The 137,967-nt window shown below is 44.9% G+C and overlaps 4 protein-coding genes across 6 annotated transcripts; all 4 read left to right on the plus strand.

Moving 5' to 3' along the window:
- The first annotated feature begins 10,663 nt into the window (after positions 1-10,663).
- Positions 10,664-21,932, plus strand: LOC144491820 (hepatic and glial cell adhesion molecule-like). Its single transcript, XM_078210114.1, has 5 exons — positions 10,664-10,730; positions 15,117-15,476; positions 17,851-18,132; positions 21,166-21,258; positions 21,889-21,932. Exons 1-5 carry the CDS (start codon positions 10,664-10,666, stop codon positions 21,930-21,932), a joined length of 846 nt encoding a protein of 281 aa, XP_078066240.1.
- A 16,594-nt stretch (positions 21,933-38,526) lies between these two features.
- On the plus strand, positions 38,527-62,465 carry LOC144491821 (hepatic and glial cell adhesion molecule-like). The gene is made up of 6 exons (XM_078210116.1): positions 38,527-38,593; positions 42,791-43,150; positions 44,211-44,492; positions 47,376-47,468; positions 60,548-60,604; positions 62,434-62,465. Exons 1-6 carry the CDS (start codon positions 38,527-38,529, stop codon positions 62,463-62,465), a joined length of 891 nt encoding a protein of 296 aa, XP_078066242.1.
- An 823-nt stretch (positions 62,466-63,288) lies between these two features.
- LOC144491822 (SLAM family member 5-like) lies at positions 63,289-85,915 on the plus strand. Its single transcript, XM_078210117.1, has 3 exons — positions 63,289-63,325; positions 64,170-64,511; positions 85,584-85,915. Exons 1-3 carry the CDS (start codon positions 63,289-63,291, stop codon positions 85,913-85,915), a joined length of 711 nt encoding a protein of 236 aa, XP_078066243.1.
- A 9,614-nt stretch (positions 85,916-95,529) lies between these two features.
- LOC144491357 (SLAM family member 5-like) lies at positions 95,530-116,797 on the plus strand. Of its 3 annotated transcripts, XM_078209056.1 has the most exons (8): positions 95,550-95,623; positions 100,957-101,013; positions 103,451-103,532; positions 106,014-106,118; positions 108,538-108,897; positions 110,322-110,603; positions 111,297-111,393; positions 115,451-116,797. In XM_078209056.1, coding segments are annotated over exons 4-8 (789 nt in total). In that variant the 5' UTR covers positions 95,550-95,623; positions 100,957-101,013; positions 103,451-103,532; positions 106,014-106,069; the 3' UTR covers positions 115,452-116,797. The 3 variants fall into 3 exon arrangements, with proteins under 3 accessions (XP_078065181.1, XP_078065182.1, XP_078065180.1); XM_078209055.1 differs by lacking the exon at positions 103,451-103,532 and having other exon boundaries at positions 95,530-95,623; XM_078209054.1 differs by lacking the exons at positions 95,550-95,623; positions 100,957-101,013; positions 103,451-103,532 and having other exon boundaries at positions 105,882-106,118.
- The last annotated feature ends 21,170 nt before the right edge of the window (positions 116,798-137,967 follow it).

A 137,967-nucleotide genomic window follows, 5' to 3' on the forward strand; every position in this document is an offset into this window, starting at 1 on the left:
TTAAAACTGTTGAAGATTTGTAGAAATTTTCTTTATTTTCCTTGAATGCTGTGCCTATTGGGTTTGACTTCGATGGGAGAAGTGGATGAGTTGTAGAATTGCATTTGAAGATTGGCAGTTGTCAGCGCTGAGTACTGAGGCAGTTGCAGCAATGCCGTTATCATGGGGGGTGCTGGTGTAGAGTGCCGAGACATCCATTGTGACGAGGAGTGCTTCTGGTTCAACTGCTCCAAGTGTGCTGAGTTTCTGTAGGAACTCCATAATGTCATGACAGAAGCTGGGGGTTCTTTGTACAATGGGTTTCAGGATGCCCTCGACGTACAGTAACCTATTGATATGGGTCGTGATTTTTACCTGACCCTTCCTGTTTAATAAAGTTTGAAACACCAAGCACCATTTAAATTGAACTCGAGCTTACCAAGTATGAGGGAGGGACTGGCCAGCCAGAGTTGATCGGTAAAGGAGCCTAGCAGGAAAGGCGGTGGAATAGCAATGGCAGGAGTTTCCTGAGAGTAATTCGGGTGACACAGCAAAATTTCATCCCAAGGAATGATATATTGCATTATTCTCCTCCAATCATGTATACGAAAAGTATAATCACACCCATGTCCAACACATAGCCCATGGAATAATTTTCTTGTGAAGTGTCTTGGGTTGTCTTGCTTCAGAAATGTTGCCTTGGGTACATTTATGAAGCACCTTTTCAAAGGTGCTTCAGAAATGTAAATTGTTGGCATTGTCTGGAATGTTGGACTATAAGAAGTCTCACAACACCAGGTTAAAGTCCAACAGGTTTATTTGGCAGCACTAGCTTTCGGAGTCTCAGGCTCCTTCATCAGGTGAGTGAAGGACTGTGTTCACAAACAGGGCATATACAGACACAAACTCAATTTACAAGATAATGGTTGGAATGCGAGTCTTTACAGGTAATCAAGTCTTAAAGGTACAGACAATGTGAGTAGAGAGAGGAATTCATCAGGCGAATGAGGCTGTGGGAGTTTTTCCACAAACCCCAAGAGGCCAACAGCGAACACAATGAGACAGCCAATAAACTGGAACAGCCGACAGACAGATCCGCGGTGCAGCAACCGAAGAGGAAAGAATCAAATTGGACTCCTCCGGAAGGCCACTGCCCTCGACTCGACATGTATGCCCAAGCCGTCAGGAGGTGCATCAATGCCAGATTCATTAGCCGCACTCACAAGACAGCCCCGAACGTCACCCAAGCACAACGCAACACCAGCCGCGCTCTCAAGACCTGCCGCAACATTATCATCAAACCAGCAGACAAAGGAGGGGTCACTGTCATACTGAACAGAATGGATTACTGCAAAGAAGTGTATCGACAACTGAACAACGAGGAACACTACAGACAGTTACCCACAGATCTGACCAAAGAACACACCCGTCAACTCAACAGACTGATCAAGACCTTTGATCCGGACCTCCGTGCTCTCATCCCACGTACTCCCTGCGTTGGAGATCTCTACTGCCTCCCAAAGATACACAAGGCCAATACACCCGGCCGTCCCATCATATCAGGCAATGGGACCCTGTGTGAGAACCTCTCCGCCTACGTCGAGGGCATCCTGAAACCCATTGTACAAAGAACCCCCAGCTTCTGTCGTGACATTATGGACTTCCTACAGAAACTCAGCACACTTGGAGCAGTTGAACCAGAAGCACTCCACGTCACAATGGATGTCTCGGCACTCTACACCAGCATCCCCCATGACAACGGCATTGCTGCAACTGCCTCAGTACTCAACGCTGACAACTGCCAATCTCCAGATGCAATTCTACAACTCATCCACTTTATCCTGGACCACAATGTCTTCACCTTCAACAAACAGTTCTTCATCCAGCCACACGGAACAGCCAAATTCACACCTCAATGTGCCAACATCTTTGTGCACAGGTTCAAACAAGACTTCATCACTGCACAGGATCTTCAACCGATGCCATACACTAGATACATCAATGACATTTTCTTCCTTTGGACTCATGGCGAACAATCATTGAAACAACTATATGATGACATCAACAAGTTCCATCCCACCATCAGACTCACCATGGACTGCTCTCCGGAATTGGTTGCATTCTTGGACACAAGCATCTTCATCAAGGACAGTCACCTCAGCACTTCACTGTACCGCAAGCCCACGGATAACCTCACGATGCTCCACTTCTCCAGTTTCCACCCTAGACATGTTAAAGAAGCCATCCCCTATGGATAAGCCCTCCCTATACACAGGATCTGTTCAGACGAGGAGGATCGCAACGGAGAGCTACAGATGCTGAAAGACGCCCTCATAAGAACAGGATATGGCGCTCGACTCATCAATCGACAATTCCGGCATGCCACAGCGAAAAACCGCACCGACCTCCTCAGAAGACAAACCTGGGACATGGCGGACAGAGTACCCTTCGTCGTCCAGTACTTCCCTAGAGCGGAGAAGCTACGACATCTTCTCTGGAGCCTTCAACATGTCATCGATGAAGACGAACATCTCACCAAGGCCATCCCCACACCCCCACTTCTTCAAACAGCTGCACAACCTTAAACAGACCATTGTCCGTAGTAAACTACCCAGTCTTCAGGAGAACAGTGACCACGACACCACACAAACTTGCCACAGGAACCTCTGCAAGACGTGCCGGATCATCGACACGGATGCCCTCATCATCATGAGAACACCATCCACCAGGTACACGGGTACCTACTCTTGCGACTCGGCCAACGTTGTCTACCTGATATGTTGCAGGAAAGGATGTCCCGAGGCATGGTACATTGGGGAGGCCATGCAGACGCCACAACAACGGATGAATGGACACCACTCAACAATCACCAGACAGGAGTGTGCTCTTCCTGTCGGGGAACACTTCAGCAATCACGGGCATTCAGCCTCTGATCTCCAAGGCGGCCTTCATGACATGCGACAACACAGAATCGCCGAGCAGAAACTGATAGCCAAGTTCCGCACACATGAGGACGGCCTCAACCGGGATCTTGGGTTCATGTCACACTATCTGTAACCCCCACAATTTGTCTGGGCTTGCAAAATCTTACTAACTGTCCTGGCTGGAGACAATACACATCTCTTTAACCTCTCTCCACTCACATTGTCTGTACCTTTAAGACTTGATTACCTGTAAAGACTCGCATTCTTCCATTATCTTGTAAATTGAGTTTGAGTCTGTATATGCCATGTTTGTGAACACAGCTCTTCACTTGCCTGAGACTCCGAAAGCTAGTGCTGCCAAATAAACCTGTTGGAATTTAACCTGGTGTTGTGAGACCTCTTACTGTGCTTACCCCAGTCCAACGCGGCATCTCCACATCATGTTGGACTATCACAGAAAGAATGCATCACATCAGCTTCCAGGGAATCTGACGCTGGCTGAGCTGGCAAGAGCAGCCAAGATGTGGAGATGCCGGCGTGACTGGGGTAAGCACAGTAAGAAGTCTCACAACACCAGGTTAAAGTCCAACAGATTTATTTGGCAGCACTAGCTTTCGGAGTCTCAAGCTCCTTCATCAGGTGAGTGAGGACTTGTGTTCACAAACAGGATCCCTTGTGCAGCATCAGGTTTATAAATACTTTTGACTGCTTTACAAGAATGCTGAGAGCATCCAATGTGACAACCTCAGCCTGAGGAAGAACTGATTTTCTGAGAGATGTTCCGTGCACAACAGCTAATTTTCTAACTGTGATCATTAAATTTTTGACTTAAATGTGTAGGTTTCTCAAAGTGTCCAGTCATACTTATGTTAAAACTGAAAATGTGAGCCTTGGAGCCAGCTTGCTCTGCCAATTATGAACTCGTTAAATTTAACTCCTTACCCATATACAAAACACTCAATTTTGGAATTAAAGCTCCCTCAGAAATCTCCTGGTATACTTTTACTACCATTATGACCTGGATGTTCGGACATAATTGTTACAGAAGTTTTTCACCCTTTCCTGTGCCTATTCGCGATTCCACTGCTCATCTTTACTGAAACGTATCATTTATGCGACTGTAATTGTGTTTTCTATCAATACTGCAATAACCTTTCCTCTCCTAATTTCCCCATCCTTTCTAGATATCTTACCATCAGGAATATTTCATTCCCAATGACACCCAGTTTGAAGGTGGGTCTCTCTAAAAGCAACAACCTAATTCCCTTTACTTTGTATCTATCTTTACTCTGTCTCTAACTCACTTTGTCACATAAGAGGACATTTTTATTAGGTAACTCTCCCCACCCTGCTCATTGCAGGAATATAAGTTCATTTTTTAAAAATCACTTGGGCGGGATGCATCATGGATCTGTCTGGAGAAGTGAATCCAAATGGGGTGAAAAGGCTCCCTCATCTGCATTAATCGAGATACAAACTAATATGTGCCACTCGTGACTGGCCACTAGAGGGCGTGATTCCTATTTCAACGCTGGGTTAAACGCTTTTGATGTTAATGTTGTGAAGTTGCAGGTTTAGAATCTATAAACATCGCTGCAAGTTTCCGCTTAGAAAACAGGACAATTAATACCACTCTGTGCTTTCTTATATTGGGAATAAACTACAATATCGTGAATATGGAGCAGCCTTCAGACAGTGGCAGAGTGAGTCTGAAATTGAACACTGAGCCACACAGTAATTCCTGTGAACGAAATGTGTCTCCTTCCCAAATCACTGGCTTCAAGGAACAGATGTGGAGATGCTGGCGTTGGACTGGGGTAAATACAGTAAGAAGTATCACAACACCAAGTTAAAGTGTTGTGAGACTTCTTACTGTGTTCAAGGAACAGTCATGATGTGGAGATGCCGGTGTTGGACTGGGGTAAACACAGTAAGAGTTTTAACAACACCAGGTTAAAGTCCAACAGGTTTATTTGGTAGCAAATGCCATTAACTTTCGGAGCGCTGCTCCTTCGTCAGATGGAGTGGACATCTGCTCTCAAACAGGGCATACAGAGACACAAAGTCAAGTTACAGAACACTGATTAGAATGCGAACCTCCACAACCAACCAGGTCCCAAAGACACTGACAACGCGGGCGGTGCACATCTCTTTGGCCTGTGCTTGATGCTCCCTCCGCTCGCGTTGTCTGTGTCTTTGGGACCTGGTTGGCTGTGGAGGTTCGCATTCTAATCGGTGTTCTGTAACTTGATTTTGTGTCTCTGTGCCCTGTTTGAGAGCAGATATCATAGAAATCATAGAAATCATAGAAACCCTACAGTGCAGAAGGAGGCCATTCGGCCCATCGAGTCTGCACCGACCACAATCCCTCCCAGACCCTACCCCCACATATTTACCCACTAATCCCTCTAACCTACGCATCTCAGGACTCTAAGGGGCAATTTTTAACCTGGCCAATCAACCTAACCCGCACATCTTTGGACTGTGGGAGGAAACCGGAGCAGCCGGAGGAAACCCACGCAGACACGAGGAGAATGTGAAAACTCCACACAGACAGTGACCCGAGCCGAGAATCGAACCCGGGACCCTGGAGCTGTGAAGCAGCAGTGCTAACCACTGTGCTACCGTGCCGCACATCTGACAAAGGAGCAGTGCTCCGAAAGCGAATGGCATTTGCTACCAAATAAACCTGTTGGACTTTAACCTGGTGTTGGTAAAACTCTTACTGTGTTCAAGGAACAGGACAGAAAACAGCCAAACTTACAATCAGTTTAGTTGTAATTATGTTTATTTATCAACGATCGGCCACAGCTTGATCAGATAACGTCAAAAACAACCACTTTAAACCTTTCAGGTATTGAATCCTCAACATCACAATTCATTTGAAAATACTTTAAAACATCCCCCAAGAGTGTTGAGTTGGTTTGGACCAAAATCCAGATGAACTGAAAGCGGAGATTTACAACACTCAAGTCACGCCTTAGCTGTAAAATTGAAAAAGTGGCGGTCAAATGACTTTTAGGCGCCAAATTCTACTGTGGAAGCTGCTGCTTGTGAAGTTCCAGCCCAGTTACAATTCAATCGGATGGAAATAGGAAAGTAGGTGAGTGTGTGGAGATTGGGAAGCAGCTCCTGAACAGGAGGGAACCAATCCCCTCAAACACGAGCTGGTGAGTTTAAACAGACAGTAATGAATATGTCTGAATTCAGCCTGACTGAGACATTGCTCAGTCGCTGCTATTCTGTGGCACAGTGGTTTGTGTGTTCTCCCTGTGTCTGCATGGATTTTCTCCAGGTGCTCCAATTTCCTCCCACACTTCAAAGATGTGCAGGTTGGGTTCATTGGTCATGCTAAATTGCCCCTTACACCTTGGCGGGCCTTGTTGCCGCCGGGCGGCGGAGGTCCCCAGTGGAGGTCCCTCTATGGAGGGATCTCCCCCAATTATCTTGGGGACCTGGGATGGAGGGTGCTGCACGCAGCAGTGCCGTATAACCGTAGGTTTTTCCGGTTCACGGGCTCCCAAGACTGCCCTTTCTGTGGCCTCGTGGAGTCCGTGGACCATGTCTACGTTCTGTGTTTTAGGCTGCACACCCTTTTTGGTTTCCTGAAACACCTTTTACTGATGTTTTGTTTGCACTTCAGTCCCACGCTCCTGATCTACGGGCACCTGGTGCGGAGAGGGGCGGGTCGGGATGCCGACCTCCTCGTGAACCTGCTCCTGGGCCTGGCAAGACGCGCCATCAATAGGTCCAGGCAGTGGGCGATCGACGGGGCCGTCCATCCCGACTGTCTGCCCCTCTACCGCGGCTACATTCGCGGCCAGGTGTCTCTGGAGAGGGAGCATGCGGTGTCCACAGGCGCGGTTGACGCCTTCCGTGACCGCTGGGCACCGCAGGGGCTGGGGTGTATTATCGACCCTGATAATCACCTTTTGGTTTGATGTTTCAAGTTTCCTTTCGACTTTGTTTTTGGTTCGGGCTGTTCCCCCTTTCTTTTGGGGAGCTGCCCCTTTTAATTTGTCCCTAAGTTAATTTGAGTTTGTTTACTTGGTTGGTGTTGAAAGACATGCTAAATTGCCCCTTAATGTCAGGGGAACTTGCAGGATAAATACGTGGGATCAAGGGGATAGAGCCTGGGTGGGATTGTTGTCGGCGCAGGCTTGATGGGCCAAATGGCCTCCTTCTGCACTAGGATTCTATGATTCACTGGCTGATGAAACTTTCCACCAAGGAGCAACAATTAGGAGGAGGGAATTTCAGGAAAAGGTTCAGCTGAGTTTCCACATTAAAGTTTATCTTTTTGCGAGGGTACATTGAATTGATTTGATTTATTACTGTCACATGTATTGGGAAACAGCAAAAAGTATTGTTTCTTGCCAGCTGTTTCAGACAAAACATACCATTCATAGAGTACATAGGGGGGAAGGAAAGGATAGGGTGCAGAACATTGTGTTGCAGTTACCGATAAGGTGAAAGAAAGAAATTTCACAGTAACTTCATTGCAGTGTTAATGTAAGCCTTCCTTGTGACTAATAAAATAAACTTTAGCGTTAAGATCAGCTTTGGGGCGGCACGGTAGCACAGTGGTTAGCACTGCTGCTTCACAGCTCCAGGGTCCCGGGTTCGATTCCCGGCTCGGGTCGCTGTCTGTGTGGAGTTTGCACATTCTCCTCGTGTCTGCGTGGGTTTCCTCCGGGTGCTCCGGTTTCCTCCCACAGTCCAAAGATGTGTGAGTTAGGTTGATTGGCCAGGTTAAAAATTGCCCCTTAGAGTTCTGGGATGCGTAGGTTAGAGGGATTAGCGGGCCTGGGTGGGATTGTGGTCGGTGCAGACTCGATGGGCCGAATGGCCTCCTTCTGCACTGTAGGGTTTCTATGATTTCTATGATATGATTTCTTAATTTGTGATAAGACCATTCTAAAGTCTTATGGCAACAAGGAAGAAGCTGTTCTTCAGTCGGCTGGTACATGTTTTCATACTTCTGTGTCTTTTTCCTGACGGAAGAAGGTGAAAACGTATGTCAGGGTGCGTGGGGTCCTTAATTATACTGGCTGCTTTTCCAATGCAGTGGGAAGTGCAAACAGAGTCAATGGATGGGAAGCTGGTTTGCGTGATGAACTGGGCTGTGTTCACAACCCTTTGTAGTTTCTTGTGGTCTTGGTCAGAGCAGGGGCCATACCAAGCTGTGATACAACCAGAAAGGATACTTTCCATAGTGCATCTGTAGAAACTGTTTGCGGACATGCCAAATTTCCTTAGCCACCTGAGGTGTTAACTGACTGCCAAGCAAGAAAATATTGCATTTATATGGTGCTTTTCATGACCACCAGACTTTTCAAAGCACTTTCCAGAGTGCATGTAGTTTAATGTGTGGAGATTGGGAAGTAGCTCCTGGACAGGAGGGAACCAATCCACCCTGTATGTGCCGGATCATCGACACGGATGCCATCATCTCACGTGAGAACACCATCCACCAGGTACACGGTATACACTCTTGCAACGCAGACGACACAAAGATAAGTGGAAAATTGAATCGTGTGGAGGGCGTAAAAGGTCTGCAGAGAGATTTTGGACAGGCTGAGTGAGTGGGCGAGGTTCTGGCAGATGGAGTATAACGTTAACAAATGCGAGGTTATCACTTTGGAAGAAATAATAGCAAATCGGATTATTATCTTAATGGAAAGAAATTACAACATGCTGCTGTGCAGAGGGACCTGGGGGTCCTTGTGCATGAGACGCAAAAACCCAGTCTGCAGGTGCAACAGGTGATCAAGAAGGCAAATGGGATGTTGGCCTATATCGCAAGGGGGATAGAATATAAAAGCAGAGATGTCTTGCTGCATCTATATAGGGCATTGGTGAGGCCGCAGCTGGAATACTGTGTGCAGTATTGGTCCCCTTATTTGCGGAAGGATATATTGGCCTTGGAGGGAGTGCAGAGAAGATTCACCAGGTTGATACCAGAGATGAGGGGTGTTGATTATGAGGAGAGACTGAGCAGATTGGGTTTGTATTCGTTGGAATTTAGAAGGCTGAAGGGGGATCTTATAGAGACCTATAAGATAATGAAGGGACTGGATAGGGCAGAGGTGGAGAGATTCTCTCCACTTAGAAAGGAAACTAGAACTCGAGGGCACAGCCTCAAAATAAAGGGGGGTCAGTTTAGGACAGAGTTGAGGAGGAACTTCTTCTCTCAGAGAGTGGTGAATCTCTGGAATTCTCTGCCCACTGAAGTGGTGGAGGCTACCTCGTTGAATATGTTTAAATCACGGATAGATGGATTCCTGATCGGTAAGGGAATTAGGGGTTATAGGGATCAGGCGGGTAAGTGGAACTGATCCACTTCAGATCAGCCATGATCTCATTGAATGGCGGGGCAGGCTCGAGGGGCTCCTGCTCCTATTTCTTATGTTCTTACCTGATAAGCTGCAGGAAAGGATGTACCAAGGCATGGTACACTGGGGAGACCATGCAGATGCTATGACAACGGATGAATGAACACCGCTCGACAATTACCAGGCAGGAGTGTTCTCTTCCTGTTGGGGATCACTTCAGCAGTCACAGGCATTCGCCTCTGATCTTCGGGTAAGTGTTCTCCAAGACGGCCTTCATGACACACGACAACGCAGAATCGCTGAGCAGAAACTGATAGCCAAGTTCCGCACACATGAGGACGGCCTCAACCGGGATCTTGGGTTCATTTCACACTATCTGTAGCCCCCACAACTTGCCTGGGCTTGCAAAATCTCACTAACGGACCAGGCTGGAGACAATACACATCTCTTTAATCTGTGCTTAACCCTCTCTCCACTCACATTGTCTGTATCTTTAAGACTTGATTACCTGTAAAGACTCGCATTCGAACCATTATCTTGTAAATTGAGTTTGTGTCTTTATATGCCCTGTTTGTGAACACAGCTCCCACTCACCTGATGAAGGAGCAGCGCTCCGAAAGTTTGTGGCTTGTGCTACCAAATAAACCTGTTGGACTTTACCCTGGTGTTGTGAGACTTCTTACTGTGCCTACCACAGTCCAACGCCGGCATCTTCACATCACAGGTAGCAATACCCACTGATGGTTCACTAAGTCATAGCACAGAAGGATCAAATTTGAGGAGTGCTTCCTCTGCCACTATGTTGGTTTTCCCCCCAATACAAAATGTGGTCATATCAAGCTTCAAATCACTAAGTTATGAGGAAGGAGCTAAACAAATGTACTAGATAAACATACTCATGTAAAATAATCTGTTTGCAGGAATGGTGAAAAGCAACAATACTCTTCACTGCAATTGGTACCATGTGGTAAATGGCTTATTGTATCTCCAGGGTTTTGCTAATGAGTTGGCTCACCTCGGTCATATTCTCCTTGGTGACTCTGCTCCTCCTTAATTACTATTTTTTCCATTCACATTCCATTTTCAAATATATTAATGGCCAATATTTATCCCTCAACTAAATGCAGATTAGCTGGTATAATCACATTGCTGCCTATGGGACCTTGCTGTGGGAAAATTGGCTGCTGCATTTCGTATATTAGTTACAAAATTTCAAAAGTATTTAATTGGCTGCAAAGCACCTTGGGACTTCCTGAGGTCATGGAAGGTGATATATCAATGCAAGTCTCTCTCGCTCTTTAGTCACGATCAGGTAGCTGATGGTTCAAGAAGACCATTTGCCGAGCATTGTATCCTGTGTCAGGATAAAAATTTTATCCCTTTTTTAGGACCAGCTAGCATTTTTGAAGAAAAGGAATACGGCGCATGGTGCAGATGCTGATAATGAAATTCTCAGATTCGTTTTATGTTCTCATCTTCAAACTTGCATCAGGTAATTCATGTTCATTGTGACAACCCAATGCTTACTGAATATTTTATGCGTGTCAAGCTAACACTGACCTCAAAAAGCAAACTCCCTGTCTGTTGAAACATATTCACCATTTAAGCCTGAAGAATGTGGGAGCTGTTTGGAAAATAAAAGGTCAGCAGTCACACCACTCTCCCAATGTCCATTGTGCACTGTTGGGGTTGACACTGCTCAGTTCACCAGCACAGGGAGAGTTTCAAACTCAACTTCAGCAAACACTTCTATCTCTCAGTGAGCCAACAACCCCCACAGTGACTTTGGTTAGTTGTCAGATTAACATAGAAGATTTTTTGGTTACCATATCTTGGCATGTAAATAGTAAGTGGGTTGGAAGAGGTAGGGTGTGTCCTATTAGGGACAAGTGATTTGTGAGATATCCTAAGAGGTGCATGGCAAGGAAGGTGTTTGCTAAGGAAGAGAATGTTGACAAAATATAAATAGAAGTTGAGACTGTAGAGGGATGGAGTGAAACTTAATAGGAAGAATGTAGCGGAAAGACTGGTATGCAGAGAGGGATAAGTCATCTGGTTTGGATGGCTTGTATCCCAGGTTATGAAGCAAAGTGGGGCTGAAGATAGTTTAAGGGTTATGCCAGAATCTTTCAAACTTCTCTAGATATGGGGGCGGTGCCAAAAGGATTGGAAAGTGGCAAATGTGACATTCTTGTTTGAGAAAGGATGTAAGGGAATTCCGAGGAACTGTGGGTGGGTGGATCAGCGCTTTTAGAAACATAGTCCCGAGGTATACAGCCCTCGGGTGGTGAGGGTCATGCCTGGGCACTAGCCTGAGCAGTGCCAGGTTGGAAGTGTCAGGGTAGCACTACCAGGGCTGGCCCTCTGGGGATCCTCTTTGGGGAGGAGTTCCCTTTATGTGTGGTGGGGTGCCTAATCCTGTGAGAGGGGTAGATGCATGGGATGGGGGTAGTGCCTCGATACCTGGGAGGGGGCAGGATGCCTGAGAGGAGGGAAATGCCGGGATACTTGTGGTTGGGGGGAAGAATGCTTGACAAAGGGGGCAGTGCCCAATGCTGGGGTGGGATACCCCTATTCTTGTGTGGTTTGAGGGTGGGAAATGCCCTGATGCTCATGTGGTGGTGGGGGATGGGGAAGAGGTGCCTTGATGCTTGCGTGGGGGGCTGGGAATGCGGGAGAGGGGGGGATGCGCCAATACTTACATGGTGGTTGGGGAGAGATGTCCTGATGCTTACATGCAGTGGGGGCGGGGGTGCCCTGATGCTTGTTGGGGGGGGTCCTCCATGTCCACGGGAGGAGTTTATTGCTAACACTGGTTGAAGCACCCTTTAAAGATGGTGCCTAGATCTCTGCGAAGCCGGCATAAACCATGCTCCCAGATACCCTGTGCACTGAGTGACAGAAAATCTGGACAGCAAACATGGCTGTACATCTGGAGAGATACGCAGCAGTTTTCAGCCTGAACCTGACACTGCCAAATGTGGGGAAAATTCCACCCAGTGACATTCTCTAAGACTCAGCTCGTGTTCTGTTGCTTTTTCTTTATTTAAGTGAGTTAGATGTTGAAATAGAGTCAAATTTCGCAAGTTGACAATAATACTAAATTTGGAGGAATGGTAAATAGTGAGGATGAATGCCAATTGGCTGAAAGGGAACATAGACAGACTAGCAGAATGGCAGACAAAAGGCAAATGGAATTTAATGCAGAGAAATGTGAGGGACAATAGAGGCTTAATGGCATGGTTCTCAAAAACATTCAGAAACTGAGGGATCCGGGGGGGTTCCTATGCTTAGATCTTTGAAGGTGTCAGAACCTACTGAGATAGTGGTTAGCAAACATATTGGATCTCTGGTTTCATAAATAGAAGTATTGACCACAAAAATATGGAAGTTATCCTGAACCTTTACAAAGCTCAGGTTTGTCCACAACTGGAGTATTGCACCCAACTCATAGTCACCAACCTTAGGACAGGAAGGTCCTTGAGTATGCAGAGAACATTTACCAGAACGGTTCTAGGGATGAAGGATGTTATCTACAACATTAGGTTGGAGATGGCGAAGTTGTTCCCCTTGATGCAAAGGAAATTATTCCCATCAGTTGATGACACCAGGACCAGGGGACACAGATTTAAGGTTTTGGGCAAAAAATACAGGCAGGATGTTAAGACGACTTGTTATGTGACGATGATAATGACCTGGAACCCGCTGCCTCAGAGGGAGATTGGAGTGGAAGTAATCAGTGATTTCAAAAGAAAATTGGAAAGGCAGTTGTCCAAAATAAATTTACAGGGCTATGGGATAGAATAGGAACCATTTGTAGGTTCCCTTAACAGTTGTATAATTTATTTAACAGTGTGGGCCTTTCTTCACCTTCATGGACCACATAATTTTATAACAAAACACAATTAACCTTTTTTGAAAGGCGTCCTAGCAAGGTGTTACATACAGAAAATGTGTTCTACGGGTACAAATGTACATATCTTTCAGCTATAACTAGGTGTAAACTGACTGAATTGCTCTACAGAGAGCCAGCATGGACAAAATTGGGCCAAAAGGCCTCCCTCTGTGCTGTAATGACGATTTAGAACTACTGAGTCCAACACAGAGCATCAAAGCTATCTAATCTTCCATCTCTTGGTATTTTGACTTGAGCAGTAAAATCTTGGGTGGGATTTTCTGGTCCCCCCCCCCCCCCCCCCCCGCCCCCCCCCCGCCCCCCCCCACCACCACCCCCAGAGTGTTTTCCAGCAGTGGAGGTGGCTTCTGAATGGCCCCCAACAGGACTTTTGGTCCTGCCGATGTCTATGATGTTTTGTGTGGCTTGTCCCAATCCACAGTTGGAGAGCCATGGGGCTGGGGTGGGGGGGTGGGGGGTGCTTGCCTTTGGTGGAACTGGAAGATCCCGTCGGCGGAAAGGACTAAAATTCCACCCACTAGTGGAATTTTCCACCAGTGGGATTTTCTGCTCCTGCTGAAGTCAATGGTAGATAACAGGGATCCTGTGGATGTGATCTATCTGGACTTCCAGAAGGCATTTGGTAAGGTGCCACACAAGAGACTGATCCAGAAGATTAGATCCCAAGGGGTTGGGGTAAATTTGTGACTTGGATTGAGGATTGGCTGACTGATAGAAAGCAGAGGGTTGGGATAAATGGGTCCTTCTCCAGTTGGCAATCTGTAACTAGTGGGGTCCCGCAGGATTCAGGTCTCAGACCACAACTTTTCACAATCTATATCAATGATCTACAAGCAGGACAGAGTGTAACAGAACAAAGTTTACTGATGACATGAAAATAGGTGGGAAAACAGGCTGTGATGAGGAGATAAAATGTTTATAAATGGATATTGACAGGCTAGGGAAATGGGCCAGAATCTGGCAGATGGAGTTTAACGTGGATAAATGCGAGGTTATCCATTTTGGCCAGAAAAATAAAAGAGCAAATCACCATTTAAATGGGAAACAGAATCTAAAGGCATCTGTGCAGAGGGATCTGGGTGTCTTTGTGCTTGAGTCTCAAAGTGGGTATGCAGATGCGGAATGTTATAAGGAAGGCAAATGGAATCTTGGCATTTATTGCAAAGGGTTCTAGAGTATGAAGTAGAGAAGTGTTGTTACAATTGTATAAGGCATTGGTGAGACCACACTTGGAGTATTATGTTCAGTTTTGGTAACCTTCTTTGATGAAGGATTTGGTGGCACTGGAGGTGGTTCAGAAGACATTCACCAGATTGATTCCAAGTTTGAAGGAACTGTCATATCAGGAGTGGTTGAGTAGCTTGGGCTTGTACTCGCTGGAGTACAGAAGAATGAGGGGAGATTTGTTTGAGATATATAAATTAATCAACGGGATTGATAAAGTAAATGTTAACCAAATGGTCCCTGTTCTAGAACAGTCTAGAACAAGAGGTCATAGTTGTAGAGAAAGAGGAGAGAAGTTCAAGACCGAGATAAGGAGCAGCTACTCTCGAGGATTGTGAATCTATGAAACTCACGGCCCCAGAGTGCAGTGGATGCAGAATCAATCAATAGAGTAAAAAAAAAAGAGATAAGTATTTGGTCAAAAGCGGGACAAAGGGTATGGGGAAAAGGCAGAGAAGTGGAGTTAGGATAAGATGGAGATCAGCCATGATCCTATAGAATGGCAGAGCAGGCTCGAGGGGCCGAATTGCCGACTCTCGCTCCTAATTCCTATGTTCCTCATGGACTTTTGAATGGTTTGCTGCATTGTCCAGTACCTCCCAGATAGGGCCTTAAAAATTCAGCCCAATACTTGCGTTTCCCTCAACCCTCACTCGTCATGAGTTCATAGTACTGTTTATTGTTTTCAGACCTTGAAACACTAATTTGATTTGTGCAATGTATGTTTGTCTTTTTCAGTATTCCATCTGTTTGTAGAGAGTGGAGAAGCATTACTCGCCAGACCCGATATCATCACTAATACCCCTGTAGGAGAACAGGTCCAGTTCCCTATACAGTACAATGGTACTGATCAATATGACATAACATTTAGATTGAAATTTCCGGTGCGCTTTAAGATTTTAACATGGAAATCCAATAGTCCACAAAGGCTGCACTTTGTCCACCCACTGTATCAGCACAGAGTTGGAATTTACAGTGATTTGGTGGTGCTGAATAATGTACATGTTAATGACACTGGCGAATATGAAATACAGATTGACTACTATGGGATAGAACTGAAAAACCGTGATGAAAGTACTTTCAGGATGCAAGTATTTGGTGAGTATTTAAAATGGAACTTCTGTTAATGTTGCAGCTTGTAGCATTGCAACATCAGAAAATCAGATTTTTCATTGAAGCTTAAGACATATCATGTTGGAAACTGCATTTGCTCATCTTTAAACTACATGTGACTCCCCAGCCACAGCAATGTGGGTGGCTCTGAAGCCATTCAGTTCAATTGAGGATGGACAATACATGCTGGCCCTGCCAACCTTGCTCACGTCCCCTGAATAAATGAAAACAGCTAAGTAGAATGGAGCAAGGTTTACCTTTATAGCAGAAATGCAGGACACACATTTTGCTTCGACTTACTTTTGCGAATGGTATTAGTTTTATCATTAATCCCCTCCAAGTTCACTGAAGTAGGTTTCAGAGCAGACCAGTCAGTAAGATTTCAGTTCATTTATACAAACCTAATGAATGTTGACATAGCCACCAATCAATTCTGAATAAGAGTGTATAACATGTGAAAACAAATACACCAACTAGTTAAAAGTTAACTTCAAAGTTAAAAGCAGTATTTTCTGTTACTGCTGTTTGCATAAAATGTGAATTAATATTTTAAAATGTCAGGTCCTGCAATTTGAATCATTCCTCACTCATTGGAAAAATGACTGAGAATTTCCTGCAGGTCCACATGATAGGCTGCAAAATTTCACCAGAATTTCAGTGGCACATTATTTTTACACATGTAAATAGAGTTTCTTCCAAATCTCCGACAAAGTTTTGGCTGCAGAATGAGAGAGGATCCAACAGAATTTAGGGGGAATTGACAGTCAAAGAACAAAGAACAATACAGCACAGGAACAGGCCCTTCGGCCCTCCAAGCCCGTGCCACTCCCTGGTCCAAATTAGACCATTCTTTTGTATCCCTCCATTCCCACTCCATTCATATGGCTATCTAAATAAGTCTTAAATGTTCCCAGTGTGTCCGCCTCCACCACCTTGCCTGGCAGCGCATTCCAGGCCCCCACCACCCTCTGTGTAAAATATGTCCTTCTGATATCTGTGTTAAACCTCCCCCCCTTCACCTTGAACCTATGACCCCTCGTGAACGTCACCACCGACCTGGGGAAAAGCTTCCCACTGTTCACCCTATCTATGCCTTTCATAATTTTATACAGCTCTATTAAGTCTCCCCTCATCCTCCGTCTTTCCAGGGAGAACAACCCCAGTTTACCCAATCTCTCCTCATAACTAAGCCCCCCATACCAGGCAACATCCTGGTAAACCTCCTCTGTACTCTCTCCAAAGCCTCCACGTCCTTCTGGTAGTGTGGCGACCAGAACTGGACGCAGTATTCCAAATGCGGCTGAACCAACGTTCTATACATCTGCAACATCAGACCCCAACTTTTATACTCTATGCCCCGTCCTATAAAGGCAAGCATGCCATATGCCTTCTTCACCACCTTCTCCACCTGTGACGTCACCTTCAAGGATCTGTGGACTTGCACACCCAGGTCCCTCTGCGTATCTACACCCTTTATGGTTCTGCCATTTATCGTATAGCTCCTCCCGACATTATTTCTACCAAAATGCATCACTTCGCATTTATCAGGATTGAACTCCATCTGCCATTTCTTTGCCCAAATTTCCAGTCCATCTATATCCTTCTGTAGCTTCTGACAATGCTCCTCACTGTCTGCAAGTCCTGCCAATTTTGTGTTGTCCGCAAACTTACTGATCACCCCAGTTACACCTTCTTCCAGATCGTTTATATAAATCACAAACAGCAGGGGTCCCAATACAGAGCCCTGCGGAACACCACTAGTCACAGGCCTCCAGCCGGAAAAAGACCCTTCCACTACCACCCTCTGTCTTCTGTGACCAAGCCAGTTCTCCACCCATCTAGCCACCTCCCCCTTTATCCCATGAGATCCAATCTTTTTCACCAGCCTACCATGAGGGACTTTGTCAAACGCTTTACTAAAGTCCATATAGACAACATCCACGGCCCTTCCCTCGTCAACCATTCTGGTCACTTCTTCAAAAAACTCCACCAGGTTCGTGAGGCATGACCTCCCTCTCACAAAACCATGCTGACTATCGTTAATGAGTTTATTCCTTTCTAAATGCGCATACATCCTATCTCTGGCAACATGTCACCAAGAAATCCATTGTACTTCACAAAATCCATAAACTGGACACAATTATGAAGCACAAACATGTAAATATTAGGACTTCTATTATATTGGAACTTAAGGCGTTAACATCAGTCTGTTTAAAATACAAAACAAAATGGAGATACTTGCATTTGTATTCTGGTTTATTACATCACTTAGAAATTCTCACAGAGCATCATATTAAATGAATTATTCAAAAGTGCAATGACTATGTTGTGTGGGTTAATTATTATCTGTCTATTTCAGAACCAGTTTCCCAGCCTGTGACAGCGATTCTTGGTGACTGTGTGAATTCACCAAATATCACTTTAAGATGCTCTGTGTCCAAAGGAACAAATTACTTGATTCACTGGGAAAAGGTGTCCATGTCTGGAGTTCTCAATGAGACATATGATGTGACAGTGCTTGTGATAGACTGTGTTACTGAAGTACAGCAACAATCATACAGATGTACAGCAGCAAACCCAGTCAGTAATGCAACCAGTGACCCAGTGACTGTTGACTTAAGTAACAGAGCTAATCCCAATGGTGAGAAATTGGAAAATAATCTGTATAGTACTACTACAACAACAACTCTTTCCTTCACATGAATTCAGCTGAGAACATGGAAAGATGAGTGAATTCATGTATATCTGTCCTGAGTACAACTGCAAAATCTGTCCTTCTCTCAGTGGGGGTTTCAGGGAATGTTCACCTTATTGAAAGATGTATCTAACTGCAGTGGGATAATGAAGGAAAACCCAGCTTGTTATTGCTTCATTCACAAATCCTTCAGATCTTACTGATTAGTCACCATGTTAAAGTTTGTACTAATTATCTTCAAAAATGACCAAGTACAATATGACAATAAAATAGTTCATAGATCCATTCAGAACTGATATTTAAACATGTCCCTTTCCTTTAAATGTCATGCAGTTCATTTTTTGAGCTGTTTGTGTGCCATGTAAATCTTCAAGATGTTAACGGGAATTGATAGGTTCGACAGGGAACAATTCTTTCTGCTGGTTGGGGAATTTAGGAATGAATGACATTCCATAAAAATTAGAGCCATCCTTTCCGGTTAAGAAGTTAAGAAATGCTTTACACACAAAGAATGGTGGTTGTTTTGAACTCTTTTCCCGACAGCATTGGATGATAAGTCAATTGCTAATTTTAAATTGTTGGTTGAAAACATTCTGCAACCAAAATGTATGAAGAGATGTGGGGCAAATGTGGACATATAGAATAAGGTCACAGAATTTTAACATTTCAGAAAAACTTGGACAGGTACATGGATGAGAGGGGTGTGGAGGGATATGGTCCAGGTGCAGGTCAGTGGGACTCGGCAGAAAAATGATTCGGCACAGCCAAGAGGGGCCAAAAGGCCTGTTTCTGTGCTGTAATGTTCTATGGTTCTATGGTTCGATCGGCCAGGATCTCATTTAATGGTAGAAAAGGATCAAGGGCCTATTCCTGTTCCTGTGTCATCATAATTTCAAAACTCAAAGTTCATTTAAGGCAGAAATTTAAACTGTTCAAAGTATATCAAATTGAATTAGTAGCTCAGGGAACAAAGGGAGAATTCACTTACCCTGATTCAGAGCAACGTGCTGTTGACATTGCTCAACAATCTTTCTCCAGACCATTTTGTTCAATACAATTCAGGTGCAAAGGGATGGCCCATGAACTTTTTGATATGTAATTTTATGACCGTGAATTGTTTCCAACTTCAAAAACATTTGCCTGAATTATTTAATCTAATTTTATCCATAATGCCTCACAAGTCAGTTTATCTGGTCTATGAAAGGTAAATTGACAGAAATATATGGGATATATTGTAATAGACAGAAAATTCAAACATCTCTTCCTTTTTCATTGTTGAATTGTGGTTTTACAAAGGTTTCAGTACAAGGTCCTGTCAGTGTTACTGTGCCTTAGCTGTGAATCTTCCCTCCTCTTCTGGCTGGCATAGTTTGTGTGCATTATAGGCAGTTTCTGTTCTCATATCACATTCTAACCAATGTTCAACCTGTCCTCACAATTTTTAGCACCTTCCTTGAGAAAACAGCCAGGGAATAGTTTGCAAGTAGTGACAAGAATACCCTTTCGTCCCTGGATAGAGGGATATGGTCCATGCAGTTGCCTTTCTCTCCCTCTAGTTTGTCCTATCCTTTTCCCTCAGTCTTGGCTGAGGCCCTCACTAAAAGGTTAGAACTCTGCCTCTCTTCAATGCTGCCTGCCTCTTTTACACTGCAGAGCTGGTTTTGCTGAACAAGAGCAGAAAATTCCCCTGCTGGTGAGGATCCCAGCACTGCACTCATTCCCTGCCCCCCACCCGAATCCCACATGAAGATATTTTTATATCTCAGCACTAAGGAATGTTCCAATAATTTCCTCTGCTCACCCACGAATGAAGGTAGTTTTTTGCTTCACCTGTCCTCTGTGTCTCTAACCCTGCTTGGCAGCTCTGGATTAACAGTGAGCAATGCAATGGGTGATCAAGCAGTGACTTTGTAGAAAGTATGCTGTGATTTTTTTCCCGGGAGTTAACGGTGTGTATTGATAAAATGAAATGCAATGAGTGTTGAGTTTATCCATTTTGACAAGGTGCCATGCAGGAAATAAAATGAAGGCAAATTGAATTAAAAGCTGGTAGCTCAGATATCAAGTTGGACGAAGGACACAGAATGAAAAGTCATGTTAATATATTTTTCAAACTGAAGGATCAATCCATTTGACAACAGAGCTTTTTTATGTCAACAGTTGAAGACAAGGAAAAAAATAAGGAAAATGGTTACCTTTTAAAAATGGAAGTCAAGTTGACAAAACTACTTCTTAAAGAAAAAACAAATGGCTCCTAGGTATTATATATGTGATAAATGCAAAGTACTGTGGATGTTGGAATCTGAAACAGAAACAGAAAATGCTGGAAAATCTCAGCAGGTCTGACAGCATCTGTGGAGAGAGAATAGAGCCAATGTTTCGAGTCTGGGTGATTCATCATCAGAGCTGATATGGCAGAGTAAAATCAGAGCTCTTGACGAAGGTTCAACCTGACTTAAAACATTTGACTCTTTTCTCTCTCCACAGATGCTGTCAGAATTGCTGAAATTTTCCAGCATTTCCTGTTTTTGTATTATCAATATGTGTAGAGGACACATAAACAACTGGGATCATTTATATCGCTGTTCGGACCAATGTTAGAATACTGAGTCAGTTTGTGCACCTTGCTTTAGGAAAGGTGACAAGGGGGCTGACTTGGCAAAAAAAAGTCAAAATTATGATGGATTTCGATGTGAAATCAGGAATAAACATTTCCACTCATCAGTAAGCACATTTATTTATTATCAATAGTAAAGTCAGAGATTAGAAGATTTATTTTTATGCAGTGGGTGTGTAATGATGTGCATTTCCTCACCAGAAACAGTGATGAGAACAGAATCCATAAAGCCTTTCAAAAGAGAAGTGATTGGAAAGAAACATGTCGAAGTGTAACGGGAGTGAAGCTCTCGAGAGCTGGCACAATGAGTATGAGCTGGATTGTCACCTTCCATTTCATAAAATTCTGTTCATTTATTTTAGGTGAAAGAAACAATTTGATGCTCCTGATTCCTGTGGCAACAACAATTTTGGTTTTAACCGTTGTGTACCTTTACACAGTTCATTGTAAAAGCGGTAAGTATTACATTTCGAATCAGGATAAAAATCAGAACAGAAATACAGACACTGCTGAACAGTGATCTGTTACTTCATTATCTGACACTATTTGTGGACAAGCTGGATGCTTTTACTTGAAGAATGTTTATCAATTAAAAGAGCGATAGCATTTATCAACCGATTGGAAAAAAAAGCAGGAAGAGATTATTAAGTCAGGAATGTTTTTTCTCAGCAATATTCTAACACATACAGCAGAATTCTACCGCCTCACCTGCCATTGGAGTGGAGTAGGCGAAGCGCGGACAATGGAAATATCCATTGACCTCGGGTGGGAATTTCTGATCGCGCTTGAGTGAGGCTGTAAAGTCCCACCTATAATTTCTAACTATACAGAACATTAAATCACACCATTGAATTTAAGCATTTTAAAATAACTAGTTTTAAACTTAATGGTTCTGGCTGAAATTACCTGATGTCATATACTTTTGCTTAGATGCATCATGTCTCTTACAAACGTGTCGGCGTTTTGATCTCTGACCAGCAGAATTAGGTGCAGCCCTGGTCAAACCACAGTGGGCTGTTCATTGTATTTATGGAGCATTCCTGCCTTGTAAACATATTCATTGATGTTCGTTACATGTTTTTCAGATAAACTGATAGAATCGTCATCCAGCAACAGTGCTCTCGTGTGATTTGTTGATCATCTCCTACAATTCACTCAGTGGAATGAATATATATTATACTTATTGTGGGAAGTGTTTGATGAGCAGATTGCAGTCCTGTTGTGTTATCAGTAGCTTTCTGTATTATTGCAACATAAGTGCTCAAGAATTTCAGGTGGAAATTTGCTAATTAGTTTCATATGATAGTTAGCAACAAGTGTCACCGGCTTCATAGAAGTTTCATAGAATCCGTACAGTGCAGAAAGAGGCCATCCAGTCTGCACTGACTCTTCGAAAGAGCATCCCACCCAGGGCCCATCCTCCACCCTATCCTAGTAACCCCATGCATTTACCATAGTTAATCCACCTAACCTACACACCTTTAGACACTAAGGAACAATGTAGCATGGCCAATCCATCTAACCTGCGCATCTTTGGACTGTTGGAGAAACACAGTAAGAAGTTTAACAACACCAGGTTAAAGTCCAATAGGTTTATTTGGTAGCAAAAGCCACACAAGCTTTCGGAGCTGCAATCCCCTTCTTCAGGTGAGTGGGAATTCTGTTCACAAACAGAGCATATAAAGAAACAAACTCAATTTACATGAATAATGATTGGAATGCGAATACTTACAACTAATCAAGTCTTTAAGAAACAAAACAGCATGAGTGGAGAGAGCATCAAGACAGGCTAAAAAGATGTGTATTGTCTCCAGACAAGACAGCCAGTGAAACTCTGTGGGGGTTACAAATAGTGGGACATGAACCCAATATCCTGGTTGAGGCCGTCCTCGTGTGTGCGGAACTTGGCTATCAGTTCCCCGGAGCGGAGAAGCTACGGCATCTCCTCAGGAGCCTTCAACATGTCATTGATGAAGACGAACATCTCGCCAAGGCCATCCCCACACCCCCACTTCTTGCCTTCAAACAACCGCACAACCTCAAACAGACCATTGTCCGCAGCAAACTACCCAGCCTTCAGGAGAACAGTGACCATGACACCACACAACCCTGCCACAGCAACCTCTGCAAGACGTGCCGGATCATCGACACGGATGCCATCATCTCACGTGAGAACACCATCCACCAGGTACACGGTACATACTCTTGCAACTCGGCCAACGTTGTCTACCTGATACGCTGCAAGAAAGGATGTCCCGAGGCATGGTACATTGGGGAAACTATGCAGACGCTGTGACAACGGATGAATGAACACCGCTCGACAATCACCAGGCAAGACTGTTCTCTTCCTGTTGGGGAGCACTTCAGCGGTCACGGGCATTCGGCCTCTGATATTCGGGTAAACGTTGTCCAAGGCGGCCTTCGCGACACACGACGGCGCAGAGTCGCTGAGCAGAAACTGATAGCCAAGTTCCGCACACACGAGGACGGCCTCAACCGGGATATTGGGTTCATGTCCCACTATTTGTAACCCCCACAGAGTTTCACTGGCTGTCTTGTCTGGAGACAATACACATCTTTTTAGCCTGTCTTGATGCTCTCTCCACTCATGCTGTTTTGTTTCTTAAAGACTTGATTAGTTGTAAGTATTCGCATTCCAACCATTATTCAGGTAAATTGAGTTTGTGTCTTTATATGCTCTGTTTGTGAACAGAATTCCCACTCACCTGAAGAAGGGGCTTAGAGCTCCGTAAGCTTGTGTGGCTTTTGCTACCAAATAAACCTGTTGGACTTTAACCTGGTGTTGTTAAACTTCTTACTGTGTTTACCCCAGTCCAACGCCGGCATCTCCACATCATGACTGTTGGAGAAAACCAGAGAATGTGCAACACCCAAGGCTGGAATTGAACCTGGATCTTTGGCGCTGTGAAGCAGCAGTGCTAACCACTGGTGCAGAATTTCAGACAAATTATAACACACACACTCCATTTGTCCAAACAAACCTTTCCAATGTTTCTGCTGCAAACAGATCTCCTCCCACCCAACTTCATTTCCCCTTCCTGATGTAAGCTTGTATTTCTTTCTCCATCATATACTTACCTAGTTTCCCCTTAAATGTGTCTGTGCTATTGTCAACAGCAGCTTTCACATTCTCACTCCTGAGGAGTTCAAAATATCCAGTTGGCTTCTTATTAAGCTGCTGTTGAGATCAGAAACCCCAAAGTATATTATGAAGTGGGACTAGACCCCAACTATTTGTTATTTTGTCATTAATGTGAGGATAAGGCAGTTCACTCCAGGCATGAATCTATTGATACACTTAGAAGCTTTTCTCAAAACAAACTTTATTTAACAATACAGTTTAACTATAATGAATGAATTAACTTAACATTTCCCAGTTGAACAACACTTAACGTGACAAGATACAGTTCTTAACTTCTAACCTATCTCTATAAACCTATTTGCCTTTTTAGATGTGTATTTTTTTAATACTGTTTTATTACTTTTAATTGAAGGGCAGCTTGGTGGCACAATGGTAAGCATTACTGCCTCACAGTGCCAGGAACCTGTGTTCGATTCCGGCCTCGCGTGACTGCGTGGGGTTTACATGTTCTTCCCATGTCTGTGGGTTTCCTCCAATGCTCTGGTTTCCTCCCACAGTTCAAAGATGTGCAGGTTATGTTGATTGACCATGCTAAATTGTCCCTTACTGTCCCAAGATGTGTAGGTTAGGGGGATTAGTGGCTAAATATGTGGGGTTATAGGAAGGGGTCCGGGTAAGATGCTCTATCAGGGAATCGGTGCAGTCTCGATGGGCCGAATGACCGCCTTCAGCATGGTAGGATTCAATGATAACATGGGCCGGTATTCTCCCAAAAATGTTCTTCGTCCCCAACTTCTGGGAAAATGGGAGTAAATCACGCTAGTTTTTTTAGCGTGATTCCTACAATGAATCTCCAACATTCCGTGCATCACAGAGTGCCCTCGCATGATTCACTCTGGAAATCTGGGGGCGGGGCCTATTCCTGCCTGAGAGGCTGGCAGCATAGCAGTTAGCGGGCCATTGCGCATTAGCCGATCTGTCAGTGCGGAGATCAGCGCATGGGCAGTGGCCCCACATTGCCGGCCTCCTGATCACTGGCCAGCCCAATTGGTGGCCAGCCCTGCAACCCCCAACCTCCCCCCCATTGCTGCCCTACAACCGACCTCCCCAATCCCCTGATCACTGGCTTCCTGGAACTCCCTGAGCCAGCTCTGATGTACCCATCCCCCAGCCAGCCCCGATGTCCCGAGCCCCTGCCCCACCTGGATGGCCAGCCGTGATCACCTCTTCCCTCCCTCTCCCAGTCATCCCAATGCAGATTAGCAGCGGGTCCCCCACCCGCACCGATCATCCCCAATAGGCCCGAGCCCTCTAATAGGCCCTCCTCCTCCCTCTGCCTGATGCTTGGTGAGCCGTGCCAAGGTGCCCATGGTCAGTGCCAGTTTTCCCCTTGGGAAGTGTCAGGGTGCAAGGCTGGCACTGCCCAAGGACCACTCTCCCTTACCCCCAGTCTCCTGGGGGTGCCACAATGGCCTCTCTTCCCTCCAGCGGGGTCGGGCTGCCTGTTCCCCGTTAGTGGGGAGCAGGAGTAAATCACGCTGGAGTGAACCACTCCTGGTGAGTTGGAGCGGGGATGGGGGAGACGTTAGCGAGCCTAGGGACTGATTTCCACGTTGTAATCAGCTCCGTGCCGATTCATTACATTTACACATCCCCAAATCTGTGGAATGGTCACATGGACTCGAAATGCCAACGGTCTCTCACTCCACCGATGCTGTCAGGCCTGCTGAGTTCATCCAGCATTTGCTGTCCTTACTTTAAAAACACCTAATTACCAGCAAAGGGCTTTGGGATGTCCATGGGTTGAGATGTGCTTTGTAAATGCAAGTTCTTTTGATGCATAAATTACAGCTGAAAATCTCAGTCTGGGAGACTCGCAGAGAGCGTGACACCCAGCAGGAAGCCTGCAAAACAGCCTCTGCTGATGTCTCCCGGCCCAATGCGTGGTTTGACCAGCGCAGCGGGCTGGGGGAATCGCCCCCAGAGTTTCTCATGGTGAGGAGGAAGATAAAGTATAATAATGAAACAAATGCTTCTTACTTTAATCTGCTGTTCAGATAAAGATGTACTTTTACATCGTATCTGCTTCCGGAAGCAAAGTTTAATTGTTGAAAATGAGGAATTTTGCAGCTGGATCAGGAGCTCAAGGTTCCAGCTCTGTGTCCTAAACAAGCATTAAATGAAAAACATTCTCCGGAATTTATTGTCCAGGTGAAATTTTCCAGAGCGTATGTACTTTTAGAGATTTTTATAGCCGATATGATACTTATTGAAGTGGAGTCTGTGTTGTAATGTAGGAAATGAGGCAGATACTTGTGATCAGCTAACTTCCACAAAACAGCAATGTGATCATCTGCTTTTGTGATGTTTATTAAGGTAAGCAGGCATGTTGGTAACATTTAAAGTGTATTTTGATGGAAACATGAATGGGAGGTGATCAGAGTATTGAAACCAAGGATCAGTCCAGGCTTGGTGGACCAGAGGGCCAGTTCCTGTCCTGTGTTCTTCTTTTTTTATGTTTGTATATATATTGGTTAGGACACAAGGGGTAACTCCCGCTGCCCCCTTTTGTAATAGTGCCTTGGGGTCTTTTACATCCACTTAAGCAAGTAGATTGGAACAAAGTTTACCATCTCATCTGAAAGGATCTCCGACAGGACAATCTCCCTCTCTACTGCACTGGGGTGTCAGTCTTGAGTTTTGTTCAACCGGCCTGGAGTGGGACCTGTACCCAGAACCTTGTGACTGAGAGACAAGAGACAACTGAATCAGGGCTCAGAAATGCAGCCTTTCAGCTAAGGGGACAAAAGTGAACAATATTTTGCTGCTTTTAATTTGACTGTGGTTCGTACACAAATGAGTTTAAAACAAGTTGCATTTGTTGAGTTTTCTGTGTGGCTGCATGTCAGAGGAAAAATAAATCATTTTCAAACATGAACAGACTGGATTTTGCACTCAGCAGTGAAGCAGCAGCATTCACGCATGACAATAAAAATGCTCACAAATATCACAGCAAGTTAACATATAGGTGCTGTGAGCAAAGAGGAAGGAAAATGATATGTTGTCCTTTTTTGAAAATGAGTTAGGTGTGAAAGAAATGGGCGGGGATTCTCCCCAAAAAATACTAAGTGCCTAACGGGGGGGGGGGGGGAGAATTTCCCTTCCATTGTTTGGGTGGACTGACCTGAATGAATCTCCGACACTGTGCATCACAGAGTGCCTCAGAGAGATTCACACCAGAAAGTGGGTGACGGGGGCCTCGTCCCACCCGAGAGGCCGGCGGCAGCAGAGTGCTGAGTGGACCACTGCGCATGCGTCAATCTGTCAGTAGGGCGATTTGGCGCATGCGCACTGACAGCCCCCCCATCGCCAGATTCCTGATCTCTGGCCTCCTGTTTATTCCCGAACCCCCACCCTGATCACTGGCCTTCCCTTCCCGATCACTGGCCTCTCCATCGCAGGCCTACCAGAACCACCTGGGCAGCTCCATCTCCTCTCCATGGCGAGACCTGACCACCCCCACCCCTCCCACAACCCTGATCTACCCCAGCAATGGCCAGACCCGAACCCCCCTGATGTCCAGCCCCGATCGGCCCTCACTCCCCCCCCCACCAACCCTAGTGCAGAGTGGCAGCGGGTCCCCCTCACCACCGATCACCGACAGTAGACCCTGTCCCCAGTCTGCCCCGGCCTCTCCGCATTTCCTCCTGCCCGGTGGGAAATCGGAGCGGAGCTGATTACTCTGAAGAAAAGGCCCTGGGTCACTCTCAATCTGCCGGACCCCGGCCGCGTATCCCGCTAAAGGCCCCCAGCTGCTGTCTCCCGGCCTGCTGCAGTACTCGCACAGCGAAACGGGCTGGGAGAATCACAACCATAAAGTTTAGCTTCAATTGGATCAGACTTTGATGAGATCATGTCTGGAATACAATGAGCTGTTTTGTTTTCCTCACCTAAGCAGAGACAAACTTGATGGTGCAATGAAATGTTCAATCTATTTGGGTCCTGGGGTGACAGGGCTTCCTATGAATAAAGATTCAGTAAAATGGACCTATGTTTCCTAGGATTTTGAAGAGTAAGAGGTCATCAATTTTGAAACACATCAGCATTTCAAGGATTTGATCGGGTAGAATGAGAGACATGGTCATTACTGGTTGGCCAGCATTTATTGCCCGTTCCTAGTTGCCCGAGGGCAGTTGAGAGCCAACCACATTGCTGTGGCTCTGGAGTTTATGAAGTCACATGTAGGCCAGACCAGGTAAGCACGGCAGATTTCCTTCCCTAAAGGACATTAATGGACCAGATGGGATCTTCGGACAATCGACAAATGGTTTCATGGTCATCAGTAGATTCTTAATTGTAGATTTTTTTTATTGAATTCAAATTCCATCACATCCCAGAACATTAGCTGAGTTTCTGGATTAATAGTCTGGCAATAATACCACTCGGCCATCACTGTCATTAACTTGGAAGTGTGGAGTGTCTGACCACAGTTTGCCTGTTAATTCATATGTATCTCTTACTAATTCTGAATATTAGAGTATATAATAGAGATTATACATTGTTTTACCTTTCTGATGTTGTATGTGTCTGTGAAGAAATGGAGAATAGTGAATGTTTGAATAATTCTCTTGGGTTGGTAATGAGATCTTTTCAATCTTTTTGTCTGGTGTAATATATTTTATTTTTCCTATTTAATAAAAGTTCATCCACAGATTCCTGTGACTTTGTTCAGTAACATTGGTCCCTGGTTTCTAAAAAAAGTCAAGGATCTTTCAACAAAAAAATCAACAGGTCTGGCAGCATCTCTTTAACATTTCAAATCCTTATGATTTTGAAGAAGGGTCATACGGACTGATAACATTAACTCTTTACTGCTCCAGAGATGCTGCAGACCTGCTGAGCTTATTCAACATTTTTGAATTATTTTCAATTTCCAGTGTATTTTGCTTTTATTTTACCATCTATCAAGCCAGGTTTCACTGACTTGTCCAGTATTAGCATCAGCTGGGATCATAACAATGCTCATTGTAGAAATATCAGTTCGTTATTTAAATCACTGGGGAGGGAAGCATCAGGATCTGTCTGGAGAAATGGATGAAAAGGCTCCTTCATCTTCTCTGTGCCACTAATGACTGGTCACTAGAGGGTGAGATTCCTATGCCATATTCATGTTATAAAGTTGCAGGTCTTGAATCTATAAATATCACTCTATGTTTCTGTTTAGAAACAGGACAATTAATACCACTCTGTGCTTTCTTATATTGGGAGTAAACGATAAGATCGTGAATCTGGAGCAGTCTTCAGACAGTGGCAGAGTGAGTCTGAAATTGAACACTGAGCCACACAGTAATTCCTGTGAATGAAATGTGTCTCCTTCCCAAATCACTGGCTTCAGGAACAGGAAACAACCAGACTTAGAATCAGATCCGTCTCTTTGCAGAATCGCCTTTCAGAGCTGCTCGTCTCACATCGCGAATTAAATACGTTTCATGTGTAAAGCTTAGTTGTAATTGTGTTTATTTATCAAGGATCGGCCGCTGCTTGATCAGATAATGTCAAATATAAAACAACTACTATAAACCTTTCAGATACTGAATCCTCAACATCACAATTCATTTGAAAATACTTTAAAACGTTCCCCCAAGCGTGTCGAGTTCAGTTGGTTTAGACCAAAGACCATGTGAACTGTCAGCAATCATTTACAACACTATCTCTAATTCCAAAAATTGGCGGTAATATCCTTCGTTTTCGGCGGGAAGTTCACCTGTAGAAGCTGCTGCTTGTGAAGTTCCAGCCCGGTTTGAGTTCAATCGGATGGAAATGTGAAAGTAGGTGAGTGTGGAGATTGGGAAGCAGCTCCTGGACAGGAGGGAACCAGTCCCCTCAAACACGAGCTGGTGAGTTTGAACAGACAGTAATGAATGTGTCTGAATTCAGCCTGACTGTCACTGAGACATTGCTCAGTCGCTGCTATTCACGGATTGCTCAAAGTTTCCACAAAGGAGCTGACACACAACTATTGGGAGGAGAGAATTTCAGGAAAAGGTTCAGAGGAGTATCTATAGTAAAGAGGATTTATAAGATGACAAAGAGGTGGTGGTGGTGGGAGAGATGGAAGTTGTGGGAGGAATGAGGGGGCGCGGGAGATGGTGAGTGAGGAAAGAGATCTTAAAACATCTGCATTGGTGACACGGGGCTCGGAGACAATGGAGCCCCTGGGTGGTTGGGTGAATGGTTGGGCAGTACCCACCGGTCATCCTGGCAGTGCCAGTGTGCTGTGGGTGCGGCCTGAGTAGGGGCTATGCAAGAGGTGGTGCATGTCAGGCAACTATGTTGGGGGTCACAATCGGGGAAGGGGGGGGCTTCTTACGGGTCACAATGGGGGGCATGTTAGGATTTATGATTAGGGGGCATGTTGGGGAGTATGATGGTGGTGCATGTCGGGGGTCACAATGCCGATGAACCATGTTGGGGAGGGGCTGTGGGAAGATGCTGCCGATGAAAGGGTGTGTCCTGATGCGCCTTTGTAGCCATACTGACTGGCGTGTTTAGGCATTGCCCCCCTCCCCAGTGACAGCACTAGAAATTAGCATATGTATGCCTCCACTGATCTCTGTCATTTTTAAAATACTTTTCCGATTCAATCAAATCAAGTCCAATTCAGAGTCTCAACAAGTTGAGACATTTCCGATCCAAGCTGACAAGACAGGGCATGCAATCCTTGACCCTGTCTTGGGCCTGATCTACATGAGCCAAGCTGATTGGAGTAGGCGGAGATTTCCTCCTCCAAGGCTTGATCTCATTTGCATCTTAGCCAAAAGACAGAGATGCCGCTTTTAAAAATTGCTTCATCTGAAAATGAAGCTCAAATGCAACCAAATGACCTCAACCAAGTGCAGCATCCACATAACTACACTTGATCTTAGCCAAAAGTCATTTAGGTAAGCTGCTTCTTGCTAATATTGCAATTTACACTTGGTTCTGCCTAAATGCCTGCTAACCTTGTTACTGGGAAAGTCACATCTCATTCTGCCTGTTAGAAACATAGAAACATAGAAAAACTAAAGCACAAACAGGCCCTTCGGCCCACAAGTTGTGCCGAACACATCCCTACCTTCTAGACCTACCTATAACCCTCCATCCTATTAAGCTCCATGTACTCATCCAGGAGTCTCTTAAAAGACCCTATTGAGTTCGCCTCCACCACCACTGACGGCAGCCGATTCCACTCGCCCACCACCCTCTGTGTGAAAAACTTACCCCTAACATCTCCCCTGTACCTACCCCACAGCACCTTAAAGCTCTCGTAGCAGACATTTCCACCCTGGGAAAAAGCCTCTGAGAGTCCACCCGATCTATGCCTCTCAACATCTTATACACCTCTATTAGGTCTCCTCTCATCCTTTGTCTCTCCAAGGAGAAAAGACCGAGCTCCCTCAGCCTATCCTCATAAGGCATGCCACTCAATCCAGGCAACATCCTTGTAAATCTCCTCTGCACCCTTTCAATCTTTTCCACATCCTTCCCATAGTGAGGTGACCAGAACTGAGCACAGTACTCCAAGTGGGGTCTGACGAGGGTCTTATATAGCTGCATCATTATCCCCGGACTCCTAAACTCAATCCCTCGATTGATAAATGCCTGCACACCATACGCCTTCTTAACCACCTCCTCCACCTGCGGGGCCGATTTTAGAGTCCAATGGACCCGGACCCCAAGGTCCTTCTGATCCTCTACAGTACTAAGAGTCTTTCCCTTTATATTGTACTCCTTCATCCCATTTGACCTACCAAAATGGACCACAACGCATTTATCTGGGTTGAAGTCCATCTGCCACTTGTCCGCCCAGTCTTGCATCCTATCTATGTCCCTCTGTAACTTCTGACATCCCTCCAGACTATCCACAACCCCATCAACCTTCGTGTCGTCGGCAAACTTACCAACCCATCCCTCCGCTCCCTCATCCAGGTCATTTATGAAAATGACAAACAGCAAGGGTCCCAGAACAGATCCCTAGGGCACACCACTGGTGACTGACCTCCATTTAGAAAAAGACCCATCTATACCCACTCTCTGCCTCCTTTGGGCAAGCCAGTTCTGGATCCACCGGGCAGCAGCCCCTTGGATCCCATGCCCTCTCACTTTTTCTAGAAGCCTTGCATGGGGGACCTTATCGAACGCCTTGCTAAAATCCATATAAACCACATCTACCGCCTTCCCTTCGTCAATGTGTTTAGTCACATTTTCGAAGAACTCCACCAGGCTCGTAAGGCACGATCTACCCTTGACAAAGCCATGCTGAGTATTCTTGAGCATACTAAACCTCTCTAAATGCTCATATATCCTGTCCCTCAGGATCTTCTCCATCAGTTTACCAACCACTGAGGTTAGACTCACCGCTCGGTAATTACCTGGGCTATCCCTATTCCCCTTCTTGAAAATAGGAACCACATCCGCAATCCTCCAATCCTCCGGCACCTCTCCCGTCTCCATCGACGACGCAAAGATCATCGCCAGAGGCTCTGCAATCTCTTCCCTCACCTCCCACAGTAACCTGGGGTACATCCCATCCGGACCCGGCGACTTATGTATCTTGATGCCATTCAAAGATTCCAGCACAACCTCTTTCTAAAAATCCACATACTCAATTCTTTCAGTCCACCGCACGCCCGCAGTACACCCACCCAGGTCCTTCTCCTCTGTGAAAACCAAGGCAAAATACTCATTGAGCACTTCTGCCATTTCTACTGGTTCCGTACAGACTTTCCCGCCTTCACCTTTTATAGGCCCTATTCCGTCACGTCTCATCCTTTTACTCTTCACATATTTATAGAACGCCTTAGGGTTCTCCTTAATCCTACCTGCCAGGGCCTTCTCGTGACCCCTTCTGGCTCTCCTAATTTCCTTCTTTAGTCCCTTCCTACAAGCCGTATACTCTTCTAAATCCCTATCTTCGCCAAGCTCTCTGAGCCTTTTGTATGCTTTCCTTTTCTTCTCGACTAGGTCCCGCACAGCTTTCGTGCACCATGGTTCCTTTAACCGACCAACACCTCCCTGTCTGCTCGGAACGTTGTCCTGTAGAACTCTAGACAGACATTCCTTGAAAAACTGCCACCTCTCTTCAGTACATTTCCCCGAGAATACCTCCTTCCAATTTACTCCTCTAATTTGCTGTCTAATGACTTCATATTTCCCCTTACTCCATATAAACACTTTCCTAGCTTGCCTGATCCTCTCTTTTTCCAATGCAAGCCTAAAGGAGATAGAGTTATGATCGCTATCCCCAAGATGCTCTCCCACTGAGAGATCTGACACCTATCCAGGTTCATTGGTCAGTATCAGATCAAATACAGCCTCTCCTCTTGTAGGCTTGTCCACATGCTGTGACAGGAAACCCTCCTGAACACACCTAACGAACTCTTCCCCACCCAATCCCCTTACCCTAGGGATATTCCAATCTATGTTTGGGAAATTAAAGTCTCCCATCACAACAACTCTGCTATTACTGCATCTCTCCAGGATCTGTTTCCCTATCTGCTCCTCCACCTCCCTGTTACTATTTGATGCTGGCTACTGCTGTTGCTCGGCAGATTTCTACCTGTTTCTGGGCAGACGCATCTCTTCTGCTGTTGTTACTAGGCAGATTCATAACCGTTCTTCAATTGGAAGTAACTTTTCTTGAATTGCATTTGGAGCAGTGGTGTATTTTTGACCTTCAGATATGCTGCACTGTAAACCTAATCGCATCTTCTGTATAACTGATGTGTTTGAATTGCCGTCTGTCATTGAGCAGGTGGCAATAGTAAGAAGTTTCACAACACCAGGTTAAAGTCCAACAGGTTTATTTGGTAGCACAAGCCACAAGCTTTCAGAACGCTGCTCCTTCATCAGATGAGTGGGAGCTGTGTTCACAAACAGGGCATATAAAGACACAAACTCAATTTACAAGATAATGGTTGGAATGCGAGTCTTTACAGGTAATCAAGTCTTAAAGGTACAGACAATGTGAGTGGAGAGAGGGTTAAGCCTCAAGTTAAAGAGATTGTATTGTCTCCAGCCAGGACAGTTAGTGAGATTTTGCAAGCCCAGGCAAGTCGTGGGAGTTACAGATAGTGTGACACGAACCCAAGATCCTGGTTGAGGCTGTCCTCATGTGTGCGGAATTTGGCTATCAGTTTCTGCTCAGCGATTCTGCGTTGTCATGTGTCGTGAAGGCCGTCTTGGAGAACACTTACCCGAAGATCAGAGGTTGAATGCCCGTGACTGCTCAAGTGTTCCCCAACAGGAAGAGAACACTCTTGCCTGGTGATTGTCGAGCGGTGTTCATTCATCCGTTGTCGGAGCGTCTGCATGGTCTCCCCAATGTACCATGTCTCGGGACATCCTTTCCTGCAGTGTATCAGGTAGACAACGTTGGCCGAGTTGCAAGAGTATGTACCATGTAACTGGTGGATGGTGTTCTCATGTGAGATGATGGCATCCGTGTCGATGATCTGGCACGTATTGCAGAGGTTGCTGTGGCAGGGTTGTGTGGTGTCGTGGTCACTGTTCTCCTGAAGGCTGGGTAGTTTGCTGCGGACAATGGTCTGTTTGTGGATGTGCGGTTGTTTGAAGGCAAGAAGTGGGGGTGTGGGGATGGCCTTGGCAAGATGTTCGTCTTCATCAATGACATGTTGAAGGCTCCGGAGAAGATGTCGTAGCTTCTCCAATCCGGGGAAGTACTGGACGACAAAGGGTACTCTGTCCGCCGTGTCCCATGTTTGTCTTCCGAGGAGGCCGGTGCGGTTTTTCGCTGTGGTGCATTGGAATTGTTGATCGATGAGTTGAGTGCCGTATCCTGTTCTTATGAGGATGTCTTTCAGCGTCTGGAGTTGTCTGTTGCGATCCTCCTCATCTGAGCAGATCCTGTGTATACGGAGGGCTTGTCCATAGGGATGGCTTCTTTAACGTGTTTAGGGTGGAAGCTGGAGAAGTGGAGCATCGTGAGGTTATCCGTGGGCTTGCGGTACAGTGAGGTGCTGAGGTGACCATCCTTGATGGAGATGCGTATATCCAAGAATGCAACCGATTCCAGAGAGTAGTCCATGGTGAGTCTGATGGTGGGATGGAACTTGTTGATGTCGTCATATAGTTGTTTCAGTGATTGTTCACCATGAGTCCAAAGGAAGAAAATGTCATCGCTGTATCTAGTGCATAGCATCAGTTGAAGGTCTTGTTCAAACCTGTGCATGAAGATGTTGGCATGTTGAGCTGTGACTGTGGTCCCCATGGCTGTTCCATGTGTCTGGATGAAGAACTGGTTGTTGAAGGTGAAAACGTTGTGGTCCAGGATGAAGTGGATGAGTTGTAGAATTGCATCTGGAGATTGGCAGTTGTCGACGTTGAGTACTGAGGCCGTTGCAGCAATGCCATCATCGTGGGGGATGCTGGTGTAGAGTGCCGAGCCATCCATTGTGACGAGGAGTGCTCCTGGTTCAACTGCTCCATGTGTGCTGAGTTTCTGGAGGAAGTTCGCAGTTTCGTGACAGAAGCTGGGGGTTCTTTGTACAATGGGTTTCAGGGTGCCCTCGACGTAGTCGGAGAGGTTCTCACACAGGGTCCCATTGCCTGATACGATGGGACGGCCAGGTGTGCATCAGGTGAATGAGGCTGCGGGAGTTTTTCCACAAACCCCACGAGGTCAACAGCGAACACAATGAGACAGCCAATGAACTGGAACAGCCGACAGAGATCCGCAGTGCAGCAACCGAAGAGGAAAGAGTCGAATTGGACTCCTCCGGAAGGCCGCTGCCCTCGACTTGACATGTATGCAGAAGCCATCAGCAGGAGCGTCAATGCCAGATTTATCAGCTGCACTCACAAGACAGCTCCGAACGTCTCCCAAGCACAATGCAACACCATCCGCGCTCTCAAAACCAACCGCAACATTGTCATCAAACCAGCAGGCAAAGGAGGGGCCACCGACATACTGAACAGAATGGATTAGTGCAAAGAAGTGTACTGACAACTGAACAACGAGGAACACGACAGACAGTTACCCGCAGATCCAACCAAAGAACACACCCGTCAACTCAACAGACTGATCAAGACCTTTGGTCCGGACCTTCAGAGCACCCTCCGTGCTCTCTTCGTTGTCTGCTGATTTGATGACAATGTTGTGACACTACGGACTTCCTACAGAAACTCAGCACACATGGAGCAGTTGAACCAGGAGCACCCCTCGCCACAATGGATGTCTCGGCACTCGACACCAGCATCCCCCACGACGATGACATTGCTGCAACTGCCTCAGTACTCAACGTCGACAACTGCCAATCTCCAGATGCAATTCCACAACTCATCCGCTTCATCCTGGACCAAAACATCTTCACCTTCAGCAACCAGTTCTTCATTCAGACACACAGAACAGCCATGGGGACTAAATTCACACCTCAATATGCCAACATCTTCATGCTTAGGTTCGAACAAGACCCCTTCACCGCACAGGACCTTCAACCGATGCTATACACTAGATACATCGATGACATTTTCTTCCTTTGGACTCATAATGAACAATCACAAACAACTATATGACGACATTAGCAAGTTCCATCCCACCATTAGAATCACCGTAGACTACTCTCTGGAATCGGTTGCATTCTTGGACACACGCATCTCCAAGGACGGTCGCCTCAGCACCTCACTGTACCACAAGCCCACGGATAATCTCACGATGCTCCACTTCTCCGGCTTCCACCCTAAACATGTTAAAGAAGCCATCCCCTACGGACAAGCCCTTCGTATACACAGGATCTGCTCGGATGAGGAGGATCGCAACAGACACCTCCAGACGCTGAAAGACACCCTCATAAGAACAGGATATGGCGCTCGACTCATTGATCAACAGTTCTGATGCGCCACAGCAAAAAACCGCACTGACCTCCTTAGAAGACAAACACGGGATACGGCGGACAGAGTACCCTTCGTCGTCCAGTACTTCCCCAGAGTGGAGAAGCTACGACATCTTCTCCGGAGCCTTCAACATGTCATTGATGAAGACGAACATGTCACCAAGGCCATCCCCACACCCCCACTTCTTGCCTTCAGACAGACCATTGTCCGCAGCAAACTACCCAGCCTTCAGAAGAACAGTGACCACGATACCACACAACCCTGCCACAACAACTTCTGCAAGATGTGCGGGATCATCAACACGGATGCCATCATCTCACATGAGAACACCATCCACCAGGTACACGGTACATTCTCTTGCAACTCGGCCAACGTTAGCTACCTGATACACTGCAGGAAAGGATGTCCCAAGGCATGGTACATTGGGGAGACCATGCAGATGCTACGACAACGGATGAATGAACACCGCTCGACAATCACCAGGCAAGACTGTTCTCTTCCTGTTGGGGAGCAATTCAGCAGTCATGGGCATTCAGCCTCTGATCTTCGGGTAAGCTTTCTCCAAGACGGCCTTCACGACACACGACAACGCAGAATCGCTGAGCAGAAACTGATAGCCAAGTTCCGCACACATGAGGACGGACTCAACCCGGATCTTGGGTTCACGTCACACTATTTGTAACTCCCTCAGCCTGCCTGGGCTTGCAAAATCTCACTAACTTTCCTGGCTGGAGTCAATACACACCTCTTTAACCTGTGCTTAACCCTCTCTCCACTCACATTGTCTGTACCTTTAAGACTTGATTACCGGTAAGACTCGCATTCCAACCATTATCTTGTAAATTGAGTTTGTGTCTTTATATGCCCTGTTTGTGAACACAGCTCCCACTCACCTGATGAAGGAGCAGCGCTCCGAAAGCTTGTGGCTTGTGCTACCAAATAAACCTGTTGGACTTTACACTGGTGTTGTGAGACTTCTTACTGTGCTTACCACAGTCCAACACCGGCATCTCCACATCACAGGTAGCAATACCCACTGATGGCTCACTAAGTCATAGCACAGAAGGATCAAATTTGAGGAGTGCTTCCTCTGCCACTATGTTGGTTTTCCCCCCAATACAAAATGTGGTCATATCAAGCTTCAAATCACTAAATTATGAGGAAGGAGCTAAACAAATGTACTAGATAGACATAGTCATGTAAAATAATCTGTTTGCAGGAATGGTGAAAAGCAATAATAATCTTCACTGCAATTGGTACCATGTGGTAAATGGCTTATTGTATCTCCAGGGTTTTGCTGATCAGTTGGCTCACCTCGGCCATATTCTCCTTGGTGACTCTGCATCTCCTTAATTACTATTTTTTCCATTCACATTCCATTTTCAAATATATTTGTGGCCAATATTTACCCCTCAACTAAAACAACTAAATGCAGATTAGCTGGTATAATCATATTGCTGCCTATGGGATCTTGCTGTGGGAAAATTGGCTGCTGCATTTCGTATATTAGTTACAAAATTTCAAAAGTATTTAATTGGCTGCAAAGCACCTTGGGACTTCCTGAGGTCATGGAAGGTGATATATCAATGCAAGTCTCTCTCTTTAGTCACGATCAGGTAGCTGATGCGACAAGAAGACCATTTGCCGAGCATTGTATCCTGTGTCAGGATAAAAATTTTATCCCTTTTTTAGGACCAGCTAGCATTCTTGAAGAAAAGGAATACGGCGCATGGTGCAGATGCTGATAATGAAATTCTCAGATTCGTTTTATGTTCACATCTTCAAACTTGCATCAGGTAATTCATGTTCATTGTGACAACCCAATCCTTACTGAATATTTTATGCGTGTCAAGCTAACACTGACCTCAAAGAGTAAACTCCCTGTCTGTTGAAACATATTCACCATTTAAGCCTGAAGAATGTGGGAACTGTTTGGAAAATAAAAGGTCAGCAGTCACACCACTCTCCCAATGTCCATTGTGCACTGTTGGGGTTGACACTGCTCAGTTCACCAGCACAGGGAGAGTTTCAAACTCAACTTCAGCAAACACTTCTATCTCTCAGTGAGCCAACAACCCCCACAGTGACTTTGGTTAGTTGTCAGATTAACATAGAAGATTTTTTGGTTACCATATCTTGGCATGTAAATAGTAAGTGGGTTGGGAGAGGTAGGGTGTGTCCTATTAGGGACAAGTGATTTGTGAGATATCCTGAGAGGTGCATGGCAAGGAAGGTGTTTGCTAAGGAAGAGAATGTTGACAAAATATAAATAGAAGTTGAGACTGTAGCGGGAAGGAGTGAAACTTAACAGGAAGAATGTAGCGGAAAGACTGGTATGCACGGAGGGATAAGTCACCTGGTTTGGATGGCTTGTATCCCAGATTATGAAGCAAAGTGGGGGTGAAGATAGTTTAAGGATTATGCCAGAATCTTTCAAACTTCTTTAGATATGGGGGCGGTGCCAAAAGGATTGGAAAGTGGCAAATGTGACATTCCTGTTTGAGAAAGGATGCAAGGGAATTCCTAGGAACTGTAGGCAGGTGGATCAGTTTAATGTCAGTGCTTTTCGAAACATAGTCCCCAGGTATACAGCCCTCGGGTGGTGAGGGTCATGCCTGGGCACTAGCCTCTAGCAGTGCCAGGTTGGAAGTGTCAGGGTGGCACTACCAGGGATGGCCCTCTGGGGATCCTCTTTGGGGAGGAGTTCCCTTTATGTGTGGTGGGGTGCCTAATCCTGTGAGAGGGGCGGATGCATAGGATGGGGGTAGTGCCTCTATGCCTGGGAGGGGGCAGAGGAGGGAAATGCCAGGATACTTGTGGGTGGGGGGGAGAATGCTTGACTAAGGGGGGAGTGCACAATGCTGGGGTGGGGGTGGGATGCCCCCTATTCTTGTGTGGTTTGAGGGTGGGAAATGCCTTGATGCTCATGTGGTGGTGGGGGATGGGGAAGAGGTGCCTTGATGCTTGGATGGGGGTGCAGGGGAGGGGGGATGCCCCAATGCTTACATGGTGATTGGGGAGAGATGTCCTGATGCTTACATGGGGGGGGGGGGGGGGATGCCCTGATGCTTGTTGGGGGGGATCCTCCATGTCCACGGGAGGAGTTTATTGCTAACACTGGTGTAGGCACCCTTTAAAGATGATGCCTAGATCTCTGTGAAGCCGGCATAAACCATGCTCCCAGATACCCTGTGCACTGAGTGGCAGAAAATCTGGACAGCAAACATGGCTGTACATCTGGAGAGATACACAGCAGTTTTTAGCCTGAACCTGACACTGCCAAATGTGGGGAAAATTCCACCCAGTGACAATAATACTAAATTTGGAGGTATGGTAAATAGTGAGGATGAATGCCAATTGGCTGAAAGGGAACATAGACAGATGAGCATAATGGCAGACAAAAGGCAAATGGAATTTAATGCAGAGAAATATGAGGGACAATAGAGGCTTAATGGCATGGTTCTCAAAAACATGCAGGAACTGAGGGATCCAGGGGGGGTTCCTGTGCTTAGATCTTTGAAGGTGTCAGAACCTACTGAGATAGTGGTTAGCAAACATATTGGATCTCTGGTTTCATAAATAGAAGTATTGACCACAAAAATATGGAGGCTATCCTGAACCTTTACAAAGCTCAGGTTTGTCCACAACTGGAGTATTGCACCCAACTCATAGTCATCAACCTTAGGACAGGAAGGTCCTTGAGTATGCAGAGAACATTTACCAGAACGGTTCTAGGGCTGAAGGATGTTATCTACAACATTAGGTTGGAGATGGCGAAGTTGTTCCCCTTGATGCAAAGGAAATTATTCCCATCAGTTGATGACACCAGGACCAGGGGACACAAATTTAAGGTTTTGGGCAAAAAATACAGGCAGGATGTTAAGACGACTTGTTATGTGACGATGATAATGACCTGGAACCTGCTGCCTCAGAGGGAGATTGGAGTGGAAGTAATCAGTGATTTCAAAAGAAAATTGGAAAGGCAGTTGTCCAAAATAAATTTACAGGGCTATGGGATAGAATAGGAACCATTGTAGGTCCCCTTAACAGTTGTATAATTTATTTATCAGTGTGGGCCTTTCTTCACCTACATGGATCATATAATTTTATAATAAAACACAATTAACCTTTTTTGAAAGGCGTCCTAGCAAAGTGTTACATACAGAAAATGTACGCAGGTACAAATATACATATCTTTCAGCTATAGCTAAATGTAAACTGACTGAATTGCTTTACAGAGCATGGACAAACTTGGGCCAAAAGGCCTCCATCTGTGCTGTAATGACAATTTAGAACTACTGAGTCCAACACAGAGCATCAAAGCTATCTAATCTCCCATCTCTCAGTATTTTGACTTGAGCAGCAAAATCTTGGTCGGGGTTTCTGGTCCGTCCCCCCCGCCCCCCCCCCCCACCACCCCCAGAGTGTTTTTCAGCAGTGGGGGTGGCTTCTGATTGGCCCCCAACAGGACGTTTGGTCCTGCCGATGTCTATGATGTTTTGTGTGGCTTATCCCAACCCACAGTTGGGGAGCCATGGGGCGGGGGGCGGGGTGGGGGTGCTTGAATTCGGTGGAACTGGAAGATCCTGTCGGCGGGAAGGATTGAAATTCCACCCACTAGGTGGAATTTTCCACCAGTGGGATTTTCCGCTCCTGCTGAAGTCAATCCAGAGACTAATCCAGAAGATTAGATCCCAAGGGGTGGGGGTAAATTTGTGGCTTGGATTGAGAATTGGCTGACTGATAGAAAGCAGAGGGTTGGGATAAATGGGTCGTTCTCCAGTTGGCAATCTGTAACTAGTGGGGTCCCGCAGGGTTCAGGTCTCGGACCACATCTTTTCACAATCTATATCAATGATCTACAAGCAGGGACAGAGTGTAACAGAATGAAATTTACTGATGACACGAAAATAGGTGGGAAAACAGGCTGTGATGAGGAGATAAAAAGTTTACAAATGGATCTTGACAGGCTCGGGGAATGGGCCAGAATCTGGCAGATGGAGTTTAATGTGGATAAATGCGAGGTTGTCCATTTTGGCCAGAAAAATAAATGAGCAAATTACCATTTAAATGGGAAACAGAATCTAAAGGCATCTGTGCAGAGGGATCTGGGTGTCTTTGTGCATGAGTCTCAAAGTGGGTATGCAGATGCGGAATGTTATAAGGAAGGCAAATGGAATCTTGGCATTTATTGCAAAGGGTTCTAGAGTATGAAGTAGAGAAGTGTTGTTACAATTGTATAAGGCATTGGTGAGACCACTTGGAGTATTATGTTCAGTTTTGGTAACCTTCTTTGATGAAGGATTTGGTGGCACTGGAGGCGGTTCGGAAGACGTTCACTCGATTGATTCCAGGTTTGAAGGAACTGTCATATCAGGAGTGGCTGAGTAGCTTGGGCTTGTACCCGCTGGAGTACAGAAGAATGAAGGGAGATTTGTTTGAGATATATAAATTAATCAGCGGGGTTGATCAAGTAAATGTTAACCAAATGTTCCTCCTTCTAGAACAGTCTAGAACAAGAGGTCATAGTTGTAGAGAAAGAGGAGAGAAGTTCAAGACCGAGATAAGGAGCAGCTACTTCTCAGAGGGTTGTGAGTCTATGGAACTCACTGCCATAGAGTGCAGTGGATGCAGAATCAATCAATAGAGTAAAAAAAAAGATAAATATTTGGTCAAAAGCGGGGCAAAGGGCTATGGGGAAAAGGCAGAGAAGTGGAGTTAGGATAAGATGGAGATCAGCCATGATCATATAGAATGGCAGAGCAGGCTCGAGGGGCTGAATTGCCTACTCTCGCTCCGAATTCCTATGTTCCTCATGGACTTTTGAATGGTTTGCTGCATTGTCCAGTACCTCCCAGATAGGGCCTTAAAAATTCAGCCCAATATTTACGTTTCCCTCAACCTTCACTCGTCACAACATCATAATACGTTTTATTGTTCTCAAACCTTGAAACAAAAATTTGATTTGTGCAATGTATGTTTGTCTTTTTCAGTATTCCATTTGTTTGTAGAGAGTGGAGAAGCATTACTCGCCAGACCCGATGTCATCACTAACACCCCTGTAGGAGAACTAGTCCAGTTCCCTATACAGTACAATGGCACTGATCAATATGACGTAACATTTAGACTGAATTTTCCGGTGCCCTTTAAGATTTTAACATGGAAATCCAAATATCCAGAGAGGCTGCACATTGTCCACCCACTGTATCAGCACAGAGTTGGAATTTACAGTGATTTGGTGGGGCTGAATGATGTACATGTTAATGACACTGGTGAATATGAAATACAGATTGACTACTATGGGATAGAACTGAAAAACCGTGATGAAAGTACTTTCAGGATGCAAGTATTTGGTGAGTATTTAAAATGGAACTTCTGTTAATGTTGCAGCTTGTAGCATTGCAACATCAGAAAATCAGATTTTTCATTGAAGCTTAAGACATATCATGTTGGAAACTGCATTTGCTCATCTTTAAACTACATGTGACTCCCCAACCACAGCAATGTGGGTGGCTCTGAAGCCATTCAGTTCAATTGAGGATGGACAATACATGCTGGCCCTGCCAACCTTGCTCACGTCCCCTGAATAAATGAAAACAGCTAAGTAGAATGGAGCAAGGTTTGCCTTTCTAGCAGAAATGCAGGACACACATTTTGCTTTGATTTACTTTTGCGAATGGTATTAGTTTTACCATTAATCCCCTCCAAGTTCACTGAAGTAGGTTTCAGAGCAGACCAGTCAGTAAGATTTCAGTTCATTTATACAAACCTAATGAATGTTGACATAGCCACCAATCAATTCTGAATAAGAGTGTATAACATGTGAAAACAAATACACCAACTAGTTAAAAGTTAACTTCAAAGTTAAAAGCAGTATTTTCTGTTACTGCTGTTTGCATAAAATGTGAATTAATATTTTAAAATGTCAGGTCCTGCAATTTGAATCATTCCTCACTCATTGGAAAAATGACTGAGAATTTCCTGCAGGTCCACATGATAGGCTGTAAAATTTCACCAGAATTTCAGTGGCACATTATTTTTACACATGTAAATAGAGTTTCTTCCAAATCTCCGACAAAGTTTTGGCTGCAGAATGGGTGACGATCCAACAGAATTCCAGGTGCATTTGACAGTCCTGGCAACATGTCACCAAGAAATCCATTGTATTTCACAAAATCCATAAACTGGCCACAATTATGAAGCACAAACATGTAAATATCAGGACTTCTATTATATTGGAACTTAAGGCGTTAACATCAGTCTGTTTAAAATACAAAACAAAATGGAGATACTTGCATTTGTATTCTGGTTTATTACATCACTTAGAAATTCTCACAGAGCATCATATTAAATGAATTATTCAAAAGTGCAATGACTATGTTGTGTGGGTTAATTATTATCTGTATATTTCAGAACTGGTTTCCCAGCCTGTGATAGTGATTCTTGGTGACTGTGTGAATTCACCAAATATCACTTTAAGATGCTCTGTCTCCAAAGGAACAAATTACTTGATTCACTGGGAAAAGGTGTCCATTTCTGGAGTTCTCAATGAGACGTATGATGTGACAGTGCTTGTGATGGACTGTGTTACTGAAGTACAGCAACAATCATACAGATGTACAGCAGCAAACCCAGTCAGTAACGCAACCAGTGACCCAGTGACTGTCGACTTAAGTAACAGAGCTAATCCCAATGGTGAGAAATTGGAAAATAATCTGTATAGTACTACTACAACAACAACTCTTTCCTTCACATGAATTCAGCTGAGAACATGGAAAGATGAGTGAATTCATGTATATCTGTCCTGAGTACAACTGCAAATTCTGTCCTTCTCTCAGTGGGGGTTTCAGGGAATGTTCACCTTATTGAAAGATGTATCTAACTGCAGTGGGATAATGAAGGAAAACACAGCTTGTTATTGCTTCATTCACAAATCCTTCAGACCTCACTGATTAGTCACCATGTTAAAGTTTGTACTAATTATCTTCAAAAATGACCAAGTACAATATGACAATAAAATAGTTCATAGATCCATTCAGAACTGATATTTAAACATGTCCCTTTCCATTAAATGTCATGCAGTTCATTTTTTGAACTGTGTGGGTGCCGTGAAAATCTTCAAGATGTTAACGGGAATTGATAGGTTAGACAGGGAACAATTCTTTCTGCTGGTTGGGGAATTTAGGAATGAATGACATTCCATAAAAATTAGAGCCATCCTTTCCGGCTAAGAAGTTAAGAAACACTTTACACACAAAGAATGGTGGTTGTTTTGAACTATTTTTTCCAACAGCATTGGATGATAAGTCAATTGCTAATTTTAAATTGTTGATTGAAAACATTCTGCAACCAAAATGTATGAAGGGATGTGGGGCAAATGTGGGCATATAGAATAAGGTCACAGATAGTCCAGGATCTCATTTAATGGTAGAACAGGATCAAGGGCCTACTCCTGTTCCTGTGTCTTCATAATTTCAAAACTCAAATTTCATTTGAGGCAGAAATTTAAACTGTTCAAAGTATATCAAATTGAATTAGTAACTTAGGGAGCAAAGGGAGAATTCACTTACCCTGATTCAGAGCAACGTGCTGTTGACATTGCTCAACAATCTTTCTACAGACCATTTTGTTCAATACAATTCAGGTGCAAAGGGATGGCCCATGAATTTTTTGATATGTAATTTTATGACCGTGAATTGTGTCCAACTTCAAAAACATTTGCCTGAATTATTTAATCCAATTTTATCCATAATGCCTCACAAGTCAGTTTATCTGGTCTATGAAAGGTAAATTGACAGACATATATGGGATATATTGTAATAGACAGAAAATTCAAACACCTCTCCCTTTTCCATTGTTGAATTGTGGTTTTACAAAGGTTTCAGTACAAGGTCCTGTCGGTGTTACTGCGCCTTAGCTGTGAATCTTCCCTCCTCTTCTGGCTGGCATAGTTTGTGTGCATTATAGGCAGTTTCTGTTCTCATATCACCAGGCCATCTTTGGACTTATTCTAACCAATGTTCAACCTGTCCTCACAATTTTTAGCACCTTCCTTGAGAAAGCAGCCAGGGAATAGTTTGCAAGTAGTGACAAGAATACTCTTTAGTCTCTGGATAGAGGGATATGGTTCATGCAGGTGCCTTTCTCTCCCTCTGGTTTATCCTATCCTTTTCCCTCAGTCTTGGCTGAGGCCCTCACTAAAAGGTTAGAACTCTGCCTTTCTTAAATGCTGCCTGCCTCTTTTACACTGCAGAGCTGGTTTTGCTGAACAAGAGCAGAAAATTCCCCTGCTGTTGGGGATCCCAGCACTGCACTCATTCCCTGCCCCCCACCCGAATCCCACATGAAGATATTTTTACATCTCAGCACTAAGGAATGTTCCAATAATTTCCTCTGCTCACCCACGAATGAAGGTAGTTTTTTGCTTCACCTGTCCTCTGTGTCTCTAACCCTGCTTGGCAGCTCTGGATTTACAGTGAGCAATGCAATGGGTGATCAAGCAGTGATTTTGTCAAAAGTATGTTGTGATTTTTTCCCCGGGAGGTAACGGTGTGTATCGATAAAATGAAATGCAATGAGTGTTGAGTTTATCCATTTTGACAAGGTGCCATGCAGGAAATAAAATGAAGGCAAATTGAATGAAAAGCTGGTAGCTCAGATATCAAGTTGGACGAAGGACACAGAATGAAAAGTCATGTTAATATATTTTTCAAACTGAAGGATCAATCCATTTGACAACAGAGCTTTTTTATGTCAACAGTTGAAGACAAGGAAAAAAATAAGGAAAATGGTTACCTTTTAAAAATGGAAGTCAAGTTGACAAAACTACTTCTTAAAGAAAAAACAAATGGCTCCTTGGTATTATATATGTGATAAATGCAAAGTACTGTGGATGTTGGAATCTGAAACAAAAACAGAAAATGCTGGAAAATCTCAGCAGGTCTGACAGCATCTGTGGAGAGAGAATAGAGCCAATGTTTCAAGTCTGGGTGATTCATCATCAGAGCTGATCTGGCAGAGTAAAGTCAGAGCTCTTGACGAAGGTTCAACCTGACTTAAAACATTGACTCTATTCTCTCTCCCCAGATGCTGTCAGAATTGCTGAGATTTTCCAGCATTTCCTGTTTTTGTATTATCAATATGTGTATAGGACACATAAACAAATGGGATCATTTATATCGCTGTTCGGACCAATATTAGAATACTGAGTCAGTTTGTGCACCTTGCTTTAAGAAAGGTGACAAGGGGGCTGATTTGGCAAAAGAAAGTCAAAATTATGATGGATTTTGATGTGAAATCAGGAATAAATATTTCCACTCATCAGTAAGCACATTTATTTATTATCAATAGTAAAGTCAGAGATTAGAAGATTTATTTTTATGCAGTGGGTGTGTAATGATGTGCATTTCCTCACCAGAAACAGTGATGAGAACAGAATCCATAAAGCCTTTCAAAAGGGAAGTGATTGGAAATAAACATGTCGAAGTGTAACGGGAGTAAAGCTCTCGAGAGCTGGCACAATGAGTATGAGCTGGATTGTCACCTTCCATTTCATAAAATTCTGCTAATTTATTTTAGGTGAAAGAAACAATTTGATGCTCCTGATTCCTGTGGCGACAACAATTTTGGTTTTAACCATTGTGTACCTTTACACAGTTCATTGTAAAAGTGGTAAGTATTACATTTCAAATCAGCATAAAAATCAGAACAGAAATACAGACACTGCTGAACAGTGATCTGTTACTTCATTATCTGACACTATTTGTGGACAAACTGGATGCTTTTACTTGAAGAATGTTTATCAATTAAAAGAGCGATAGCATTTATCAACCGATTGGAAAAAGCAGGAAGAGATTATTAAGTCAGGAATGTTTTTTCTCAGCAATATTCTAACACATACAGCAGAATTCTACCGCCTCACCTGCCATTGGAGTGGAGTAGGCGAAGCGCGGACAATGGAAATATCCATTGACCTCGGGTGGGAATTTCTGATCGCGCTTGAGTGAGGCTGTAAAGTCCCACCTATAATTTCTAACTACACAGAACATTAAATCACACCATTGAATTTAAGCATTTTAAAATAACTAGTTTTAAACTTAATGGTTCTGGCTGAAATTACCTGATGTCATATACTTTTAACATAGAACATAGAACAGTACAGCACAGAACAGGCCCTTCGGCCCACGATGTTGTGCCGAGCTTTATCTGAAACCAAGATCAAGCTATCCCACTCCCTATCATCCTGGTGTGCTCCATGTGCCTATCCAATAACCGCTTAAATGTTTCTAAAGTGTCTGACTCCACTATCACTGCAGGCAGTCCATTCCACACCCCAACCACTCTCTGCGTAAAGAACCTACCTCTGATATCCGTCCTGTATCTCCCACCACGAACCCTATAGTTATGCCCCCTTGTAATAGCTCCATCCACCCGAGGAAATAGTCTTTGAACGTTCACTCTATCTATCCCCTTCATCATTTTATACACCTCTATTAAGTCTCCCCTCAGCCTCCTCCGCTCCAGAGAGAACAGCCCTAGCTCCCTCAACCTTTCCTCATATGACCTACCCTCCAAACCAGGCAGCATCCTGGTAAATCTCCTCTGCACTCTTTCCAGCGCTTCCACATCCTTCTTATAGTGAGGTGACCAGAACTGCACACAATATTCCAAATGTGGTCTCACCAAGGTCCTGTACAGTTGCAGCATAACCCCACGGCTCTTAAACTCCAACCCCCTGTTAATAAAAGCTAACACACTATAGGCCTTCTTCACAGCTCTATCCACTTGACTGGCAACCTTTAGAGATCTGTGGATATGGACCCCAAGATCTCTCTGTTCCTCCACAGTCTTCAGAACCCTACCTTTGACCCTGTAATCCACATTTAAATTTGTCCTACCAAAATGAATCACCTCACATTTAGGCTTAGATGCATCATGTCTCTTACAAACGTGTCGGCGTTTTGATCTCTGACCAGCAGAATTAGGTGCAGCCCTGGTCAAACCACAGTGGGCTGTTCATTGTATTTATGGAGCATTCCTGCCTTGTAAACATATTCATTGATGTTCGTCACATGTTTTTCAGATAAACTGATAGAATCGCCATCCAGCAACAGCGCTCGCGTGTGATTTGTTGTTCATCTCCTACAATTCACTCAGTGGAATGAATATATATTATACTTATTGTGGGAAGTGTTTGATGAGCAGATTGCAGTCCTGTTGTGTTATCAGTAGCTTTCTGTATTATTGCAACATAAGTGCTCAAGAATTTCAGGTGGAAAATTGCTAATTAATTTCATATGATAGTTAGCAACAAGTATCACCGGCTTCATAGAAGTTTCATAGAATCCGTACAGTGCAGAAAGAGGCCATCCAGTCTGCACTGACTCTTCGAAAGAGCATCCCACCCAGGGCCCATCCTCCACCCTATCCTAGTAACCCTACGTATTTACCATAGTTAATCCACCTAACCTACACACCTTTAGACACTAAGGAGCAATTTAGCATGGCCAATCCATCTAACCTGCGCATCTTTGGACTATTGGAGAAAACCAGAGAATGTGCAACACCCAAGGCTGGAATTGAACCTGGATCCTTGGTGCTGTGAGGCAGCAGTGCTAACCACTGGTGCAGAATTTCAGACAAATTATAACACACACACTCCATTTGTCCAAACAAACCTTTCCAATGTTTCCGTTGCAAACAGATCTCCTCCCACCCAACTTCATTTCCCCTTCCTGATGTAAGCTTGGATTTCTTTCTCCATCATATACTTACCTAGTTTCCCCTTAAATGTGTCTGTGCTATTGTCAACAGCAGCTTTCACATTCTCACTCCCGAGGAGTTCAAAATATCCAGTTGGCTTCTTATTAAGCTGCTGTTGAGATCAGAAACCCCAAAGTATATTATGAAGTGGGACTAGACCCCAACTATTTGTTATTTTGTCATTAATGTGAGGATAAGGCAGTTCACTCCAGGCATGAATCTATTGATACACTTGGAAGCTTTTATCAAAACAAACTTTATTTAACAATACAGTTTAACTATAATGAATGAATTAACTTAACATTTACCAGTTGAACAACACTAAACGTGACAAGATAGAGTTCTCAACTTCTAACCTATCTCTGAGTTCTAATTCAAGCTTACAAGAAACATGATAACAATACATTTCTTAAAGGCACAGCATCATCACACTGCCTTGTGGTAGATTTATTTTCATTTCATACTTATTCTAATTTAAAACCAGAAATGTTCTTACGAGTTTGGGTCTGTCATTGATAGACAGTACTTTACATATTTGCATTTTCTTTCAGAAAGACTCAACCTGCAACAGGAAATACGCACTTGAAACTAACATGAATGATTGTCTGTCCCAACCAGAGTGCCATAAATGTAATTCTCATTTCTGAACTCTATTAAATTTTCCATAATCATCATTATTGTATTGATTTATTTTGCCTTTTTAGATGTGTATTTTTTTAATACTGTTTTATTGCTTTTAATTGAAGGGCAGCTTGGTGGCACAATGGTAAGCATTACTGCCTCACAGTGCCAGGAACCCGTGTTCGATTCCGGCCTCGCGTGACTGTATGGGGTTTACATGTTCTTCCCATGTCTGTGGGTTTCCCCCAATGCTCTAGTTTCCTCCCACAGTTCAAAGATGCGCAGGTTATGTTGATTGGCCATGCTAAATTGCCCCTTAGTGTCCCAAGATGTGTAGGTTAGGGGGATTAGTGGCTAAATATGTGGGGTAATAGGAAAGTGTCCGGGTAAGATGCTCTATCAGGGAATCGGTGCAGTCTTGATGGGCCGAATGACTGCCTTCAGCATGGTAGGATTCAATGATAACATGGGCCGGTATTCTCCCAAAAAAGTTCTTCGTCCCCAACTTCTGGGAAAATGGGAGTAAATCACGCTAGTTTTTTTAGCGTGATTCCTACAATGAATCTCCAACATTCCGTGCATCACAGAGTGCCCTCGCATGATTCACTCTGGAAATCTGGGGGCGGGGCCTATTCCTGCCTGAGAGGCTGGCAGCATAGCAGTTAGCGGGCCATTGCGCATTAGCCGATCTGTCGGTGCGGAGATCGGCGCATGCGCAGTGGCCCCACATTGCCGGCCTCCTGATCGCTGGCCAGCCCAATTGGTGGCCAGTCCTTCAACCGCCCGCCCCCCCGCCCCCATTGCTGCCCTGCTACCGACCTCCCCAATCCCCTGATCACTGGCTTCCTGGAACTCCCTGGGCCAGCTCTGATGTACCCACCCCCCCGGCCAGCCCCTATCTCCCGAGCCCCTCCCACCCCCTGCCCCACCTGGATGGCCAGCCGTGATCACCTCTTCCCTCCCTCTCCCAGTCATCCCACTGCAGAGTAGCAGCGGGTCCCCCACCCGCACCGATCATCCCCAATAGGCCCGAGTCCCCTAATAGGCTCTCCCCCTCACTCTGCCTGATGGGCAGTACCAAGGTGCCCGTTGTCAGTGCCAGTTTTACCCTTGGGAAGTGCCAGGGTGCAAGGCTGGCACTGCACAAGGACCATTCCCCCTTACCCCCAGTCTCCTGGGGGGGCCACAATGGCCTCTCTTCCCTCCAGCGGGGTCGGGCTGCCTGTTCCCCGTTAGTGGGGAGCAAGGGTAAATCCCGCTGGAGTGAACCACTCCTGGTGGGTCAGAGCGGGGATGGGGGAGACGCTAGCGAGCCGAGGGACCTCATTCCTGGGACCACTGATGAAATGTAAATACTGATTTCCACGTTGTAATCAGCTCCGTGCCGATTCATTACATTTACACATCCCCAATTCTGTGGAATGGTCACATGGACTCGAAATGCCAACGGTCTCTCACTCCACCGATGCTGTCAGGCCTGCTGAGTTCATCCAGCATTTGCTGTCCTTACTTTAAAAACACCTAATTACCAGCAAAGGGCTTTGGGATGTCCATGGGTTGAGATGTGCTTTGTAAATGCAAGTTCTTTCAATGCATAAATTACAGCTGAAAATCTCAGTCTGGGAGACTCGCAGAGAGCGTGACACCCAGCAGGAAGCCTGCAAAACAGCCTCTGCTGATGTCTCCCGGCCCAATGCGTGGCTTGAGCAGCGCAGCGGGCTGGGGGAATCCCCCGCAGAGTTTCTCATGGTGAGGAGGAAGATAAAGTATAATAATGAAACAAATGCTTATTACTTTAAACTGCTGCTCAGATAAAGATGTACTTTTACATCCTGTCTGCTTAAGGACGCAAAGTTTAATTGTTGAAAATGAGGAATTTTGCAGCTGGATTAGGAGCTCAAAGCTCCAGCTTTGTGTCGTAAACCAGTGTTAAATGAAAAACATTCTCCGGAATTTATTGTCCAGGTAAAATTTTCCAGAGCGTATGTACTTTTAGAGATTTTTAAAGCCGATATGATACTTATTGAAGTGGAGTCTGTGTTGTAATGTAGGAAATGAGGCAACTACACGACTGCAACTAAGTTGGAAGGGCACAAATATCCTGGCTGGGAGCTTTGCTAATGCAGTTCGGGGGGGTTTAAACTAGTATGGCAGGGGGGTGGGGATCAAACTATTAGGTCTATAAGTGTGGTGGCTGGGGACGAGCTTGGGGCTGGGACAAGGCTGGCAAAGAAGAAGAGCACTCTGGGGGAGGACGACCTCACTGAGCCTGGGGGTCTGGAGTGCTTATACTTCAATGCAAGGAGCGCAGCAGGTAAAACAGACGAACTTGGGGCCTTAATGCGCACGAGGAATTTGGATGTGGTTGCGGTGACAGAGACTTGGTTGAAAGAGGGACAGGACTGGCAGCTGAATATTCCAGGGTACAAGTGTTTTAGGCGAGACAGAGGAGGGGCCAAAAGAGGTGGGGGAGTAGCGGTATTGGTTGGAGAGCATATTACAGCGGTGCAGAGGGAGGACAATTCGGAGGAGTCGTGTAGCGAGTCACTCTGGGTGGAGCTTAGAAACAGGAAAGGCGCAGTCACTATGTTGGGGGTGTACTACAGGCCCCCCAACAGCCCAAGGGAAGTGGAAGAATGGATATGTCAGGAGATACTGGATAGGTGCAGGAAATATAGGGTTGTTGTAGTGGGAGACTTCAATTTCCCTGGTATAGACTGGAAATCGCTGAGGGCAGGGACTCTGGATGGGGAGGAATTTGTAAAATGTGTACAGGAGGGTTCGTTGGAACAATATGTGGACAGCCCAACTAGAGAGGGGGCTATACTGGACCTGGTGCTGGGGAATGAGCCCGGTCAGGTCTTCAAAGTTTTGGTTGGGGAACATGTGGCAAATAGTGACCACAATTCTGTTAGCTTTAGGATAGTGATGGAAAAGGATGAATGGTGTCCCAAGGGTAAGGTGTTGGATTGGGGGAAGGCTAACTTTATTGGGATCAGGCAGAAATTGGCAGCTCTTGATTGGGAGAGGCTGTTTGAGGGTAAATCCACATCTGGTATGTGGCAGTCTTTTAAGGAACGGTTGTTAGGGCTACAGGACAAGCATGTGCCTGTAAAAAAGAAGGATAGGAAGGGTAGGATTAGAGAACCGTGGATATCCAGGGAAATTGAGGGACTGGTCAAAAAGAAAAGAGAGGCGTATGTTAGGTCCAAGCAGCTAAAAACGGAGGGAGCTCTGGAGGAGTATAATGAAAGTAGGAAAATACTCAAACGGGGAATTAGAAGAGCAAAAAGGGGTCACGAAATGTTCTTGGCAGACAGGATTAAGGAGAATCCCAAGGCATTTTATTCATACGTTAGGAACAAAAGGGTTGTTAGGGAAAAAATCGGACCTCTCAGGGACAAAAGTGGGGACTTATGCTTGGAGCCCAAAGAGGTAGGGGAGATCCTAAATGAATACTTTGCGTCGGTATTCACTAAGGAGAGGGATGTGTTGACTGGGAGTGTCTCGGAGGGGAGTGTTGAACCGTTGGAGAAAATCTCCATTACAAAGGAGGAAGTGTTAGGTTTGTTAGAGAATATAAAGACTGACAAATCCCCAGGGCCTGATGGAATCTATCCAAGGCTGCTCAGGGAGACGAGAGGTGAAATCGTTGGGCCTCTGACGCAAATCTTTGTCTCGTCACTGGACACAGGTGAGGTCCCAGAGGATTGGAGGATAGCCAATGTGGTCCCGTTATTTAAGAAGGGTAGGAAGGATAACCCGGGTAATTATAGGCCGGTGAGCTTGACGTCCGTGGTGGGGAAGTTGTTGGAGAAGATTCTTAAAGATAGGATGTATGCGCATTTAGAAAGGAATAAACTCATTAACGATAGTCAACATGGTTTTGTGAGAGGGAGGTCATGCCTCACGAACCTGGTGGTGTTTTTTGAAGAAGTGACCAAAATGGTTGACGAAGGAAGGGCCGTGGATGTTGTCTATATGGACTTTAGTAAAGCATTTGACAAAGTCCCTCATGGTAGGCTAGTGAAAAAGGCTGGATCCCATGGGATAAAGGGGGAGGTGGCTAGATGGGTGGAGAACTGGCTTGGTCATAGAAGACAGAGGGTGGTAGTGGAAGGGTCTTTTTCCGGCTGGAGGCCTGTGACTAGTGGTGTACCGCAGGGCTCTGTATTGGGACCTCTGCTGTTTGTGATTTATATAAATGATCTGGAAGAAGGAGTAACTGGGGTGATCAGTAAGTTTGCGGACGACACAAAACTGGCAGGACTTGCAGATAGTGAGGAACATTGTCAGAGGCTACAGAAGGATATAGATAGGCTGGAAATTTGGGCAAGGAAATGGCAGATGGAGTTCAATCCTGATAAATGCGAAGTGATGCATTTTGGTGGGAATAATGTAGGGAGGAGCTACACGATAAATGTCAGAACCATAAAGGGTGTAGAGACGCAGAGGGACCTGGGTGTGCAAGTCCACAGATCTTTGAAGGTGACGTCACAGGTGGAGAAGGTGGTGAAGAAGGCATATGGCATGCTTGCCTTTATAGGACGGGGCATAGAGTATAAAAGTTGGGGTCTGATGTTGCAGATGTATAGAACGTTGGTTCGGCCGCATTTGGAATACTGCGTCCAGTTCTGGTCGCCACACTACCAGAAGGACGTGGAGGCTTTGGAGAGAGTACAGAGGAGGTTTACCAGGATGTTGCCTGGTATGGAGGGGCTTGGTTATGAGGAGAGATTGGGGAAACTGGGGTTGTTCTCCTTGGAAAGACGGAGGATGAGGGGAGACTTAATAGAGGTGTATAAAATTATGAAAGGCATAGATAGGGTGAACGGTGGGAAGCTTTTCCCCGGGTCGGTGGTGACGTTCACGAGGGGTCATAGGTTCAAGGTGAAGGGGGGGAGGTTTAACACAGATATCAGAAGGACATATTTCACACAGAGGGTCGTGGGGGCCTGGAATGTGTTGCCGGGCAAGGTGGTGGAGGCGGACACACTGGGAACGTTTAAGACTTATCTAGACAGCTATATGAACGGAGTGGGAATGGAGGGATACAAAAGAGTGGTCTAGTTTGGACCAGGGAGCGGCGCGGGCTAATTGTTCCTGGTTTCTCGTTTCAAGGCTTCATTCTATGATCATCTTGCTGGTGCCAGTACAGAGTGAGACTGCGGATAGTTGGGAACCTGTCTCGGGGGCAGGGAATTCATATGGTGTTCGTGGAAGTGGAAATGACTAGGGTTGGGAAGCATTTTACGATCGGGGCCATTGTGATCTCCTGGACTCGTTTCGATCGCCTCAGGGGGTCGGAGAGGAATTTCCCAGATTTTTTTTCCCCATATTGGCCCTGGGGTTTTTCACTCTGGGTTTTCGCCTCTCCCTGGAGATCACATGGTCTGGAATGGGGGGGTGGGGGTAAGTTAATAGGTTGTAATGAACAAAGCATCGTAGCTGTGAGGGACAGCTCGGTGGATAGGATATTGGTATGTAGATAGGCTGGAAAATTGGGCGGGGATCCTGGATTCAGGATTCAATCCTGGACCGGGGAGCGGCGCGGGCTTGGAGGGCCGAAGGGCCTGTTCCTGTGCTGTATTGTTCTTTGTTCTTTGTTCTTTGTTGTGATCAGCTAACTTCCACAAAACAGCAATGTGATCATCTGCTTTTGTGATGTTCATTAAGGTATTGCCGGCATCTCCACATTATGGTAAGCAGGCATGTTGGTAACATTTAAAGTGTATTTTGGTGGAAACATGAATGGGAGGTGATCAGAGTATAGAAACCAAGGATCAGTCCAGGCTTGGTGGACCAGAGGGCCAGTTCCTGTCCTGTGTTGTTCTTTGTTTATGTTTGTATATATATTGGTTAGGACACAAGGGATAACCCCCGCTGCCCCCTTTTGTAATAGTGCCTTGGGGTCTTTTACATCTACCTAAGCAAGTAGATTGGAACAAAGTTTACCATCTCATCGGAAAGCATCTCCGACAGGACAATCTCCCTCTCTACTGCACTGGGGTGTCAGTCTTGAGTTTTGTTCAACCGGCCTGGAGTGGGACCTGTACCCAGAACCTTGTGACTGAGAGACAAGAGACAACTGAATCAGGGCTCAGAAATGCAGCCTTTCAGCTGAAGGGACAAAAGTGAACAATATTTTGCTGCTTTTAATTTGACTGTGGTTCGTACACAAATGAGTTTAAAACAAGCTGCATTTGTTGAGTTTTCTGTGTGGCTGCATGTCAGAGGAAAAATAAATCATTTTCAAACATGAACAGACTGGATTTTGCACTCAGCAGTGAAGCAGCAGCATTCACGCATGACAATAAAAATGCTCACAAATATCACAGCAAGTTAACATATAGGTGCTGTGAGCAAAGAGGAAGGAAAATGATATGCTGTCCTCTTTTGAAAATGAGTTAGGTGTGAAAGAAATGGGCGGGGATTCTCCCCAAAAAAATACTAAGTGCCTAACGGGGGGGGGGGGGGGGGGGGGGGGGCAGAATTTCCCTCCCATTGTTTGGGTGGACTGACCTGAATGAATCTCCGACACTGTGCATCACAGAGTGCCTCAGAGAGATTCACACCAGAAAGTGGGGGACGGGGGCCTCGTACCACCCGAGAGGCCGGCGGCAGCATAGGGCTGAGTGGGCCACTGCGCATTCGTCAATCTGTCAGTGGGGAGATTGGCGCTTTTGCACTGACCCCCCCCCCCCCCCCCATCGCCAGATTCCTGATCTCTGGCCTCCTGTTTATTCCCGAACCCACACCCTGATCGCTGGCCTTCCCTTCCCGATCACTGGCCTTCCCAACCCCGCCCCTCCATCGCAGGCCTACCAGAACCACCTGGGCAGCTCCATCTCCTCTCCATGGCGAGACCTGACCACCCCCACCCCCCCCACAACCCTGATCTACCCCAGCAATGGCCAGACCCGAACCCCCCTGATGTCCAGCCCCGATCGGCCCTCACTGCCTCCCCCACCAATCCTATTGCAGAGTGGCAGCGTGTCCCCCTCACCACCGATCACCGACAGTAGACCCTGTCCCCAGTCTGCCCCGGCCTCTCAGCATTTCCTCCTGCCCGGTGGGAAATCGGAGCGGAGCTAATTACTCTGAAGAAAAGGGCCTGGGTCACTCTCAATCTCAGTAAGAAGTTTAACAACACCAGGTTAAAGTCCAACGGGTTTATTTGGTAGCAAAAGCCACACAAGCTTTCGAAGCTCTAAGCCCCTTCTTCAGGTGAGTGGGAATTCTGTTCACAAACAGAGCTTATAAAGACACAGACTCAATTTACATGAATAATGGTTGGAATGCAAATACTTACAACTAATCAAGTCTTTAAGAAACAAAACAATGGGAGTGGAGAGAGCATCAAGACAGGCTAAAAAGATGTGTATTGTCTCCAGACAAGACAGCCAGTGAAACTCTGCAGGTCCACGCAACTGTGGGAGTTACAAATAGTGTGACATGAACCCAACAACCCGGTTGAGGCCATCCTCGTGTGTGCGGAACTTGGCTATCAGTTTCTGCTCAGCGACTCTGCGCTGTCGTGTGTCGCGAAGGCCGCCTTGGAGAACGCTTACCCGAATATCAGAGGCCGAATGCCCGTGACCGCTGAAGTGCTCCCCAACAGGAAGAGAACAGTCTTGCCTGGTGATTGTCGAGCGGTGTTCATTCATCCGTTATCGCAGCGTCTGCATAGTTTCCCCAATGTACCATGCCTCGGGACATCCTTTCTTGCAGCGTATCAGGTAGACAACGTTGGCCGAGTTGCAAGAGTATGTCCCGTGTACCTGGTGGATGGTGTTCTCACGTGAGATGATGGCATCTGTGTCGATGATCCGGCACGTCTTGCAGAGGTTGCTGTGGCAGGGTTGTGTGGTGTCTTGGTCACTGTTCTCCTGAAGGCTGGGTAGTTTGCTGCGGACAATGGTCTGTTTGAGGTTGTGCGGTTGTTTGAAGGCAAGAAGTGGGGGTGTGGGGATGGCCTTGGCGAGATGTTCGTCTTCATCAATGACATGTTGAAGGCTCCGGAGGAGATGCCGTAGCTTCTCCGCTACACATCTTTTTAGCCTGTCTTGATGCTCTCTCCACTCCCATTGTTTTGTTTCTTAAAGACTTGATTAGTTGTAAGTATTCGCATTCCAACCATTATTCATGTAAATTGAGTCTGTGTCTTTATAAGCTCTGTTTGTGAACAGAATTCCCACTCACCTGAAGAAGGGGCTTAGAGCTTCGAAAGCTTGTGTGGCTTTTGCTACCAATTAAACCTGTTGGACTTTAACCTGGTGTTGTTAAACTTCTTACTGTGTTTACCCCAGTCCAACGCCGGCATCTCCACATCATCACTCTCAATCTGCCGGACCCCAGCCGCGTATCCCGCTAAAGGCCCCCAGCTGCTGTCTCCCGGCCTGCTGCAGTACTCGCACAGCGAAACGGGCTGGGAGAATCACAACCATAAAGTTTAGCTTCAATTGGATCGGACTTTGATGAGATCATGTCTGGAATGCAATGAGCTGTTTTGTTTTCCTTACCTAAGCAAAGACAAACTTGGTGGTGCAATGAAATGTTTAATCTATTTGAGTCCTGGGGTGACAGGGCTTCCTATGAATAAAGATTCAGTAAAATGGACCTATGTTTCCTGGGATTTTGAAGAGTAAGCGGTCATCAATTTTGAAACACATCAGCATTTCAAGGATTTGATCGGGTAGAATGAGAGACATGGACATTACTGGTTGGCCAGCATTTATTGCCCGTTCCTAGTTGCCCGAGGGCAGTTGAGAGTCAACAACATTGCTGTGGCTCTGGAGTTTATGGAGTCACATGTAGGCCAGACCAGGTAAGCACGGCAGATTTCCTTCCCTAAAGGACATTAATGGACCAGATGGGATCTTCTGACAATTGACAAATGGTTTCATGGTCATCAGTAGATTCTTAATTGTAGATGTTTTTTATTGAATTCAAATTCCATCATCTGCTGTGATGGGATTTGGACCCGGGTTCCCAGAACATTAGCTGAGTTTCTGGATTAATAGTCCAGCGATAATACCACTCGGCCATCACCACCATTAACTTGGAAGCGTGGAGTGTCTGGCCACAGTTTGCCTGTTAATTCATAGTCTCAAATCGCAAATTAAATACGTTTAATGTGTAAAGTTTAGTTGTAATTGTGTTTATTTATCAATGATTGGCCGCAGCTTGACCAGATAACGTCAAATATAAAACAAGCACTTTAAACCTTTTCGATATTGAATCCTGAACATCACAATTCATTCGAAAATACTTTAAAACGTTCCCCCAAGTGTGTCTAGTTCAGTTGGTTTGAACCAAAGTCCAGGTGAACTGAAAGCAAAGATTTACAACACTTGAGTTCTCTGCCCATTGAAGCAGTGGAGGCTACCTCGTTAAATATGTTTAAGTCACAGGTAGATAGATTTCTGATCAATAAAGGAATTAAGGGTTATGGAGCGTGGGCGGGTAAGTGGAACTAAACCACTATCAGATCAGCCATGATCTTATTGAATGGTGGGGCAGGCTCGAGGGGCTAGATGGCCTACTCCTGCTCCTATTTCATATGTTCTTATGTTCTTATTTATCTCTAATTAAAAAAGTGACGGCAATATTGTTCATTTTGGGCTCAGAGCTCACCTGTAGAAACTGCTGTTTGTGAAGTTCCAGCCCAGTTTGAGTTCAATCGGATGGAAATAGGAAAGTAGGTGAGTGTGTGGAGATTGGGAAGCAGCCCCTGGACAGGAGGGAACCAGTCCCCTCAAACACGAGCTGGTGAGTTTGAACAGACAGCAATTGCCAGAATTCAGCCTGACTGTCACTGAGACATTGCTCAGTCGCTGCTATTCACTGACTGCTCAAAGTTTCCACAAAGGAGCTGACACACAACAACTATTGGGAGGAGAGAATTTCAGGAAAAAGTTCAGGGGAGTTTCTATGTTAAAGCTGATCTCTTGGATGTGGGAGAGGTGGTGATAGTTGGAGGGATGGAAATTGTGTGTGGGAGGAATGCGGGGAGTGGCGGGGGGGCAGTTAGCTATGATGGTGAGTGAGGAAAGGGATCTTAAAGCATCTGCATTGATGGCAGTGCCAGCATGCCAGGGGTGGGGCCTGAGTGGGGCTATGCAAGGGTAGTAGGGCTGGATTCATTTGCACCCCCCCAGCCCCTCCCACCGCCTTTCTCCCAAAAGGTGTGAGAGGATTGCGGCACAGAGCACGCCTGAGAGACCAACGGGGATCGCTCCGGTATTCTTGCCATTATGACACTTTGGTTTTTTGGGGGGGAAAACCGTTCAGCGCTGATAGTCTTAAAAAATGAATCCAATACTTTCAATGTGTAAAGTTTATTTACAGTTGTGTTTATTTATCAGATATCGGTCGCAGCTTGTTCAGTTATTGGGGGGAGAGAATTTCAGGAAAAGGTTCAGGTGAGTTTCTACAGTAAAGCTGATCTCTTGGGTGAGAGAGAGGTGGTGATAGTGGGAGGGATGGAAATTGTGTGGGAGGAATGGGGAGGGGCTGAGGGGACACAGGGGAGATGTGTGAGGAAGGAGATCATAAAATATCTGCATTGACGACACAGAGCTCGGAGGCCATTGAAGTCCCTGGATGGTTGCGGGCATTGCAACACGGTGCCCATCCAACACACTGGCAGTGCTCACCGGTCACCCTGTGCCAATGTGCCAGGGAGTGGGGTCTGAGTGAGGGTGGGACCTGAGTGGGGTCTATGTAGGAAGTTGGGCATGTTGGGGCGACCTGATGGGGTCATGTTGGGAGTCACGATAGGGAGCATGTCAGGGGTCATGATGGGTGGGGCATGTGAGGGGTCACGATGGGTGGAGCTTGTCGGAGGTCAGGATGATGGGGCATGTCAGGGGTCACAATGGTGGGGCATGTCGGGGGTCATGATAGTGGGGCTTGTCGGGAGTCATGATAGTGGGGCTTGTCGGGGGTTGCGATTTGGGGCATGTCAGGGGTCGCAGTGGGGAATCCATTGGAAGGGAACTGATGCCAGCGATCCATGTCAGCGAGGGCATGAGGGAAGGTGCTGTCAATGGTGGGGCGGGGTCCCGATGTCCATGAGGGGAGGGGGTCTGCTAGTGCACTGTCAGATCAGGGCTCTGCAGCCGTATTGACAAGCATGTTTAGGCCCCAACCGCCCCCCCACCCCCCAAAATTACCGGTACTAAAATTCAGCATGTGTATACCTCCACTGAGTTCTGTCATCTAGGTAAGCTGTTTCCTAGTAATTGTGCGATTTACACTTTGTTCTACCTAGATGTCTGTTCATCTCATTTCTGGGAAAGCCACATCTCATCCTGCCTTTTGAATGCTGGCTACTGCTGTCAAGAGCCAGATTTCTACCTGTTGCTGGCAGATCGCATCCTATCGTGCCTTGTTAAATTCATCTTACTGCTGTTACGAGGCAGATCCATGACACTTCTTCAATTGGAAGTACCTTTTCTTGAATTGCATTTGGAGCAGTGGTTTATTTCTGGAACTTCTTGTCTTCAGATATGCTGCACTGTAAGCCTAGCAGTATCTTCTGTATAACTGATGTCTTTGAATTGCAGTCTGTCATTGAGCAGGTACCAGTGATGACCTCAGTTATGTAAGCCAAAGAATAGGAGGGTCAAATTTCAAGAGTCCTTCCTCTGCCACTATGTTGGTTTTCCCCCCAATACAAAATGTGGTCATATCAAGCTTCAAATCACTAAATTATGAGGAAGGAATTAAAAAATGTACTAGGTAGACATTCTCATGTAAAAAATCTGCTTGCAGGAATGGTGAAAAGCAATAATAATCTTTACTGCAATTGGTACCATGTGGTAAATGGCTGACTGTATTTCCAGGGTTTTGCTAATCAGTTGGTTCACCTCGGTCATATTCTCCTTGGTGACTCTGCACCTCCTTAAGTATTGTTTTTTTCCACTCACATTCCATTTCCAAATATATTTGTGGCCAATATTTATTCCTCAACTAAAACAACTAAATGCAGATTAGCTGGTATTATCACATTGCTGCCTTTGGGATCTTGCTGTTGGAAAATTGGCTACTGCATTTCGTATATTAGTTACAAAATTTCAAAAGTATTTAATTGGCTGCAAAGCACCTTGGGACTTCCTAAGGTTATGGAAGGTGATATATCAATGCAAGTCTCTCACTCTTTAGTCACAATCAGGTAGCTGTTGCTTCCAGGAGACCATTTGCTTAGTATTGTATCCTGTGTCAGGATAATAATTTTATCCCTTTTTAGGACCAGCCAGCATTCATGAAGAAAAGGAATAAGGCACATGGTACAGAAGCTGATAATGACATTCTCCGATCCATTATATGTTCACATCTTCAAATTTGCATCAGATAATTCATGTTAATTATGACAACCCAACCCTTACTGAATAATTCATACATGTCAAGCTAACACTGACCTCATATTAAGAGTAAAGTCCCTGTCTGTTGAAACATATTCACCATTTAAGCCTGACGAATGTAGGGGCTGTTTTGAAAATCAAGGGTCAGAAGCCACACCACTCTCCCAATGTCCACTGTATATGGACACTGCTCAGAAGATGCAGTTCACCAGCACACGGAGCGTTTCAAACTCAACTTCAGCAAATACTTCTAGCTCTCAGCGAGCCAACAACTCCCACAGTGACTTTGATTAATTGGCAGATTAACACAGAATTCCCAGATGCAATCATACAGCCCTTAGAAAGAAAAATGAGGCAAAATGTGAATCCTGCCAACAGGGGGAGTGTGAGGAGCCTATTCATGCCCGCAAGCCAACCTCTGAGCTCTACGGGCACCATTGCATAGGTGCTCTGATCTCCCAGCACATTGTGTACAGTGTGTACACAGTACACTGGGACACCAGTCAGTCCCCACCAGTCAGTCCCGGACATCATACCCCATCCTGGCCAATTCCTGATGGATAGCGCACCCCCCTCCCCACCCCGTCATTGCACCGACCTATCATGGGCCTGTCCCCTTCTAGCCCCAACCCCTTGGCACTGCCCATTGGCAGTGCCAGGCTGGCACTGCCTGGCCTGCCCCCAGCTCTTGTCATACCAATGAGGCAATCACGTCAGGTGCCCGTTAATGGGAAGCATACATGATTCTTGCCAGTGAGGACCTCCACCAGCGAGGAGGTAAGGACAAATGAGCCCGGACTATTGCATCCAGAACTCACTAATCATATTTAAATCAGGTGCTGATTCTTTGCCTCCAGCCTGATCTTACCAGCTTGCCACACCAATCGACCGGAGTGGCAAGCCAGTAAGATCACTCCCCTGCCTCTGCCCGCCTGCGCCCCCCCCCCCCCACCCCACCCCCCAACCCCCCACCCCCTGCCCCCTGTAGTTGTTCAGCTATAACTAGATGTAAACAGACCAAACTGCTTTACAGAGAGCCAGCATGGACAAAACTGGGCCAAAGGCCTTCATCTGTACTGTAATGAATCCTTGGAACTACTGAGTTTAACACAGAGCATCGAGGCTATTCAGTCTCCCATCTCTTGGTATACTGACTTGAGCACAAAAGTATTGGGTGGGCTTTTCTGCCCCCTCCGGCAGCAGGTTTTCCAGCAGCGGAGGCGGCTCGCGACTAGACGCGGTGGGATTTTTGGGTCCCACTGATGTCATCACCATTATGTGTGGTTCATCTCATCCCGCTGCAAGGGAACCCGCAGAGGGGGGCTTGTCTTCAGCAGAATTGGAAAATCCAGTCGGCACAAAGGAATGTAAAGTCCTGCCCATTGAGTGGAATTTTCCACCAGTGGGATTTTCCACTCCTGCTGAAGTCAATAGACCTTTGGTTTGCTACGTTTTCCAGCCCCTCCGTGATAGGGCCATAAAACTAGGCTCAATATTTACTTTTCCCTCAACCTTCACTCATCATGAGTTCATAATACGTTTTATTGTTCTCAGACTTTGTAACACAAATTTGATTTGTACAATATATGTTTGTGTTTTTCAGTATTCTATTTGTTTGTAGAAAGTGGAGAAGCATTACTCACCAGACCTGATACCATCACTAATGCCACCACAGGAGAACAGGTCCAGTTCCCTATACAGTACAATGGCACTGGTCAATATGATGTAACATTTAGATTGAAATTTCCCGTGGCGTTTAACATTTTAACATGGAAATCCAATAGTCCAGAGAAGCTGTACATTGTGCACCCACTGTATCAGCACAGAGTTGGAATTTACAGTGATTTGGTGGGGCTGAATGATGTACATGTTAATGACACTGGCGAATATGAAATACAGATTAACTACTATGGGATAGAACTGAAAAACCGTGATGAAAGTACTTTCAGGATGGAAGTATTTAGTGAGTAATTGAAACTGAACTACTGTTAATGTTGAGGCTCCCTCCAGCGCCCCCATAGCCCGATCGCGGCCTTCACAGCAATTCTCAGACCAGCCCTGACCACCCCCCCCCCCCCCCCCCGCTCCAGAGCACCCCGATGTCCAGGCCTCACCCCCCAGCAGTGGCGATCCCCCAACCCCCCTCACCCCGGCAGACCCCCCCCCCCCCCCCCCACCCCAGCCTGCCTCAATCGCTGCCCTCCCTCCATCCCAGACTGATCCTGTCTGCAGAGTGGCAGTGGGAACCCCGCACCCCCACTCATCATCCCTAGGGCCCGTCCAAAATAGGCCCTGCCCCCTTGGCACTGCCCAATGCCCGATGGGCAGTGCCAAGGTGCCCCCTGGGCATGGGCACTTTGCCCCTTGGGCAGTGCCAGGGAGCACAGGCTGGCACTGCCAGGGTGCCCATGCCTGGGGGCAACCCCCCCCACTGCACGACCCCCTGGGGGGCCCCAATTGCCCTCCCCTTCATTCCAGTGGAGTCTCCCACTAGTTCCCTGAACGTGGGAAGCTCGTCTGAACCCCGCTGGAGTGAAGTACTCCTGGCAGGGTGCGAGATTCAATCGGGACCTTTCATAAAATCCCTACAGTGCAGAAGGCGACTGTTCGCCGGCTCTGGGAGATGCTCATGCGTTCCCGGCGCATGCACAAATCCCTGTTCAAGGCCGGAGAAGCACAGCTCCCACCGCAACCCGACAGAAAAGTTGTAGGTCGCAATGGGAGAATCATGGCCCATGTTTTTATTCAAAAGAATTATACCAGGAATGGGAACTTTTAATTATGATGCCTGGTAGAGAACCTGGAGCTGTTATTTTCAGAACAAAGAAGTCTGGAATGGTTTGGCAAAAATAGTCAAAATTCTGATTTTTGATGTGAAATCAGTAATAAATATTTCCACTCATCAGTAAGTGCATAGATTTATCATCAACAAAGTAAAGTCAGAGATTAGAAGATTTATTTTTCTGCTGTGGGTGTGTAATGATGTGGATTCCCTCACCAGAAACAGTGGTGAGAACTGAATAAGGGGAGTATAGTTCTCGAGAGCTGGCACATTCAGTATGAGCTATATTGTCTCCTTCCATTTCATAAAATTCTGTAAATTTATTTCAGGTAACATAGACCATTTGATGGTCCTGATTCCTGTGGTGACAATAGTTTTGGTTTTTACGATCGCGTACCTTAAAACAGTTCATTCTAAAAGCGGTAAGTATTACATTTCAAATCAGCGTAAAAACAAAAAAAAAATACAGACACTGCTGCCCGATGATCTGTTACTTCATTATCTGACACTATTTGTAGAGAAGCTGGAGGCTTTAATTTGAAGAATGTTTATCAATGAAAAGAGTGATAACATTTATCAACCAATTGATATATGGCGGCATGGTGGCACAGTGATTAGCACTGCTGCCTCACAGCGCCAGGGACCCGGGTTCAATTTGGCCTCGGGTCACTGTCTGTGTGGAGTTTGCATGTTCTCCTCATGTCTGCGTGGGTTTCCTCCGGGTGCTCCGGTTTCCTCCCACACTCCAAAGATGTGCAGGTTAGGTTGGTTGGCTATGTTAAAAAATATAACCAACCCTTAGTGTCAGGGGATTAGAATGGTACACACAATGGGTTACAGGGACAGGGCCAGGGTGGGACTGTTGTCAGTGCAGCCTCGATGGGCCGAATGGTCTCCTTCTGCACTGTAGGGATTTTATGAAAGAAAACAGGAAGAGATTATTAAGTCTGGAATGTTTTTTTCCCTGCAATGGTCCGATACACAATTCCCAACTACACAGACAATTAAGTCACACCATTGAATTTCAGCATTTAAAATAACTAGTTTTAACCTTAATGGCTCTGGCTGAAATGACCTGATGGCATATATTTTTGCTTAGATGTATCATGTCCCTTACAAACGTGTCAGCGTTTCACTTTCCAACCAGCAGAGCTAGGTGCAGCACTGGCCTAATCACAGTGGGCTGTTCATTGTATTTATGGAGCATTCCTGCCTTGTAAACATGTTCATTGATGTTCGTTACATGTTTTTCAGATAAACTGATAGAATCGTCATCTAGCAACAGCGCTCTCGTGTGATTTGTTGATCATCTCCTACAATTCACTCAGTGGAATGAATATATATTATACTTATTGTGGGAAGTGTTTGATGAGCAGATTGCAGTCCTGTTGTGTTATCAGTAGCTTTCTGTATTATTGCAACAAAAATGCTCAAGAATTTCAGATGGAAAATTGCTAATTAGTTTCATATGATAGTTAGCAACAAGTGTCACCGGCTTCATAGAAGTTTCATAGAATCCCTACAGTGTGGAAAGATGCCATCCAGCCCATCCAGTCTCCACCGACTTTCCAAAAGAGCATCCTAGTCAGGCCCTCCCCTCCACCCTATCCCAGTAACCCCACACATTCATCATGGCTAATCCACCTAACCCACACATCTTGGGACTGTGGGAGGAAACCGGAGCACCCGGAGGAAACTCACACAGACATGGGGAGGATGTACAAACTCCACAAAAACTGTCACCCAAGGCCAGAATTGAACCCGGGTTCCTGTCTCCATGAGGTAGCAGTGCCATCCAAAGAAGGAGGTCATTCGGCCCATCAGGGGTGATTTTCTGACCTCACTGTGCCTGGCGCAGATCGTGTTGATCCTAATAAATAGCATGGGGGTCTAAAACTCGGTTCCACGCTGGGCGCCAAATAGTTTGCAATTGTCCCAGTCCCTTTCTACTGGCGCAAACCAGATCATGCCCAGAAAGGGCACAATGCTGATTAGCATGAGATTGACTGGGTTTCAATCTCATTAGTGAGTTTGGCAAGTGATCGTCTCCCCTCCCAGAATGTTCCGGTAGGATGTTACAAGGACGCAAATCACTACTGGTCCCTTCAAGTGTGGTTCAGGAGCAACAGGGTGAGCAAGGAGGAGAGTACCACTTAGCACCAATCTCCAGGGTGCAAGCATGTGGGTCAGCTGCTGCCATGTTGCTGGATGGGATGGGGGCCTGCCACTAGGGTAGGGCTTGTTTGGCGAACAGTCTCCCTTACCTTAACCACCTTGCTGGTCGAGGTTCTCCCCAGCGAGTCCCCACCAGCGGAGACCAGATGTGATGGCCTCACTGGGAGGATCGGAGGCCATTGAAGCCTCCTGGTGGTTGGGGGCAGCATTGAGCAGTGCCCATGGGACAATGCCAGACTAGCAGTGCCTGCTTGGCACTATGGCACTGCCCACTGGGCAATCTTGCACTGAACATCAGACACCATTACTATCCCAGGGCAGTGCCAATGGGGTGGGACCTGAATTGGGGTGGAGTCTGGGGGTGGAGCTATGAGAGATCCATGGAGTGGGAGGGGGCAACATTGCCAGGGTGGGAAGGAACAGGGGAACTCTGCCAGCATGGCGATTGGCGGGGGGGGAGGGGGGGGAGAATCTCTGCAGAAGGGGTGGTGAGCGGGGAGCGAGAGAGGGAACACTGAAGATGGGGGGCAATGTCTGTGAGATGGGTGAGGAGTGGGAGATCGGTACAGGAGGCAACTGAAGGAATCCTATGGAGTTTCTCATGGTGAGGAGGAAGATATTGTATAATAATGAAATAAATGCTTATTGCTTGAATCTGCTGCTCAGGTAAAGCTGTGCTTTTACAAGCTATCTGTTCAAGGAAACAAAGTTTAATTGTTGGAAATGAAGAATTTTGCAGCTGGGTTAGGAGCTCAAAGTTCCAGCTCCACATCCAAAACCAGCATTAAATTTATTGTTTAGGTAAAATTTAAAATGCACCTGTGGGGAAGATTTTATTTTAATTTATTTACTCAACTATTTAAGACGTTTAGTTTTAAATTGAATGAGATATTTATTGTCTGACTACTTTTGAACTGAATTATGTGCTTGTTAATCATTCTCTCCCTTGGATGTTTTTTCTCTATAAACCTGGTGATTATTTATTCAACAAACAGGTGATTTTTCCCATTCCGCCCGCCATGGGAATTGTAGCGGGTGAGGAGCAGACCATGGAAAGGTCCATTGACCTCGGGCAGGATATTCTGGTTTCAGAGTGAGCACGGCCGGAAACTCCTGCCCATTTTTGATGCAGTCCCTATTAGATTTGATATTGATGTGATATTTCTGGTTGGCGAATGATACAGCTTGTGACTTTTACATTACGCTTCCCATTTTAATAATAAAAGTTGCAACACAGCATAGTTAGAAATAAATTATGGAGGTACAGAGTAATCCTTTGCAAAAGCATAGCATTCTCGTATTTGTTAAATGGCAAGGATAGACTTTACTATTAATCACTGATGCTTCCCAACAAACAGCAGAGAACGAAGGTGCAAATTAAATTATTGCCATATAGTGACTGTGGGAGGAGATTCCTAACCAGTCTGTAAGATTTATAGGCAGAATTCAGTCTTTTAGAGGACAAGTGATCAGTAAAGAGTTAAATGATTCATAAGACAGCAAACACAAACAGTTTTACAAATATGTGAATGCAGTAAGACAATCAAAACAAGTTATGATTTCAAAACATATATGTTGATATTTTACGATATTTTAACGTATTTCAAATGCATTGTTCACTTTGGTCAAAGCTAGGTTACTGAAAGGCATGGTGGTAAAAGTCAATAGTTTAAAGCCAAAGGTCTGGGAACCAGTTAGTCAGCAGTAGTCTTATCGGGAAGGTTCCTAAAAGGAAACGTATGTTGCAACAATAATGAATGGATGCATTCATTGCCCAAGCATAAGGATCAATATGCCTCTGGACACAGGAACACATATCTATTGAACTTGGCAGTGAGCCGGTGGGAATGTCCACTTTGACCTTACGGTAGCATCTGCCATTACCAGGTAACAAGGAAATAGTCAGAGCCAAGGGGATGGCCACGTCCGGACTCGAAGGATGAATAAAATATCACCTTTCTATTAAGTACCATATGGTTGGCTGAGGTATTTGACAGAGATTAGTACTGATGCAGGACTACTAAATTAAATTGATTTTAAGCAAATGAAAGGTGGAATTATTCATTAGAAAAAAGTATAATTGATCTGTATTTGACCGTATTTCACATCTTTCGGAGAGGTTCTGTCACTCTATTCCCAGAGCTATTTAACCCTTCGTGAGTCTCCGGTCGGCTGTACGTTTGTTTGTTCTGTGCCTTATTTGTTCAATAAACTTTGCTACATCTTTGCACAGAGATATTTGCCTTGTGAGTTTTGAGTTGTCTGAATTAAGACACAATTGGCCACCTTCAAATTTCCCCACAACAGTGACCAATTGGGCCAGTTTTGGTGAATTCACTGACAATCCAAATATTCCCAATTTGGGTATGATACCTTTCTTTGGGTTCTACTTGGCATGTACCAGCACACACTTTCCCAACATTACTTTGTGGTCATTGCTGTGTTAATATAATGGAGGCAAATCTTTTGCCAGATGAGCAAAGGCAAGAAGTGGTTTTCTTCCAGGATTATGTCAGATATGCCTTGAGGAAACATTGGAGGGGATTTTGTCGCCAATGTTCGCCGTGAGCACAAACAGCAACACGGGTGCAAAGTCCAGTGAGAGTTGGGAAATGAGGTCTCACCGGCAGATGGGGTGGGAGGGTAAGGGCAAGCCCAGGCAGTGCACTGGCAATGTCCTGGCATGATTGGCTGCTCACTGTGTACCAGCCTTTATCTGCTCTGGACTTCACATACAGGCTGTGCACTCCCATGAAAATCTCAACATCATCCATTATCAAGCTCTTTAGGAGCTCCTCAACCACCTTAATGGCCTTATTAGGAATTGGAAGGGATCACAATCCTGCCCTGCCTCCAACCTAACAAAGGGTCACCCAGACTCAAAACGTTGGCTCTATTCCCTCTCCACAGATGCTGTCAGACCTGCTGAGATTTTCCAGCATTTTCTGTTATTGTGACTAATATTTTCCATCCTGACTTCCTCTGATATCACCCCTGGCTGTACCTGAAAGTTCAGCCCTACATTAGCAACAGGAAACAGATAGGCTTACAATCAGCTCCAGGTCTCACTTGAAGAAGATCATTAACATTGATATTAAATTATCAATAATCTGTCTGCACGACAGGTTAATTCCAGATCTAATAAAGCAAACACTTAAACAAATCATTTCAGGAAAACAAGAATATTGATTCAATCACCAACATTGAAAAAGACAATTCATTTTAAGTTATTTTAACAAAACGTGCCTTTTTCACTGAGTATGGACGAGTGCCAGTCAGGTGTTGAAATGAAGACCTGCAAAGAATAAACCTCCAAACAATGCCAAGCTCCACCCTGAACCATAGCACGTATAGGACAGGTATTTTTCATTTACTGGAGGCATGTTCAAGAAAAGAAGTTGCTGATTGTTGAGTTCCTTAACAGTATCAATGATATACAATCAAATGGAAATGGGAAAGTAGGTGAGTGTGTGGAGATTGGAAAGCAGCTCCTGGACAGGAGGGAACCAATCCCCTCAAACACGAGCCGGTGAGTTTAAACAGACAGTAATGAATGTGCCTGAATTTAGCCTGACTATCACTGAGACATTGCTCAATCACTGCCATTCAGCATTACGGTGGCACAGTGGTTAGCACTGCTGCCTCACAGTGCCAGGGACCAGGATCAATTCCGGCCTTGGATCACTGTCTATGTGAAGGTTGCACTTTCTTCCTGTGTCTGTATGGGTTTCCCCCAATCTCCCTCTGTACTGCATTGGAGTGCAAGTCTTGATTTTTGTACTCCCGGCCTGGAGTAGGACTTGTAGCCAGAACCTCATGATTCAGAGACAAGGGGTGGGATTTTCTGGCCGCGCTTGCCCCGAAACCGGAAAATCCCGCTCGAGATCAACAGATCTTTCCATGGTCCGCCCCTCGCCCCGTGGCGGGCCTAACGTGAAAATTCGCCCCAAGAGCTCTATCAACTGACTCATGACTCAGAAATGCAGCCTTTCAGCAGCCTTCAATTTGACTGTGGTTTGTACACAAAGGAGTTAAAAATAAGCTGCATTTGTTCAGTTTTCTATGTGGCTGCATGTCAGAGAGAAAAAGCAAATAATTAACCCATGACAAGTAAAACCACATACAAATATCAAGCAGTCACAGCAAGTTAACATATAGGTGCTGCGAGCAAAGAGGAAGGAAAATGATATGTTGTCCTTTTTTGAAAATGACTTAGGTGTGAAAAGAATGAAGTTTTGCTTCAATTGGACTGGAATTTGGTGAGATCATGTCTGGAATACAACAAGCTGTTTTGTGGATAAACTTGTTGGTGCAATGAAATCTTCATTAGATTTGAGCCCTGGATGACAGGGCTTTCTACAAATAAAGATTTAGTGAAATTAACCTATGTTTCCTGGGATTTTGAAGATTAAGGGATCATTACTTTTGAAATACATCAAACTCTTCAGGGATTTGTGAGGGTACAATGAGAGACTTCTCCCCCTTTCTGGAGAATATAGTCTTGGGCCATTGAGGCTGAGATGAGGAGAAATGTCTACAATCAGAGGGTTGTGAATATTTAAAATTCTCTAATGCAGAGGACTATGGATGTTCAGTTGTTGAGTATATTCAAAGCTAAGATTGATAGATTTTTGGACACTAAAGGGAATCAAGGGGGGAAGGACAGGAAAGTGGCATTGTGAGGGAAAATCAGTCTTGATCTTACTGAATAGTGGAGCAGGTTTGAGGGGCTGTATGGCCTACTCCTGCTATTCATTTTGTTCTCAGACATTGAAATTTATAATGGCAGTTGAAGTATTTATGAGGTTGCAATGGGCAAATATATGAATGCGGAAGGAGTTCCACAACGTGTAGTTGGGATCAATAGCATGGATCCATTTAAAGAGAAATTAGATAAATGGGTGAAAGAGAAAGAAATGGAAGGTTAGGCTGAAGAGATGGTGTCAGGGGGAGGGTTTCAGATTCCTGGGGCATTGGGACCGGTTCTGGGGGAGGTGGGACCTGTACAAATTGGACGGGTTACACCTGGGCAGGACTGGGACTGATGTCCTAGGGGGAGTGTTTGCTAGAGCGGTTGGGGAGGGTTTAAACTAATATGCCAGGGCAATGGGAACCTATGTAAGGAGTTCGAGGAGGAGGGAGCAAGGACAAAATTTGGGGAGAAGGTTCCAAGTACATCAAAAATCAGGAAAAAAGTTAAAAGGAAGGAGAACTCAGGAGATGTTATTAATGGAAGTGTAGAATTCAAAAATCAGGTACAAAAACTAGCATAAGGGCACTTTATCTGAATGCTCGTAGCTTTTGAAGCAAGGTAAATGAGTTGACAGCACAAATCATTGCGAACGAGGATGATTTGGTGGCCATTACAGAGACATGGTTACAGGATGGTCACGGCTGGGAATTGAATATCCAGGGGTATCAAACTGTTCGGAGGGACTGACAGGAAGGTAAGGGAGGTGCTGTAGCTCTGATATTTAAGGATGATATCAGGGCAGTCGTGAGAGATAATATAGGTTCTATGGAAAAAAGGTTGAATCCATTTGGGTGGAAATTAGAAATAGTAAGGAGAAAAAAATCACTGATAGGCGTAGTCTATAAGCCACAAAATAATGACATCATGGTGGAGCGAGAAATAAACAAAGAAATAACTGATGCATGTAAAAATGGTACAGCAATTATCATGGGGGATTTTAATCTACATATCAATTGGTCAAACCAGGTCTGTCAAGGCAGACTTGAGGAGGAGTTCATAGAATGTACCCGCGATAGCTTCCTTGAACAGTATGTAATGGAACCCACAAGGGAGCAAGCTATCCTAGATCTGGTCCTGTGTAATGAGACGGGAATAATTAATGATCTTGCAGTTAGGGATCCTCTTGGAAGAAGCGATCACAGTATGGTTGAATTTAAAATACAGATGGAGCGTGAGAAGGTAAAATCCAATACCAGTGTCTTGTGCTTAAACAAAGGAGACTATAAAGGGATGAGGGAGGAGTTGGCTAAGGTAGACTGGGAGCAAAAACTTTATGGTGGGACAATTGAGGAACAGTGGAGGACTTTCAAAGTGATCTTTCACAGTACTCAGCAAAAGTATATACCAGTGATAAGAAATGACTGTAGAAAGAGATAATCAGCCATGGATATCTGAGGAAATAAAGGACGGTATCAAATTGAAAGAAAATGCATACAAAGTGGCAAAGGTTAGTGGGAACCTAGAGGATTGGGAAATCTTTAAAGGTCAGCAGAAAGCCACGAAAAAAGCTATAAAGAAAGGTAAGATGGATTATGAGAGTAAACTAGCTCAGAATATAAAAGCAAATAGAAAATGTTCCTACAAATATATAAAACAAAAAAGAGTGGTGAAAGTAAACATTGGTCCTTTAGAGGACGAGAAAGGGGGATGTAATAATTGGAAATGAGAAAATGGCTGAGGCATTGAACAGGTATTTTGTGTCGATCTTCACAGTGGAAAACACAAATAACATGCCAAAAATTGATGACAGGAAGGTTATGGCAGGTGAGAACCTAGAAACTATCATTATCACGAAAGAGATAGTGTTGGGCAAGTTAATGGGGCTAAAGGTAGACAAGTCTCCTGGCCCTGATGGAATGCATCCCAGGGTACTAAAAGAGATGGCGGGAGAAATAGCAAATGCACTAGTGGTAATTTACCAAAATTCGCTGGACTCTGGGGTGGTTCCTGCAGATTGGAAAACAGCAAATGTGACGCCACTGTTTAAAAAAGGAGGTAGACAAAAGGCAGATAACTATAGGCCGGTTAGCTTAACTTCTGTAGTAGGGAAAATGCTTGAATCTATCATCAAGAAAGAAATAGCGAGACATCTGGATATAAATTGTCCCATTGGTAAGACGCAACATGGGTTCATGAAGGGAAGGTCATGTTTGACTAATTTGGTGGAATTCTTTGAGAACATTACATGTGTAGTGGACAATGGGGAACCTGTGGATGTGGTGTATCTGGATTTCCAGAAGGCATTTGACAAGGTGCCACACCAAAGGCTGCTACATAAGATAAAGGTGCACAGTGTTATGGGTAATGTATTAGCATGAATAGAGGATTGGTTAACTAACAGAAAGGGTAAATGGGTGTTTTTCTGGTTGACGATCAGTGACTAGTGGTGTGCCTCAGGGATCAGTGCTGGGACCGCAATTGTTGACGATTTACATAGATAATTTGGAGTTGGGGACCAAGTGTAGTGTGTCAAAATTCGCAGATGACACTAAGATGGGTGGAAGAGCGAAGTGTGCAGAGGACGCTGAAAGCCTACAAAGGGAGTGGGCGAGGGTCTGGCAGATGGAGTACAATGTTGGTAAATGTGAGGTCATCCATTTTGGTAGGAATAACAGCAAAATGGACTATTATTTAAATGGTAAAAAATTGCAGCATGCTGCTGTGTAGAGGGACCTGGGTGTCCTTGTGCAGGAATCTCAAGGAGTTGGTTTGCAGGTGCAGCAGGTAATTAAGAAGGCAAATGGAATTTTGTCCTTCATTGCTAGAGGGATGGAGTTTAAAAACAGCGAGGTTGTGTTGCAACTGTATAAGGTGCTGGTGAGGCGACACCTAGAGTACTGTTTACAGTTTTGGTCTCCTTACTTGAGAAAGGATATACAGGCAAGGAGGGGGTGCAGAGGAGATTCACTAGGTTGATTCCCGAGTTGAGAGGGTTGGCTTATGAGGAGAGACTGAGTAGACTGGGGCTATACTCATTGGAATTCAGAAGAATGAGGGGAGATCTTATAGAAACATATGAGATTATGAAGGGAGTAGATAAGATAGAAGAAGGGAAGCTATTTCCACTGGCGGGTGAAACTAGAACTTGGGGGCATAGCCTCAAAATAAGGGGAAGCAGATTTAGGACTGAGTTGAGGAAGAACTTCTTCACACAAAGGGTTGTGAATCTGTGGAATTCCCTGCCCAGTGAAGCAGTTGAGGCTATCTCATTGAATGTTTTCAAAGCAAGGATAGATAAATTTTTGAACAGTAAAGGAATTAAGGGCTATGGTGAACGGGTGGGTAAGTGGAGCTGAGTCCACAAAAAGATCAGCCATGATCTTACTGAATGGCGGAGCAGGTTCGAGGGGCCAGATGGCCTACTCCTGCTCCTAGTTCTTATGTTCTTATGTCTATAGGATTAAATAAAGTAAGATGAGTGGAGGGTCATGTGGAGCATATAAGAACAAAGAAAATTACAGCACAGGAACAGGCCCTTTGGCACTCCAAGCCTGCACCGACCATGCTGCCCTACTTAACTAACACCCCCTACCCTTCCGGGGACCATATCCCTCTATTCCCATCTCATTCTTGTACTTGTCAAGACGCCCTTTAAAGGTCACTAGCGTATCCGCTTCCACTACCTCTCCCCGCAACGAGTTCTACGCACCCACCACTCTCTGTGTAAAAAATCTGCCTCTCTGTGTATATGGGTGTTAAACTCGCATGGAGCAGTGAACTGCATGGCCTGTCTGCACTGTAAATATTCATAGAAGAATCATAGAAACTCTACAGTACTGAAAGAGGCCATTCGGCCCATTGAGTCTGCACCGACCACAATCCCACCCAGGCCCTACCCCTACATATTTTACCCACTAATCCCTCTAACCTACACATCTCAGGACACTAAGGGGCAATTTTAGCATAGCCAATCAACCTAACCCGCACATCTTTGGACAAATATTGTGTTCCATAATCAAATAACTGATCTGCTGTGCTGTTGCTCCCAAGTATTCAGGACTGGGAAGAGCTGGAATTTACAGAAGATGAACCTCTGCTTCGAGGCTGGCAAAAGGATTGCAGTGATAGAGTATTCTGGAGCAGAGTGTGATTAAAATGTGCATCTGAAGAGCACCTTGTGTCTGAGTTTCAACCATCACCATCCTATTTGAAGCAGGTATCAGTTTAGATAGAGTTTATTTTAGTTATAGAATCATAGAATCCTACAGTGCAGAAAGAGGCCATTCGGCCCATCGAGTCTGCACCAACCACAATCCCACCCAGGCCCTATCCACATATCCCTACATATTTACCCACTAACCCCTCGAACCTATGCATCCCGGGACACCAAGGGGCAATTTAGAATGGCCAATCAACCTAGCCCACACATCTTTGGACTGTGGGAGGAAACCGGAGCACCCAGAGGAAACCCACACAGACACGGGGAGAATGTGCAAACTCCACACAGACAGCGACCCGAGCTGGGATTCAAACCCAGATCCCTGGAGCTGTGAAGCAGCAGTGCTAACCACTGTGCTACTGTACCGCTGGTCAAGTGTCTAACACAGAAACTCACCAATGTACTGAAAAATCTCTAAACAAAGGTGCTGAGAAACCGACACAGGGACAGTTCCTGATTTTCTGACATGAAGTACACAGGGTCTCCCTTCATCTGTGCACACTCCATTTACCGTCATTCAGAAACTAGTTTGCAACAGCCAAGTCACGGGAACCTTCAATTATATGTAGATCAACAAGTAAGCTTCAATAAACTGAAACCAGCTTCTGAAGACATCTTCAGCCACAACTAACCTTCTGCAGGTTGCTCTTGTGTGGTGCTATATTTCTAGAATTCCTTTCCTCCAGATATGTTGCGCGGTGAAGATATTCATCAGTATTTGCTCCATGGTCGACATTGTGCAGCAACAGTTCGCAACTATTGAGCAGGTGGCAACACAATTGGTGAGCTTGGCCATAGTACAGTGGGACCAAATCTCAGGATTGCTCCCACTACCGCCACATAGATTTTCTTGTCCTAACAGTAAAATGTGGTAAAATTCCATTTTAACCTATGAACTTTTCGGAAGGAATTTTAAAACCCACTGGATAACCACCGTTCCAAACTCACACTGAAGGACCTTGTGATAGAATCATAGAAATCATAGAAACCCTACAATGCAGGAAGAGGCCATTTGGCCCATCGAGTCTGCACCGACCACATTCCCACCCAGGCCCTACCCCTTTATCCCTACATATTTACCCGCTAATCCCTCTAACCTACGCATCTCAGGACACTAAGGGGCAATTTTTTTAGCATGGCCAATCAACCTAACCTGCACATCTTTGGACTGTGGGAGGAAACCGGAGCACCCGGAGGAAACCCGGAAACCACGCAGACACGAGGAGAATGTGCAGACTCCACACAGACAGTGACCCAAGCCGGAAATCGAACCCAGGTCCCTGGAGCTGTGAAGCAGCAGTGCTAAACAGGGAACAGGAAACATAGGAACAGTGAAAATTAACGGTGATCTTCACTGCAATTGGTACCGCATAATGTTTGGCTACTATATTTCCAAGATTTTGTGGATGTTAGTACATCTCCATTTCATTCTCTTTGATGAGACTGCACCACCTCCCCCTCCAACCCCCCACCCCCCCGATGCATGATTTCTTTATTCATATCCCATTTCCAGTCCAAATATATGTCTGGCAAATATTCATCCCTCGATCAATATTACCAAAAGCAGATTATCTGGACATTAGCCCATTTCTGTTTGTGGGATCTTACTCTTCTAATTTGCAGCTGCTTTTTCTTTGTTGCTGTGGTGAACCATTGTTGGTTCCCACCAGGTAGTGCTGAGCCATGGTCTGGCCAGTACTATGAGTCTGTATATATGTTACTGTTGGGGTTAGGGTTGGGCTGTTCTACCTGTTAATATAGTCCTATGGTACACCCCAGTCGGCTCCGCCTCCTGGGAGAGGTATAAAGGTCACTGCTCTGCCTGGCGACCCTTTAGTCTGGGATCGTATACTGTATATAGTAGCTCTGTTATTGTTGGCAATAAAAGCCTTTATTTCCCGAGTACATCCCGCCTGTCGTGTGTTATATCGCGCATCAATTTTATTGCCAACAAGTAAATTCTTTTGAAAAAAAAAACGACAAAAGAAAACATGGAGCAAATGCTTAAACCCGAACGGCTTACGTTGGACCCACGTGCGGCGGGAGCATCGAACACTTTCGACTTCTGGTTGAAGTGTTTCCAAGATTACCTCGACGCCTCCACAGCGGTCACTGACGACGCCGACAGACTCCGGGTCCTCCACGCGAGGGTAAGCGACGCTGTATACTTAGCGATCCGTGGGGCCACCGACTACAAAGGGGCCCTCGAGCATCTCAAGAAGCGATACAACAAACCGCTGAATGAGATCCATGCTCGATACCTTCTAGCCACTCGACGGCGGCAGCCCGGCGAAACGACAGAACAGTACACATGCGAGCTTCAGCAGCTAGCCAGAGCCTGCAACTGCAAGTCAGTGTCGGCAGACCAGTACATGAGCGACCTAGCTCGAGATGCGTTCGTGGCGGGAATCGGCTCGTCGTACATCCGCCTTCGGCTGTTGGAGCAAGGTAACCTCGATCTCACTAAAACCATAGAGTTAGCTGACGCTCTAGAAACGGCCTCCAAAAGTCTGGCGATGTACCCCGACGACCACGTGGAGACAGTGTGGCAGGGGCAGTCGCAGACTCCACTTCATTCAGCGGGACCGAAAAACTGCGCGATTGCGTTCCCAGCCTCGGACCTGACGACGGCAGCAGCTCCAGGTGGCCCGCGGTGTTACTTCTGTGGGGGGGGTGAAACACCCTCGGCAGCGATGTCCAGCTAAAGCGGTGTTGTGCTCCGCCTGCGGCAAGAAGGGGCATTATTCCAAAGTATGCCAGTCCAAACCTCCATCCAAGAACAGCAGTGCGGCGTGTGACTCCATGGAGCCGGCCTCCTTGTCTTCTGCGTCTTCAAGGTCTTCTACCACGTGCAATTCCAGGACGTCGCCATTCCGAACGACGGAGTCGCAAGACACGTGCGACCTGCAGGGGCCGCAGGTTTTGGCGCCATCGTCCACGTGCGACCTATGGGGGCAGCCATTTTGGTCGGCACCGACCGCGAATGACCAGCAGGGGTCGTCATCAACCATCTCAGCTGCCTGCAGTTGCACCCACGAACCAACGGTGGCGTCGATCATCCTGGACCAGGCCAAGCCTCACAGACTCGACAAGTCCATAATGGACCTGCAGGTAAATAGACGCCCGATTTATTGTTTGTTTGACAGCGGGAGCACGGAGAGCTTCATTCACCCTGACACCGTGAAGCGGTGTGTTCTCCGGATTCGGACTGTCAAGCAGACAATTTCGATGGCGTCAAGGTCCCGGTCTGTCACCGTGTTAGGGAGATGCGTGGTCAATCTGACGGTGCAGGGCACGGTTTACGAGAACTTCAGGCTCCTTGTGTTACCGCACCTTTGCCCGCCAATACTCCTAGGACTAGATTTTATGGTCCACTTGAAGAGTGTAACCCTGCAGTACGATGGGCTACTCCCTCCACTTTCAGTGGGAGACCCGCAGCCTCTAAATTGCCCAATGCGCTCCACATGTAGTCTCTCAACGCTTAGGATTACCACACCCTCCCTATTCCAGAATCTCGTGCCAGGCTGCAAGCCCATCGCAACAAAGAGCAGGCGTTACAGTGCTGAGGATCGGATCTTCATTCGATCTGAAGTTCAGCGGCTCCTCAAGGAAGGGATCATCCAACCTAGCGCTAGTCCTTGGAGAGCGCAAGTCGTGGTGGTTAAGAATGGGAACAAACCCCGGATGGTCATAGACTATAGTCAGACCATTAACAGATACACGCAGCTGGATGCGTATCCCCTCCCGCGCATATCTGACATGGTCAACCAGATTGCGCAGTACCGGGTGTTCTCCACCATCGACTTAAAATCTGCTTATCACCAGCTCCCCATTCGCCCAGAGGACCAACAATACACGGCCTTTGAGGCGGATGGTCGCCTGTACCATTTTCTAAGGGTTCCTTTTGGTGTCACGAATGGGGTCTCGGTCTTCCAGCGTGCTATGGACCGAATGGTGGACCAGAACGGACTGCGGGCTACCTTCCCGTACCTGGATAACGTCACCATCTGCAGCCATGACCAGCAGGACCACTATGCCAACCTTCTTAGATTCTTACGCACTGCATCTCGCCTGAATCTGACCTACAACAAGGAAAAGTGTGTATTTCGCACGCGCCGCCTAGCTATCCTCGGATACGTGGTGGAAAACAGGGTCCTTGGCCCTGATCCAGACCGTACGCGTCCGCTCCTCGAACTTCCCCTGCCCACTAGCATCAAAGCACTGAGAAGATGTTTAGGCTTCTTCTCATACTATGCACAGTGGGTTCCCAATTACGCGGACAAAGCCCGTCCGCTCATCAAGTCTACCTCTTTTCCCCTAGCAACAGAGGCTCGCTTAGCCTTTGCAAGAATAAAAGCCGACATCGCGAAAGCCACGATGCACGCTATCGATGAGTCCATCCCCTTCCAGGTGGAGAGTGATGCATCTGATTTCGCCCTGGCCGCCACACTTAACCAGGCGGGCAGGCCCGTCGCCTTTTTCTCTCGCACCCTCCAAGGCCCTGAAATTCAACATTCGGCGGTGGAAAAGGAGGCCCAGGCCATTGTGGAGGCCGTTCATCATTGGCGCCATTACTTGGCCGGAAAACGGTTCACTCTACTCACGGACCAGCAGTCCGTGGCGTTCATGTTCAACAACACGTTATGGGGTAAGATCAAGAATGATAAAATCTTGAGGTGGAGAATCGAACCCTCCACCTACAATTATGATATCATGTACCGTCCAGGGAAGCTCAACGAGCCCTCGGATGGCCTGTCGCGTGGAACATGCGCTAGTATGCAGGAGAATCGATTGCAGGCTCTCCACAATGACCTCTGCCATCCGGGGGTCACTCGGCTCTTCCACTTCATAAAGGTCGGAATCTACCCTACTCGGTGGAGGATGTCAGGTCCATAACCAGAAGCTGCCGGGTATGCGCGGAATGCAAACCGCACTTCTACCGACCTGACAGGGCACACCTCATTAAGGCCACTCGTCCCTTCGAAAGACTGAGTGTGGACTTTAAGGGCCCCCTTCCCTCAACAGATCAGAACGTGTACTTCCTCAATGTGGTTGATGAGTACTCACGATTCCCTTTTGTCATTCCCTGTTCTGATATGACCGCTGCCACGGTTATCAAGGCATTTCGTGATCTTTTCACCCTGTTCGGTTACCCCTGTTATATCCACAGCGATAGGGGCTCGTCGTTCATGAGCGATGACTTGAAGCAATACCTGCTCTCATATGGGATTGCCTCTAGTAGAACCACGAGCTACAACCCAAGGGGTAACGGACAGGTCGAACGAGAGAATGCTACAGTCTGGAAGGCTGTCTTACTGGCGTTGAGGTCTAAAGGTCTTCCAGTCTCCCGTTGGCAAGAGGTACTCCCTGATGCGCTCCACTCCATACGCTCACTCCTGTGTACGGCAACCAACGCTACTCCTCATGAGAGAATGTTTTCATTCCCTAGGAAGTCTTCCTCTGGGACCTCATTACTGTCTTGGTTGACGTACTCAGGACCTGTCCTCCTGCGGCGGCATGTTAGGACCCGCAAGTCCGACCCTTTGGTTGAACAGGTCCATCTCCTCCACGCCAACCCTCAGTATGCCTACGTGGCATATCCTGACGGGCGAGAGGACACGGTCTCGATTCGAGATCTGGCGCCAGCAGGGGGCTTGGAAACCCCTGTCGCTCCCACACCTCCTGTTAGGGACCCCCCAACCATTTTTTCCCCTCCTGACACGGCGCTGGCAGTATCGGGACCACCACTTAACCCTCTTACTCCCGTGTACAGCTTGCCTGAGTCCAGGAGATGGTCGCCACTTCAAGGCGTGCCCGAGTTCAGCGGATTGTCACCACCTCGGGGTCTACCGGCCCGTGAGGCACTGGAGGAGTCGCTGGACACCGCCTTGGAGAGAACGTCACCGCGATTGCCTGAACCGGTGTCATCGCCGGTGTTGAGGAGGTCACAGCGACGGTGCGGTCCCCCAGACCGTTTGAACTTATAGACAGATGAACAATTGTTCTGTGTTTTGTACCCCGCCGGCCTTTGTTTTCAAAGGAGGGGTGAATGGGGTGAACCATTGTTGGTTCCCACCAGGTAGTGCTGAGCCATGGTCTGGTCAGTACAATGAGTCTGTAGATATGTTACTGTTGGGGTTAGGGTTGGGCTGTTCTACCTGTTAATATAGTCCTATGGTACACCCCAGTTGGCTCCGCCTCCTGGGAGAGGTATAAAGGTCACTGCTCTGCCTGGTGACCCTTTAGTCTGGGATCGTATACTGTATATAGTAGCTCTGTTATTGTTGGCAATAAAAGCCTTTATTTCCCGAGTACATCCCGCCTCTCATGTGTTATATCGCGCATCAGTTGCATTGCTCTTCAAACGCTCTTAATTTGCTGTAAGATCTTGGAAGGCGATATGTCAGTGCAAGCTAAAAGCAAAATGCTGCAGCTGCTGGAATCTGAAACGAAAACAGAAAATGCTAGAAAATCTCAGCAGGTCTGACAGCATCTGTGGGGAGAGAATAGAGCCAACATTTCGAGTCCAGATGACCCTTCGTCAGAGTTAAGAGCAAAGAAAATGTTTAGAGGATCATCCTCCGCCAACTCCAACATGATTCCACTATTCAACACATCTTCCCCTCACCCCCACTGTCAGCATTCTGCAGGGACCATTCTCTCCAGGAAACCCTGATCCACTCCTCCATCACACCCAACACCTCACATCCTGCCCACCGCACCTTCCCACGAAACCGTAGAAGGTGCAACACTTGCCTCTTTACCTCCTCCCTGCTCAACATCCAGGTCAAGTTAAAATTTAAGTGAGAAAGAAGGATGATAAAATGGATGAATAAGATGAAATAAAATAATTGGGAATGGGGTGAAGGTGGAGGGGAGAGTTCATGCTCTGAAATTGTTGAACCCAAAGTTCAGTCCGGAAGGCTGCAAAGTGCCCAATTGGAAAGTGAGATGCTGTTCCTCCAGTTTGCGTTGGAGTTCGCTGGAACATTGCAAAAGGCCAAAGATGGGCATGTGGACAGGAGAGCAGGGTGGTGTGTTGAAGTGACAAGCGACAGGAAGGTCTGGATCCTGCTTGCAGATGACCCAAAGGTATTCAGCAAAGCTAATGATTATTTTTTAAACTGTGTATTAAGTAAACTATTGGATCAAAAACTTTGGTTAGCATCAGTAATGCAATACATATATTTGCAGTGAATTAAAATTTGCAATGCACTGAAAAGAATTTGTTTAATTATTAATGCCTCTCTGAATCTTTTCTATTCAGTTCCAGGCAGGTTTAGCAAGATTTCAGCTTATCTGTGGAAAACTGGAAAAAGTTGCCATAACTACAGAACCACCTTGATAAGGGTCAATGGCAGAAAACAAATAGCGATTGTTTTTTTCACCAACAGCTTGCTCAATTTTAAGTTACTCTAGTAGTCTAGTGCAACAAATCGGGTGCAAAAACAAGTACTTAGGAATAATCAACGCTCAGTTAGGTAACCATTGGGTTGATAAAGTGAACATGCTGAGACCAGCTTGTTCAATAGGGAGTGGCACTGAGGGTAGTGTTATGGACTTCGTGGCTGAGATGAAAGAGTGTTCCTCATGGGAAATATTACTGCAGTATTTCCTAATTAAATATAACTACTCTACCATTTTCAGTCATTGTTTATGGACAAATTAGATTATGCATATTGGTTTGTAAATACATGGAAAACTTGACATTCCAAAACATACTGCATTCAATTGTTGAACTTTATACTATCTGCATTGCCTACTAGCCAATTTATCAATATTGCTGACATAGAATATATCATCAGAGAATGGCTAATTAAAGATAGTTTCGAAAATTACTTTGGATTCTCTTCATCAGATAAATTCTTTAGGACAGACCTTAATTATGCATTATTAGTTGCTGTATTGTATCAGCATGTTCTTGTACAAATAAAGATACAGGATTGTGTTGAGGGGCTGGATCAGACACTACTAAAGCAGTCTTTGTAAGAAAAGTCACATTACATAAGAAAACACTTCGCCATAATTTATTGTTACCTGAATATTGTCCATCTCTTTCCCAAAACTGTCAATGCAAAATATCAACTTGGGTAATGATCAATGTCAGGTTATACCATTTGGATTTTCCTCATTAATCGGAATAATACAATTGTAAGGATTAAAAGCAGAAAATCTCAGCAGCTCTGGCAGCATCCGTGGAGAGAGAACAGAGCTTACTTTTCAAGTCTGGATGACTCTTTGTCAAAGCTAAAGAGAACTGGAAATAGGATGAGGTTTATACTGTTGTGGAGGATGGGGTTGGAGCATTAGGGGCTGAATAGAGGGCCAGCAATAAGTGGAGGCTAAGGAGAAATTGACAAAGATGTAACGGACAAAAAGACAAAGATAATGTAAATGGCGGTAAGTATGACTAAGAAGGGTGCTGGTAGTGGGACATTAAGAGATCAAAATATGTCAATGGAAGACAAAGGTCAGCATTGTGATATAGCAGCACTTCCCTTCAATCTGGTCTATTGCATTAACTGCTCACAATGCAGTCTCCTTTACACTGAAGAGACTAAACACAAACTGGGTGATCACTTTGCTGAACACCTTCAGTCCATCCACAAGTAGGGCTCAGACCTTTCTGTCGCTTGCTATTTCAACACACCATCTTACTCTCATGTCCACATGTTTATCCTTGGCCTGCTGCAATGTTCCAGTGAAGCCCAACTCAAACTGGAGGAACAACGCCTCATCTTCTGATTCGGCACTTTACAGCCTTCCAGACTAAACATTAAGTTCAACAACTTCAGGTGCGAACTCTCCCATCAACCCTCATCCCATGTTTTATTTATGTAATTTATTTTCATTTCTTCCATTGATTCACTTTTCCATCCCATTCCACTATTATGCTGTCCATCTTTTTTCCTTTACCAAGAAATCCATTGTCTCCTGCTTAATGCATCAAATGGGTATATTTGTAAAGTACAAAAACAATGCACATCGGGATCTCTCAGTCTTTAACATTAATCCATTTAAAACACAAAACAAAAAGCAAAGACTTACATTTGTGTCTTAGTTTATCATGTGTCTTGGAGATGTTTTGCAGGCCATCAAACTGAATGAATTACTCTAAAGCGCATGGATTTTCTTGTGTAGGTTAATTATTATCTGTATATTTCAGAACCAGTTTCCCAGCCTGAGACAGGGATTCTTGGTAACTGTTCGAGTTTACCAAATATCACTTTGAGCTGCTCTGTCTCCAAAGAAACAAATGTTCTGATTCACTGGGAAAAAGTGTCTTTGTCTGGACCTCCCTCTGAGATATACAATGGGACAGTTCTTGTGATAGACCATGTTACAGAAGAAGAGCAACATGTGTACAGATGCATAGCAGAAAACCCAGTCAGTAACACAACCAGCGACCCTGTGACTGTCGATCTACATAAAGGGTCCAAAGTCTTTGGTGATAACTTAACAAATATCTATAACGCAACATCAACATTTTATTTATAATATGCACAGGAAATGCTGGAAAAGTCTCAGCAGGTTAGGCAGCATGTGCGCAGAAAGAACTTTCCAGCCATTCACACCAGCAGGACCTTCCAGTCTCGCTGATGGTGAACTATTGCCATGGATTTCCTGGTGGTGAGCATTTAATAGGAAACACTGTTAACAACATTGGGACCAGAAGATTCCGCTGCTGGTTAGTGGCGGACCACCTCTACCGCTGCGAAACACGTGGTGGCAAATCCTGCCTATAGAGTTAATACCCAGAATTTACCAGCCCCTCGATGCCACAGGTTTTCCTGTGGCAGAGCCAATGAACCATTGGAATCATCATCAGTGGGACCGGATAATCCAAAAATTCCAACCGATGTTTCAGGTCTGTGATTTTTCAACAGAACTAGAAAAGTTAGCGATATAATCGGTTTCATGCAAGGGATTGGATAGGACTAGGGCAAAAAGATGGTCTGTGGAAAACAAGAGATATTCAATTATGGAAAAGTTCATCCTCTGGGACCAAAGGGAATGGAGATGAGGCAAGCAAAGAAACAAAGGGGTAAATTTTGCACTTCACAATAGCATATAGGAGTCTGACTCAGAATTGTGTGGTTTGCCCACTCCTGCCTTTAAAAACGCCAGATAAAGAACAGGATTTTCCAATCCCGACATTGGTAGTCATCAGCGGAGGCAGGACAGAAAAATTTGGAGAACTACAACGGCCCTTTAAATTTTCACATCCACCCATGATGATGCCCACCAGTTTAGAGACAGAAAATCCCACCCAGTGCGACCAATTAGTGACTGCCCAACAGGAAGCCAGCCAAAAGCAGTAACCAATGGTGACCAGCGTGCCTAATCGGTGATGAAAAGCAGAACATCCAGGGGGCAGGCCATTAACTGGAAGCAGGTCACAGCCACCCATTTAAAGGGATCCTGGCACAGGATTGTGGCAGCTGCAACAGAATTGACGCCTGTAGGCTGAGGGGTGGAGACTGGAAGTTTTAATTTGGAAATCGCCTGACTTATTGGAGTGGCAGCAGCAGGTGAGAACTTGTTTTTAAATGTGGCTGATAGTGAATTACTTGGGATCACTGCCAAGGTAGAAATAACATTGAATAACATTGAATTGGCTTTGATCTTTGTGTCATCATTGTCTACAGGAACAATGCCAGAAGACTGGAGGATAGCAAATGTTGTCCCCTTGTTCAAGAAGGGGAGTAGGGACAACCCTGGTAATTATAGACCGGTGAGCCTTACTTCTGTTGTGGGCAAAGTATTGGAAAGGATTATAAGAGATAGGATTTATAATCACCTGGAAAGGAATAATTTGATTAGGGATAGTCAGCACGGTTTTGTGAAGGGTAGGTCGTGCCTCACAAACCTTATTGAGTTCTTTGAGAAGGTGATCAAAGAGGTGGATGAGGGTAAAGCGGTTGATGTGGTGTATATGGATTTCAGCAAAGCGTTTGATAAAGCGCTCGAAGGGCCAGATGGCTTACTCCTGCTCCTATTTCTTATGTTCTTATATTCTTATAAGGTTCCCCATGGTAAGCTTTTGTAGAAAATACGGACACATGGGATTGAGGGTGCTTTAGTGGTTTGGATCAAGAATTGGCTAGCTGTAAGAAAACAAAGGGTGGTGGTTGATGGGAAATATTCATCCTGGAGTTCAGTTACTAGTGGTGTGCCACAGGGATCTGTTTTGGGGCCAGTGCTGTTTGTCATTTTTATTAATGACCTGGATGAGGGCATGGAAGGATGGATTAGTAAATTTGCGGATGACACTAAAGTCGGTGGAGTTGTAGACAGTGCGGAGGGAAGTGGCAGGTTACAGAGGGACATAGATAGGCTGCAGAGCTGGGCTGAGAGGTGGCAAATGGAGTTTAATGCGGAAAAGTGTGAGGTGATTCATTTTGGAAGGAGTAACAGGAATACAGAGTACTGGGCTAATGGTAAGATACTTGGTACTGTGGATGAACAGAGGGATCTGGGTGTCCATGTGCATAGATCCCTGAAAGTTGGCACCCAGGTTGATAGGGTTGTTAAGAAGGTGTACGGAGTGTTAGCTTTTATTGGCAGAGGGATTGAGTTTCGGAGCCAGGAGGTCATGCTGCAACTGTACAAAACTCTGGTGCGGCCGCATTTGGAGTATTGCGTACAGTTCTGGTCGCCGTATTATAGGAAAGATGTGGAAGTGTTGGAAAGGGTGCAGAGGAGATTTACCAGGATGTTGCCTGGTATGGTGGGAAAATCGTATGAGGAAAGGCTGAGGGGCTTGAGGTTGTTTTCGTTAGAGAGAAGAAGGTTAAGAGGTGACTTAATAGAGGCATACAAGATGATCAGAGGATTAGATAGGGTGGATAGTGAGAGCCTTTTTCCTCAGATGGTGTTGGCTAGCACGAGGGGACATAGCTTTAAATTGAGAGGTGAGAGATATAGGACAGATGTTAGAGGTAGGTTCTTTACTCAGAGAGTGGTAAGGGCGTGGGATGCCCTGCCTGCAGCAGTAGTAGACTCGTCAACATTAAGAGCATTCAAATGGTTATTGGATAAACATATGGATGATATTGGAATAGTGTAGATTAGAGGGGTTTTAGATTGGTTTCACTGGTCGGCGCAACATCGAGGGCCGAAGGGCCTGTACTGCGCTGTAATGTTCTATGTTCTATGTTCTACACCTGTCCCATTCCCTATACCAAGTATTTATGAAAGGACTGATATTTTAATTCTCTTTGTCTCACAGATGGGTGAGGGAATGGAGCCTGCAGCTGCTGAGGAGCCCAGAACAATGACGGCAACATTGGCTTCCTCCAGGCTGTGTGGGAGGCCCTCATGCCTGTGGGCAGGAAAAGGAGCGCTCCTAAGCACATCAAAGAAGCCTGGATGGAGGTCACAGCAGAGGTCAGAACCTTTGGGGTCATCCAGGGAATATGGATAGAACATTGTGAAAGGCTCAGTGATCTCTGGAGAAATGCCAGGATTGAAGGTTGTAAGGGTGTGATGTGAATCAAATGTGGGATTGCCTGGTGCTTTACAGAAAGTGCAGAAAGTGGCATGAAGCAGACATGCCACTCTGAGTGGCAATGGGAATTTTAGGAGGGGTGGGGGAGGCGTGAGGGGGCTTATGAACATATATCAGTTGGCAAGGAGCACTGAGAAATGTTAATCGCTGGCAAAGAACATGTTGGCCACATGTTTGAAAGCATGATTATAGCACAGCATATTCATTACAAGGTCCCTTTTTATTTTCAGGGTAAGAGGGCAAATAATGCCCACAAATCAGAAACCGAAATGTGGTCAACCCAATATGGCCATTTTCAACCTGATACAGGTGATGATGGAGGAACTCTATGCCATTAATGAAGTCAAGCCATGGAGCTTGGAGGAAGGCCCCAGGGTGCTGAGATTCCAAAGAAGCGTAGCTCTCTCCTACAGACAGTGCTGAAGTGGGGGCTGGGGAGAGCATTGGAATCTGGGGAAGATGGCAGGAGGTAGTATTGATATCTCTTGACTTTGAAGGATTGGGAAATTCAGGAAGTAAGTTTTGTCTCAATGTTGAAGGGCCCAAGGTTCAGACCTTGGTTAGCATCCCCCATTAGTGCCAGTGTTTGTCTTTAGGAAGCGTGTCTCTCTGAAATCACCTCAATGATGATGTCCCGCATTCTCTTGATTCCTACCCCTCACAGAACAAACACTGGCAGCTTCAGCCATTAGCCCTGAGGAGTCCATTGATAACCTCTTGTGGAGGAGTAGAGAGATGTTGCAGCACCACACCCTTTCTCTGCACCCAGCACCAACACAGATACAAACAGACACATGCTGGATTTGTACATGTCAGCTATTTGGGGATCTACACACTGGTGCCAGCATGTCACTGTCTTCAAGCCAGATGTCAGACACTGAAAGAGTGCAGGCCTCTGGCAGTTGGAGGAGTATTGGAGGCGAACTAGATGCTGAGCCCTAGTCTAATGCTGAGACTCAGGATTCATGTCAGGCAGTAGATGCTGAATGTACATTGCAAGGTACATGGAGGTGTGGCAGACTTTGAAGTGGGGTTGTGTGTTCTAGCACAGACCACGGGTGTTGTGATCAGCTACTCTTCAGAATGTGTGGTTTCCTCCATTGAGAGATGGAAGACCACACTCAGCAGCTCTCTGATAGGATACTGGGTTTTGCATTCTGTCTTGAACTCAGTCACCCTATCTCTAAGCCCAAAGGTCCAGAGCCAGGGCATGGGGGGACGAGGAATCTGGAGTCACATCTGAGTCCTAGCCCATGCCAGGAAAGCAGGGAGGGCCAAATGGACCTCACATTGGCTTATCAGCTGCTAATGCCACCATTGGGAGTCACCTCTTAGGCTGCTTCTGATAGGCATAGCCTCTCCATCATCTCTCTGCCATGGACACAGATGCCTCCATGTGATGTGATGTCAGGTGGGCATCCTGGCACTATGCAGGAGATGCTCAGCATAAATGGGGCCTTTACAGTCTGATGTGACCTGAGGACAGCTGTCAAAGTCCTTCCAGGCAAAATGGCATGAGGGTCAACAGTCTGTCTCCAGCTGAGAGGGGAGTCCATGTTGCAGTGCATGGAAACTAGTAGGAAAAACTAGAACCAGAGGGCACAACCTCAGACTGAAGGGACGATCCTTTAAAACAGAGATGTGGAGGAATTTCTTCAGCCAGAGGAGTAGTGAATCTGTGGAACTCTTTGACGCAGAAGGCTGTGGAGGCCAGGTCATTGAATGTCTTTAAGACAGAGAAAGATAGGTTCTTGATTAATAAGGGGATCAGGGGTTATGGGGAAAAGGCAGGAGAATGGGGATGAGAAAAATACAGCCAGGATTGAATGGCGGAGCAGACTTGATGGGCCGAGTGGCTTAATTCTGCTCCTATGTCTTATGGTTTTATGGAAGTTAAAAAGACACCATAGATGGGTTCAAATGGGTGACTTTCATATTTGAGAGTTATGAACATTGTTGAATCATCTTATTATTAAATGATCATTCCTTTCACTTGATGCAGAGTGCAGCAGGCCGCAATGATCCTGGAGATTCTCTCTGATGGATACTGCAGTGCTCCACCTGAAAGGTCCAGGCAGCGGCATCTCATCAACAGCAACCTGATAGTCTGTCCTGTTGTTACCCTTGTTGATGCAGGGGGTAGGGGGCATATTGCCTCTACTGGGCTTTGTGGATTTTTCACAGCTGTCATGAACCAGGTCTGTAGATATCCTCTGTCCCTCAGAAGCCAACGCTACAATTGCTGGGGGGAGCAAATAATTGTGAGTGAGGATGTAACTGTGATGAGAGCAGCCTGGGAAGTGAGCGCGCTGCAGGGTTTGTTTGCGGTGATCACAGAGCAGCTACAGCTTCAGAGAGTGAAATTTCTTTCAGCTCAGGACTGCTGTTGGTTGATCCCAGGTTGATCCCACTCTCAGTGCCGCTTGTGTATAATCAATTGCCCTGGGACCTCTGGAAATTCAACAATGGCAGTGAGGCCCACAGATGCCTGGTTCTCAAGGTGGGATTTTCACACACCCCCCCTTCCACCCCACAGAGGTGGCCACCATTAGCTGGTGGTGGGACATTCCAGTCCCGTCACTGTCAAAGGGTTTCCCATTGTTCACACCCTCCACTGCCGGGAACCTGCGCTGGGGGCTTGTTGTCACTGGGAGCAGCCAGAAAATCCCACCCTCAGAGTCTGTGGTGAATCTCATAAATTGATTGCTCTGGTGCACAGGCAATGGCAACCTCCCTGATTTATGAATGGTTGGCCTCACGACACATCCCACACACATCCCGAGTGGAGTCCTGGAACGATCCAATGGTGTAGAAACTCAATGTTGTGGTGACTTTTAAAGCTACCAGAATTGGATTGCCTCCCAACCGATGAGGTCTTGCTGAAGGAGCTGACATAGAAACCCGTAACATCCTCAGCCATCCCCAACATCACCTCTCTGACATTTGCAGGTCGTCACACTGCCTGCAGTCGATTTGATTACATACCATTGCTCAGTATCACACTGTCCCAAGTTGGCAGCATCTTGAGCTGCTTAACTTTCTGCTGATACCCCTTGGTGTTCTGGCCATTGCTGTGCCTCGCCTTGGGCCACCTTCTGCCAACCCTTCTTTGGCTACTGGGTGCATTTGACTCATTTTATCTGACTGAGGTGAACTGCGGACAAAAGGTAGGCAAAGGTTTGATCAGCACATTCTTTAAGACCTTCCAAGACTTCAACATTGACCTTCCCTGTATAATCCTAAATATCACCATGATCATAACTACTTCCTTTCAACCTAGTCTTTCCATGTGCAGTACAGCTTCCGCCCTGTTCCCCACAGGACTTCGTAGGGCTACTACCTTTTTCCCTCTCCCTCCCTCCCTGAGTCAGCCATGCCCCATTCCCCTCTGTCTGCTCTCGCCCATCCTCCATCATCAATGCCTCCTCCCCAGTCCTTTAACAAAGCTCTCCATATAAAAAAGGCAGTTCCTCCTCCAAATCCTCCAAGAAGATTACATTGTCTGCTACATGCCATGTTTAAACTGTCCTGAATCTGAAGACACGTGTTTCTCATTCGCTGATTACTTAATTGTAAAGTTGAACATAAATCTAACCTTTTACTAAGCAAGCATGACATGCAACTGTATTTTTAAAAAGGCTCCTGGCATTTGCCACCAGGAAGCTCGATCTGCCATCAATCTGCCTGCAGTTTCATCCCACTGTCAGGAAGCTGACATTTGGGGAGGTATTTTACCCTTTTTTGTCTAAGTGCTGGACGGACTTGAAACTGGGAGAGTTTCAGATCCGTCTTTTGGGTGTGTTTTTAGGCCCCACCATACTCACTCTGGCTGCAAAATTCTGAGCGAGCCTGTTGCTCGCTGCAGAAGCCTGGGGTTTAACATGCCCAAAAGCCTGCAGAGGGAGGTCGTGTGCATGTACAGGCCTCTGATACTGCACATGGAGCGAGGCCTATGGGGAGGGGTGGAGCCTAAGGGGAGGGGTAGGGCCTGAAGGGGGCAGTGATCGGCTGAGGGGGGATATATTAAACTGTTAATATATTGTGAGTCCTGGACGCAGTTGTCTGGGCTTACTTGCCTTAACATACTCGCTGGTGGAGGTCCTGACAGGCAAGGATCACATATGGTCTCTGATGCGCGATAAATCACACGGGAGGCAGGATGTATATTCTCTGACCTTGTTGCAATGGGAACATGGTGTAAATGGCCGGTAACATCGCGCCCCAAGTCTTGGGAAAGCAAGTCCACAGTTAATTGTATCACAACTGATTAGATGGTTAATTATTCTATTGAATCAAAACACAATCACTTTTAGTTTTATATTAAGGTCTTCAAGGTAACTTTAAGTATTCAATACAATCTTTAAATCAAAAGCAAAGCAGAAATGAAATGGAAGAGTACAAAATTTCAAAAATGAGTGGTGCTGGCCTCAGGTCTACAATACTTCTAGTCTACTAAAATTCCCTAGATTCTGAAAAGGTCCCAGTGGATTGGAAAAAGATTCAATATTGTTTCATAAATGTGAAATCTAATTTATTTGACTAATTTATTAGCATTCTTTGAGAATGTAACAAGCAAGGTGGATAAAAGGGGAACTAGTAGATGTACTGTATTTTGATTTAGCAAAAGTATTCAATAAGGTACCACACTTTTTAAATTAATTTACAGAGTGTGGGCTTCACTGGCTTGCCCATCCTGAGTTGCCCTTTTGAAGGTAGTGGCGTGTTGCCTTTTGAACCACTGCAGTCTCTGAAGTGTAGGTGCATGCACAGTACTGTTAGGGAGGGAATTCCAGGATTTTGACCCAGCAACAGTGAAGGAATGACGATATATTTCCATGTCAGGATGGTGGGTGACTTGGAGGGGAATGGCCAGGCAGTGATGTGCCGAGGTATCTTCTGCTCTTGTCCCTCAAATGATAGTGGTCGTGGGTTTGGGAAGGTGAAAGGTTAGAGCATGAAATAAGAGCTCATGGTGGTGGGGATGATATATTTGCATGGATAGAAGATTTAACTGACAGGAGACAAAAAGTTGGGCAAAAACATTATTTTCAGGTCGGCAAACTGTAATCTGTGGAGTGCTGCAAGGATCAGTGCTGTGATTCACAGTTTACATTAGTGACTTGGGGAAAGGGACCAACCATATTATCATCAGATTTGCTAATGATACAAAGATAGGTAGGAAAGCAACTTGTGAAAATGATAGAAAGCATCTGCAAAGGGATACAGGTAGGTTAAATGAGTGGGCAAACATTTGGCAGATGGTGCATAATGTGAGAAAATGTGAGGCTATCTACTTTGGTGGAAAGAATCAAAAAGCAAAATATTATTTAAATGAAGACAAATTGCAGAATACTGCAGTAGAGAGGGATCTTGATGCCCTTGTACATGAATTACAAAAGGTTAACATGCAGGTACAGCAAGAAATGGGGAAGACAAATGGAATGTTGTCCTTAAGTACAAGGGGAATGGAATATAAATTAGGGAAGCCTTGCTACAGGATGCACACCGAGAGGACTGTGTACAGTTTTGGTTTCCTCAAGGAAAGATGTAATTACACCAGAGTGCTAAGAAAAATTCGGCTGGAGATTACTGAGGCACTGAATCATTAAGAGGTAGTCATTAAGTATTGATGAAATACCAAAAGATAACAAAGGGATTCATCTGGTGTTCATATTCAAAAACAATGACAAAAACAAGCACAGCTCATTACATAACCAATAGTCTCCCTTTCATTCCATGTAAAATTTCATAATTCGTAAATAAAAATCTCAAAGATCATCTGTACAATTCTAATCCAGTGAACTGCAGACAGCATGGATTCTGGGTGGAAAGACCTAACCTCCTTGATTTCCTTCAGCATGACTCTCAAGTGGATCATGGTAATCCCAATTACATGATGCATCTCAAATTTCAAAAGTTTTTTTGACAATGTTCCAAATAAAGGCAAGTAAAAACATTCAAGGAGAAATATAGGGTATTGATATGTGGTATTGTGGTACCAATATTGTGATATTGATGTGAAACTGACTGAAGGTTGGGGAAATAATGAACTCTCATTCGAGAAGCTGTTTCAGAATTATGGGAGAGGCGTGAGTTGGGGAAGCAGGGAATAGACATTGGGCGGTGGGGTGGCAAAGAGACTCAAGTGCAGTACCTGTGGGCTCAGTAATGGGATCACTACTGTTGCTGACTTACATAAATGACCGGGAGATAGAAAAAGAACCAGGTTCGATTCCCAACTTGGGTCACTGTGCGGAGTCTGCACATTCTCCCCATGTCTGTGTGGGTTTCCTCCGGGTGCTCTGGTTTCCTCCACAGTCCGAAAGATGTGCTGGTTAGGTGCATTGGACATGTTAAATTCTCGCTCAGTGTACCAAAACAGGCGCCGGAGTGTGGTGACTAGGGGACTTTCATAGTAACTTCATTGCAGTGCTAATGTGAACCTACTTGTGACACTGATAAATAAAGAAGTAAAATTGAATGTACCAGGTGAGGTGGGAAGATGAAACCTGAGAAAGAAATGTAGAAATTCCAGACCGTAGATTATAATGTATGAGTAGGCAGAAGAACCACTCCCCAAAAATAGTTTTTGTTAATTAGCACTTAAGTGTTCACTTTTCCACCTACAACAGTGACTATACTTTAGAAGTAGTGCTCTGACTGAAGAACTACAAGTTGGTGAACATTATATAAATGTAAGTCCCTTTTCTAAAACCCATTTGTAAGAAATAGTTGAATCTTGCACAGGGAAGCGAAGCATTAGGGTCAGTGATTAAAATGTGATGCTTAGCCTATCTTATTTGTAATTAATGCGGTACATTTGCAATGGTAAATGCTGACTTTTAACTGTGAATTTATCTTAATGTGTGCAAAAACACATAGGTTAGATGCTTTTATTCTTATTGTCATGAAATTAGAGGTTTAGAATCTCTGAACTTTTTTGTGAGTTGCTGTTTAGAATCAGAAACAAATTGGTGCTTTCTTACATTGGGAGTAAACTACAATATGGTGAATACAGAGCAGACCCAGACTCTTGCTGCCATCAGACTTTTGAATGCTCTCCCCTTATATTAAGTTGATCTTTCTCTACACCCTAGCTATAAATGTAACACTGCATTCTGCACCCGTTCCTTTCCTTCTGCCTGCGTGCTCTGTGAACGATATGCTTTGTCTGTGTATCACGCAAGATACAATACTTTTCACTGTATATTAATACATGTGACAACAATAAATCAAATCAGACAATCTGTCACTCAAAAAGTGGAAGAGTGTGTCTGAAACTGAATATTGAGTCACAAAGTAATTCCTGTTTATGGAAAGTGACTCCTTCCAGTTACTCCTTGCTTCAGGTAAATGGAAGGGAGAATCAGGGGTAAGAGGGAGAATGGATAAATACGGAACCTGGGAAGGTGGATGAGCGAAAGGAAGATAGAGATGGATTGATAGAGAAATGAAAGGGGGATGAATGAGTGTTGGAGAGTGAGGGGAGAGGGGTTGGGTGCAGAAAAACCTGCTTTGATGACAATATGGTGTAGGCATTAATTGGCGTCGATCAGCAGAGAAATTTTCAGGTGAAGGGACAAAAATGAACATTTTTTCTACTTTTGACTTGGTGGTGGTTAATACATGAGGAAAATAAAAGCAATAAATGCAGAAAATCCTGGAAATATTCAACAGCCCAAGGACTGGAGTGTGTTATCAACTATTTCAATCACCTTTTGGTTTTATGTTTTAAGCTTCATTTCGGCTTTATTTTTGTTTTGGCTGGTCCCCATTTAAGGGGCTACCCTTCTTGCTTTGTCCCTCAGTTTATTTAATTTAGTTTAATTGGTTAACCTAAAGGAATGGCAGCATCTGTGGAGAGAAACAGGCAGCATTTCTGTGCTCCCACGACTTGTGTCGCAGTGGCAGAGGTGACTCATCATTGGAGAGTGACACGACCTTCTGATCCTGCCGCTGTCAATGGGCTATGTTACCCCCACCAACAGGAAACCTGCGGCGCGGTTTCGCCATCAACAGGATGGGAACATCCTGCCGGTGAGAATGGTTGGAAAATTTCGACGCAAGTTAATGGACTCGATTTTACCATCGCGTTGCGCCCATTTTCAGGTGCGAAAACTTGGTAAAGTCGGGCGTGAGGCGAATAGTGAGATCTGCGCCCACCTCCGCGCCGGTTCCCCCTTTACCAAGGCCCGAAAATGGCCGCAATCGGGACTGTGCCTGAGACAGGCGTGACGGCCATTAAAATGTATTTGTATGCATTTAAATTGACAATGCGCTGCATGCCCAATCTTACCGGCACTTCCCCCTTTACCACTGCGTTCACCCATCCAAAATCGACGTGAAATAGACGTGCTCTACAGAAGTCTGATTCAGGCGCTCCAGTTAGTGAGGAGGTAAGTGTCGAGCGCCTGACGGCTCTCTGCTTGAGATCAGTGGGGGGGGTTGAGGGGGTCCGCTGCCACTCTGCTTGAGATCAGTGGGAGGGGGTGAGGGGGTCTTCTACCACTGCTTGAGATCAGTGAGGGGGAAGGGGGGTCCGCTGCCACTCTGCTTGAGATCAGTGAGGGGGGAGGGGAGTCCATTGCTACTCTGCCTGAGATCAGTGGGGGAAGGTGGGGAGGGGCCCGTGATTTGTCCGGATAGCGGGAGGGACTGGGAGGATAAGGAGGTCAGTAATGATGTGGGGGTGGGGCAATGTCTGTGGGGGCCAGGGGGAGGCATTATCTGGCCCAGGAGGGATGTGGCAGGGGAGCCGCATTCTATCATTTTTTTTGTCTGCACATGCGCAGTTGGAGGCGCCGATCGGAGCTGCAGGATTTCGGGCGCGTTAAGTCCCGCCCACAGGCTTGTGCAGCGTGATTCGGAATTGCTGATATTTTTTCAGGCAGAGTGCGTATGGGAGCACCTGAGAACGGGTCTAAAAGTCGGATCTGAAACACTCCCAATTTGAAGTCTGCCCAGCACTTAGAATCAAAATGGTAAAATAGGGCTCAGTGTTTCAGGTTGAAACGGCTTTTTAATTGGAACTGATTTCAGTTTCCAGCATCTGTAATATTTTGCTTTTGTATGAGCAACATTTCCTCTCCAAAGATCTCCCGAGTAAAATCAATAATTTGACTCTAAATAAGATGGGAGTCCATGTATGGCAAAATTACACTAAAAATATCTCTAGGGAAAGATAGTGTGGTGTGGAGAGACTATTCCGATACTGAATCATGAGGAGGGAGTCACTGGGCATTGATGAAATACCGGAAGACTTGAAACTAATTAATGCTGTGTTTGTATTCAAATATGGTGACAAAAACAGGCACAGTTAGTTATGTGTCCAAGTCTCTCTTTCACTCTACATAAAATGTTTAAATTGATCAAAAAATAAACTTGAAGGCCATCTATATAAGAATGACTGAATTAACAGCAGACAGCACAGTTTCAGAATTGGAAGATCCTGACTATGTAACTTCCTTAAATTCTTTAAGCATAACAATCTAATTGGATTGTGATGAGGCAAAATATATAGGCCAGAATTCTCCAGCTGTTCACACCGCACCGGGGCTGCCAGTGAAAACAGAGAATTTGGCGCTCAGTCAAATCTCCATTCACTGCAGCAGGACTGGAGAATCCCAGCTGCGGGCGAGGTCAGAGAATCAGGCCCATGACATACCTCAACCTCCAAAAGGACTTCTGACAAAGTTTCACATCAACACTATTAATTAACTTCAATAGAATTGAATAGAAAGTAAACCTGTGGAATTGATAAGAAACTGGTGAAGACTGGGAAGTTATAAGTACTCATTACAGGAGCTATGTTAAAGTGGGAAGGAACAGACAGCACTGTGTGAAATACCTCAATTCTGGGACTATTAGTATTGCTGATTTACATAAATGATCTGGGAACAGAAACATGAAGCAATGTGACCAAATTTTCCAGAGGACTGGAGAATTAAATATGTTACACATTTGTTCAAAAGAAGCATGTACGGATAATCACAGGCCAATCAGTTTAACCTTGGTGGTAGGAAAGTTTATAGATATGTTTGGTGGGATTTTCCAGCTGGTTCAGCTGGTTCAGCTGGCTCCCCCTCCGCAGATCCCGGCAGAGGAGGGTGTGAATAACAGGAAACCCTGTGAACAGTGGCAGGGCCGGAAGATCTTGCCACCAGCCAATTGTGCGCCGCCTCTGCTATCACTGCAATACATGACATAGGAGTGGGGGGGTGCAGAAAGTCGCGCCCGTTATTACAGGACAAAGCAGATGGAGAGAAAAGTTCCCACTGGCAAAAGGGTTGAAAGCCTGAGGACAATGATTTAAAGTAATTGGCAAAAGAACCAATAGCCATATGAGCAGAGACTTTTTTTATGTAATGAGTGGTTAGGATCTAGAGTGCACTACCTGAGAGTATGGGTAATGCAGATTCAGTCGTGGCTTTCAGAAGGAAATTGGATCTTTATCAGAAAAGAAAATAATGCCAAGCTACCAGCCACAGAGGGGGAAGTGGGTCAAACTGATTTAGCACTTGCAGAGAGCTGGTAGGTCATGATGGGGAGATGCCAGCGTTGGACTGGGGTAAACTTGAGTTTGTGTCTCTGTATGCCTTATTTGTGAGCAGATATTCACTCCATCTGACGAAGGAGCAGCACTCCGAAAGCTAATGGCATTTGCTACCAAATAAACCTGTTGGACTTTAACCTGATGTTGTTAAAACTCTTACTGTAGTCACGATGGGCCATATGGCCTCCTGGGCTATAACCATAGAATCCTTATAGTGCAGAAGGAAGCCATTTGGCCCATCAAGCCTGTACCGACAACAATCCCACCTAGGCCCTATCCTCTTAACCCCATTTACCCTGTAATTCTTCTAACCTACTCATCCCAGGACACTAAGGGGCAATTTAGCACGGCCAATCCACCTAACCCATACATCTTTGGACTGTGGGAGGAAACCAGAGCACCTGGAGGAAACCCGTGCAAACACTGGAGATGGTGCAGACTCCACATAGACAGTGACCCAAGCTAGGAATCGAACCCAGGTCCTGGAGCTGTGGGACAGCAGTGCTAACCACTGTACCACCCAATTCAATAGTTCTATGATGAATGGAACATTTTTTGAAAACCCTTTTCCTCAGCTATTAAATCTCTACTGCACCTTATGTTTCAACTCACAAACTTGGGTGAGATTCCCTGGCATCCCCTCAGTGTGTTTCTTGGCAGTGGAAAGCAGCACACTGTTCGCTGCGGCGGGATCTTCTGGTCCCACCGTTGTCAATCGGAATTCCCTTTGAAGCGACCCTGCGTTGCTGCCAAACCTAGAGGAGGGGGTACGCCAGAGAATCCTGCCAGCGTGAACGGAAGGAGAATTCTGGCCCTTGATTCAGACTTAATTGAGCAAACTAATTGACTTCAAATAAATAGTGATTTGCTTAGATAGATATATCATTTAGTTATTAAATTTATATTTCGCCGTTACATATAGATTGATTCATTCCCTATTTTAGTCTGAGCAACTTTGGTGTCTAATTGGTTCCATTGATGTCTTTGAAAATTCTAAATGACTCAGTGGTTTGAACATTCCAACCTTATGAATAGGCTGACAAATAAATATTTTAAAGAAATAAGAGCATGGGAAATAAGAATAGACCAGGCCATTCAGTTCCTCGAGGCTACACTGCCATTCAATAAGATATATGCTGCTTTTCTATCTCATCTTCCCTGATTTAACTCCATATCCCAAGCATTTCTCATTGTCAATCTTGAATATACCAATGGCTGAGTATCTACAGTCCTCTAGGGTAAAGAGTTCCAAAGATTCACAAACCCCAATATGAGAAATTTCTCCTGCTAGTCCTAAATGACAATCCCTTATTCTGAGATTGCCGCCCTTTATTTCTGCACTCTCCAGTGAGGGGAAACAGTCACTGAAAGGACGTGACAGGGTAGAAAATAAGAATTTTTCACATTTCAAGTGAGAACACATATAATTCTTTTAAACTCCAAAATAAACATTGTCTGCTCAATCTCTTCTCATAGGACAACTCCATCATCACAGGACCCAATACAGTGAACCTTTGTTGCACTCCTTCTATGGTAAGTATATCTTTACTTAGGTCCAGAGACCAAAACTCTGTACAATTTTGGAGGGAGACCAGAACTATCAACTATCTGCCATAATGCTGCTCACAGGTATCCAGGGTTGGCAAGAACAGAAATTTAGAAGAAATAAATGTCTGCTTAGAGACTGGCACAAAGGTAGCAATAATAGAGTGTACTGGAATATATAGTTAGGTAAAATGCAGCTGAAGAGCTCCCTTTAGAACATAGAACATAGAACATAGAAGCGCAGAACAGGCCCTTCGGCCCACGATGTTGCACCGACCAGTTAAAAAAAAACTGTGACCCTCCAACCTAAACCAATTTCTTTTCGTCCATGAACCTATCTACGGATCTCTTAAACGCCCCCAAACTAGGCGCATTTACTACTGATGCTGGCAGGGCATTCCAATCCCTCACCACCCTCTGGGTAAAGAACCTACCCCTGACATCGGTTCTATAACTACCCCCCCTCAATTTAAAGCCATGCCCCCTCGTGCTGGATTTCTCCATCAGAGGAAAAAGGCTATCACTATCCACCCTATCTAAACCTCTAATCATCTTATATGTTTCAATAAGATCCCCTCTTAGCCGCCGCCTTTCCAGCGAAAACAATCCCAAATCCCTCAGCCTCTCCTCATAGGATCTCCCCTCCATACCAGGCAACATCCTGGTAAACCTCCTCTGCACCCTCTCCAAAGCCTCCACATCCTTCCTGTAATGTGGGGACCAGAACTGCACACAGTACTCCAAGTGCGGCCGCACCAGAGTTGTGTACAGTTGCAACATAACGCTACGACTCCTAAATTCAATCCCCCTACCAATAAACGCCAAGACACCATATGCCTTCTTAACAACCTTATCTACTTGATTCCCAACTTTCAGGGATCTATGCACACATACACCTAGATCCCTCTGCTCCTCCACACTATTCAAAGTCCTCCCGTTAGCCCTATACTCAACACATCTGTTATTCCTACCAAAGTGAATTACCTCACACTTCTCCGCATTAAACTCCATCCGCCACCTCTCGGCCCAACTTTGCAACCTGTCTAAGTCTTCCTGCAAACTACGACACCCTTCCTCACTGTCTACCACACCACCGACTTTGGTGTCATCAGCAAATTTGCTAATCCACCCAACTATACCCTCATCCAGATCATTAATAAATATTACAAACAGCAGTGGCCCCAAAACAGATCCCTGAGGTACACCACTTGTAACCGCACTCCATGATGAATATTTACTATCAACCACCACCCTCTGTTTCCTATCCGCTAGCCAATTCCTGATCCAATTTCCTAGATCACCCCCAATCCCATACATCTGCATTTTCTGCAGAAGCCTACCATGGTGAACCTTATCAAACGCCTTACTAAAATCCATATATACCACGTCCACTGCCTTGCCCCCATCCACCTCCTTGGTCACTTTCTCAAAAAACTCAATAAGGTTAGTAAGACACGACCTACCTGCCACAAAACCATGCTGACTATCACCTATCAATTCATTACTCTCCAAATAACTATAAATCCTATCCCTTATAATTTTTTCCAACATCTTGCCGACAACAGAAGTGAGACTCACCGGTCTATAATTCCCGGGGAAGTCTCTGTTCCCCTTCTTAAACAATGGGACAACATTCGCTAACCTCCAATCTTCTGGTACTATACCAGAGGCCAACGACGACCTGAAGATCAGAGCCAGAGGCTCTGCAATCACTTCTCTTGCCTCCCAGAGAATCCTTGGATAAATCCCATCCGGACCAGGGGATTTATCTATTTTCAGACCCTCCAGAATATCCTGCACATCCTCCTTATCAACTGTAATACTGTCTATTCTACTCCCCTGCAACCCAGTGTCCTCCTCAGCTATATTCATGTCCCCTTGCGTGAACACCGAAGAGAAATATTGGTTCAATGCTTCACCAATCTCCTCCGGTTCCACACATAACTTCCCTCTGCCATCTATAACTGGCCCTAAACTTGCCCTAACCAACCTTCTGTTCTTGACATACCTATAGAACGCCTTAGGATTCTCTTTAACCCTATCCGCCTGACTATTAACCACCATCATTTGAAGCACATTTGTTACAAATGTTAGACTTCACAACATGATCATGTTTTAAAATGTTTCCTTTAACTGAAGGTGAAACAGAATATTCTGGATAGAAGGTTGGTGCTCACACTAAACCTCTGCAAGAAGACAGATCCATGTGATCTGATTGTTTGGGTTTCTTTCCCTATGGCAAAGACATTTAGAGTATCAAACAAAAGCCTTCATTCCTTGACAGAGAAAAAGGGGACAGTTGCTCTTTTGGAGACATGCAGAGAGAGGCAAAAGCAGCTTCTGCTGTGAAAAGCAAAGAAAATGCTGTTTTCATGTTAGCGACCAAGCAGGATGTTGGTAAGAGTTATTTTTGTTTGAAAAGTAGACATAAAAGGTGCCACCAAAGAATGAGGAGTCGCTGAAGAGGTTCTTGCTGTGGAGGTCAGTTCTAGAATACTCAGACTGAGGTAAATAATTTTTGAAGGATATTGGATGATTTGACCTTTCATGGCTGGGAGACTGAGTCTGCTGGAAATGTGGATGTAACTTGGGACTTAATCTATATTTCCACACATCCGCCAGGAGTGCAGTGCAGTGCACAGTAAGATGTATCTCGATTGTGTTAATGAGTTAATGCAGAAGTACCTTTTCTTTAGTTTGGTGTATTAATTGCCTATTAAGTAACGTTTGATGTGTGTTGATTTCAGTTTCTTTGTTACAGTAAAAGTGTTAGTTATGAAATCTTATCCTAAAGTTGTTTATGTCAATTGCTAGGAACTTCATCTATTTTAAAGAGCTATCAAGCTCTTTGGTGATCTTAACAGTATTAATGTAGATTTATTTTTTGGTTAGTCAAATACCTGAAATGCAAACTCACCATATCGAAGAGGCTCCAAAACCAAGCTGCTGAGAAACCCACATAGGTATAGTTTCTGTTTTCATGACATTACGTTCACAGGCTCTAACCTCATAGGTGTGGACTTTGGGCAGGATTTTCCAGTCGCACCCATCCTGAGACCGGAAATTCCTATCCAAGGTCTACAGACCTATAAATGGTCCGTCAATTTTTCCATCCTGCCCACGACAATTCCCACAGTGGGCAGTATAGAAAAATTCACCCCTTCATTTCCCAAAGTTTAGGAACTTAGATGGAAGTTGTGATAGTCAAGGTACAAGTTCCTCAATTATTTTTAGCAGTACAAGAAGACATTAATAAATCGAAACAAGCTTCCTGTTGCTTCTTCAACCAGAACTGAGCTTTCTGGGATTGCTGTTATGCAGTAGCATAATACTGGAATTAATTTTCTTTGGACTTATGTGACACAGTGGCATAGCAGTATTGTTACTGAACCAGCAATCCAGGGTAAAACTCTGTGGACACAGGTTCAAATCCCACCGTGGCAGATTGTAATTTCAACTCAATCAAACCTGGAATTTAAGTCCAATGACTATGACACCATTTTTGATTGTTGCAAAACACCACCTGATTAATTAATGTACTTCAGGGAAGGAAACATCCTTACCTGGTCTGGCAAACCTGTCACTCCAGATCCATAATGTGGTTGACTCAAGAACAATTAGGGATGGGCAACAAATGCTGGCCCACTCAGCAACACCCATGTCTCATCAATGAATAAGAAAAAACCTCCACACTGGTAAAGATATTTGTTGGCATTTTCTCCATAACTAAAAAGAATTATTTGCATTGAACAGTAGGATCAAATTCTAGGAGTGCTTCCATGTCATTATGCAGACTTCAGGATTCTGAATAGAATTAAAGCATCACTTTATTTGAATAATAAAGAACGAATTTCAAAACATACCAAAATGACCATTGTTCTATATTCACAAAGAAGGACATGGTGACTGGAATGATGAAAATCAATGATGAGTTTCATAGCAATTGGCTAGGGTTTTGTGGATCAGTTAACACACCTTGGTCACAATTTCATCTGCGTCTGCAATTCCGAGTGCACTACTTTTCCATTCAAATTCCATTTCCAAATATAATCCCCAATATTTTTCCATCATTACAAAGGGAAAAACATTATTTCATCACGATCACATCGTGAAATCTTGCTGTGTGAAAATTGGCTGCATTTCTACATTACAACAATGACTAAATTTCACAAGTCCTTCAATTATTTTTATTTATTCGAGGGATGGGCTAGGCTAGCATTTATTGCCCATCTTTAATTGCCTTTGGGAAGATGGTGGTGAGCTGCCTTTTTGAACTGCTGCAGTCCAGGTGGTACTGGAGGGGAGGGGGGCGGGGCGGTGGTTGGGGGGTGACCTGTTCTTGTAGCCATAGTATTGAACTGGCTAATCCAGTTCCTGGTCAATGGCAACTACCCCAGGATGTTGATTATGGGGGATTAAATGATGGAAGTGACATTGAATATCAAAGGTCAATGATTAGATTATCTCTTGATGGAAATGGTCATTGCCTGGCACTTGTGTGATGTGAATGTTAACTTGCCACTTGTCAGCCCAAGTCTGAATATTCCCCAGGGCTTTTTGCATTTGGACATGGACTGCATCAGTATCTGAGGAGCCTCAACTGGTGCCATCAACAAACAACTCCTTTTTCTGACCTCATGATGGAAGGAAGGTCATTGATGAAGCAATTGAAGATGGTTGGGCATAGGATATTACCCAGCAGGAATCCTGAGGTATTGTCCTGGAGCTGGGATGACTGATATCCAACAACCAAAACCATCTTCCTTTGTGCTAAGTATGACTCCAGCCAGTTATAAGGTGGGTTGGTTAGGACCATGATTAACAACCCTCAAACACTGAGGATACTACAAGAAGAGAGAATAAATTGGGAGGCATAAATGTGCTACAAAAATGCAAATCTCACTTTATTCATGCTAAGGTAGCTGATCCCTGCTCGAGTAACCTGCTGAGAATGTTGCCTTGTCAGAATACTTTTTCCTCTCTTTTAGGATCAGCCAACCTTCTGGAAGAAAAAAGGAAAGGGACATTTGGTCCAATATATACAATGACATTTTCAGATTCATTACATGTTCACATCTTCAAACTTGCCTCAGGTAATATATGTCACTGATGGCCACCTTTTCTTTGTGTATATAAGTGTTCAGTTCAGGGAGAAGGGGTTGAATGCTCCACACTTTTCCCACTCCCATTTTAACTTTTAATAGGATTTTTCTGAAAAGGATGTGCTTTACAATTCAATGAGCAGTGAATGTGCTGTGATCATGAAAGGCACAATCTGCCAAGTTTTCTTGAGCTTCACAAAGACAGATGTTAGCTTTATTATGGTTAACTCAGTCTCACTAAAATAGTAAAATACGTTCCGAATTTTATGCATACACATGAAGTTTACACAAGCAAACAAACAGATTACAAAATGGGGAAGAATAGATTAATCAAATTAAGAGTCCAGATAAATAAAATGTCTCATGGAGTTTGGTGACTTGGCTGGCTTCAGGATGAATTTTGTGTTCCAGATGGTTCCCATGCACATGTAGTTTAATGGTATGGCCAGCTGATTTGGCTGTCCTTCTGAAGACAGTAGTATGGGGTTAATTTCCTTCAACATGTCTCTCTGCAGCAGGGGCATCTCAGGTGATCATGGTGATCTCAGACAAACAAGGTTCAAAAACCTGCAAGCTGGTTGGAACGAGAGGGACGAAGAAGGAACTGCAAAATGGTCTGCTCGTGTCAGCCATCTCAGCTGCTTGCCCTCCTATTGCAGAGAAAGCAGAAGCTTAAACACACACAGGGAAATCTTGTTTAACTAGTTTATTAGAATTCTTTAAAGAAGTAACAGGTGCTGTGAACAAAGAACCTTTGGGTATAGAACATAGAAAAACTACAGCACAAACAGGCCCTTCGGCCCACAAGTTGTGCCGAACACATCCCTACCTTCTAGACCTACCTATAACCCTCCATCCTATTAAGCTCCATGTACTCATCCAGGAGTCTCTTAAAAGACCCTATTGAGTTCGCCTCCACCACCACTGACGGCAGCCGATTCCACTCACCCACCACCCTGTGTGAAAAACTTACCCCTAACATCTCCTCTGTACCTATCCCCCAGCACCTTAAACCTGTGTCCTCTCGTAGCAGACATTTCCACCCTGGGAAAAAGCCTCTGAGAGTCCACCTGATCTATGCCTCTCAACATCTTATACACCTCTATTAGGTCTCCTCTCATCCTTCGTCTCTCCAAGGAGAAAAGACCAAGCTCCCTCAGTCTATCCTCATAAGGCATGCCACTCAATCCAGGCAACATCCTTGTAAATCTCCTCTGCACCCTTTCAATCTTTTCCACATCCTTCCTATAGTGAGGCGACCAGAACTGAGCACAGTATTCCAAGTGGGGTCTGACGAGGGTCTTATATAGCTGCATCATTATCCCCGGACTCCTAAACTCAATCCCTCGATTGATAAAGGCCAGCACACCATACGCCTTCTTAACCACCTCCTCCACCTGCGGGGCCGATTTTAGAGTCCTATGGACCCGGATCCCAAGGTCCTTCTGATCCTCTACAGTACTAAGAGTCTTTCCCTTTATATTGTACTCCTTCATCCCATTTGACCTACCAAAATGGACCACGACGCATTTATCTGGGTTGAAGTCCATCTGCCACTTGTCCGCCCAGTCTTGCATCCTATCTATGTCCCTCTGTAACTACAGTACGTAGATTTTCAAAGGGCATTTCATAAGGTATCTCATCAAATGTTGCTGCAGAAAATAAATGCTCATGATGTAGGGGTAGCATATTGGCATGGATAGAAGAATAGCTAGCTAACAGGAAACAGAGGTATAAATGGGTCATTTTCTGGTTCACATAATATGATGAGTGGTGTGCAACAGAAATCAGCGGTGGGACCTCAACTCTTTACAATTTACATTAATGATTTGGATGAAGGGACCCATGGTATGGTTGCTAAATTTGCTGATGAGACGTCTCATGGAGACACAAAGATAGGTAGGAAAGCAAGTTGTGAAGAGGACATAAGGCTACAGAAGGATATGGATGGGTTGGATAAATGGGCAAGATCTGACAAATGTAGATGTAACATTGACTTTGCAATGTGTGTAAACTCTCCATCCATAAGAACACATCCACTTAGCTAAGCCTGAAGAATATAGGTGCTGAATAGGAAGACAGAGGGTCAGAAATCTTCCCCACTCACAATTGCCAGAGCTTTATTGTCAGAATTGAAATTGCTGAATTAATATGGCTGACCAGTACAGAATTTCAGATTCCACTAGCCAGTGAACCCCTTGGTTAAATTGACAGATTACTAAATCTGTCACAGGGGATTGAGGTTTTTTCTCATCTCTCGATATTTTGTCTTGAAGAAAGCTCAACTATGAAAAAGATCCCAGATGCTTACCTTTCATTCCACCCTCACTCATTATGAATTGATGCATTTTATTATCCTCAGGCCAGCAACAAAAAGATGACGTTCACAATCTATGTTTGTGTTTTCCAGTATTTCATATATTTGTAGTGTGTGGAGAAGCATTACTTGCCAGATCTGACACCATCACTAATGCCCGCGCAGGAGAACAGGTCTTGTTCCCAATAGAGCATCAAGACACTGATCAATATGATGTAACCTTTAGATTGAAATTTCCGGTGCCCTTTAAGATTTTTACATGGAAATCCAATAATCCGGAGAAACTGCATATTGTCCACCCACTGTATCAACACAGAGTTGGAATCTATGGCGATTTTGTGATGCTGAATGATGTACATGTTAATGACACTGGGAATTATGAAATACACATCGACTACTATGGGACAGAGCTGAAAGATCGGGATGAAAGTTTTTTCCGAATACAGGTTTTTGGTTAGTACAGTACTGGAAATTCTGTTAATTTTGAGATTGTAGTAATATTGAGACATCACACAATGTTGCTTTGAAGCTTGAAAGAACTCATGATGTAAAGTGGTTTGCTTGTTTGCAAATAGTTTCTCTATTAAAAAACTAGATCAATGTCTTCACTTAATAGCAGTAATTCAGTATAGACATTTGCATCAATTTATGATTTGCAATGTACTTAAAAGACTTAGTTCATCAATAATGTCCCTCTGATCCACTGATCTAAATAGGTTCTGCCACAGACAAATCCGGCCAGATTTCAGTTTACTCATGCAAAGCTAGCAAATGCTGATACAACCACCAAGCAAATCTGAATGAGGCCTATAGCATGTGAAAACAGTTTGCTAAAAGTTACAGCCAGTTGATGATAGTAGGGCGGCACAGTGGCTAGCACTGCTGCCTCACAGCTCCAGGGACCTGTGTTCAATTCCCAGCTTGGGCGACTGTCTGTGCAGAGTTTGCACATTCTCCTCGTGTCTGCATGGGTTTCCTCCAGGTGCTCCGGTTTCCTCTCACACTCCAAAGATGTGTGGGATAGGTTGATTGGCTATGCTAAATTGCCCCTTAGTATCCCAGGATGTGTAGGTTAGAGGGATTAGTGGGGTTAAATATGTGGGTTTATGGGGCCTGGGTGGGATTGTTATTGGTGCAGACTTGATGGGCTGAATGGCCTCCTCCTGCACTGTAGGGGTTTTGTGATTCTGTGATGAGCTGCCAAAGGGTCAAAATCTATAATCGTAAAAAAAACAATACACATGACCCTCAGCCTTTACCAGGTAAACATGTTGAAACAATCTTGTCTAAGAGGAAGTAGAATGTAGAAAACATTGGAAATGAAAGTATTTCACTTCATTTTGTTCTATAAATATTTCCCAAAACTGCTGTTTGAACATTACCCAAGTTGATCATTTACAATGTTATGTTTTATCATTTGCGTCCTTTCTCTCTCATTGGAACAATCTACTCACTGGGAATTTCCTCTGATAAACTCCCAATCAATTGCCATTACTATCGGAATTCCGATGGAGTTCTGCATATGTAAATGGAATTTATATCTGCCAAAGTTATGGCTGTGGAGTGGGAGAAGCTCAAGAAAACTCCCTGTGCATTTATCAACCTTGGTGGCATGCTCTCAACAAATCCATTGCCTCTTGCATAATGCATCAGTTGGATGCATTTGTAAATTACAAAAACAATGAGTTAATGTCAAGGTGTCTATTAAAGTGGAATTTCAAGCTATAACATGAGTCCACTTAAAACACAAAATAAAAAGCCTTGCATTTGTGTTTTCGTTAATCATCATCTCAGCAATGTCTCACAGAGCAACATACAACATTAATTAAAGTGTAATGACTATGTTGTGTGCTTTAATTATTATCTGTTTATTGCAGAACCAGTTTCCCAGCCTGTCACAGCGATTCTTGGTAACCGTGTGAGTTCACCAAATATCACTTTGAACTGCTCTGTCTCCAAAGGAACAAATTATTTGATTCACTGGGAAAAGGTGTCTTTGTCTGGAGTTCTCGATGAGACGTATAATGTGACAGTGCTTGTGATAGACTGTGTTACTGAAGAGGAGCAACATGTGTACAGATGCATAGCAGAAAACCCAGTCAGTAATGCAACCAGTGACATAGTGACTGTCAGCCTGTGTAACAAGATCAATTCCAATGGTGAGAAATTGGAAAAATGATCTCCACTATGACAGCAACTTTACTTATGGTTTTCCTTCAAAGGAATTGAGCTGAGAATGTGTGGTTATGATGTTGTGATACATATATGCCTTGATATCCATGGCTAATACAGCTACAAAATCTGCCTGCTTCTGTAGTTGGGAGGCGCAACAACAGTAACTTGCATTATATAGCACCTTAAACATTATAACACCACTGCCTGACTTTAGGACCAATGTTGAGGGTGCAGAGAGGGTTCAATCAAGATTAACAATGATGATACCAGGAATAAGAACTTATAATAATGAAGAGAGACAAGAAAATCTAGGGCTATTTTCTTTAGAATAAAAAATGCGAGAAGAGGATTTGACAATAAAGTTCTCAACTATGATGGGCTTTAGGAAGAAATATTCCCACTCATCAGTAATGGAATAAATTTATCATGAACAGAGTAAAGGCAGGGGTTAGAAGATCTTTTAATGCTATGCATTTTCAACATGTGGAATGCTTCACCAGAAACATGGGTGAATGTAAAATCCAGAAAGGCTTTTAAAAGAGAAGTAGATGAATGCTAGAACAATAAAGAGATGAGGAGAGGGCAGGGATATGGACTAAGTGGGTCGTCCTAACAAAGCCAGCATTTACAATGATTAGCTGGATTGTATACTCCTGTTTTGTTAAATATATTTTTAGGTAAAAGAAACGGTTTGATGGTCCTGGTCCCTGTGGTGATGGCAGTTCTGGTTTTAACTATTGTGTACCTTTGGAAAACTCCCGGTGCTAAGAAGTGGTAAGTGCTACCATTCAAATTAACATGAAACCCTGGAAAATGCAAAGATGCTTCACTGTGTGGTACTACTTGTAAAGAAACTGGAGATTTAATTGATAAACATAATTACAATAAAAAGTGATGAGAACACTTATTGACTGATGAAAATAAAACATGAAGAGGTTATCATGTCAGGAATGTTTTTTCTAGCAGCAAATGATCTGATGCTCAATTCCTAATTATACAGAGCTTTAGGTCCCATATTTGAATTGACAATACTTTTTTGAAAAAAACTACACAGATGTAAATTTTATAGCCTTGTTCGCCCCAAAACTGTAAAGTCTTGCCCGAGGTCAACGGACCCTTCCATGGTCGGCCCCTCACCCACTGCGATTCCCGTGGTGGGCGAGACGGTAAAATTCTAGCCTAATTAAACTTAACAGCTCTGGCAGCAATGATCTGATGTTAGCTGTGTAAAATGTGAATCATAGCTCTTACAAACAAATCTCTGATTTCCTTTCTGACTATGGTGATTAAGTGTAGCCTTAGTCTGATTATTCACTGTATTTCTGGAAGATTCCTGCTCTGACTTTAGTCAGAGACATGACAAAATGGCTTTATTCAGGAAAAATAAGTTACCCTAATTCATTGTTAACACTGAAATTATTAAGAAATCATCACTTCGTAGAATAAGTAAATGTATAAAAATTGTCTGCAAGGAGTTAGTTTCACTTTTCAAAGACAAAGATGAAGACGAAGACAAAGACGAATCCTACAGGGCAGAAGGAGGCCATTCGGCCCATCGAGTCTGCACCACCACAATCCCACCCAGGCCCTATTCCCATAACCCCATGCATTTACCCTAGCTAGTCCCCCTGATACTAAGGGACAATTTAGCATGGGCAATCCACCTAACCCGCACATCTTTGGATTGTGGGAGGAAACCGGAGCACCCGGAGGAAACCCACGCAGACACAGGGAGAATGTGCAAACTCCACATAGACAGTGACCCAAGCCGGGAATTATCAGGGTTGCTCCAGTTAAAATCAAATAAGTTCCACAAATGGTTCTTAAATGTTAATAATAAGCTTTCCTTTAGTGTTAAAACTTCAGTTTCATAAAGGCAATCATTAATCAAATGTGTATGTAATTCTTGCTGTTCAACAAACTCTGGAAACCAAAACACGAATCCAGAAAGCTCAAAAATCCTCTTGTTTTATATTCTTAATTCCATCAATGATACAGCATCAAGAATTGTCATTACAGATGCATTAACACAATTAAGGCAATGGAATGTAAATGTGAAATTGTGTGGAAAATTAGATCTCTTCACATTCAATGTGGACTGATGCTGTGCATAGATTTGGGATACTGACTATTGTAAGAAGTCTCACAACACCAGGTTAAAGTCCAACAGATTTATTTGGTAGCACAAGCCACTAGCTTTCGGAGCGCTGCCCCTTCATCAGGTGAGTGGGATTTCAGTTCACAAACAGGGCATATAAAGACACAAACTCAATTTACAAAATAATGGTTGGAATGCGAGCCTTTACAGGTAATCAAGTCTTAAAGGTACAGACAATGTGAGTGGAGAGAGGGTTAAGCACAGGTTAAAGAGATGTGTATTGTCTCCAGCCAGGACAGTTAGTGAGATTTTGCAAGCCCAGGCAAGTCGTGGGGGTTACAGATAGTGTGACATGAACCCAAGATCCCAGTTGAGGCCGTCCTCATGTGTGCGGAACTTGGCTATCAGTCTCTGCTCAGTGACTGCGTTGTCGTGTGTCGTGAAGGCCGTCTTGGAGAACGCTTACCCGAAGATCAGAGGCCGAATGCCCGTGACTGCTGAAGTATTCCCCAACAGAAAGAGAACTCTTGCCTGGTGATTGTCGAGTGGTGTTCATTCATCCATTGTCATAGCGTCTGCATGGTCTCCCCAATGTACCATGCCTCGGGACATCCTTTCCTGTAGCACATCAGGTAGACAACGTTGGCCGAGTTGCAAGAGTATATACCGTGTACCTGGTGGATGGTGTTCTCACATGAGATGATGGCATCTGGCACATCTTGCAGAGGTTGCTGTGGCAGAGTTGTGTGGTGTCGTGGTCACTGTTCTCCTGGAGGCTGGGTAGTTTGCTGCGGACAATGGTCTGTTTGAAGTTGTGCGGTTGTTTGAAGGCAAGAAATGGGAGTATGGGGATGGCCTTGATGAGATGTTCGTCTTCATCAATGACATGTTGAAGGCTCCGGAGAAGATGTTGTAGCTTCTCCACTCCAGGGAAGTACTGGACGACGAAGGGTACTCTGTCCGCCATGTTCCGTGTTTGTCTTCTGAGGTGGTCGGTGCAGTTTTTCGCTGTGGCATGTCGGAACTGTCGATCGATGAGTGGAGTGCCATATCCTGTTCTTATGAGGGCATCTTTCAGCATCTGGAAGTGTCTGTTGCGATCCTCCTCATCTGAGCAGATCCTGTGTATATGGAGGGCTTGTCCGTAGGGGACAATTGGGTCAGTTGAGTTCATGTCACACTATCTGTAACCCCCACAACTTGCCTGGGCTTGCAAAATCTCACTAACTGTCTTGGCTGGAGACAATACACATCTCTTTAACCTGTGCTTAACTCTCTCTCCACTCGTATTGTCTGTACCTTTAAGACTTGATTACCTGTAAAGACTCGCATTCCAACCATTATTTTGTAAGTTGAGTTTGTGCCTTTATATGCCCTGTTTGTGAACTGAAATCCCACTCACCCGATGAAGGGGCAGCGCTCCAAAAGCTAGTGGCTTGTGCTACCAAATAAACCTGTTGAACTTTAACCTGGTGTTGCGAGACTTCTTACTGTGTTTACCCCAGTCCAACGTCGGCATTTCCACATCATACTGACTATTCACCATAGACCTTCTGCACTGGAGGGGTTCTATCAAGTCTGCACATAATCTGTGAAATAGCATCCTACCCAGGCCACCCCTACCATCTCACTTTATCCCCAAAACCCCATGCATTTACCACAGCTAATCCATCTAATCTACACACCTTTGAAAACTAAGGGGCATATCAGCATGACTAATCCACATCTTTGGAGGAAACGCATGCAGATACGGGGAGAACATGTAAATTCGACACAGTCACCCAAGGCCAGAATCAAACACAGTTCCCCGGTGCTGTGAGGCAGCAGTGCTAACCACTGTGCCACTAGCTGCGATGGACAGCTGTTATCAACACAAAACAACAAAGACGGATTTATATCAGACATCAGTCTATTTTCAGAGATTATATAAACAAGAAACCCAATAGATCAAATTGTCAGTTGTGACAGGATACTAAATTTCATACTACTGAGACCTATTTATTCCCTTCAAATGGATATGAAGTTGATTGAATAGTGGACAGGCAAATGAGCTGCTTTGAAATACAGTCAATAGGTTAAAAGTACAAAACTAATTCATTGTTGACTAATTATAGCTGTGATTTTACATTTCAAATTAAACTACGCAAAAATATCACAATTTGCAATCAAAACTAAGACTGATATTCAGGATAAATATATGGGTATGGCCAGGAGTAGTATCATTATACCCGAGTTACAATTTTGTTTCTTATCTTGTTCAAAGACTAGAGCTATGGGGAATATTAAACTAGCGTGTCACAAGGGTGAAGTGGCTGACTTAGAGGGTAGTTCAAGCAAATGAGGTGGTGTATAAAGGGAGAACATTTTCCTACTGGCTGTTGGAAAATGAATGGTTTGGTGTCATTCTGACTAAATCAGACCAAGTGGTCCCTTATGTCAATCAAGCCTGTGTAGTGTTAGACTTGAAGAATTTAAGTAACGAACTAGTTCTTCATTGTTGCCTAAGAGATAGCAAAGAAGATTTAACTATCGAGGATTTTACCAAACATAAAAGATGGAATGAGTAGTTTGAAAACTTAAATTTCTTAGGAATTGCATTTTATGATAAAGATGTTTTAAGTAATTAAAATACAAAGAAAGCAATCGGTATCCTAATGATAAGTTGGTTATCCCAATGATGTAGCATTTCTAGAATACATTAAAAATGAGTGATTTTCAATTTTTATCTTGCAGAACACCATGTTGTGGGGAAGTTTGAAGGTGGCCAATTATGTCTTAACTTAGACAATTCAAAACTCGCATGGCAAATATCTCTGAGCAAAGATGTAACAAAATTTATTTTACAAATAAAACATAACAAACAGATATACGTACAGCCAACTGGAGACTTCCAAAGGGTTAAATAGCTCTGGGAATAGAGCGACAAAACCTCTTCAAAAGATCTGACATACAGAGTCAAATACAGATCAATTATAGTTTTTTTCTAATCAATAATTCCCCCTTTCATTAGCTTAAAATCGATTTCATTTAGCAGTCATACATCAATACAAATCTCTGTCAAGTACCTCAGCTAACCATATGATATTTAATAACATGGTGATATCCTTTTCGTCCAACAAGTCTGGACGTTGCTTCCCTTCTTGGCTGTAACTATTTCCCTGTTGCCTGGTAATGGCAGATGCTAACGCAAGGTCAAAGTGGACATTCTCACCAATGCACTGCCAAGTTGAATAGACATGTGTTCCTGCATCCAGGGGCATAGCTATCCTTATGTCTGGGCAGTGAATGCACCTATGCATTAATGTTGCAACATACATTCCCTCATAGGAATTCTCCCAATATGACTACTTCCGACTCGCCAGTTCACAGATCTCTGGGTTCAACCTATTGACATTTACCACCATGTCTTTCAGTATCTTTGCTTGGCTAAAGTGAACAATACATTTAAAATATCATAAAATATCAACATATATGTTTTGATTCTCTTACTGTATTCAGATATGTGTAAACTGTGTTAGCTTGTCTTAAGAATCATTTAACTCCTTTCTGATCTCCTGTCCTCTGAAAGACTGTTTTCTGCCTGTAAATATTATCTGGTTAGGAATCTCCTTCATGGCGAGATTTGGAATAGAAATATCCATTTGAAATTAAATGAATGACGGCGTGTCCCAACACGAGCTGCATACATAGAATTATTTATGGAGGATTCCTGCTAAATCTTTAATCTTGTTTCATAAATGTTTTAATCTGCTATTAATATGCAACTGTTGTTTTGACTTGTTCCTTTAAAAGCACATTGCATTGTTGCTCACAAACAATTTTGTGGATCAGCGATTACGCATGAATTCCCATGACCAAAAACAGCAGGAAATCCCTGCCTTTGACAAAAATCTACTTTTGTTACTTTGTCTTACTGTGTAAGACGTGTATTAGGTACATGACTTTTTTTTTTTAAACACATTAGATATTTAATCTCATGTTCATTTCACAATTTAAATATATTTTCATTTAAATGGAATAAAGAACCAGTCTCCTTTTTTACTAAAGTATGGGCTCGTAAATTATTCTTTTTCTGATAACTTTTTCTTATAACGAGTGGATATTTATAAGAGCTGTATATTTATTTTCATTTGAACCTATGACTATTGGAGTTGATTTAATAAGAGATACTGTCAAATACTGATATAGGTTTTAACTTTTCCTTTACTCTTCTTATTTTACTAATCAAACTTACAACACAAGCACCAGCTATTGAATAACACATGGTAAAAAAAAGAGTTTCTATTTGTGTTCAATGCTTCCACGCAGACAATGGAGACCAGGAAAGGAGGGATGACTGAAATTACTGCCAAAGCGACCAATTAGACCAGTTTTGGTGAATTTGGAGACAGTGTCAAGAAATGGATATTTAAAGTTTGGTTTTACTCTGGCTTGCACACAGTCAATGTCAAGCCAGTGTGGTTTAATGCTGAATTCTTGCACACTAACTCATCACATGACTTGGTCTCAGCATCACTCAAACTTGACAAGGGGAAAAGAACATATAGCCTCAAGGCAGTGATGTAAGACATCAAGATTGAACAATTACAGGAACAGATCTACCCAACTCCCTCACAATTAAAATGATCATCTCCATTCTCCAAATCCAAAGCCCTATTGTGCAAAGAAAAACAAGTATTAAAACATTCAGATAAAAGCAAAATACTGCGGATGCTGGAATCTGAAACAAAAATACTGGAAAATCTCATCAGGCTGACAGCATCTGTGGAGGGGGAATAGAGCCAATGCTTTGGGTCTAGATGACCCTTTATTAGAACTGGCAAAGAGACTCAAAACATTGAACACAAGAACATAAGCACTAGGAGCAGGAGGAGGCCATCTAGCCCCTTGAGCCTGCTCCGCCATTCAATAAGATCATGGCTGATCTTTTTGTGGACTCAGCTCCACTTACCCACCCGCTCACCATAACCCTCAATTCCTTTACTGTTCAAAAATGTATCCTTGCCTTAAAAACATTCAATGAGGTAGACTCAACTGCTTCACTGGGCAGGGAATTCCACAGATTCACAACCCCTTGTGTGAAGAAGTTCCTCCTCAACTCAGTCCTAAATCTGTTTCTCCTTATTTTGAGGCTATGCCCCCTAGTTCTAGTTTCACCTGCCAGTGGAAACAACTTCCCTGCTTCAATCTTATCTATTCCCTTCATAATCTTATATGTTTGTACAAGATCTTCCCTCATTCTTCTGAATTCCAATGAGTATAGCCCCAGTCTACTCAGTCTCTCCTCATAAGCCAACCCTCTCAACTCCGGAAGCAATCTAGTGAATCTCCTCTGCACCCCCTCCAGTACATCCTTTCTCACATAAGGAGACCAAAACTGTACACAGTACTCCAGGTGTGGCCTCACCAGCACTTTATACAGCTGCAACATGACCTCGCTGTTTTTAAACTCCATCCCTCTAGCAATAAAGGACAAAATTCCATTTGCCTTCTTAATTGGCTCTGTTCTCTCCCCACAGATGCTGTCAGACCTACTGAGATTTTCCAGCATTTTTTGTTTTTTGTATTAAAACATTCAGCCTTGTGCATTAAATTAGTGCAGTTTAAAGAAAGTCTCTACATTTCACACTATGTGACCATTGTTGATTTTGTAGGTTTAGAATTAAGTTCTGCAATTAGTTTCTGTAATGTTGCAGCGCTTTCAAATTTTAACATTTGATAGTTGAATGCATTGCATTATCCACACCAATCAATTCCAAGCATTGATGTGTATTTTATATAGACTTTATGTAATTGCTGTAACTTTTATGTTCTACAAAACTATTTCAAGTTCAGTTGACCTATACCAGGCACTGAGATACAATAAAAACATCTATAACAAAGCAGTCGTCTCAGCATTGATAAATGCCTGCTTTAATGAAGTCCTATAGATCAATTAGACATCCAAAAGTGTGTTTCTAGACATCTCATTCTCTCTTATCTCAAGCAAAAGCAGACATGAAAACTATTCTACTTATATTCTATACATAACACAATTAGTACTTTGCAAATGTCTTTATTAGTTCTACGGTTATAAGCAACTTTACCTTTCCATTCTTTGTGTTAAAAAACAAAGTAACTCATCCCAAGTAGCCAGAGAGAAAGAACAGCAACCTTCAAAGAACCTGTCCAAAATATCAAGTCACTGATAGGGGTCTGATTTAATACCAATTAAATGAGGTTTTGAGACAATGAGCTCAAGATATCAACTATGAAGGTGTGGTAGCATATTTCCCTCATCCTGGACAAATGGGCAAGGAAGATATCAAACTATTCCTTCATTTTAGTAAGAAGTAACAGAAACAAACTCTAATGAGAGGGATGGTCCCACAAGTAATTGACACCATAGAGGACCAGTCAGGGGAGTATGGGAAATAATATCAATAGATAACCATTATTCTTGAGAAACCAATTAGAAACTGATCATGCCCACCTAAACCAATCACAGATTAATCACATACCCCATAAATCAATTAAGAATTAGCCTCACCTCATTTAGGTCAATTAAAATTCAATAATGTCATTGATCATGCTGTGGGTGTGGCTTGGAATGAGTTAATAAGCAGAAGCTTTCACTGAGTAAGTTGTGTCGCAAGTGACTGTTGTCCAGAGGGAAGTAGAAGTTATGGAGAGAGAACAGAAATCGAACCTATGCCCAAGGCGGAACCTGAAAGCAAGAGCACTAGTCAAGTTCCGCTGTAGGAGCACTTTCAGAGATTATGTATTAAGCTGGCTTTCACGTAGAGATTCATCTTATTAATTAAAGCTCAGCTAACACAAAGACTCAAGGAGCCAAGTACTCTGGTCAAAGATGTTCTTTATTTTCTAAGCTTGGTCAATGTAAGAGGGAGAGAGATTTGAGGCAGTTCCAAATCTACTCTGGAATTACATCACTCTCAGTACTCAATCTCCTCCCACAGTCTAAAGATGTGCAGGTTAGGTTGATTGGCCATGCTAAAATTGCCCCTTAGTGTCCTGAGATGCATAGGTTAGAGGGATTAGCGGGTAAAATATGTGGGGATATAGGGGTAGGGCCTGGGTGGGATTGTGGTTGGTGCAGACTCGATGGGCCGAATGGCCTCTTTCTGCACTGTAGGGTTCTATGATTCTACTACAATTATACAGTTTTCAAAAGTTACTTGGCCACCCCAGTTGGGTAAGAGCCAATCATTGTAAGTATAGATTATATATCTTAGCCAATAATATTTGCTTCTGAACAGCATGGGAGTGCATAATCAGCTTGTGGACCTTAACAGTCTTTACTCATAACTTCCTGATGTTTACCAGACCTCCCATATCCAGTGACCTTGGGTCAATGTGTATCCCATTCATTAGGACTGACTGGAGACCCTGATAAGTGTTGTTTTTCCCCTTTGAGCAGCAGCTGCATTGTTCTAAGGAATGAGGTTCATTTTACTTAACTTTGTCCCATCATGCCTTATGAGCATTATGTTATGAGCAAAGACACATGCTTTTAATGCAAAATATGTTTTCAAAAGTACTTACTTTCCACTTACTTCCACTTAAGTCCCACTTACCTGATGAAGGAGAAGCGCTCTGAAAACTAGTGGCTTGTGCTACCAAATAAACCTGTTGGACTTTAACTTGGTGTTGTGAGACTTCTTACTGTGTTCAAAAGTACAACCAGAATTGTCACAAAAAAATCCAAAGTGTTGAATTTGTGTGAAAACTGGAGTAATTCATGCTGTTTCTTTCAGTGGGAGTTCAGACAAGAATCTCGCACAATCTCTGCACTACAGAGGCCATCAGCATGTATATCATTAAATATTAGGGGGTGGGGCCTATTCCCGCTGGAGAGGATTAAATCAGCGTGCTGAACGGGCTACTGCACATGCGCCAATCTGTCAGCGCCAAGATCAGTGCATGTGCAATGGCCCCACACTGATGGCCTCCCGATTGCTGGCCAGCTCAATCGCTGCCAGCCCCGTGACTTCCGCAATGCTGACTCTCTGTCCCCACCCTCCCACAGCCCGATCGCTGGCCCCCCCGACAATTCCTAGGCCCAACCCTGACACCCCCCCCCCTCCCCCACCTCCCGGCCCACCCTGATATCCAACCCACCCCCACTGATGTCCCCTGACAGTTACCCCCTCAAGTCACGACCCCCCCCTGCAGTGCTGACCTCCCACCAGCGGGCTGACCACCCCACCCCCACAGCACGCCCTGATTGTTGGCCTCCCTCCTTACCCCACCGATCCCTGTACAGAGTGGCAGCGGGAACCCCCACCCCTACCGATCGCGCCATAGGCCCCGACTCCATCAGACCCCCTCCCATTTGTTCCACCCCTTGGCACTGCCCCATGTCCGATGGACAGTGCCAAGGTGCCCCCTGGGCATTGGCGCTTTGCCCCTTGAGCAGTACCAGGGGATACAGGCTGGCACTGCCAGGGTGCCAATACCCAGGGGGCACACCCCACCACCCGACCCTCTGGGGGGACCCAGATTGCCCCCCCTTCACTCCAGTGGGGTCAGGCCTCTAGTTCACCGTTTGTGGGAAGCTACTCTAAACCCCGCTGAAGTGAACTACTCTGGCGGTGGGAGAGATGCTCGTGGGCTCGGAGACTTCACTCCTGGTCCCGCTAATTGTATTTAAATCACATTTGAATGACCATTTAAATGTTCTTTGCGCCTCCCCACCGATTTCCGGCTTGGAGCAGACGCCGCTGGAAATCCAGCATTGGGAGATGCTAACAGGGTGCGAACGGGCACGCAAACCCTGCAAATTGCCTGCCGTGGGATTCTTCTGGCCCGTTGTGCTTAAAAGGTTAGTGCAGTGGGATGGGAGAACCGCCCCCTACGTGTCTAAATTCTCTAATAGTGATTATGTGTGCCTCTATGCAAACAGTATATTTCAGGCACTTTGGAACTCTTCTGTATCCTATTCACTCTGATCTTATCTCCCCTGATCTGCTGGTCCTTAGTCCCAAGCCATTTTGAATTGGCCCTTATATATTCCCCCTTTTGGCCCTTGGCTATCCAAGACCAGGCCACTAAATGGACATTTTCAAGTAAGTATTCTCGAATCCCGGAGAATTATTTGGCATCAGGATGTTCCTTTCTCCACACGGACTGCCATTATCATTGCTGCGCACTGTGTGGACTTGACTGTTTGTGCACAGCAGCATTTGCAAGGAATGCTAAGGTAACAATGTAAAAGAACATGATCCCTTGTGCGATTAATGTTCCCAGAGTACCTAGCCAACCTGAAGTCCAACTCCAGAGAGTCGATGATAATTTCTCAATCTCATTTTTGATGTGATCACCCAAGTTAGTTATGGACTCTGAATTATCAGGTATGTATGTACAGCACTCTGATCCAATCAAGGCACACGTCCCCCCTTTGGCCGCCAGAGTAAAGTCTAGTGCCATACGATGTTGGACTACCACGGTGTGTATTGCAGCCATCTCATCATTGATTTTAGCAAGGACAGAGGGTGGATCACTGGCAACCTTTTCCAAGACTGAGACCATGTTAGTGCTTTCTTGTGCCAACCTCCCGGTCCCACACTAGGGGCACATGATGGCAAAGAAGCGCTCCACTCCCATAATGGCACATCGGCCTCTCGCCAGAGAGGGAAGATGGGGAAAATGATAAATGTATGGGACTACATATCCAAGGTAACATTATCCCTTCCACCTGGCAGGGAGCCAAGGGTATGCCTTATCGCTGCAAATCCAATACATGCCATTAAGGGTCGGGTTTGTGATATTCCCATTGAAGCGATAGGAAACATTACAAAACCGATCGTCAACTGGTCAGATTCACAACGTTGTGACATTCACTTATGCTTAAGTCACTCGCAAGGCCGTCTCTACTCTCAACTCACAATATCCCCTTTAGTTTTGGTACCATTTGCTTCAGGGTGAAGCTGGGAGCTGGGCTTGATGTGTTAAAGATGGGCGTATACCTCTGCCTGCTACACAGTCTGCCAGTGCAGGATGTCTTGCGGTAAAATTTAATCCTTCCATAAGCACTGGTGTAACCTGATGTCGCTTTACTAGGGTCCCTAAAGGACTGGGCAAGTTGGTCCCACAATATTAATTTGGACCATGACAAGGGTACTGGTCGCAAGGATATTCCTCCCTCAGCATTTGTGGGGAGGTGTGGGTGGGGTGTAGTCCCTGCTGAAATTACAGTCGTGTTCGTCCAGAAGCAGGTGGATGAGAAGAAGTTAAGGACTGGATCCTTTAGGTTTGATGTGGAGATGCCGGCGTTGGACTATCACATGTCAACAACTCTATGATGACATCAACAAGTTCCATCCCACCATCAGACTCACCATGGACTACTCTCCGGAATCGGTTGCATTCTTGGACACACGCATCTCCATTAAGGACGGTCACCTCAGCACCTCACTGTACCGCAAGCCCACGGATAACCTCACGATGCTCCACTTCTCCAGCTTCCACCCTAAACACGTTAAAGAAGCCATCCCCTACGGACAAGCCCTCCGTATACACAGGATCTGCTCGGATGAGGAGGATCGCAACAGACATCTCCAGACGCTGAAAGATGCCCTCATAAGAACAGGATATAGCGCTCGACTCATTGATCAACAGTTGCAATGTGCCACAGCGAAAAACCGCACCGACCTCCTCAGAAGACAAACACGGGACACAGTGGACAGAGTACCCTTCGTCGTCCAGTGCTTCCCAGGAGTGGAGAAGCTACGGCATCTCCTCCGGAGCCTTCAACATGTCATTGATGAAGACGAACATCTCGCCAAGGCCATCCCCACACCCCCACTTCTTGCTTTCAAACAGCCGCACAACCTCAAACAGACCATTGTCTGCAGCAAACTACCCAGCCTTCAGGAGAACAGTGACCACGACACCACACAACCCTGCCACAGCAACCTCTGCAAGATGTGCCGGATCATCGACACAGATGCCATCATCTCACGTGAGAACACCATCCACCAGGTACATGGTACATACTCTTGCAACTCAGCCAATGTTGTCTACCTGATACGCTGCAGGAAAGGATGCCCCGAGGCATGGTATATTGGGGAAACTATGCAGACACTGCGACAACGGATGAATGAACACTGCTCGACAATCACCAGGCAAGACTGTTCTCTTCCTGTTGGGGAGCACTTCAGCGGTCACGGGCATTCGGCCTCTGATATTCGGGTAAGCGTTCTCCAAGGCGGCCTTCACGACACACGACAGCGCAGAGTCGCTGAGCAGAAACTGATAGCCAAGTTCCGCACACAATGAGGACGGCCTCAACCGGGATATTGGGTTCATGTCACACTATTTGTAATCCCCACAACCTGCCTGGACCTGCAGAGTTTCACTGGCTGTCTTGTCTGGAGACAATACACATCTTTTTAGCCTGTCTTGATGCTCTCTCCACTCACGTTGTTTGTATCTTAAAGACTTGATTAGTTGTAAGTATTCGCATTCCAACCATTATTCATGTAAATTGAGTCTGTGTCTTTATATGCCTTGTTTGTGAACAGAATTCGCACTCACCTGAAGAAGGGGCTTGGAGCTCCGAAAGCTTGTGTGGCTTTTGCTACCAAATAAACCTGTTGGACTTTAACCTGGTGTTGTTAAACTTTTTACCGTCCTTTAGGTTTATCAGGAGATAAATGATTCAGAGAGCCAGGTTTGTATTTTAGGGTCAGGAGCTGAGCAGTTAGCTACAATATTGCAACAGCAGAGGAGATCTAAAATCCAGAATTCTCTGGCCATTCATGCCCTGCTGTCACTGCCAGCGAGAACTGAGAATTTAGCACTCAGCCTAATCTCTGTTCACTGCAGTGGGACTGGAGAATCCCAGCTGCGGGCGAGAGAATCCGGCCCCTAGTTTGCATGCAAAGGCTGCCTTGGTTGTGGTACAGCAGCTCAGGCAGGAGCTCACAGAAAGTAACAGGACAAATGAGGGACTTGCTCAGGAGCTGTGATGCTTTAAGGGAAACTGTCAAGCAGCGTCACAAAGAACCTTGTCACTCCCATTTGCCCTATTTTACCATTTTGATTCTAAGTGCTGGGCGGACTTGAAACTGGGAGTGTTTCAGATCCGACTTTTAGACCCGTTCTCAGGCGCCCCCATACGCACTCTGCCTGAAAAAATAGCGATGTCTAAATCGTGCTGTACAAGTCTGTGGGCGAGGCTTAACGCACCTAAAACTCTGCTGCTCTGATCGGCACCTCCAACTGCTCATGCGCAGAAAAAACAAGATAGAATGCTGCTCCCCTGCCACAACCCTCCCGGACTGGATAATGCTTCCCCCTGGTCCCCACAGACATTGCCCCACCCCCACAACATTACTGACCGCCTTATCCCGCCATCTCCTCCACCACCCAGACCAATTGTGGGCCTCTCCCCCTTTTGCCCCCCATCGATCTCAAGCAGAGTGGCAGCAGACCCCCCTTTCACCCCCACTGATCACAGGCAGAGTGATCCACCCTCCCCCTTCCCCCCCACTGATCACAGGCAGAGTGATCCACCCTCCCCCTTCCCCCCCACTGATCACAGGCAGAGTGGCAGCGGACCCCCCTTCCCCCACACTGATCACAGGCAGAGTGGCAGCGGACCCCCCTTTCACCTCCCCACCACCGATCTCAAGCAGAGAGCTGTCAGACCCACCTCCCCCCCACGCCCACTGATCTCAAGCAGAGAGCCATCAGACGCTCCTCACTAACCCCTCACTGACGGAGCGCCCAATTTGGACTTATGTGGAGCATGTCAGTTTTGTGCCGATTCCGAATGCGCGAACATTGTGGTAAAGGGTGAAGTGCCAGCAAGGTTGGGTGTCCAGCCCATTAAGTCACTTTAAATGCATGGAAATGCATTTAAGTTGCTGTTGCGCCCATTTCGGGCATGGTCCCGATCGCGGTCATTTTCGGGCCTTGGTAAAGGGGGAACCGGCGCGAAGGCAGTTAGCTACAATATTGCAACAGCAGAGGAGATCTAAAAGCCCAACTTTACCAAGTTTTCACGCCCGGAAACAGATGCAAAGCGATGGTAAAATCGGTGGCAGATTTCCTTCCCTTAAGAATGTTAGTGAACCAAATGGGGTTTTACACCAATCAATGAGAGTTGTCATGGTCACCATGACTGAGGCTAACTTTATATTACTAAATTTAAATTGCACCAGCTACCATGGTGGGATTTGAACCTGTGTCCTCAGAGCCTCGGCCTCTGAATTGCTGGTCCAGAGACACTATCACTATACCACCATCTCCCCCCTTGGGGAAATGTGCAAAGGCTATTTTGCCAACTGAAACAATTCCACCTGTTGATTCTTCCAACCTCATAGATAAGATTAAAAGTTCAAATTTTAAATTCTGTCCACTCACTTTCTTAAAAATTCTACACCAAGAATTTTATTTCACTTCTATTCCGAGTGGCCAATTCCTGGTCCTATGGAAAGATCCTTTAGATTGCTTACTGTCTTAGTTGCTATCTCTGCTCTCATAAATTGATTGAATTTCTCCGACAAAAGTTAGAGAATGAAGTTGAATACTTCTGCATAGGATAGGGCCAGAACTATTAAACAGAAGAATATCCTCAATGTTGTTCTTTCAGCATGACAGTTATTGAAACTCGCCATAGCACAAATCTATTTTCAGTTCTTCATTCTAAATATCCATGGGCAACATCAGTATAAGATATAGACATTTCTATACTAGAATAATGCTCAGTGTGTTTCTTGTACATAGCTGGAATGTCTGGAATTAACCTGTATTTTCCATTCGGATTACTTGTCTCAAGCCATGCATGCAGCATTTCTAGACACTGTGGAAAATTATCCAGGTGTATCCAGTGTACAAAAAGCAAGTGTACAACTACACAAGTTGTTTCAACAATTTGTTGACATCAACAAGTTCCATCCCACCATCAGACTCACCATGGACTACTCTCCAGAATCAGTTGCATTCTTGGACACACGCATCTCCATCAAGGACGGTCACCTTAGCACTTCACTGTACCGCAAGCCCACGGATAACCTCATGATGCTCCACTTCTCCAGCTTCCACGGACAAGCCCTCTTTACACACAGGATCTGCTCAGGTGAGGAGGATCGCAACAGACACCTACAGACGCTGAAAGATGCCCTCGTAAAAACAGGATATGGCGCTCAATTCATCGATCTATAGTTCCGACACGCCACAGTGAAAAACCGCACCAACCTCCTCAGAAGACAAACACGGGACATGACGGACAGAGTACCCTTCGTCGTCCAGTACTTCCCCAGAGCGGAAAAGCTACAACATCTTTTCCGGAGCCTTCAACATGTTATCGATGAAGACGAACATCTCGCCAAGGCCATCCCCACACCCCCACTACTTGCCTTCAAACAACTGCGCAACCTCAAACAGACCATTGTCCACAGCAAACTACTCAACCTTCAGGAGAACAGTGACCACGACACCACACAACCCTGCCACAGCAACCCCTGCAAGACGTGCCAGATCATCAACACAGATGCCATCCTCTCATGTGAGTACACAATCTACCAGGCACACGGTACATACTCTTGTGACTCGGCCAATATTGTTTACCTGATACGCTGTAGGAAAGGATGTCTCAAGGCATGGTACATTGGGGAGACCATGCAGCTACTATGACAATGGATGAATGGACACCACTTGACAATCACCAGGCAGGAGTGTTCCCTTCCTGTCGGGGAACACTTCAGCAGTCAAGCGCATTCAGCCTCTGATCTTCTGGTAAGCGTTCTCCAAGGCGGCCTTCATGACACACGACAACGCAGAATCGCTGAACAGAAACTGATAGCCAAGTTCCACACACGAGGATGGCCTCAACCAGGATCTTGGGTTCATGTCACGCTATCTGTAACCCCCACGGCTTGCCTGGGCTTCCAAAATCTCACTAACTATCCTGGCTGGAGACAATTTACACCTCTTTAACCTGTGCTTAACCCTCTCTCCACTCACATTGTGTGCACCTGTAAAGACTTGATTACCTGTTAAGACTCGCATTCCAACCTTTATCTTGTAATTGAGTTTATGTCTATATATGCCCTGTTTGTGAAACAAATCCTGCACTCACCTGATGAAGGAGCGGTGCTCTGAAAGCTCGTGCTACCAAATAAACCTGTTGGACTTTAACCTGGTGTTGTGAGACTACTTACTGTGCCTACCTCAGTCCAATGCCAGCAACTCCACATCAAAGTGAAAAGACAATGTTGAGTAGATTAATTATCTGTGTGCTTAAGAACCAGTTTCCCAGCCTGTAATATCAATTCTTGGTAATTGTGCAAATTCACCAAATATCATTTTGAGTTGCTCGGTCTCCAAAGGAACAAAATGTTTTGATTCACTGGGGAAAGTGTCCTCGTCTGGAGTTCTCATTGAGACATATGATGGGACACTGCTTGTGATGGACTGTGTTGCTGAAGAGGCACAATATGAGTATAGATGCATAGCAGGAAACCCAGTCAGTAACGCAACCGGCAAGTAATTCACAGTCAGCCTATATAACAGGGACAATCCCAAAGGTGCAAACTGGCAAAATGATCTAAACTCTGACAGGAACATGTCCTTTATGGTTTCTTTCATAGCTGAGAATGTGTAGTGATGATGTTTTGATATATATATTCCTCTATATCCACAGCTAATTCAGCTGCCAAATCTGTCAACTTCTGTAGATAGGAGCACAACAACAATAATTGCATTAATATAGCACCTTAAACATTAGAACATTCGCCAGTGTGTCTAGATTGTGTGCCTGACTTTCGGAAATATGTCCAGTGCATAGATGTGCAGTAGAGATTATCAAAGATAATGTCAAGGTTTTAATTATGAAGAGAGACAAGGAACTATTTCCTTTGGAAAATAACAGAATAGAAGATGGTTTGATAGTAAAGTTCAAAATTATGAATTATGATGCTGAATACATTGATATATATAGAACAGCTATTATTGACACAAAACAATAGAAGCAGATTTGTGTTGCATCAAAATTCAAACAAACAAGATTCCAGCTGGACAAGTTTGTCCTTGTGACAGGACATAAAATTTCACACTACTGAGGGCTCTTTGTTCTTTTTATTGGCTGTTACCCATAAAGAAAGTAACTTATCAATGGAAAACAGAACTGTTTTGAAATACGGTCAAAAGCCCCAACAGGTGTGACCAGCCTGCAAACAAAGTGTCTGATTTTTGAAGTTGGGTCATGCACGCAAGGGGAATTGAGTGGTTGCTGTTGGAAAATGAATAGCTTGCTGGAATGCTGGTTTGTGCGGAGTTAGGCTGGCAGTAATCAGGTAGCTCAGTGGCTCAACGTTACTGCCTTAGGAATGAGAAAGAAAACTCAACTATCAAGGATTTTACCAAACTGAAAAGATAGAATAAATAGTTTTGAAGCTTTAAAGTATTTAGAATTTTGGATTTTATGGAAAAAGTGCTATCATGCAGTGATTTAAAAAAATAAAACTGCCACATAGAAACCTTTGAATCTGTCACGATCACATGTCTTGTTTTAAAGCATTATTGATGCTGCTATTGAAAGGTTAGTTAGTTCCATTAAATGTGGAGATCCTTTACCCCCTTAATAAATTATTTTCCAGTAGGCATTTTTACAGTTGATGCAACACACTGCTAGTGTGAAATATTCCATTTTCTGTTGGGGTGATTCAATGAAGCATTTTTAAAATTGACTACAGAAAAGTTTACATGCTTCCTTGGGTTATGTTATGTTGTGTTGCACAATACCTACAAGAACAGCTTGTATCTTTTACTTGGATAGTGCCTCGAACATAGTAAAATGCCCCAAAGTCCTTCCCATAAATGTTCTCAATTAACATTTAGCCCTGATCAGCTCTAGGAGCTATTAAAGCGGACTTGGTCACTAAAGATAAAAATTAAGGAGTGCCCTTAAATGAGGAAAACAAGGTAGAGAGAACGAGAACGGTATTCCAGAGCTTAGGGCAGCATCAGCTGAAGCCACAGCGATCAACGTTGGATCAATTAAAATCAGAGACCATCAAGAGGCCAAATAGGAGGAGTTCAGATGTTTTGCAGTGTTTCAAGGCTGGAAGTAAAGAAAGGCAAAATGAGAGATTTCAAATGAGGATGAGATTTGAAAATGGACTTCTTACTTGACCAGGAGCCAATATATGTCAGTGAGCTGCGATGTGATGAATGATCAGGATATGGTACAGGTTAGGAAATGCAGCAGAGTTTCAGATGAATTTGTTGAGAAAATAAAAGCCAGCCATGAATGAATTGGAATAGAAATAATAAAGGCAACCCACTTGGCTTAAACCACCTCCAAACTCTCCCAATTGTTTTACATTTGCCAACAGATCACTGCTATCAGGATAAATGTATATAATTTTACAAGAATGTTTCTTCTTTTGCTGTTCCTCAACTCTATGCAGTGTTTTTACTAATTCATAGAATAGAATCATCTAATACAGTGCAGAAGGAGGCCATTCAGCCCATCAAGTCTGCACTGACCACAATCCCACACAGGCCCTATCCCCATAACCCCATGCATTTACCCTAGCTAGTCCCTCTGACATGGGATGGTATCATGAGCTTGGTGACCTTGGAGATCCTGGGTTTGAAACTCTGTTGTCATAGAATGCTACTGCACAGCAGGAGGCCATTTGGCCCATTGTATCCATGCCAACTGTTATCCAGTACTCCCCCCGTCCCCACCCCCCTCCCCCCGATACACTCTCATTCTGAGAGGACAGGCAGCCTGGAATGGTGAACCTTGTTTATCGTCCCAGCTGGCCTGGGATAAGGTATTCTGAGTGTAAAACTATGAGAAGGGCCAGAGGAAAACCACCTCAGCTACTCCTTCCTGTAGTGAGAGACAGGTGACCTCCTGAATGAGATTGAGTGAAGCTCTGCACGGACACAACAAACCATGGAACAAATAATCTCTTGGACAGCTGAGTGCCAACAGGGTGATGTTCTCCCTCGGCCTCCCCACCTTTCCCTCCTCCGTTGGTCTCTCCACCTCCACTGGCAGTGGCAATTTAGCATGGCCAATCCACCTAACCCGCACATCTTTGGTCCATGGGAGGAAACCAGAGCACCCAGAGGAAACTCACGCAGACACGGGGAGAATGTGCAAATCCCACACAGACAGTGACCCAAGCCGGGAATTGAACCTGGGGCCCTGGCACTGTGAGGCAGCATTGCTAACCACTGTGCCACCGTGCTGCCCATAATTGACCAGCCTTATTGAAACATTATTTATACAGCTATAGTTTTATTTTTTAATCAATATTACTGCTCCTCTTCCTTCCCCAATTCCCACAGGGGAAGGATGAATCAGGATGGAAGGAGGATTAGAGGGAGAGGGGGGGATGGATGGAGAAAGAGAAACAGATGAAGAGAAAAGGCCAATGAGCCAGGAGAGGGAAAAGGAGGAGACACAGAAGGGAAGAGGAAATGGGCTAAGAAAGCAAAGGGAAAGATTTGGGGGGAGGGGGGAGAAGTACAGGGGAAAGTAAAGGGGGGGAGTGCAGGGGAGGATGATAGATGTAGGGAAGGAAGGAAGATGGATGTGGGAAAGCGAGGGGCATGAGTAGGAGAGGAGAAGGGTTCAGAAAAATCTGCTTTGATGACAATGTTCTGCAAGTATAACTAACTGTGACGATCAACACAGAAGTGTGACTTTTTGACTGAAAGGACAAAAATGAACTGTTCTACTTTTGACTTGACAGCAGGTTATGTATGCACACTGAGTTCATTTTTAATGCAGCTTGTTTTTTAATATCCACATCTTAGCTCAAGATAAATGTTGTGAAGATTTGTTCAGTTGTCTCTGTTGCTGCAAAGTGTTTTTTTCTGGGAAGGGCTAACAGCTCTTTTAATTTAGCTGGTAATTAAATCCTTCACTGTTGGAATATTTAGGAGATTGGGGTGGTTTCGAATTTTCTTGGAGTTACTTCCTGCCAGTTGACTCCTACAGCTGCTAAGGGTGTAAGAGAAAATCAACAGCAAAATGCTGGAAACAGTGGGCAATTTTCCATATCCTGGGAGCCTTGCCTTGAAAGCAGCACAGTAAGAAGTTTAACAACATCAGGTTAAAGTCCAACAGGTTTATTTGGTAGCAAAAGCCACACAAGCTTTCGGAGCTCCAAGCCCCTTCTTCAGGTGAGTGGGAATTCTGTTCACAAACAGGGCATGTAAAGACACAGACTTAATTTAAGACTGTGTCTTTACATGCCCTGTTTGTGAACAGAATTCCCACTCACCTGAAGAAGGGGCTTGGAGCTCTGAAAGCTTGTGTGGCTTTTGCTACCAAATAAACCTGTTGGACTTTAACCTGGTGTTGTTAAACTTCTTACTGTGTTTACCCCAGTCCAACGCCTGCATCTCCACATCTTGAAAGCAGCAGATATAGATATCAAAACTCACCACTACTGTCAGCGAAATGAAGAAGAGTATTGGAGGACCAAGATCTCAAATCTGAGATTAAGGTCATGGTTCACCAGTTAGCAATGATCACTTAATTCCTAAAACTCCTTCACAGGCCTGGACAACCTGCAGCAGGCACCTCAAAGCACTGGGTAAGTATCATCAACGGTACCTTTGCAAGGTCCACCAAGCCCAGTGTCAATAAATAACAGCAGCGCCCTCTGAATGCAACATGTCCAGCATTGAGATGTTGATCATTCGAACCCAACAAGTTTTAAACCTTCACTCTTTTTTAAGAGTAAAGAGGGAAGATTCCATAGAACAGAAGCTGCAGGTAGAAAGGAGAAGCAACTTCATTGAGAATTTAAAAAGTGATCAAAGGGGCAAAGAGGAAACTGGAAATAAGAAGCGAGGCGGCTGAAGCTGTGCAACACAGTGAAAGTTCTTTCCATGTTACAACAGCAAGAGACGGTCAGAAGTGAAATCCATAAAAGTAACAAATGATTTTGCAACTGAGCTGTAACCTAAAACTACAGTTATTCTGAATGTGCACTTTCTCCAAATATCCACGAGAAACAAATATCAGCAATATTTCTTGTCATTATCAACCGCAGACTTTCTCTAAATTTGAGGACTTATTGCCCAGCTTGGAGATGCTGTTAATGTTAAGAAGTTACAAGTTTAGAATCCCTGTGAGCTGATATTTAGAAACAGGACAATTTGAGAAGAAATGCCAGTCACTTGGTGCTTTCTAACATCAGGAATAAATAGTATTGTGGTAAATCCTGAGCGGACTGAGTGCCGAGGGAGTGTGTTTGAAATTGAAATCTCCTGTGAATGGAGACTTATTCTTTCTTCATGTCAGCCAGAAAATCAACTCTGTTTAATTTACAAAGAAAGCATTCCGCGACACTCTTAAATTGTGAATGATATATTTGAAATACATTTTAATGTGGCAAAATGTTTAATTACATTGATATTAAATTATCAATAATCTATTAACACTTTCCCCTTAACTCCGGACAAAATGATCACATGCGTATTAATCTCAGATTTAACATGCAAAATGACAATTCTGTGTTAAATTCCTCACGCTTATTTGCCGGTTTCAACACGGGTTGAATTTTAAGCCAGCTACTGGATGATGCCTCGCTCCGGAAGTTTGTCATCTGTAAAATCTCCGCTGTAACAGAAAGCTCTGTTTCTTTGACGCTAGATCGCAGTTGCTGAGAGTCCAGTTGCAGAGCGCAGTAAACGTTATTCAATCGGATGGGAATGTGAAAGATAGGCGTGTGTGTGGAGATTGGGAAGCAGCTCCTGGACAGGAGGAAACCAATCCCCTCAAACACAAGCCGGTGAGTTTGAACAGACAGTAATGAATGTGTCTGAATTCAGCCTGACTGTCACTGAGACACTGTAAGAAGTCTCACAACACCAGGTTCAATTTACAAAATAATGGTTGGAATGCGAGTCTTTACAGGTAATCAAGTCTTAAAGGTACAGACTATGTGAGTGGAGAGAGTGTTAAGCACAGGTTAAAGAGATGTGTATTGTCTCCAGCCAGGACAGTTAGTGAGATTTTGCAAGCCCAGGCAAGTCGTGGGGGTTACAGATAGTGTGACATGAACCCAAGATCCCGGTTGAGGCCGTCCTCATGTGTGCGGAACTTGGCTATCAGTCTCTGCTCAGTGACTCTGTGTTGTCGTGTGTCGTGAAGGCCGCCTTGGAGAACGCTTACCCGAAGATCAGAGGCCGAATGCCCGTGACCGTTGAAGTGTTCCCCAACAGGAAGAGAACACTCTTGCCTGGTGCTTGTCGAGTTGTGTTCATTCATCCGTTGTCGTAGCGTCTGCATGGTTTCCCCAATGTACCATGCCTCGGGACATCCTTTCCTGCAGCGTATCAGGTAGACAACTTTGGCCAATTACCTGTAAAGACCTGATTACCTGTAAAGACTCGCATTCCAACCATTATTTTGTAAATTAAGTTTGTGTCTTTATATGCCCTGTTTGTGAACAGAACTCCCACTTACCTGACGAAGGAGCAGCGCTCCGAAAGCTAGTGGCTTTTGCTACCAAATAAACTTGTTGGACTTTAACCTGGTGCTGTGAGACTTCTTACTGTGTTTACCCCAGTCCAATGCCAGCATCTCCACATACTGAGACATTGCTCAGTCGCTGCTATTCACTGACTGTCATGATGTGTCATGATGTGGAGCACTGCCCCTTCATCAGGTGACTCACCTGATGAAGGGGCAGCGCTCCGAAAGCTAGTGGCTTTTGCTATCAAATAAACCTGTTGGACTTTAACTTGGTGTTGTGAGACTTCTTACTGTGTTCACTGACTGCTCAAAGTTTCCACAAAGGAGCTGACACACAACTATTGGGAGGAGGGAATTTCAGGAAAAGGTTCCATAGTAAAGTTTCTCTTTTTGCTCCGGGGGAGAGGATAGGGGTTTACAGGAGTTTGTTTACATGTCGATATTCTGCAAGCACACACTGTAATGAACATTTTCATTTTACATTTGTCTTGATGGTGACTCATAAATGAGCGGTGGGAGGTGTTGAGGGGATTAACGTAAAACTGCATTCGAAATAGTATTCACAGTCTAACTCACCACGTGCGGTTTTACACATGGGTGCTGGTGAGAGAAACCAATCCAGTTTCAACTATAAACGTACTGCCATTTGTTTCTTGGGTCTCAGTTTCAACAGCCAACAACATGTTGGGAGTATTTCGGAGGTTGGTGAGTTGTTCAGAATTTTTAAAAAGATGGATCATGTCAGTTCACTCCCGTCATTTAGATGAAATGAATCAGCCAGTATGTCCGGCTGTGTATCTGTCTCCTGATCCAGCTCGGGACGTGGGGGGTGGTGGGGGGTGGTTCAGCCACCTTTTCTGTCCCGGGTTCTGCAGCGGCGGTTCGAATGAATGGAAATCTGAACTCCACACCTCGGAGTTAATGTAAATCTCGCAAATCCGCCAGAGCCACACTCGAGCCGAAATGTCTGCAACAGGACAGAGAGACGGGGAAATGGGAGGGAGCAGGAGATGATCTCAACGTTATATACATTTCATTTAAATGTATATTTAGGTAACTAAGTGTGTTGATGAAGGTAGGGCAGTTGGTGTCATATACATGGATTTTAGTAAGGCGTTTGAAAAGGTCCCCCATGGTCGGCTTATGATGAAAGTAAGGTGTGGGATAGAGGGAAAGTTGGCTGATTGGATAGGTAACTGGCTATCTGATCGAAGTAAGAAGTCTCACAACACCAGGTTAAAGTCCAACAGGTTTATTTGGTAGCAAATACCATAAGCTTTCGGAGCACTGCTCCTTCGTCAGATGGAGTGGAAATGTGCTCTCAAACAGACAAAATCAAGTTGCAGAATACTGATTAGAATGCAAATCCTACAGCCAGCCAGGTCTTAAAGGTACAGACAATGTGGGTGGAGGGAGCATTAAACACAGGTTAAAGAAACACTAGCTGTTCTGTCTGGAGACAATACACATTTCTTTAACCTGTGTTCAATGCTCCCTCCACCCACATTGTCTGTACCTTTAAGACCTGGCTGGCTGTAGGATTCGCATTCTAATCAGTATTCGGCAACTTGATTTTGTCTGTTTGAGAGCACATTTCCACTCCATCTGACGAAGGAGCAGTGCTCCGAAAGCTTATGGTATTTGCTACCAAATAAACCTGTTGGACTTTAACCTGGTGTTGTGAGACTTCTTACCGTGTTCACCCCAGTCCAACGCCGGCATCTCCACATCATATCTGATCGAAGACAGAGGGTGGTGGTGGATGGAAAATTTTCGGATTGGAGGCAGGTTGCTAGCGGAGTGCCACAGGGATCAGTGCTTGGTCCTCTGCTCTTTGTGATTTTCATTAATGACTTAGGGGAGGGGGCTGAAGGGTGGATCAGTAAATTTGCTGATGACACCAAGATTGGTGGAGTAGTGGATGAGGTGGAGGGCTGTTGTAGGCTGCAAAGAGACATAGATAGGATGCAAAGCTGGACTGAAAAATGGCAAATGGAGTTTAACCCTGATAAATGTGAGGTGATTCATTTTGGTAGGACTAATTTAAATGTGGATTACAGGGTCAAAGGTAGGGTTCTGAAGACTGTGGAGGAACAGAGAGATCTTGGGGTCCATATCCACAGATCTCTAAAGGTTGCCACTCAAGTGGATAGAGCTGTGAAGAAGGCCTATAGTGTGTTAGCTTTTATTAACAGGGGTTGGAGTTTAAGAGCCGTGGGGTTATGCTGCAACTGTACAGGACCTTGGTGAGACCACATTTGGAATATTGTGTGCAGTTCTGGTCACCTCACTGTAAGAAGGATGTGGAAGCGCTGGAAAGAGTGCAGAGGAGATTTACCAGGATGCTGCCTGGTTTGGAGGGTAGGTCTTATGAGGAAAGGTTGAGGGAGCTAGGGCTGTTCTCTCTGGAGCGGAGGAGGCTGAGGGGAGACTTAATAGAGGTTTATAAAATGACGAAGGGGATAGATAGAGTGAACGTTCAAAGACTATTTCCTTGGGTGGATGGAGCTATTACAAGGGGGCATAACTATAGGGTTCGTGGTGGGAGATATAGGAAGGATATCAGAGGTAGGTTCTTTACGCAGAGAGTGGTTGGGGTGTGGAATGGACTGCCTGCAGTGATAATGGAGTCAGACACTTTAGGAACATTTAAGCGGTTATTGGATAGGCACATGGAGCACACCAGGGTGATAGGGAGTGGGATAGCTTGATCTTGGTTTCAGATAAAGCTCGGCACAACATCGTGGGCTGAAGGGCCTGTTCTGTGCTGTACTGTTCTATTTACTGACTGCATTTGAATGTTGAAACCAGTTTGGCTGCTGCTTGTTGAATACGTGCTGCTTTGTCCAAACGGATTCCAGTTAATGTGGATTCTGGCTGTTCAGACACCTGCTTCACCAGGTGAGGGTATCTTTTGTCTAAAAGGACACGTGCTTTCACCGAGCCTGACCCATTATGTCGTCCGGTGTGTACAACAGGGATTTGAACTTCAAAGTATTTTCAATCCATTGTGCAATTGTGAAATGTGTAAATGTTTTACTTATTTAGATTCGGCACATTAGATCATAGATACATAGTTATAAAGCTATCATCAGAGCTGTGTTTGTGCTTCTTTGCATTAACCAAATAAACTAAATCAACAAACTGGAATAAATTAAAAATGCAGTTTCTTCAAGGGCTGAAAGTAAACAGAGGATGCAACCTTACCAGCTCACCGTGCTGGTCGATGAACTTGGTGAGCCGGGAAGATACTGGGCGGAATTTTACCACCTCGTTGTGCCCATTTTGCGAAGGGAAAATGTCGTAAAATTGGGCGTAAAGCAGCTAGCAGGAATGGTGCCCATTTTCACATCTCTCACGATTTTACGACACCCGGATTTCCGGCGCGGTCAGTCTCTCGCCGGAAATGGGTGACATTACTGTCACTTCCCACCCCACCTACGGCGAGGAAAACACCAGCTCCCCATGAACAAGGAACAGTCATGTTGGCCTCGCCGGTAGAACTGGAAGCCATTGAGGCCCCCCTGGGGAGGCTGAGTGCAGGGGGGGGGGGGTGTCCTTGGGTAGTGCCAGACAGTGCCACCCTGGCATCTTGGCACTGCCAGCCTGACATCTGGGTGATGCCCACAGGGCATCTTGGCACTGTCAACTGGGTAGGGGCGGGGCCTCTGGGGCAGTGCCAGGGGGCAGGGCCTGTGGGGGCAGTGCCAGAGTGTAGGGCCAGTGGGGTTTGAGGACTGTGGGGCTGGCCAATGGGGGCAGCGCCGATGGAAGTGGGGCCAATGGGAGG

Source organism: Mustelus asterias, chromosome 3, assembly GCF_964213995.1.
Source record: "Mustelus asterias chromosome 3, sMusAst1.hap1.1, whole genome shotgun sequence".
Lineage (NCBI taxonomy): Eukaryota > Metazoa > Chordata > Chondrichthyes > Carcharhiniformes > Triakidae > Mustelus > Mustelus asterias.

What these genes read in the sequence shown, in the direction of transcription:
- LOC144491820 (XM_078210114.1), top strand. Translation starts at nt 10,664, where the DNA reads ATGGTGCAGATGCTGATAATGAAATTCTCAGATTCGTTTTATGTTCTC. An exon ending in CATCTTCAAACTTGCATCAG is followed by an intron (nt 10,731 to 15,116) that starts GTAATTCATGTT and finishes TGTCTTTTTCAG; the next exon opens with TATTCCATCTGTTTGTAGAG. An exon ending in TAACAGAGCTAATCCCAATG is followed by an intron (nt 18,133 to 21,165) that starts GTGAGAAATTGG and finishes CATTTATTTTAG; the next exon opens with GTGAAAGAAACAATTTGATG.
- LOC144491357 (XM_078209054.1), top strand. Translation starts at nt 105,977, where the DNA reads ATGTTGCCTTGTCAGAATACTTTTTCCTCTCTTTTAGGATCAGCCAAC. An exon ending in TTTCCGAATACAGGTTTTTG is followed by an intron (nt 108,898 to 110,321) that starts GTTAGTACAGTA and finishes TGTTTATTGCAG; the next exon opens with AACCAGTTTCCCAGCCTGTC. An exon ending in TAACAAGATCAATTCCAATG is followed by an intron (nt 110,604 to 111,296) that starts GTGAGAAATTGG and finishes ATATATTTTTAG; the next exon opens with GTAAAAGAAACGGTTTGATG.
- LOC144491821 (XM_078210116.1), top strand. Translation starts at nt 38,527, where the DNA reads ATGGTGCAGATGCTGATAATGAAATTCTCAGATTCGTTTTATGTTCAC. An exon ending in TAACAGAGCTAATCCCAATG is followed by an intron (nt 44,493 to 47,375) that starts GTGAGAAATTGG and finishes AATTTATTTTAG; the next exon opens with GTGAAAGAAACAATTTGATG. An exon ending in CACAGTTCATTGTAAAAGTG is followed by an intron (nt 47,469 to 60,547) that starts GTAAGTATTACA and finishes TTTATTTATCAG; the next exon opens with ATATCGGTCGCAGCTTGTTC.
- LOC144491822 (XM_078210117.1), top strand. Translation starts at nt 63,289, where the DNA reads ATGATTCTTGCCAGTGAGGACCTCCACCAGCGAGGAG. An exon ending in GGACCTCCACCAGCGAGGAG is followed by an intron (nt 63,326 to 64,169) that starts GTAAGGACAAAT and finishes ATTTGTTTGTAG; the next exon opens with AAAGTGGAGAAGCATTACTC. An exon ending in TTTCAGGATGGAAGTATTTA is followed by an intron (nt 64,512 to 85,583) that starts GTGAGTAATTGA and finishes TGTATATTTCAG; the next exon opens with AACCAGTTTCCCAGCCTGAG.